The sequence below is a fragment of the Lathyrus oleraceus genome, chromosome 4 (assembly GCF_024323335.1).
Source record: "Lathyrus oleraceus cultivar Zhongwan6 chromosome 4, CAAS_Psat_ZW6_1.0, whole genome shotgun sequence".
In the NCBI taxonomy this organism is placed as follows: Eukaryota; Viridiplantae; Streptophyta; class Magnoliopsida; order Fabales; family Fabaceae; genus Lathyrus; species Lathyrus oleraceus.
The window spans coordinates 326,415,477-326,559,655 of NC_066582.1; the positions used below are offsets into that span (position 1 = coordinate 326,415,477).

At 38.8% G+C, this 144,179-nt stretch overlaps 1 pseudogene; it reads right to left on the reverse strand.

The window, feature by feature from the left end:
- Positions 1–140,723: 140,723 nt before the first annotated feature.
- Positions 140,724–140,823, reverse strand: LOC127077246 (uncharacterized; annotated as a pseudogene).
- Positions 140,824–144,179: the final 3,356 nt, after the last annotated feature.

A 144,179-nucleotide genomic window follows, 5' to 3' on the forward strand; every position in this document is an offset into this window, starting at 1 on the left:
GCCTCTCCTTTTTTCTGATTTTTCTAATTTCCATTTTATTTCTTTTATTTCATTTGATTCCAAAAATTCATAACTCTTTTATTATTGGTCCAAAAAATATGGGACCAATTGCATTATTTCTCTTTTAATTTCTAGTTTCTAAAAATGATTTTTAATATTTTTTATTTTATCATTTTCTATTTTTTAATAATTTTCTCTTTTTTGGTTATTTTTAATTCATTTTAAATAGTTTTTGATGTTCAAAAAATACAAAAATATTTTCTTAACCTATTTGAATGATGATGGATCTATGAAAAATATTCTCATCAATTTATTAATTGATTTGAGATTTATTTGAGATTTTAGTTCAATTAGGTTATTTTTAGTCATTTTTAATTGATTAAGAATAGTTTCTGACTTTTAAAAATGCTGAAATTTTTTGTCAAACTATGTTTGACCATGTTAAACTTGGGATAATTCACTTGGACTTTTTAAAGTTAATTTGAAGTGAATTTGAAGTTTAACCTTTCTTTAATATTTTAATTCAAGTTTATTTTCAAATATAAAAAATGCCAAAAATACTTTGTTTATTTCTTGACTTCCAATCTTCATCTCACTTCTATTTTTGATTGTTTGACCATGACCCTCAATGTCTTTGGTCAACTCTTAATAGATTGGTACATTTCATTCCAGGCACTTTAATTTTTCATCTCCATTATTCATCTTCTTCTTCTTCTTTTCTTTTTTATCAATGAGTTAAAGGTTGATAAGTTAGCATTGATTAGGGAGGCTTAATCTTCCTTGATTCAAATTTAATTCATCCTGATCAAATGATCAAGTGAATACCTTTGCATTAAGGATAGATTGCTTCTTAAATCATGCAAAGGACTTAAACCAATACAAGATCATTCTCATTTTCTTTTGGCATGGCAAGTTGTTGGAACTTGGTTCACTAATCAAGACTTCTAACTTGTGTTGTTGCCTACATTATTATTGACCGGCCTCAGATAGTTGTGACTTCTACATAAGTCAAATTACGATTGCTTAACATAGCGCTAAATTTTCCTTATGGCACACTAACTACTAACATTGACTATTAACATTTAATTCTTGTTATTTACTTTCATGCAATTTACTATTCTTGTACATATTATTCATTTGCTTTTTCCTTTGCTCATTTGAGCACATGTTTATGATAATGCAATTTGCCTTTTGCTCACTTGAGCACATAATTATGTATATACTTTTGTGCTTGTGTTTTGTTTTGATTGTTGTGGACCAAATGCAAAGAAGTGGACAAAATGGACTTAGACTTTAGGACTTTCCCTATGCAAATGTGGAGTCAAAGAGCAACTAGGCATTGAGCCTTTAGAGTGCTATAAAAGTCAAAGAGGCATTGGGCCTTTAGAATGCTATAAATGTTGAAGAGAACTTTGAAAGGACCAATCTCTAAAACTCCTTCTTGTTCATTCTTGATTGTTTGATGGAACTTTTTAATGTGTGTGTTCTTGTGCTATGGATTCCAACATTGAGCCTAAGTGAGGAACCATTTCCATGAGCTTCCAAGAGAGAGAGATCTAAGAGCGATTGAGGAACTTTCCAAGAGCTAAATTCATTGTTGATTGCTTGAGCTTACTATTATCTTGCTTGCATATTCCAAAGGATGGGGGCTACTCGGATCATCAATATGATCTCAAGAGAGGAACTCCTTGTGTGGTTTTGTTTCTTATCCCTTATCTCTTGTATGATTAGGACTTTAGCCATTCTTCTTCTTCCCTCCACTCTAACCCAAGCCAAAATTCTTGTGCAAACATTTAACATTCTTTTCAAACATTAGAAACCTAAGCCTTATGCTTTTGATTTTAAAACTTTCTTTTCATAACACTTATTTTGAATTGAACTTCTAAGTCAACTTTGATCATATTTGTAAATACTTTTCATTGGTAAATACCACTCATTCAAATGTCTTTTGTGGTTTCAATGGCCACCTTCTTAATCAAATTTTTTATAACCCTTAGTTATTAGGTTCGAGTTATCCTTGAGGTAGATGTAATGCTCACCTATATCCTTAGTGATGGACAATGAGTCTTCTAAGCTTATTATAGGGTTAACCCCTCACTAGCATGTTGAAGCTATCCTCACATGGTGGATTCGTGGTTTTAGGTTGAGTTTTCTCCTTTGGATGACAAAAGACCTTAAGGCTTTTGGACCAATCAATTCACCCACTCATTTTGAGATTTTTTACCCCGAACTACGAGGTTTTGATCCTAATCTTTTTTAAGATGGTACGTAGGCAATGGGTTTATCCATCCAAACACAAAAATGTAAATAAACTTGTATATTCTCTTCTCATCTCTTCAATCATGTTTGCACAAACCAATTTTCACAAAAATACCAACCTTACAACAAATGTGAAAAGGGCTCCCTAGGAGTACCTAGGATGTTTTGGGTGCTTAAAACCTTCCCATTGCATAATCAACCCCCTTATCCCGATCTCTGACATTTTTACTAGTTTTTTATTCGATAAAACTATTAGGTTTTTGTTCGCTTTCTAACCATTCCTTTGGATAAATAGAAGTGCGGTGGTGACTCGACTTGTATGGTTTACCTTGGATTTAGTCAATATCTCTAATGGTAACGAATACCCCGCTACAATGTCTAAGTATATGTTTAAGTATATTAGGAGTTACGCTCCAACATTCAAAAAATTCTGGTCACTCAGACAGACACGACCAGACGAGCTTTCACACTTCCTCTCTTTCACAACTCTGAGACTTTCAGGTTCCTTTGATAGTTACATTGATCATATAGGAACTTAAGTGCAATATGGAGTCTCCTACTTAATCAGGCTTAAAATGTCTTCAAGTTTGGTAACTAGCATTAGAGAGTTGGAAAGATATTACCAGTGACTTTAAAAATCATTGGTGTTGTTGTAATCAAAACATTTAGAAAGGTTTTTAGCAGGACCATCAGCTTCATACCTTTAAGCACATAGATCCATATTACTATCCTACTCTCATAAGATTGTGGTCACTTAAACAAACTCGATCAAACAAGCTTTCACACTTTCAATCTTTCACAACTCTGAAGCTTTAAAGTTCCTTTTCCACATACATTGATCAAATAAGTGCTTCATTGGAATCTTGAATATTTTACTTTATGAGGCACGAGAGATCTTCAAGTTAATCGGCATCACCAAAGATTTGGAATGATATCACTACCGAATTTAACAAGCATCAACTTTCTCACTAGGATAGTTAACAATATCATGATCATTAGCTCCATACCTGCAAGCACATAGATCCACAATTATGATCAAGAGGATTTAGTTATTTATGCTTGTGAGATCAAGATGTCAAAGCCTATAAAAGACATCACCAAATGTTAAGAAAAATTTGGTGGAATCCCTGATGCTATTAAGTCAAGCAATCTTTGATGATGGTGTCTCCATTTCAAAGACTTGGGCATATCAATCTCAAAGACATCAGAGATATGAAAAGAAGAAATCTGGTTTTAGGGTTATGAGAAATTGACGTTCCAAATGAAGTGTGTGAAGAATGTGTGTAGACGAACCAACACAAGAACAACTTCAGCAAGGATGCAAAAGGCATGTTGAAGGAAAGCCTTGAAGTCATATACTCTAATGTGTGTGGTCCTATGTAGGTGGATTCGATTAGAGATAACATATACTTTGTCACATTCATAGATGATTTCAGTCAACGACTATGGACTTACCTGATCAAGAAGAAAAGTGAAGTGGTTGATGTATTTCCCACGTTTAAATCTATGGTCGAAAGGAAAAATGGTCAAAAGCTCAAGATTCTAAGGAAGAATGGTGGTGGAGAGTATGTGTCGAAAGACTTCGACAATTTATGTGATAAAGAATGGATTATGCATGAGGTGGTTCCGCCCTACACTTCATAGAAGACTGGATCAGAAAAAAGGAATAATAGAACCATCATGAACATGGTGAGAAGTATGTTGAAAGGAAAGCATCTACCCAAAGAATTATGGGGAAAAGCAATGTAGCGACATATATTTTGAACATACGTCCGATGAAGAAGCCAGAAGGAGTTACGCCAGCCTAGCTTAAGTCATCTGAAGGTATTTGGATCTATAGCACATAGACATGTTCCACATTAGTTGAGAAGAAAACTTGATGACAAGTCAGGTCAGATGATCCTAATAGGATATCATTTGATTGGAGGTTACAAGTTGTTCAACCCAGTAAACAAGCAAGTAGTGATCGTCAAGGATGTGATCATAGATAAGCTTAAGGAATAGGATCAAACTGAAAATGTAAATAAGGATTAAGTGAGAATATTATGGGAATAGTCAGTAAATGAAGTTGAAAGAGATGTTTGACAAGAAGAAGTCAGAGGTTAAGAAAGCACAAGCATCCCTCAAAGAACAAGATATATGCCTACAAGGTTGCAATAATGTGTGATTAGATCAGATGATTTGGTCAACGATGAAGGTTGTCATACCCCAAACTTTACCCTCCCTTTCCTACCTTTTGCTTTGTTTCATTTTGCATACATGACATCATATCATGCATCATCATGACTTTAACATGACCATTGCATTTGGTCATTGGCCCACAAGCATGGCCACATTCTTTGGTTTGATCCTAACATTAGGTTTTTTTCCCACTTTGTTTCACTTTTCAACTAACCAAAGCATCATAAGAGTTGATACTTGTTTGTTCCTTTGTTCATGTAGGTGATCATGCCTCAATTCAAGACTAAAAAACAATGGTCATTTTGGTCAAAGAAGATGTAAGTGTGGTTAATTTATTCAAGAGTGGTTCATGTGTTTATTTCCATGCAATTTCACTCTTTCTTCAATCTATCCTAAATATTATTCAATCCGTAATCAAGTTCTCTTCAAGGGATGCTCATTTCGTCTTTATTTTGGCTTGGGATGCAAGAAAACTTCCAGTTTGCACAAGTGGGCACAAGTTTGATTGACCTAATTGTCAAGTATGGCTCACGTTTGGTCCAAAGCCCATAACTCCTTCAATTTTAAAATAATTGCCAAGGTTATTTGAGTCATACGTTCCTAAGGAGTTCCTCTATAACTTTTCTTCAAGGTTCAAGCATCAGTTCAACCTCTAAGGACCTCAATTTTGGAAGGGGGTAATTTTCCAAGTTAGGTTAAAACCTTGTTATAAGCTCCACTTGGAAGCGATGCCATTTTTAGCTCAAGTACACTTAGGATAGGACAATGACATAGTCTTGTTGACTTGTGTGGAGTTATTCCTTAGCATGTTGACTTGCAAGCCCATTCACTTGGTGGAGGTCATGTTGGGATCAATAATGTTGCACAAGTAGTTGTGGTTAGACATTACTCTTTCCAATATAGACCTTAGAAGCCAAGGCCCTTAGTTTACCAAGCCCCTCTTGGCCTATTCTTAGGATGTAGTGCGAAAGTCGTTCAAGTGTAAGATTTGATACGACTGTTACGCGATACTACACTCATAAGGGTATCTCTTGAGAATATTTTTGGAATATGAGTAGTCGTTTATCCGATAATATCCGAAAGATGGGATGATGACTATGGGAACCTCTTGTAGAACATGTTTGGCAGGTTTAAACCCTAGTACACTCCCTTCGGGTGGTTCTTAACTGAGACTCCATGCTCGTGACTTGCAACAAACCCTTGACTCGTGGTTGATTCGTTCATGTATCCTTAATATCAATGGAACTTGGGTGTTGATAAGGTGTAAACCATAATCCACCAAAATGGATGATTGATATTAACGATAACATGATCCATCCCATGACCTTTGTTTGGTGTGCTTTGCTTGATCCTTGAGTGTGATTGTTGCATCCATGCATTCATACACCCATTTGCATCCATATAATCAATAATAAGAAAGTTTTCAAGGAACTTAAGAGGTCTATTTGCAAATTTTCAGACATGGAAAGACAAAGAAGGAATACAAAGAAGTACAGTTTCAGACAACCCGACTTGAAAGAGTTAAGGAATTTGACATCCTATGTACTAGATTCCTTGGGTTTCAAGGCTCGTTTTGGGAAGCTTCTTTCCCTTCTGACTACTCAAGTGGACGAAGGATTGATGAGTGTATTGGGGCAGTTTTATGATCCCTTGTACCGTTGCTTCACGTTTCTGGATTTCCAGCTTTTGCCCACGCTTGAGGAGTATGCCTACCTCGTAGGTATACCTATTTTACACCAGTTGTTGTTCAGTGGCTTAAAGAATGTTCCTACTTCTCAAGAGATAGCAGACATGTTGCATATAGATGAATATCTGGTTGGTGCTCATATGACTACCAAAGATGGAATTCAAGGTCTCCCTTCTGAGTTCCTTATTGCTCAAGCTACCATGTATGGAAATGCCATGAGTGAGGATGCCTTTGAGGCCATATTTGTACTTCTCATCTATGGGCTAGTACTGTTCCCCAACATCGACAAGTTTGTGGATGTGAACGCCATTAGGATTTTCTCTACTCTTAATCCCGTTCCGACTCTGTTGGGTGACACTTATTTCTCTTTCCATATGAGGAATGCAAAGGGTGGTGGTGCCATTGTGTGATGTTTGCCTCTGTTGTATAAGTGGTTTATTTCTCACTTACCGCAGACGGTCGCCTTCAAGGAGAACAAAAGATGTCTACGGTGGTCCACGAGACTTTTGTCTCTCACTAATGATGATATCTTTTGGTACAACCGTGTATATGATGGTGTGCAGATTATTGACTCTTGTGGTGAATTCTCCAATGTGCCGCTTCTTGGTACATGTGGTGGGATTAGCTACAACCCTGTTTTGGCACGTTGTAGGCTTGGGTTCCCCCTAAAGGATAAACCCAATAACATTCTGTTAGAGGGTGTCTTCTTCCAGGAGGGTAAAGATCCCCAAGGCTTTAAGGGCAGGATGGTCCGCACTTGGCGCAAGATCCATAGGAAAGGAAGGAAGGAGCTAGGTCCAAAGAATTGTATTGCTTTGGAACCTTAGACTTCTTGGGTTAGGAGGAGAGATGTTGAATACTTCATGCCTTACGAGTATCCGAGACCTACACCTTTGGTTGTGGTTGGGCCTTCAACTCTCCCTGACCAAGGAGTAGAGGAATTGAGAGACGAAGACCGTTCACGTGCTTGGATCCGTGAACAAGAAGAGTTGCTTCAGCAAATCAAGGAGAAGGATGCTTTGATAGAGTTCCTCGAGCATCAGATTATTGATGATCCTAATGATGCGTGGACTTCTCTACTACCTCAGTCTTCCCGGTTTTGGAAGAGGAAGCACGATCGACTCGCCAAGGAGAAGGCAGATATGGAGGCAGCCTACGAGGAGGAGGTGAAGAGGCTTCGTGCATCTTATCTTCCAGTCTCTCGAGCTTTAGATGATTGTTTCTAGGGATCCGTAGGATGATCATTTTCCTTCTCTCTTGTATTTTATTTAGTTACCAATGATGTACTTCTTTGATGTAAAAACATTTCCCATATATTATTGATATTGTATTTCCATATGTGACAAATGTTTAATATTTCCAAAAATTTGCAAATAGAAATCTAAAAGTTCCTTTGACAAACAAAAAACAAATCATATGCACAAGCATTGCATGCATCATGTGCATAAGCAGGTTTTGCTCCAGGCTTCTCGTTTTGTGGTCTAACTCTGTGTTCTTCATTTATTTTGAAGACAAGCTGACTCACCGGTACTACACCAGAGCCAACTCATTGAGACCGATGGATCATTTGGAACAAGAGAACCGCGAGCTGAAGGAAGAAGTAGCCAGACTGACTGCCCTGATGGAGTCATTCATGGCTGCCCAAAGCCAGTCTTCTCCGACACCTGCAACTCCTCCCTAGAGGACGGTCATTTCTGAGATCGTGACTTCTACTGTGCCTACTGCAACAACCCATTTTGCGCCATCTATGCCAACCGGGTTCCCTTGGGGAATGCCATCCAATTTCATGCCAGAGGGTTTTGCTCCTACTCTTGCTTCTTTGCCGGCATCTAGCCCGGTCCTTTCAGTTCCACCTCCCGTTGTGCATACATTACCAAGAGTTGAAGATACCATCTACCACTCTGAACCATCTGAAGGTCCAGATGTTTATGAGAAGATGGACGACATGAAAGACCAATTCCTTGAGCTTCGAAAGGAACTGAAAACTCTGAGGGGGAAATACCTCTTTGGTAAAAGTGCTGCTGAGCTGTGCCTTGTGCCCAACGTGAAGATCCCTATTAAATTCAAAGTACCTGACTTTGAGAAGTATAAGGGAAATACTTTCCCTCTCAGCCATCTTGTGATCTATGCTCGTAAGATGTCAACGCAAACTGATAATGACCAATTGCTCATCCACCATTTCCAAGAAAGTCTGTCCGGTGCCGCTCTCTGGTGGTACATGGGTCTGGAAAGTTTGAACATCCGCTCTTTCAACGATCTTGGCGAGGGCTTCGTTAAGCAATATAATATAATATGGATAGGCCTCCTGATAGGGACCAACTGAGGGCAATGTCCGAGAAAGAGAAAGAGACCTTAAAAGAATACGCCCAGAAATGGCGCGAGTTGGCAGCTCAGATAGTGCCACCCCTTGAGGAGAAGGAGATGACCAAGATATTTTTGAAGACCTTGAGTTCATTTTACTATGAGAAAATGATAGCCAGTGCTCCCTCAAATTTCACCTAGATGGTGAATATGGGAATGAGACTGGAAGAGGGGGTCCGTGAAGGACGTTTAACTAGAGATGAAGGCTCTTCAGCAAAGAGATATGGAAGCTTTGCAAAGAAGAAGGAGGGAGAGGCACATACTGTGTCTTCCCATATCAAGATAAGACCCTCTGTGAAGAGGAAGATCACCCGCCCCAATAAAAACCAGCATCAGGTGGCTCATATAGCACCTGTTTTCAAAGAAGCCCAGCATTATCAACAACAACCATCTCAGCAATACCAGCAACAACAGCAGCGTCCGCAACAACAGGCCTACCAGCCTCGAAGCAATAATAACAATGCCAGCACCAGCTACGAGAGGAAGAGGGTCACCTTTGATCCAATTCCGATGACTTATGCTGAACTCTATCCATCATTGCTTGATAGAAAGTTAATCACTCCACGAGACCTTCCCGCTGTACCTGCTAACCCCCAGTGGTGGTACAGGCCTGAGCTTCATTGTGTATATCATTCCGGTGCCCCCGGACGTGACGTGAAGAATTGTTATCCCTTGAAGACCAAGGTGCAAGACCTTGTGAGAAGTGGGACTTTGTTTTTCGAGGACGTAGGTCCGAATGTGAAGAATAACCCATTGCCCGAGCATGGGAAATCTATCAATATGGTCCAGGGCTGTCCTGGCAAGTACAAGGTCAAATACGTCAGTCATATCCGACAATCTCTGGTTGAGATGCATCGTTTGCTGTGTGATTATAGCCATTATGAACACGATCACGATAGATGTCGAGTCTGTTCTGTCAATCAGAGAGGTTGTCGCCAGGTGTGCAAGGATGTCCAGGAAATGCTTGATGAAGGAGTCAATTGAGATCCTTCAAAACAGAAATGCTGACGAAGATGCTGTTGAAGTCAACGTAATTTCTCCGGTATTTCGGATACCTGAGCCTGTGGTCATCAAGTATGATGGTAGCAAGCAGAAGGTCTCTCCTGCTCTGACTATTAAGCCAATCGGTCTTATACCGTACTCTGCTGAGAAGGCAGTCCCCTATCGCTACAATGCTGTAGCATTGGAGAATGTGAAAGAGGTGCCTTTGCCCTCTTCATCTGTTGTTAATATTGCTGACGTTAGTGGCTTGACCCGCAACGGTCGTGTTTTTTCGGCCCTGCCGAAACCACAAGCTGACGCTCGAAGGAATGACAATGCTAATTATGCTGAAAGCCCGATTGGGAATGCTTTGAACGCTCCGAATTCGGCACTTGCTGTTAAACCCACCTCTACATTGAGAACTCCTGCTTCTGCTGGCCCAAGTGGCAATGTGAAAGAAGACTGTGATGAGATGCTAAGGCTCATCAAGAGAAGTGAGTACAACGTGGTAGATCAGCTTCTACAAATGCCATCCAAAATATATGTGTTATCATTGCTATTGAATTCAGAACCACACCGAGAAGCTCTGCAGAAACTGTTGGATGTGGCGTACGTAGATCACGACGTCACGATAGAGCAATTTGACAGTATTGTTGCAAACATCACCACTTGTAACTGAAGGTGAGAAAAACAAGAAAGGGGGGTTTGAATTGTTTGAAAAATTAAGCGCTTTTGCAAAATGAAAATCACACAAAGATTTTATACTGGTTCGCTTATAACACAAAGCTACTCCAGTCCACCCGGCCAAGGTGATTTCGCCTTCAACAAGGACTTAATCCACTAATCTTGAAAGATTACAAACAACCCCTAAGAGAAAAGAAAATCTCTTAGTCCTCTCAAGTCTACAGACTACAACAAGTCACTTGAGGAAATCAAATAAGAATAGATACAAGATGTGTAATCTAGAGTGCTTCTAAGAAAGCAAATATTACAAACTTAAGAACAAATTTTTCACTTGATAAGCAACAGCTTAGTGAAAATCTTTGAAGAACAAAGATGTTTTTCTTGAGCGTGATATAATTTCAGTATAGTTTTGGCTAGTGATTTCTTCGTGTTTTCTGAATGAGATTTCTTCGCTATTTATAGGAGTTGAAGTAGAGTTGAAGTAGCGTTGAATCTATTGGATATTGAGATGTAGTTACGCCATTCCATTAATAGCTTCTGCAGTAGACTTTTTCACTTAGAAGTGACTACTTACCACAATTAGTATCTTTTCTCTTGGAAGTGGAGATTAACGTCTCTTTCTAATTGAGGAAATCCATTTGCAGAACTTTAACTTGGCTTAAACGTTACTTCATCATGATTAACAATTCTGATTAGAGTCTTTGTGTATCTGGAGAAATTGGCTTCTGATGTTATTTCTTGAATGTTCAGATAGCGCTGATAACTTCAGAGTTTACAGAAGGCATTTGTTCAGAGTCAGAGCTTCTTAAAACGAGATTCCTCTTTAGATGCTTCTGATACTTGAGATTTTGCATCTGATCTTGTTTTGCATCTGATGACATCATCAGATTTATTTCTTCTTTCTTTAGAACCCTGCACACTTAGAAACTTTTCGTTAGGGTACCACTTTTGGTTTCATCCTTTGTTATCATCAAAATCATGGAATCTATTGTAGAACTATTTTTGTTCTTACAATCTCCCCCTTTTTGATGATGACAAAACAAATAAAAATTATCAGATGAAACATGAAAAATATTAGATCAGATAAACAAAAGCTCCCCCTGAGTTAGCGCTAGGGAGTTCAGAAGTTCTTACCAGAGCTTTCCAAGTAATTAGGTTTCTGAAAACTTTCTGCAAATGCTTAACTTTAAAGTTAGAGTTATTTAATCAGAGCTATTATTTAATCAGAGCTATTTATATCAGAACTATTTCTACAATTGTTGCAGAATGCTTAAGGTTTTAGACATAGTTTTCATCAGAGCTATTTAATAATTTCTCCCCCTTTTTGGCATAATCAAAAAGGCATAAAACATAAAGAGAATAATAGAGAGAAAAACACTTCATTAAACAGCACAAAGGCAAACAGCAGTCAAAAAACAACAGATTCAAGAGAATATCAGAGCTAAAAAAGAAAAGACAGAAGCAAAAACACTAGGCAACCAAAATAAATCCTAAGTGCCTAAGGGTTTGGAGGAGGAGGAAGTCTCTGTAGTAGCATGGCAAACATATTCTGGAGGTTTTCATTCAGAGCGTCTTGTTTGTCCATCCTTGCCCGGAGCTCACTCTGATCTTGCTTGATCTCTTTCTGATCTTGCTTGATCTCCTTCAGAGTGTTAAGAATCAGAGGGATCGCAGAGGAAGACTCCCCCTGAATCAGAGCCTGCTGAGTTTCAGCTTCAGCAGCAGCTTGGGCTTCTGCATCTGCCTTAGCCTTGGCTTCAGCTTCCTGAATTCTCAGAAGTTCTGCTTCCTTTGCCAGGCGTTCTTCTTCCAATCTCTTGGCCTCAGCTTCTCTAGCCAGTCTCTCTTGAAGTCTTTCCTCAGAGTCTCTGATGTAGCCATTTCTGACTTGTTCAGAGATACTCTTCAGCCTATAAGACTCAGAGGTCATCCAACTAATAACTCTGTTCCAGTGTGTCCTAACAGATTTAGGATCATCACTGACTTCAGAATTTTTAGCCAGAGACTTGATCTTCTGGACTGAGGATTCTGCAACCTGCATAATGGCCTCCTCAAGGGTAGGTGTGATAATTTTAGGTTCAGGTTCAGGTTCAGGAGTATTAGTTGGAGAGTTTGGGGAGCTGAGATTCAGAGAGGGAGTTTCAGTTTCTGGTTCTGGCTGGGGTTCAGATTCTGCTTCTGGTTGAAGTTCAGAATTTGGGGAAGAAGCATAGAGTGGGTTTACATCTAGGGGGTCAGAGTCTGGTTCAGGTACAGCGGGAATAAGTGGTGGAGTGATATAAGGTTCAGATGGTTGAATCACAGGTGGTTGGGTTTCAGAGGGTGTGGTGGTTGTTTGTGGTGGAAGTGAGGTTCGGAGGGGTGAGGTTACTTCAGTTTGTGTTTGAGTTTGTGGGGCGAAATTTTTAGCATAAATTTCAGCTATTGTTGGGGAGTTTGGGTCAGAGTGTTCTTGATCAGAAGACTCATGATCAGAGGACTCTTGGTTAGAAGAAGAAGGGGAAAGGTAAGGTGGTGACTCATACTCAGAGGATGAGGAAGAACTGTGGTGATATAGTAGATTAGGGTCAGAGGTTGTTGTAAAAGTACGGGCAATATTTAGAACAGGTGGAGGTTGAGAGGTTCTAATGGTTGAGGGTGGTATTTCAGAGGTAGTGAATATGGGAGGTGTTGGGAGAGGAGTAGAAGAAGCCATTACAGGTACAGAAGTAGCAGGAGGAATGGACTTACCAGAAGAAGAAGAGACTTTCAGAGGAGCTTTGGTTCCAGAGGATTCTCCAGTTCTGGGTTTCTTTGCCTTCCTTGCTTCCTCAGCTATCTTCTTCTCAGAAAGGCCTCTTTTGTATCTGACCAGATCTTCTACAGAATCCAGACAGTCTTCAAGGCGGAAATCAGAAACGTCAATGCCTTCATCCAGACGATCCTGAAGGTAGATGGCAATGGCATCTCTGGGTTCATTCTTGAAGAACCTTTCAAGGCCATGAGGCATCTTCCTCTGATCCTTCAGAGCTTCCCAGGTCACATTCATAGTGGGCTTGACTCTGATGTCCTTGATGATTCCCATACTCCTCAGATTTCTGGCATTCAGAGGCTTTCCAACGTCAATTGCCAGATCATCCATACATCTGGTCTTCTCCAGAGCATCTACCAGCCCATGCTCAATGAAGATGTCAGAGAGCAATCTTCCCAGAGGGATGTAGGATCTGGGCTTCATATTGTTCCTTGTTTCTCTGACTGAATCCCTCAGATATCTGAAGAGAAGAACAGGGAGGTTGATTGGAATACCCTTCTGAATACAGTAGAGGATGCACTTCTGATCAGCATTTATATAATCTGAAGAGTTGGAGGCTGGACGATGATGGATTGTTCCCAGAATAATCTTCAACCAAACTCGGAGGTTCTGATGAAGCTCCTTGTTCTTAGATGGGTTTCCTTCAACATTTGCTTTGAAGATTGTAGGGTTAATGACTTCTGTGATGCGCTTGGACCTTGGAGGAATGTTGTAAATCCTTTTACCTCCAGTTCTCTCCATGTTCAGCAAAGAGGCAATAGATGCTTCTGTGATGATGATCTTCACTCCCAGAACAAAAGAAACGATGAACTCATCATCAGTATCTGCACATCTCCAGAATTCCTTCACCAGAAGAGGATAGATTGGACCATACAATCTGTTGAAGTAGGTTTCCCAACCTTGCTTGCGAAGATCTTCAGTTAAATCAACGCCATTTCTTCTCAAATTTTCAAAATCCACCAGCGATTCACATAGTACATCCAAACCTTCAAAGGGAGTTGAAAGATGAATGTGTTGTTCACGTTCCAAAATATGAGGTTCTTTGTAAACTGGGGTTGTGGTAACATCTACAACCATGGGTGTTTGAGTGTTTGAGGTTTGGGGGTTAGAAGCAGCTTCCATTTGTTGGGAGAAGTCAAAAACAGATTGTTCTTGAGGATTCATGATGAAGATTGATGAAGAAGATTGATGAACTGAGAAGGTTGCAGAGAAAACTTCGAGAGAGGGTTTAGGGTTTAAGAGTGAGTGAGAGTGATAAGTGTGTGAAATGTGAGAAAAGTGTTTATATACCTAAGGGTAAACACATGCAAAACGACACACATACCAGCGTTAGCACAAAAACCAAAATAGCACGTTTGGGGGAAAAATGATTACAGCTCATTAATGAATGTCTAATCCCAACAGTAAGCACACTGCTCGAGGAGATTTCAAGCGTTCTGACCTTTGATTTCTCTTGACAGCTGTCTAGAAGTTCTAGGGTTAGACGCATGTTCCCCACGTGTTGATGTTTCTGATCTTCAGGAATACAAAAGGATTTCTGAAGATTTCTAACTCAGATATCTTCTTAACTTGGTAGAAGTATCAGAGTCAGAGGCAGAAGTATATTTGTTTTTATCAGAGTCTCATTTTACATGTTCAGAGCCAAATTTTACTCAGGACAATTTTTAATGTTCAGATTTTCTAAGATGAAACGAAATCTATCTTCAGCTAGAGGCTTAGTAAAGATATCTGCCCATTGATGTTCTGTATCAATGAACTTCAGCGTTACTATTCCTTTCTGAACATAGTCTCTAATAAAATGATGTTTAATTTCTATGTGTTTGGCTCTGGAATGTAGAATGGGATTCTTACTTAAACAAATAGCAGCAGTATTATCACAAAAGATAGGAATGTTACTCTCAAAGATTTGTAGATCTTCTAGCTGATGTTTCATCCAGAGCATCTGAGTTGTGCATAGTGACGCTGAGATATATTCTGCTTCTGCAGTTGATAGAGCAATTGTTGACTGTCTTTTGCTAGCCCAGGAGATTAAGTTGTTTCCCAGAAGCTGGCAATTTCCAGATGTGCTTTTACGTTCTATTCTATCTCCTGCATAATCTGCATCACAATAACCAGAAAGCCTATACTCTGATGTTTTCTCATACATCAGGCCCAGGTTAGGGGTTCCTTTCAGATACTTAAGAATTCTCTTAACAGCTGTTAAATGAGATTCTCTAGGATCTGATTGGAATCTGGCACAAAGACAGACGCTAAAGAGAATATCAGGACGAGTAGCAGTCAGATAGAGAAGAGAGCCTATCATACCTCGATAGAGCTTCTGACAAACCTTGTTGCTTACCTCTTCCTTCTCCAGAATGCAAGTTGGATGCATGGGAGTCTTTGCAGAATTGCATTCAGACATATCAAACTTCTTCAGAACGTCTTTAATGTACTTGCTTTGATGAATGTACGTGACTTCTGGAGTTTGATTGATTTGAATTCCCAGAAAGAACTTTAGTTCTTGCATTAGACTCATTTCAAATTCTGCCTGCATTAACTTAGAAAATTCTTGGCAAACAGAGATATTAGCAGAACCAAAAATAATGTCATCAACATAAATTTGGCATATCATGAGATCATTTTTATGATTTTTACAGAAGAGTGTAGAATCAACTTTCCCTCTGATAAAATTTTGTTCCAGAAGAAAATTACTTAAGCGTTCATACCAAGCTCTGGGAGCTTGTTTAAGTCCATATAAGGATTTCTTAAGTTTGAAAACATGTTCTGGAAAATTTGAGTTTTCAAAACCAGGAGGTTGATTAACATACACTTCTTCTGAAATATAACCATTTAGAAATGCACTCTTGACATCCATTTGGTATAATTTTATAGAGTGATTAATAGCAAATGATACAAGAAGACGAATAGACTCTAACCTTGCGACTGGAGCAAAAGTTTCATTATAATCAATACCTTCTTGTTGACTATAACCTTGAGCTACCAGTCGTGCTTTGTTTCTGACAACTTCTCCTTTCTCGTTCAGTTTGTTTCTGAACACCCATCTGGTTCCAATGACATGAGTGCCTCTGGGTTTAGGAACAAGATCCCAGACATCATTCTTGGAGAATTGATCTAACTCTTCTTGCATAGCTGCCACCCAATCATTATCTTGAAGAGCTTCATCACAGGACGTAGGCTCAATCAGAGACACTAGTCCCAGAGGAATATCTTCAGAAGTTCTGAAGGTAGATCTGGTTCTAACAGGTTCATCTTTGTTTCCCAGAATCAAATCTTCAGAAACGTTGCTACGACTCTTGACTTTCCTTGGAATTTCTGGAGATTTAATTTCTTCAGAGTCTGGAGTGACAGGTGCTTCTGGAGTTTTCTCAGATTCTACCAGAGTGATCTCTAAATCTGCAAACTTTTCAACTAGCTTTGACTTTTCAGGGTCAAGCTTATCATCAAATCTAACATGAATTGATTCCTCCACAATTTTGGTTTCTGTGTTGTATACTCTGTAGCCTTTAGAGCGTTCTGAGTATCCTAACATAATACCTTTCTGTGCTTTGGAATCAAACTTGTTCAGATGTTCTTTAGTATTTAATATAAAACAAATGCATCCAAAAGGATGAAAATAAGAAATGTTGGGTTTTCTTCCCTTACACAGTTCATAGGGAGTCTTATCCAGAATAGGTCTAATAGAGATTCTATTCTGAATGTAACACGCTGTATTTACAGCTTCTGCCCAAAAGTGCTTTGCTACATTTGTTTCATTGATCATGGTTCTGGCCATTTCTTGGAGTGTCCTATTCTTCCTCTCTACAACTCCATTTTGTTGTGGAGTTCTAGGGCAGGAGAAATCATGGGATATTCCATTAGAATCAAATAATTCTTCAAAATCTTTATTTTCAAATTCTCCACCATGATCACTTCTGACTCTAATAATTTTAGAGTCAAATTCTTTTTGCACTTTAGAACAGAAACTGGTGAATACAGAGTGAGACTCACTCTTGTGCTTTAGGAATTTTACCCATGTCCAGCGGCTGTAATCATCAACGATTACTAGTCCATACTTCTTTCCATTGACTGATGCTGTTTTCACAGGACCAAATAAGTCAATGTGAAGAAGCTCCAGAGGCTTGGAGGTAGAAACAACATTTTTCTTTTTAAAAGATGTTTTTGAAAACTTTCCTTTCTGACAAGCTTCACACAGAGCATCTGAAGAAAACTTCAGTTTAGGTAAGCCTCTGACTAACTCAAGTTTAGTTAGCTGAGAAAGTTTCCTCATGCTAATGTGGCCTAAGCGTCTATGCCATACCCATTGCTCTTCGTGAACTGACATTAAACATTTAACATTTTGATCTTTTAAATCAGAAAGATTTATTTTATAAATGTTGTTTTTCCTCTTGCCTGTGAAAAGGACAGAGCCATCGTTCTGATTAATGGCTTTACACGTTTTTTGATTAAAGATTACATCATAACCGTTATCACTTAATTGACTTATGGATAACAAGTTATGCATTAATCCTTCTACATAAAGAACATCAGATATAGAGGGAAGAGTACCATTACCAATAGTTCCGGAGCCTCTGATCCTTCCTTTCTGATCTCCTCCGAAGCCTACAAAGCCAGCGTCTTTAAGTTCCAGGCTTTGGAACATAGACTTTCTTCCCGTCATATGTCGCGAGCATCCAGAGTCCAGGTACCATGACTGGTGTCTGAACTTTGCTGCATAGGATATCTGCAACATAGATAATCTTATCTTTCGGTACCCAGAATCTCTTGGGTCCTTTTAGATTAGTTTTCCCAGAGTTTCTTACAACTTTGGGTCTTCTAGCATTTTTAAATTTGTGTTCTTGTGTGTGTGTATAGTGGTATGAAAAAGGTGATTTAATTTGGTTACTGGTAGAAGTTTTATCAGAATCAGAATCATACCCAATTCCCCTTTTATTATTCTGACCTACTCCATAAATCATGGATGCCATAATACTCCTATTTATCCCATTCTTCAGAAATTGTTGAAAGGCTTCTTCATACTTATAAATAATTTCATTTGAAGTTTGTGGTGCTTGAGACAACACTTCTTCTAATTTTAAGCTTTTTGTTTTAGCTCCATCTCTTTCTAACGTTAAAGATTTGATTGTATCTTCATGTGCTAGAATTGTTGTCTCAAGTTCACTACATTCTTCAGATTTTGCTTTAAGAAGACCTTTAATGCTTTTAACTTTTTGTTTTAATTTCTGAAGAGAGGTAAGAGTTTCTGATAAACATGATTCTAAGTCAGATCTAGAAAGTTCAGAGAATACCTCTTCAGATTCTTCATCTGAGCTGCTGGATGTGGTAGCCATAAATGCTACGTTGGCTTGTTCATCAGAGTCAGATTCTGATGATCCTGAATCACTATCGTCCCAGGTGGCCATTAATCCTTTCTTTGTTCTGAAGGCATTTTTCTTGAAGCTTTCCTTCTTAGAGTTATCTTTCTTCAGCTTGGGGCATTCATTTCTATAATGACCTGTTTCTTTACATTCAAAACAGGTAATATCTTTATTAGGTTTACCTTTTGAAGTTGACTCTGATCTATCCCCTCTGGGTCTTGATCTTCTGAAGTTGTTGTTGTTCCTTCTTTTCCAGAGTTGCTTAACTCTTCTGGTTAGTAAGGACAGTTCTTCTTCATCATCAGAGTCTTCAGGTTCAGAGTCGTCAGTATCTGCAGTTTCTGCCTGGAGAGCTTTGGTTCTGTCTGACTTCCGTCTTTCAGGTCTGGACTTCAGCGCCACTGACTTGTTCCTTTTCTGAGGCTCATCCTCCTCTAGTTCTATCTCATGGCTTCTGAGAGAACTAACAAGTTCTTCAAGGCTGATACTGTTCAGATCCTTTGATAACTTCAGAGCAGTAACCATAGGTCTCCATTTCTTTGGCAGACTTCTGACAATCTTCTTAACATGATCTGCAGTTGTGTATCCCTTGTCTAGCACTTTAAGACCTGCAATAAGAGTTTGGAATCTGGAAAACATAGCTTCTATAGCTTCGTCATCTTCCATCTTGAAGGCTTCATATTTCTGGATCAACGCCAGAGCCTTCGTCTCCTTGACTTGGGAGTTTCCTTCATGGGTCATCCTTAGAGAGTCAAGTATATCTTTGGCTGTCTCTCTGTTGGTGATCTTCTCATATTCGTTGTATGATATGGCATTTAGAAGTATTGTTCTGGCCTTGTGATGATTTTTGAACTCACGTTTCTGATCTTCTGACATTTTGCTTCTGGGAACTTCAGCTCCATTTAAGGTTGGAGGTTTGTATCCATCTGTGACAATGTCCCAGAGGTCAGCATCATAACCAAGAAAGAAACTTTCGATTCTATCTTTCCAGTAATCAAACTTTTCTCCATCAAAAACAGGAGGCTTGGCATTGTAAGAATCTTTCTCATTTGAGTGGGCCATTTGTTTTTCTCGCACTGGATCTCTCTACACGGTTAAGTGTTTGATTTGAAAATCAATAACAGAGCCGGAGCTCTGATACCAATTGAAGGTGAGAAAAACAAGAAAGGGGGGTTTGAATTGTTTGAAAAATTAAGCGCTTTTGCAAAATGAAAATCACACAAAGATTTTATACTGGTTCGCTTATAACACAAAGCTACTCCAGTCCACCCGGCCAAGGTGATTTCGCCTTCAACAAGGACTTAATCCACTAATCTTGAAAGATTACAAACAACCCCTAAGAGAAAAGAAAATCTCTTAGTCCTCTCAAGTCTACAGACTACAACAAGTCACTTGAGGAAATCAAATAAGAATAGATACAAGATGTGTAATCTAGAGTGCTTCTAAGAAAGCAAATATTACAAACTTAAGAACAAATTTTTCACTTGATAAGCAACAGCTTAGTGAAAATCTTTGAAGAACAAAGATGTTTTTCTTGAGCGTGATATAATTTCAGTATAGTTTTGGCTAGTGATTTCTTCGTGTTTTCTGAATGAGATTTCTTCGCTATTTATAGGAGTTGAAGTAGAGTTGAAGTAGCGTTGAATCTATTGGATATTGAGATGTAGTTACGCCATTCCATTAATAGCTTCTGCAGTAGACTTTTTCACTTAGAAGTGACTACTTACCACAATTAGTATCTTTTCTCTTGGAAGTGGAGATTAACGTCTCTTTCTAATTGAGGAAATCCATTTGCAGAACTTTAACTTGGCTTAAACGTTACTTCATCATGATTAACAATTCTGATTAGAGTCTTTGTGTATCTGGAGAAATTGGCTTCTGATGTTATTTCTTGAATGTTCAGATAGCGCTGATAACTTCAGAGTTTACAGAAGGCATTTGTTCAGAGTCAGAGCTTCTTAAAACGAGATTCCTCTTTAGATGCTTCTGATACTTGAGATTTTGCATCTGATCTTGTTTTGCATCTGATGACATCATCAGATTTATTTCTTCTTTCTTTAGAACCCTGCACACTTAGAAACTTTTCGTTAGGGTACCACTTTTGGTTTCATCCTTTGTTATCATCAAAATCATGGAATCTATTGTAGAACTATTTTTGTTCTTACAGTAACAATTTAAGTTTTTGTGACGCTGATCTCCCCGAGGAGGGAAGAGACCACAACTTGGCATTACACATATCTATGAGTTGCAAGGATGATGTCATGTCCAATGTGCTGGTGGACACTGGGTCGTCATTGAATGTATTGCCAAAGTCCACTCTTACGAAGTTGTCATATTAGGGGCCTCCCATGAGGCAAAGTGGAGTAGTTGTGAAGGCTTTCGATGGATCTCGCAAAACTGTGATTGGTGAGGTTGATCTCCCAGTCAAAATCGGACCAAGTGATTTCTAGATTACCTTCCAGGTTATGGACATTCACCCATCGTATAGTTGTCTCCTAGGCAGACCATGGATTCACGAGGCTGGCACCGTGACATCCACCCTACACCAGAAATTGAAATTTGTAAAGAATAAGAAGCTGGTGGTGGTAGGGGGAGAAAAAGCTCTCCTGGTAAGCCATTTGTCTTCCTTCTCTTATATTGATGTTGAGGATGAAATTGGAACTCCCTTCCAAGATTTATCTATTGTTGAACCTATTAAGAAGGGAACTCCTTCATCTGCTTCCTATAAAGATGCAAAGTTGGCCATTGAGCATGGTGCAACTGCTGGTTTGGGGCAAATGATCGAGTTGGAAGACAACAAATCCCGGGCTGGCATAGGCTATTCTTCTGGGGTCTTCAACAAGCAAGGTTTGTTCAAGAGTGGTGGATTTATCCACACCGGTCGAGACGAAGAGGCTGCTGCCATTTTGGAAGAGAATGCAGAGGATTCTGGCAATTTCATTATCCCTGGAGGGATCTGCAATTATTGGGTCGCTGTTGATATTCCGACAGTGATCCATAAGTCAAAGTAATGTTCATTGTGTTTAAAAACCCTTCTCCCATGCCAAAAGGAGAAGTGATGACATTGTTGGCGCATAAATACAATGATATTTTCATTCAATAAATTCATGTTAAATGTTTGTTTTTCCAATTATTTTCCCTTTTCACTTTTGCATGAAGTTGGTGATCACATAAAACCCTCAATAAGAATAAAATCAATCTTTTCATCTGCATAATGATTTGCTTTGTTGGAGTTCTAAAATCTCTTTTATATCCAAAAACATTATGCAGGTTGATCAAACCCATTCAACATAATGATCCAACACCATCTCCCAACTTTGAATTCCCTGTATTTGAGGCGGAAGAAGATGATGTTGAAGAGATTCCTGATGAGATTACCCGTCTACTTGAGCATGAAGAGAAGATCATTCAGCCGCATCTTGAGAATCTGGAAACAGTCAACTTGGGGTCTGAAGATTGTGTGCGAGAAGTAAAGATTGGGGCACTCCTGGAAGAATCCGTTAAGAAGGGGTTGATTGAGTTGCTACGAGAATATGTTGACGTCTTTGCCTGGTCATATGAAGGCATGCCTGGTCTAGATACAGATATTGTGCAACATTTCCTACCTTTGAAGCCTGAGTGTGTGCCTGTGAAGCAGAAGCTCAGAAGAACTCATCCTGACATGGCAGTAAAGATCAAGGAAGAAGTTCAAAAGCAAATTGATGCAGGGTTTCTGGTGACTTCTACATATCCTTAATGTGTGGCCAATATTGTGCTTGTGCCTAAGAAAGATGGAAAAGTCCGAATGTGTGTGGACTATAGAGACTTGAATAAGGCTAGTCCAAAAGATGATTTTCCTCTACCACACATTGATATGTTGGTAGACAATACAGCTAAATTCAATGTCTTCTCATTTATAGATGGATTTTCCGGATATAATGAGATTAAAATGGCACCCGAGGATATAGAGAAGACAACATTCATCACACATTGGGGAACATTCTGTTATCGAGTGATGCCCTTCAGTTTGAAGAACGCCGGAGCCACGTATCAACGAGTTATGACCACATTGTTTCATGATATGATGCATAAGAAGATCAAGGTATATGTTGATGATATGATTGCGAAGTCAAGAATGGAAGTAGAACATGTAGGGCACTTATTAAAGCTTTTTCAGCGTTTAAGAAAATATAAGCTTCGTCTGAATCCCAACAAGTGAACATTTGGAGTCCGTTCCGGCAAGTTATTGGGCTTTATCGTCAGTGAAAGAGGTATTGAGGTTGATCCTGCAAAGGTCAAAGCAATACAAGAGATGCCTGCGCCCAAAACTGAGAAACAAGTCCGAGGTTTTCTTGCCGCTTGAATTATATCTCCAGATTCATTTCCCACATGACTGCCACATGTGATCCAATATTCAAGCTCCTCCGGAAAGATTAGTCTCATGATTGGACCGAGGATTTCCAAAAAGCTTTTGATAGCATTAAAGAGTATTTGTCTGAGCCTCCGATTTTGTCTCCGCCTGTGGAAGGGAGACCGTTGATTATGTATCTGACAGTTCTTGAAGACTCAATGGGTTGTGTCCTTGGTCAGCAAGATGAATCTGGGAAGAAAGAATATGCTATCTACTACTTGAGTAAGAAGTTTACTGATTGTGAGTCTCGATACTCGATGCTTGAGAAGACATGTTGTGCTTTGGCTTGGGCTGCTAAGCGCTTACGCCAGTATATGTTGAATCATACGACTTGGTTGATATCCAAAATGGATCCAATCAAGTATATCTTTAAGAAGCCTGCTTTAACTAGAAGGATTACCCATTGGCAGATGTTGCTATCTGAGTATGATATTGAGTATCGAGCTCAGAAGGCTATTAAAGGTAGTATCTTGGCTGACCACTTGGCACATCCACCAATCGAAGATTATCAGTGAGTTCTGTACGACTTCCGAGATGAGGAGATTCTGTATTTGAAAATGAAAGATTTCGATGAGCCTACGCTCGATGAAGGGCCAGAACCTGGTTCCAGATGGAGTTTGGTATTTGATGGCGCTGTAAATCAATACGGAAATGGCATTAGGGCAAAGATTATTACCCCTCATGGCACACATTTTCCTTTTACAGCAAGGCTAACTTTCAAATGCACGAACAATATGGCTGAGTACGAGGCCTGTATCATGGGATTGGAAGAGTGCATTGATCTAAGGATCAAGCATCTTGATGTTTATGGTGATTCCGCCCTCGTCATTAATCAGATTAAGGGTGAATGGGAAACGAATCAGCCCAGCCTCATTCCATATAGGGATTATGCGAGGAGGATTTCAACGTTCTTTAATGAGGTTGACTTCCATCATATTCCTCGAGATGAGAATCGGATGGCAGATTTTGGAATGAAGTTCCCAATATCACTGTGATGCGTTTGGACAGATCAGCCCATGTATTTAAAGTAGAGGAGGTGCAAGATGGTAAGCCATGGTATCATGATATCAAATGTTTCCTTCAAAGCCAGACTTACCCTCCTGGGGCATCTGTGAAAGATAGAAAGACTTTGAGAAGGCTGTCAGGCGGTTTCTACCTTAATGGGGATGTGCTTTATAAGAGAAATTTTGATATGGTGCTGCTCAGATGCGTGGACAGACACGAAGCAGACCTGTTAATTACTGAGTTCCATGAGGGTTCATTTGGTACTCATTCCAATGGACATGCCATGGCTAGAAAGATGTTGAGAGCAGGCTACTATTGGTTGACAATGGAGTCTGACTGCTGCAAATACGTGAAGAAATGCCATAATTGTCAGATTTATGCGGACAGGATTCATATCCCTCCAACACTTCTGAATGTGATTTCATCACCATGGCCTTTCTCTATGTGGGGAATTGACATGATTGACATGATAGAGCAAAAAGCGTCCAACGGTCACAGATTCATTCTCGTAGCAATTGACTACCTCACCAAATGGGTTGAAGCGGCGTCATATGCGAACGTGACCAAGCAGGTGGTTGTAAAGTTTATCAAGAATCAACTTATATGCCGGTATGGTGTGCCAAATAAGATCATTACTGATAATGGGTCTAACTTGAACAACAAGATGATGAAAGAGCTGTGTAGTAAGTTCAAGATAGCACATCATAATTCTTCTCCTTATAGACCTAAGATGAATGGGGCTGTTGAAGCTGCTAATAAGAATATCAAGAAGATTATCCAGAAGATGGTTGTTACGTACAAAGATTGGCATGAGATGCTGCCATTTGCTTTACATGGATATCGTACATCTGTCCGCACTTCAACAGGGGCAACCCCTTTCTCTCTTGTTTATGGCATGGAGGTTATACTCCCAGTAGAGGTGGAGATCCCATCAATGAGAGTCTTGATGGAGGCCAGGTTGACTGATGCTGAATGGGTTCAGAGTCATTATGACCAGTTGAACTTGATTGAAGAGAAGAGATTGACCGCCATGTGCCATGGCCAATTATATTAGCAAAGGATGAAGAAAGCCTTTGATAAGAAGGTCAAGCCTCGTGTGTTCCGAGAGGGTGACCTTGTGCTCAAGAAAGTCTTATCTTTCGTGCCCGATTCCAGGGGCAAGTGGACTCCGAACTATGAATGTCCATATGTTGTCAAGAGAGCCATTTCAGGCGGTGCTTTGATACTTACAACTATGGATGGGGAGGATTTCACTCGTCCTGTGAATTCAGATGCAGTCAAGAAATACTTCGCCTAAATAAAAAAATAGAATAGCTCGCTAAGTTGAAAACCCGAAAGGGCGACTTAGGCAAAAAATGAGCGTCTCGGTGGATTGAAAACCTGAAAGGGCGATCCAGGAAAAAGTTAGAGACATAAAAAATAAATATGTATCCCGCTGGATTGAGTACCTCATCCTGGGGCAATCTAGGCAAAAATTAGGGATTTGGCAAGTAACTGCGTCCTGACAAGACACTGTTCTACAAACTATCATCCGTCCGAGATTCTCGCTCAGTCATCATCAACTGAAGCTTCAAATACATCGGATTCAGAATTGGTGGATGAAATGGTTATTATGGTCAATGTAGCCCTTCTCCAATATATATCACCAATTTCAAATTTATAAAGATCTATGGAGTCTAGCCATTTATAGACTACCATTCCATCAAATAAATTTGAGCCTTTATCCAATTATATACACTCTTATTTTTTCCTATTCAACAAATGTTTTGCATGTTTTAATTGAGGAATATCATTGTTTTTTAAAATAAATAAACTTTTCATAACTTGTTTTTAAACGAAGTGAACATTCACAATGATGAAAGGACACTGGGATGTCTTCAGTGCTCTCCCAAAGATGGTATGATTCTCAACCGGGTAAGATATTTGTTCATATTCCTGGCATGTTTATATCCTCTTCCTCCGGAACCTTTTATGGCTTTCCCCCACAAGCAGAGTGCGTGATAGAGGTATTTTAGCCTCCTTCCTCCTCAGCAGGTGTAAGCTCTTGGTTCGGTTGACCCTTGGAAGCTTCTGATTGGTGGTTGTATCCCCACGAAGATCCATCACCCCTTTGATAATTTCCCCGGCGGAGTGGCTTTCCCAGCGGAACTTATCTGTGCCATGATCCTGTTCCCGGTTTGAATGGTTGTTTATTCCCCTACAGAGATCTTTGTTCCTGATCCCTGACAGATATAATGTTCTCCTTTGAGCCTGGATTTCTCTCCTGAGATGTAGTACCGGATGTTTACTCAATCGATCAGTGAACTTGTTTGTGTTAGATATGTTTGTTCTGTCAGCATTCATTATACATAAACCATACATACATGCATAATTTTAACATTCAGATATTCATGTTGCATCCTTTGCCATATATCTTTGTCTATTATCTTCTGCAAGTCGGAAATATACTCCCAAGCAGATGTCTGTGTCTGATCTCCCCATGTAGAGTCATCCCCATAAGCATAAAATGTTTATCCTTTCTTCCATATTCCCCACCGAGTTATGTCCTCATGGATGATGGTTGTTTCTGTCTTCCTCCCAACACATATATTAGGATGGAACTTCCCATTGAGTTATGTTCTCATAGGGACAAGTCTTGTTTCACCATGCCTCTCTGGTTTGATCCCATATTGGCTTCTGGTGTCCGCTTCCCGCGCTCCCCCCGTAGCTTAGATGAATAGTTGCTCATTAACCAGTAATTATCCATCCTTTCCTCGGCCGAGTCTGTGGCCTTCTACCCTCATAACGGTAGTTATAAGTCCCATTTCTTTGGTTTTCTACCCTCATATCGGTAGTTGTAAACCCTATTTTTATCCCTTTGACAGGGTTAGCCTTTAATTCATCCTAACCAAGGACGGCTACTTTTTCGTGGTTTCCTACCCAGTATCTGGTAGGTGTAATCCCCTCCTTGACGGTTATCATTATCCAATATTCGGTATTGATAGTCCTTCACCCCCTTTTTGAGTATATCTCCCGGATCATCACCTTCGTTAATGTATCCTCCGCGAGTCATCTTTCATGTACCGTTTGTCGGTAATGATCGTTTCTCCCTTTGAACGGTCATCATTTTGTACCTAGTTCGCGGTATCCCGATGTCCTTTCTTCTCGGTCGATTTATCCTTTATTAACCCAGTAGCCGGTTGTGGATAATCCTCCATGCGAGTATGTTATCTATGTTCTGACGGTAATGGATGATATATCTCATGCACTCTTCGTTTGAAGTCTTTGATCTTCCCAAGTCGAGTAAGATTCGTATCCCCTTTGCGGAATTGAATGTCCATCTTGTAGTCGAATTTGCTGTTAGCCCTCTTTTGGATGATGAGTGTCTTGGAAATATTCCCCAATTCACGCCCTGGTCGGTCACCTATTATATGCCCAGTAATCAGTATCCCTGGTGTTCCTTCCTCTCTGCTCCCTATTATGACTTTTTGTCCCCCTGTGGAGTCAGATTTTCCTGAGTTGAAATATACCTTTAGGTTTTCCTTAGATGATTTTGGATTTTTGATATCTCTCACCCTTATACCGGTCTTAGATAGTCATTCTCCCCGAGCATGTTGTTCTCTCACCCTTATATCGGTGTTTTGATCACATGTTCTCCTTGAGCTTATTACCCAGTAATCGATAATACCTCATCCTGTTGCTTCCCCCCAAAGGGATCATGTTTGGATGTTCCCCAGCGAGATCCTTTAGTGGATCCTCCCCATCTTAGCCCGAACTTTCGTCTGAAGTATCCCTTGGTTGATAATTCTGTTGTATTGGCATATTCCCCAATGCATGCACCTTTGAGTCAGCACAGGTCTCTCCATTGATTTATTCTTTTGGAATTTTGCTCCCCAAGCTTTGAGTTGTACCCTGCTCACGCAATTTATCCCCTTTTCTATCCCCATAAGAGTCCCAGTGTCTCTGTCCCATTGAGTGTGTCACATATATGGATTGTTATTTTCTCCGGATTTCTTTTCTCTTTATGGACACATATCCCCACGAAGTATTACCCTTTTTTGCATGCAGATTTTGAGGTCTCTTAGGGACCAAAATTCGTCTCTTTGTTATTATATAAGCCCATTCTACCTCGTCGAGATGAAGATTTTAACCTTCACTTATCCGGCTAGAATGATTGCATTTGCATAGCCTCAAGGATCTTAAGCATCTTGGTTCCCTTTGCCATTAAGTTGGGACCTCTTGTGAGTGGTTTGAGATCACCAAGCATGCTTGAATTACATATCATTGCTTTTTCTCATTTTTTACTAACCAAAAGCACAAAAATATGTCACTAACCTCTCTTGTTTGTATCTTGAGCAGTCACAAGGTCCAAAGCTTCTAAGAGATCCTTTGTGCAATGATAAAGTTTAGAGAAGATGAAAGCAAGCATGGCAATGGTTCCTAAAGCTCTCATCCATCAAATATGCCTACCTAGTATCTCAATTCATCATTTTGGTCAAAGCAAGTCAAGGGGTTTGAGGTTGTTTCCCAAGGAAACCCTAATACATTTGATTATCAACAATGCCTTGCTCATGAAGCAACCTCAACCCATGACCAAATACCATCAAGGGAAGTTCTTTAATTCATCATTCCATGCATATTTGAACTTATTTGAGTGTCCTCAATCATCAATTCATCATTCCATGCATATTTGAACTTATTTGAGTGTCCTCAATCATCAATTCATCAAGATATGAGTTGTGGACTTGAGAAGTTGATCAGTCAATTCATCTGACTATTTTGAAATGCACTGAGACCTAACTGTTTTTGTGTTGGTCAAATGGAGATGATCCCATGAGAAACCATGTTCTTAAGAACAGTATGAACAACTTTCATGTTCATCAAAATTTGATTCGAAGCTTGGAAAGTCATCTTCCATTCCAAGACATTATAGGTCATTTTGACTGAAACCCTAGTTTTGGGTCAACTTCCCAAGAACATAACTCATTCATTTTTTGTGATTTTGAGGTGAAACCAAATGAATTGGAAAGCTTATTGTGTCTACTTCAAATGTAATTATTAGAAAAATTTCAAAATCTCAAAATAAATACATGTGATAATGAAAAACATTATAGGTCACTTTGGGCCAAATGCATTGAAATGGAAAAAAGTCCAACTTCAACTGCCCATAACGTCTTCATCAAAACTCCAAATAATGCCAAATGTAAGTCAAAATTGATTGTCTTGAAAAGATCTACAACTTTCATGTTGAAGGTTTTATCATTTGGAGCTTGCGTCATTGAGACAAAAGGGATTGAACATTGGCCAAATTTGGAAACTTCACTTATGCATGTTTTGCACCTTACACTTTAAACTCAAAATTCACTAATTTCCAAGGCCCAATTGAAATTTTGATCAACATATCATTTGTTCTTATGCAACAATCTTTCTAACCATTATTCATGAGGTAGCATTTGGAGTTTGGAAGCACCATTTTCGAAGGGATGAAGATTGAATGCATTTTGTGAAATTCAATTCAAATTGCCAAGCATTAGCTGTTTACACTTCTTGTACACGTCCATTTGCAATTCACATGAGCTCAGCAGGTCCTTCCAATCTTCATTGGGCCTTCCACATGATCACACAAGCCCATGCAAGGAGAAATCCATTTGCCATGCACACGAGTAAACTCATGCACTCAGCCATTTCCAGCTATAAATACATGTGCTATGCTTCATAATTAATCAACCTAAGGGTGCCTGAAATGCTGCAAGAGTGAATCCCCAACCATACCAAAGGAACTAAGTTCATCTTTCTTCAAAAATTCAGATCTGAAATTCAATTGCATTTGGTTGATTTTTCAGATCTAAAGTTCCTAAACCTTCATCATTTGATCCATTGAAGTTCTGTTTTGCAAAAGGAACCAAGGAAAGGGACTCAAATCTTCAGAATCCAAAGGTGTGGATCAATTGGTTTTTGATTCGAATCGCTTTGTTCTTTGATCTATTGGCCTTGATATTGTGTTGTCTGAAGTCCTCTCTATAGAGGCATCATTATTGTATGTTTAATTGTTGAAATCGAGCAAGTCCAGTTGGACATCACCAAACTTCCATCTCTGATTTCTCTCTTAATAGGAATCTAGAGTGGAAGTGAGTGATATAGGAGTGATGTACATCACTTCACCTTTCGAACGGTGCCTGGATCGTCCATTTTAGTGAACATTTGAATCTCTGCATTTTTTGAGCTTCGCCGGAGTTCACCGGAGAAAACGGTGCCGCTGGCCACCGTCTCATTGCCAGATTGCATGTGGACCGTTTGATCTCTTTCCCAGATTGAATCATGGCCTTTGGTTGTTATGACTTTTTTAAATGCATTGTGTGAAGCGTTTGACTAAGACATTTGGTAGGCGCGCGCTTGAGATCCATCTGATCTTCCAGGTCAAGTAATGAACTGGATCCAATGCCTCTCCTTTTTTCTGATTTTTCTAATTTCCATTTTATTTCTTTTATTTCTTTTTATTTCAAAAATTCATATCTCTTTTATTATTGGTCCAAAAAAAATGGGACCAATTCCATTATTTCTCTTTTAATTTCTAGTTTCTAAAAAATGATTATTAATATTTTTTATTTTATCATTTGCTATTTTTTAATAATTTTCTCTTTTCTGGTTATTTTTAATTCATTTTAAATAGTTTTTGATGTTCAAAAAATACAAAAATATTTTCTTAACCTATTTGAATGATGATGGATCTATGAAAAATATTCTCATCAATTTATTAATTGATTTGAGATTTATTTGAGATTTTAGTTCAATTAGGTTATTTTTATTCATTTTTAATTGATTAAAAATAGTTTCTGACTTTTAAAAATGCTGAACTTTTTTGCCAAACTTTGTTTGACCATGTTGAACTTGGGATACTTCACTTGGACTTTTTAAAGTTGATTTGAAGTGAATTTGAAGTTTGACCTTTCTTTAATATTTTAAATCAAGTTTATTTTCAAATATAAAAAATGCCAAAAATACTTTGTTTATTTCTTGACTTCCAATCTTCATCTCACTTCTGTTTTTGATTGTTTGACCATGACCCTCAATGTCTTTGGTTAACTCTTAATAGATTGGTACATTTCATTCCATGCACTTTAATTCTTCATCTCCATTATTCATCTTCTTCTTCTTCTTTTCTTTTTGATCAATGAGTTAAAGGTTGATAAGTTAGCATTGATTAGGGAGGTTTAATCTTCCTTGATTCAAATCTAATTCATCTTAATCAAATGATCAAGTGAATGACTTTGCATTAATGATAGATTGCTTCTTAAATCATGCAAAGGACTTAAACCAATACAAGATCATTCTCATTTTCTTTTGACATGGCAAGTTGTTGAAACTTGGTTCACTAATCAAGAATTCTAACTTGTGTTGTTGCCTACATTAATATTGACCGGCCTCAGATAGTTGTGACTTCTACATAAGTCCAATTACGATTGCTTAACATAGCGCTAAATTTGCCTTATGGCACACTAACTACTAACATTGACTATTAACATTTAATTCTTGTTATTTACTTTCATGCAATTTACTATTCTTGTACATATTATTCATTTTCTTTTTCCTTTGCTCATTTGAGCACATGTTTATGATAATGCAATTTGCCTTTTGCTCACTTGAGCACATAATTATGTATATACTTTTGTGCTTCTGTTTTGTTTTGATTGTTGTGGACCAAATGCAAAGAAGTGGACAAAATGGACTTAGACTTTAGGACTTTCCCTATGCAAATGTGGAGTCAAAGAGCAACTAGGCATTGAGCCTTTAGAGTGCTATAAAAGTCAAAGAGGCATTGGGCCTTTAGAATGCTATAAATGTTGAAGAGAACTTTGAAAGGACCAATCTCTAAAACTCCTTCTTGTTCATTCTTGATTGTTTGATGGAACTTTTTAATGTGTGTGTTCTTGTGCTAGGGATTCCAACATTGAGCCTAAGTGAGGAACCATTGCCATGAGCTTCCAAGAGAGAGAGATCTAAGAGCCATTGAGGAACTTTCCAAGAGCTAAATTCATTATTGATTGCTTGAGCTTAGTATTATTTTGCTTGCATATTCCAAAGGATGGGGGCTACTTGGATCATCAATATGATCTCAAGAGAGGACCTCCTTGTGTGGTTTTGTTTCTTATCCTTTATCTCTTGTATGATTAGGACTTTAGCCATTCTTCTTCTTCCCTCCACTCTAACCCAAGCCAAAATTTTTGTGCAAACATTTAACATTCTTTTCAAACATTAGAAACCTAAGCCTTATGCTTTTGATTTTAAAACTTTCTTTTCATAACACTTATTTTGAATTGAACTTCTAAGTCAACTTTGATCATATTTTGCAAATACTTTTCATTGGTAAATACCACTCATTCAAATGTCTTTTGTGGTTTCAATGCCCACCTTCTTAATCAAATTTTTCATAACCCTTAGCTATTAGGTTAGAGTTATCCTTGAGGTAGATGTAATGCTCACCTATATCCTTAGTGATGGACAATGAGTCTTCCATGCTTATTATAGGGTTAACCCCTAACTAGCATGTTGAAGCTATCCTCACATGGTAGATTCGTGGTTTTAGGTTGAGTTTTCTCCTTTGGATAACAAAAGACCTTACGGCTTTTGGACCAATCAATTCACCCACTCATTTTGAGATTTTTAACCCCGAACTACGTGGTTTCAATCCTAATCTTTTTTAAGATGGTACGTAAGCAATGGGTTTATCCATCCAAACACAAAAATGTAAATAAACTTGTATATTCTCTTCAATCATGTTTGCACAAACCAATTTTCACAAAAATACCAACCTTACAACAAATGTGAAAAGGGCTCCCTAGGAGTACCTAGGATGTTTTGGGTGCTTAAAACCTTCCCATTGCATAACTAACCCCTTTACCCCGATCTCTGACATTTTTACTAGTTTTTTCTTCGATAAAACTTTTAGGTTTTTGTTCGCTTTCTAACCATTCCTTTGGATAAATAGAAGTGCGGTGGCGACTCGACTTGTATGGTTTACCTTGGATTTATTCAATATCTCTAATGGTAACGAATACCCTGCTACAATGTCTAAGTATATGTTTAAGTATAATAGGAGTTCCGCTCCAACATTCAAAAAAATTTGGTCACTCAGACACACACGGCCAGACGAGCTTTCACACTTCCTCTCTTTCACAACTCTGAGACTTTCAGGTTCCTTTGATAGTTACATTGATCATATAGGCACTTAAGTGGAATATGGAGTCTCCTACTTAATCAGGCTTAAAATGTCTTTAAGTTTGGTAACTAGCATTAGAGAGTTGGAAAGATATTACCAGCGACTTTAAAAATCATTGGTGTTGTTGTAATTAAAACATTTAGAAAGGTTTTCAGCAGGACCATCAGCTTCATACCTTTAAGCACATAGATCCATATTACTATCCTGTTCTCTTAAGACTGTGGTCACTTAAACAAACTCGATCAAACAAGCTTTTACACTTTCTATATTTCACAACTCTGAAGCTTTAAAGTTCCTTTGCCACATACATTGATCATATAAGTGCTTCATTGGAATCTTGAATATTCTACTTTATGAGGCACGATATATCTTCAAGTTAATCGGCATCACTAAAGATTTGGAATGATATCACTACCGAATTTAACAAGCATCAACTTTCTCACTAGGATAGTTAACAATATCATGATCATTAGCTCCATACCTGCAAGCACATAGATCCACAATTATGATCAAGAGGATTTAGTTATTTATGCTTGTGAGATCAAGATGTCAAAGCCTATAAAAGACATCACCAAATGTTAAGAAAAATTTGGTGGAACCCCTGATGCTCTTAAGTCAAGCAATCTTTGATGATGGCGTATCCATTTCAAAGACTTGGGCATATCAATCTCAAAGACATCAGAGATATGAAAAGAAGAAATCTGGTTTTAGGGTTATCAGAAATCGACGTTCCAAATGAAGTGTGTGAAGAATGTGTGTAGACGAAGCAACACAAGAACAACTTTAGCAAGGATGCAAGAAGCATGTTGAAGGAAAGCCTTGAAGTCATATACTCTGATGTGTGTGGTCCTATGTAGGTGGATTCGATTAGAGATAACATATACTTTGTCACATTCATAGATGATTTCAGTCAAGGACTATGGACTTACCTGATCAAGAAGAAAAGTAAAGTGGTTGATGTATTTCCCACGTTTAAATCTATGGTCGAAAGGAAAAATGGTCAAAAGCTCAAGATTCTAAGGAAGAATGGTGGTGGAGAGTATGTGTCGAAAGACTTCGACAATTTATGTGATAAAGAATGGATTGTGCATGAGGTGGTTCCACCCTACACTTCATAGCAGACTGGATCAGAAAAAAGGAATAATAGAACCATCATGAACATGGTGAGAAGTATGTTGAAAGGAAAGCATCTACTCAAAGAATTATGGGGAAAAGCAATGTAGCGACATATATTTGAAACATATGTCCGATGAAGAAGCTAGAAGGAGTTACGCCAGCCTAGCTTAAGTCATCTGAAGGTATTTGGATCTATAGCACATAGACATGTTCCACATTAGTTGAGAAGAAAACTTGATGACAAGTCGGGTCAGATGATCCTAATAGGATATCCTTTGATTGGAGGTTACAAGTTGTTCAACCCAAGAAACAAGAAAGTAGTGATCGTCAAGGATGTGATCATAGATAAGCTTAAGGAATGGGATCGAACTGAAAATGTAAACAAGGATTAAGTGAGAATATTATGGGAATAGCCAGTAAATGAAGTCGAAAGAGAAGTTTGACAAGAAGAAGTCAGAGGTCAAGCAAGCACAAGCAGCCCTCAAAGAACAAGATATATGCCTATAAGGTTGCAATAATGTGTGATTAGATCAGATGATTTGGTCAACGATGAAGGTTGTCATACCCCAAAATTTATCCTCCCTTTCCTACCTTTTGCTTTGTTTCATTTTGCATACATGACATCATATCATGCATCATCATGACTTTAACATGACCATTGCATTTGGTCATTGGCCCACAAGCATGGCCACATTCTTTGCTTTGATCCTAACATTAGGTTTTTTTCCCACTTTGTTTCACTTTTCAACTAACCAAAACATCATAAGAGTTGAAACTTGTTTGTTCCTTTGTTCATGTAGGTGATCATGCCTAAATTCAAGACTAAACAATGGTCATTTTGGTCAAAGAAGATGTAAGTGTGGTTAATTTATTCAAGAGTGGTTCATGTGTTTATTTCCATACAATTTCACTCTTTCTTCAATCTATCCTAAAGATTATTCAATCCCTAATCAAGTTCTCTTCAAGGGATGCTCATTTCGTCTTTATTTTGGCTTGGGATGCTCTTCAAGTGGGCACAAGTTTGGTTGACCTAATTGTCAAGTATGGCTCACGTTTGGTCCAAAGCCCATAACTCCTTCAATTTTAAAATAATTGCCAAGGTTATTTGAGTCATATGTTCCTAAGGAGTTCCTCTATAACTTTTCTTCAAGGCTCAAGCATCAGTTCAACCTCTAAGGACCTCAATTTTGGAAGGGGGTAATTTTCCAAGTTAGGTCAAAACCTTGTTATAAGCTCCACTTGGAAGCCCTGCCATTTTTAGCTCAAGTACACTTAGGATAGGAGAATGGCATAGTCTTGTTGACTTGTGTGGAGTTATTCCTTAGCAAGTTGACTTGCAAGCCCATTAACTTGGTGGAGGTTATGTTGGGATCAATAATGTCGCACAAGTAGTTGTGGTTAGACATTACTCTTTCCAATATAGACCTTAGAAGCCAAGGACCTTAGTTTACCAAGCCCCTCTTGGCCTATTCTTAGGATGTAGTGTGAAAGTCGTTCAAGTGTAAGATTTGATACAACTGTTACACGATACTACACTCATAAGAGTCTCTCTTGAGAATATTTTTGGAATACGAGTAGTCGTTTATCCGATAATATCCGAAAGATGGGATGATGACTATGGGAACCTCTTGTAGAACATGTTTGGCATGTTTAAACCATAGTACACTCCCTTTGGGTGGTTCTTAACCGAGATTCCATGCTCGTGACTTGCAACAAACCCTTGACTCGTGGTTGATTCGTTCATGTATCCTTAATATCAATGGAACTTGGGTGTTGATAAGGTGTAAACCATAATCCACCAAAATGGATGATTGATATTAACGATAACATGATCCATCCCATGACCTTTGTTTGGTGTGCTTTGCTTGATCCTTGAGTGTCATTGTTGCATCCATGCATTCATGCACCCATTTGCATCCATATCAACAATAATAAGAAAGTTTTCAAGGAACTTAAGAGGTCTAGTTGCAAATTTTAAGACATGGAAAGACAAAGAAGGAATCCAAAAAAGTACAGTTTCAGACAACCCTACTTGAAAGAGTTAAGGAATTTGACATCCTATGTACTAGATCCCTTGGGTTTCAAGGCTCGTTTTGGGAAGCTTATTTCCCTTATGACTACTCAAGTGGACGAAGGATTGTTGAGTGTATTGGTGCAGTTTGATGATCCCTTGTACCGTTGCTTCACGTTTCTGGATTTCCAGCTTTTGCCCACGCTTGAGGAGTATGCCTACCTCGTGGGTATACCTATTCTAGACCAGTTGCCGTTCAGTGGCTTAGAGAATATTCCTACTTCTCAAGAGATAGCAGACATGTTGCATATAGATGAATCTCTGGTTGGTGCTCATATGACTACCAAAGGTGGAATTCAAGGTCTCCCTTCTGAGTTCCTTATTGCTCAAGCTACCATGTATGGGAAGGCCATGAGTGAGGATGCCTTTGAGGCCATATTTGTACTTCTCATCTATGGGCTAGTACTGTTCCCCAACATCGATAAGTTTATGGATGTGAACGCCATTAGGATTTTCTCTACTCTTAATCCCGTTCCGACTCTGTTGGGTGACACTTATTTCTCTTTGCATATGAGGAATGCAAAGGGTGGTGGTGCCATTGTGTGTTGTTTGCCTCTGTTGTATAAGTGGTTTATTTCTCACTTACCGCAGACGGTCGCCTTCAAGGAGAACAAAAGATGTCTACGGTGGTCCACGAGACTTATGTCTCTCACTAATGATGATATCTTTTGGTACAACCGTGTATATGATGGTGGGCAGATTATTGACTCTTGTGGTGAATTCTCCAATGTGCCGCTTCTTGGTACATGTGGTGGGATTAGCTACAACCCCGTTTTGACACGTCGTCAGCTTGGGTTCCCCCTAAAGGATAAACCCAATAACATTCTGTTAGAGGGTGTGTTCTTCCAGGAGGGTAAAGATCCCCAGGGCTTTAAGGGCAGGATGGTCCGCACTTGGCGCAAGATCCATAGGAAAGGAAGGAATGAGCTGGGTCCAAAGAATTGTATTGCTTTGGAACCTTATACTTCTTGGGTTAGGAGGAGAGCTGCTCAATACATCATGCCTTACGAGTAACCGAGACCTACACCTTTGGTTGTGGTTGGGCCTTCAACTTTCCCTGACCAAGGAGTAGAGGAATTGAGATACGAAGACCGTTCACGTGCTTGGATCCGTGAACAAGAAGAGTTGCTTCAGCAAATCAAGGAGAAGGATGATTTGATAGAGTTCCTCGAGCATCAGGTTATTGATGATCCTAATGATGCGTGGACTTCTCTACTTCCTCAGTCTTCCAGGTTTTGGAAGAGGAAGTACGATCGACTCGCCAAGGAGAAGGCAGATATGGAGGCAGCCTACGAGGAGGAGGTGAAGAGGCTTCGTGCATCTTATCTTCCAGTCTCTCGAGCTTTAGATGATTATTTCTAGGGATCCATAGGATGATCATTTTCCTTCTCTCTTGTATTTTATTTAGTTACCAATGCTGTACTTCTTTGATGTAAAAATATTTCCCATATATTATTGATATTGTATTTCCATATGTGACAAATGTTTAATATTTCCAAAAATTTGCAAATAGAACTCTAAAAGTTCCTTTGAAAAATAAAAAACAAATCATATGCACAAGCATTGCATGCATCATGTGCATAAGCAGGTTTTGCTCCAGGCTTCTCGTTTTGTGGTCTAACTCTATGTTCTTCATTTATTTTGAAGACAAGCTAACTCACCGGTACTACACCAAAGCTAACTCATTGAGGCTGATGGATCATTTGGAATAAGAGAACCGCGAGATGAAGGAAGAAGTAGCCAGACCGACTGCCCTGATGGAGTCATTCATGGCTGCCCAAAGCCAGTCTTCTCCGACACCTGCAACTCCTCCCTAGAGGACGGTCATTTCTGAGATCGTGACTTCTATTGTGCCTACTGCAACAACCCATTTTGCACCATCTATGCCAGCCGGGTTCCCTTGGGGAATGCCATCCAATTTCATGCCAGAGGGTTTTGCTCCTACTCTTGCTTCTTTGCCGGCATCTAGCCCGGTCCTTTCAGTGCCACCTCCCCTTGTGCACACATTACCAAGAGTTGAAGATACCATCTACCACTCTGAACCATCTGAAGGTCCAGATGTTTATGAGAAGATGGATGACATGAAAGACCAATTCCTTGAGCTTCGCAAGGAACTGAAAACTCTAAGGGGGAAAGACCTCTTTGGTAAAAGTGCTGCTGAGTTGTGCCTTGTGCCCAACGTGAAGATCCCTATTAAATTCAAAGTACCTGACTTTGAGAAGTATAAGGGAAATACTTGCCCTCTCAGCCATCTTGGGATGTATGCTCGCAAGATGTCGACGCAAACTGATAATGACCAATTTCTCATCCACTATTTCCAGGACAGTCTGTCCGGTGCCGCTCTCCGGTGGTACATGGGTCTGGAAAGTTCGAACATCCGCTCTTTCAACAATCTTGGCGAGGCCTTTGTCAAGCAATATAAATATAATATGGATATGGCTCCTGATAGGAACCAGCTGAGGGCAATGTCCCAGAAAGAGAAAGAGACCTTCAAAGAATACGCCCAAAGATGGCACGAGCTAGCAGCTCAGATAGTGCCACCCCTTGAGGAGAAGGAGATGACCAAGATCTTTTTGAAGACCTTGAGTTCATTTTACTATAAGAAAATGATAGCCAGTGCTCCCTCAGATTTCACCGAGATGGTGAATATGGGAATGAGACTGGAAGAGGGGGTCCGTGAAGGACGTTTAACTAGAAATAAAGGCTCTTCAGCAAAGAGATATGGAAGCTTTGCAAAGAAGAAGAAGGGAGAGGCACATACTGTGTCCTCCAATATCAAGAGAAGACCCTCTGTGAAGAGGAAGATCACCCGCCCCAATAACAACCAGCATCAGGTGGCTCATATAGCACCTGTTTTCAGAGAAGCCCAACATTATCAACAACAACCATCTCAGCAATACCAGCAACAACAGCAGCGTCCGCAACAACAGTCCTACCAGCCTCGAAGAAATAACAACAATGCCAGCACTAGCTACGAGAGGAAGAGGGTCACCTTTGATCCAATTCCGATGACTTATGCTGAACTCTATCCATCATTGGTTGATAGAAAGTTAATCACTCCGCGAGACCCTCCCGCTGTACCTGCTAACCCCCAGTGGTGGTACAAGCCTGAGCTTCTATGTGTATATCATTCTGGTACCCTCGGACATGACGTGGAGAATTTTTATCCCTTGAAGACCAAGGTGCAAGACCTTATAAAAAGTGGGATTTTGTTTTTCGAGGACGTAGGTCCGAATGTGAAGAAGAACCCATTGCCCGAGCATGGGAAATCTATCGAAATGGTCCAGGGTTGTCCTGGCAAGTACAAGGTCAAATACGTCAGTCATATCCGACAATCTCTGGTTGAGATGCATCGTTTGCTGTGTGATTATAGCCATTATAAACACGATCACAATAGATGTCGAGTCTGTTCTGTCAATCAGAGAGGTTGTCGCCAGGTGCGCAAGGATATCCAGGAAATGCTTGATGAAGGAGTCATTGAGATCCTTCACAAAAGAAATGCCGACGAAGATGCTGTTGAAGTCAACGTAATTTCTCCGGTTTTCCGGATACCTGAGCCTGTGGTCATCAAGTATGATGGTAGCAAGCAGAAGGTCTCTCCTGCTCTGACTATTAAGCCAGTCGGTCCTATACCGTACTCTTCTAAGAAGGAAGTCCCCTATCGCTATAATGCTGTAGCATTGGAGAATGGGAAAGAGGTGCCTTTGCCCTCTTCATTTGTTGTTAATATTGCTGACGTTAGTGGCTTGACCCGCAGCAGTCGTGTTTTTTCGGCCCCGCCGAAACCACAAGCTGACGCTCGAAGGAATGACAACGCTGATTATGCTGAAAGCCCGATTGGGAATTCTGTGAACGCTCCGAATCCGGCACTTGCTGTTAAACCCACCTCTACATTGAGAACTCCTGCTTCTGCTGGCCCAAGTGGCAATGCGAAAGAAGACTGTGATGAGATGCTAAGGCTCATCAAGAGAAGTGAGTACAACGTGGTAGATCTGCTTCTACAAACGCCATCCAAAATATATGTGTTATCATTGCTATTGAATTCAGAACCACACCGAGAAGCTCTGCAGAAAGTGTTGGATGTGGCGTACGTAGATCACGACATCACGATAGAGCAATTTGACAGTATTGTTGCAAACATCACCGCTTGTAACAATTTAAGTTTTTGTGACGCTGATCTCCCCGAGGAGGGAAGAGACCACAACTTGGCATTACACATATCTATGAGCTACAAGGATGATGCCATGTCCAATGAGCTGGTGGACACTGGGTCGTGATTGAATGTATTGCCAAAGTCCACTCTTACGAAGTTGTCATATCAGGGGCCTCCCATGAGGCAAAGAGGAGTAGTTGTGAAGGCTTTCGATGGGTCTTGGAAAACTGTGATTGGTGAGGTTGATCTCCCAGTCAAAATCGGACCAAGTGATTTCCAGATTACCTTCCAGGTTATGGACATTCACCCATCGTATAGCTGTCTCCTAGGCAGACCATGGATTCACGAGGCTGGCACCGTGACATCCACCCTACATCCGAAATTGAAATTTGTAAAGAATAAGAAGCTGGTGGTGGTAGGGGGAGAAAAGGCTCTCCTAGTAAGCCATTTGTCTTTCTTCTCTTATATTGATGTTGAGGATGAAGTTAGAACTCCCTTCCAAGCTTTACCTATTGCTAAACCTATTAAGAAGGGAACTCCTTCATTTGCTTCCTATAAAGATGCAAAGTTGGCCATTGAGCATGGTGCAACTGCTGGTTTGGGGAAAATGATCAAGTTGGAAGACAACAAATCCCGGGCTGGCATAGGCTATTCTTCTGGGGTCTTCAACAAGCAAGGTTTGTTCAAGAGTGGTGGATTTATCCACACCGGTCGAGAAGAAGAGGTTGCTGCCATTTTGGAAGAGAATGCAGAGGATTCTGGCAATTTCATCATCCCTGGAGGGATCTGCAATAATTGGGTCGCTGTTGATATTCCGATAGTTATCCATAAGTCAAAGTAATGTTCATTGTGTTTAAAAACCCTTCTCCCATGCCAAAAGGAGAAGTGATGACATTGTTGGCGCATAAACACAATGATATTTTCATTCAATAAATTCATGTTAAATGTTTGTTTTTCCAATTATTTTCCCTTTTCACTTTTTCATGAAGTTGGTAATCACATAAAACCCTAAATAAAAATAAAATCAATCTTTTCATCTGCATAATGATTTGCTTTGTTTGAGTTCTAAAATCTCTTTTATATCCAAAAACATTATGCAGGTTGATCAAACCCATTGAACATAATGATCCAACACCATCTCCCAACTTTGAATTCCTTGTATTTGAGGCGAAAGAAGATGATGTTGAAGAGATTCCTAACGAGATTACCCGTCTACTTGAGCATGAAGAGAAGATCATTCAGCCGCATCTTGAGAATCTGGAAACAGTCAACTTGGGGTCTGAAGATTGTGTGCGAGAAGTAAAGATTGGGGTACTCCTGGAAGAATCCGTTAAGAAGGGGTTGATTGAGTTGCTACGAGAATATGTTGACGTCTTTTCCTGGTTATATGAAGACATGCCTGGTCTAGATACATATATTGTGCAACATTTCCTACCTTTGAAGCCTGAGTGCGTGCCTGTGAAACAGAAGCTCAGAAGAACTCATCCTGACATGGCAGTAAAGATCAAGGAAGAAGTTCAGAAGCAAATTGATGCGGGGTTTCTGGTTACTTCTACATATCCTCAATGGGTGGCCAATATTGTGCCTGTGCCTAAGAAAGATGGAAAAGTCCGAATGTGTGTAGACTATAGAGACTTGAATAAGGCTAGTCCGAAAGATGACTTCCCTCTACCACACATTGATATGTTGGTAGACAATACAACTAAATTCAATGTCTTCTCATTTATGGATGGATTTTCCGGATATAATCAGATTAAAATGGCACCCGAGGATATAGAGAAGACAACATTCATCACACCTTGGGGAACATTCTGTTATCGAGTGATGCCCTTCGGTTTGAAGAACGTCGGAGCCACGTATCAACGAGCTATGACCATATTGTTTCATGATATGATGCATAAGGAGATCGAGGTATATGTTGATGATATGATTGCGAAGTCAAGAACGGAAGTAGAACATGTAGGGCACTTATTAAAGCTTTTTCAGCGTTTGAGAAAATATAAGCTTCGTCTGAATCCCAACAAGTGTACATTTGGAGTCCGTTCCGGCAAGTTATTGGGCTTTATCGTCAGTGAAAGAGGTATTGAGGTTTATCCTGCAAAGGTCAAAGCAATACAAGAGATGCCTGCGCCCAAAACTGAGAAACAAGTCCGAGGTTTTCTTGGCCGCTTGAATTATATCTCCAGATTCATTTCTCATATGACTTCCACATATGCTCCAATATTCAAGCTCCTTCGGAAAGATCAATCTCATGATTGGACCGAGGATTTCCAAAAAGCTTTTGATAGCATTAAAGAGTATTTGTCTGAGCCGCCGATTTTGTCTCCGCCTGTGGAAGGGAGACCGTTGATTATGTATCTGACAGTTCTTGAAGACTCAATGGGTTGTGTCCTTGGTCAACAAGATGAATTTGGGAAGAAAGAATATGCTATCTACTACTTGAGTAAGAAGTTTACTGATTGTGAGTCTCGATACTCAATGCTTGAGAAGACATGTTGTGCTTTGGCTTGGACTGCTAAGCGCTTACGCTAGTATATGTTGAATCATACGACTTGGTTGATATCCAAAATGGATCCAATCAAGTATATCTTTGAGAAGCCTGCTTTAACTAGAAGGATTTCCCGTTGGCAGATGTTGCTATCTGAGTATGATATTGAGTATCGAGTTCAGAAGGCTATTAAAGGTAGTATCTTGGCTGACCACTTGGCACATCAACCAATCGAAGATTATCAGTCAGTTCAGTACGACTTCCCAAATGAGGAGATTCTGTATTTAAAAATGAAAGATTGCAATGAGCCTACGCTCGATGAAGGGCCAGAACCTGATTCCAGATGGAGTATGGTATTTGATGGCGCTGTAAATCAATACGGAAATGGCATTGGGGCAAAGATTATTACCCCTCAGGGAACACATTCTCCTTTTATAGCAAGGCTAACTTTCAAATGCACGAACAATATGGCTGAGTACGAGGCCTGTATCATGGGATTGGAAGAGTGCATTGATCTAAGGATCAAGCATCTTGATGTTTATGGTGATTCCGCCCTCGTTATTAATCAGATTAAGGGTGAATGAGAAACGAATTAGCCCGGCCTCATTCCATATAGGGATTATACGAGGAGGATTTCAACGTTCTTTACTAAGGTTGACTTCCATCATATTCCTCTAGATGAGAATCGGATGGCAGACGCTCTAGCTACACTTGCTTCGATGATTGTGGTCAGACTTTGGAATGAAGTTCCCAATATCACTGTGATGCGTTTGGACAGACCAGCCCATGTATTTGCAGTAGAGGAGGTGAAAGATGGTAAGCCATGGTATCATGATCTCAAATGTTTCCTTCAAAGCCAGACTTACCCGCCTGGGGCATCTGTGAAAGATAGAAATACTTTGAGGAGGCTGTCAGGCGGTTTCTACCTCAATGGCGATGTGCTTTATAAGAGAAATTTTGATATGGTGCTGCTCAGATGCGTGGATAGACCCGAAGCAGACCTGTTAATGACTGAGGTCCATGAGAGTTCATTTGGTACTCATTCACATGGACATGCCATGGCTAGAAAGATGTTGAGAGCATGCTACTATTGGTTGACAATGGAGTCTGACTGCTGCAAATACGTGAAGAAATGCCATAAGTGTCAGATTTATGCGGACAAGATTCATATCCCTCCAACACTTCTGAATGTGATTTCATCACCATGGTCTTTCTCTATGTGGGGAATTGACATGATTGACATGATAGAGCAAAAAGCGTCCAACGGTCACAGATTCATTCTCGTAGCAATTGACTACTTCACCAAATGGGTTGAAGCGGCGTCATATGCGAACGTGACCAAGCAGGTGGTTGTAAAGTTTATCAAGAATCAACTCATATGTCGGTATGGTGTGCCAAATAAGATCATTACTGATAATGGGTCTAACTTGAACAACAAGATGATGAAAGAGCTGTGTAGTGAGTTCAAGATAGCACATCATAATTCTTCTCCTTATAGACCTAAGATGAATGGGGTTGTTGAAGCTGCTAATAAGAATATCAAGAAGATTATCCAGAAGATGGTTGTTACGTACAAAGATTGGCATGAGATGCTGCCATTTGCTTTACATGGATATCGTACATCTGTCCGCACTTCAACAGGGGCAACCCTTTTCTCTCTTGTTTATGGCATGGAGGTTATACTCCCAGTAGAGGTGGAGATCCCATCAATGAGAGTCTTGATGGAGGCCAGGTTGACTGATGCTGAATGGGTTCAGAGTCGTTATGACCAGCTGAACTTGATTGAAGAGAAGAGATTGACCGCCATGTGCCATGGCCAATTATATTAGCAAAGGATGAAGAAAGCCTTTGATAAGAAGTTCAAGCCTCGTGTGTTCCGAGAGGGTGACCTTGTGCTCAAGAAAGTCTTGTCTTTCGTGCCCGATTCCAGGGGCAAGTGGACTCCGAACTATAAAGGTCCATATGTTGTCAAGAGAGCCTTTTCAGGCGGTGCTTTGATACTTACAACTATGGATGGGGAGGATTTCACTCATCCTGTGAATTCAGATGCAGTCAAGAAATACTTCGCCTAAAATAAAAACAGAATAGCTCGCTAAGTTGAAAACCCGAAAGGGCGACTTAGGAAAAAAATGAGCGTCTCGGTGGATTGAAAACCTGAAAGGGCAATCCAGGCAAAAGTTAGAGACATAAAAAATAAATATGTATCCCGCTGGATTGAGTACCTCATCCTGGGGCAATCTAGGCAAAAATTAGGGATTTGGCAAGTAACTGCGTCCTGACAAGACACTGTTCTACAAACTATCATCCGTCTGAGATTCTTGCTCAGTCATCATCAACTGAAGCTTCAAATACATCGGATTCAGAATTGGTGGATGAAATGGTTATTATGTTCAATGTAGTCCTTCTCCAATATATATCACCAATTTCAAATTTGTAAAGATCTATGGAGTCTTGCCATTTGCAGACTACCATTCCATCAAATAAATTCGAGCCTTTATCCAATTATTTACACTCTTATTTGTGCCTATTCAACAAATGTTTTGCATGTTTTAATTGAGGAATATCATTGTTTTTTAAAATAAATAAACTTTTCATAACTTGTTTTTAAACGATGTGAACATTCACAATGATGAAAGGACACTGGGGATGTCTTCAGTGCTCTCCCAAAGATGGTATGATTCTCAACAGGGTAAGACATTTGTTCATATTCCTGGCATGTTTATATCCTCTTCCTCTGGAACCTTTTGTGGCTTTCCCCCACAAGCAGAGTGCGTGATAAAGGTATTTTAGCCTCCTTCATCCTCAACAGGTGTAAGCTCTTGGTTCGGTTGACCCTTGGAAGCTTCTGATTGGTGGTTGTATCCCCACGAAGATCCATCACCCCTTTGATAATTTCCCCGGCGGAGTGGCTTTCCCAGCGGAACTTATCTGTGCCATGATCCTGTTCCCAGTTTGAATGGTTGTTTATTCCCCTGCAGAGATCTTTGTTCCTGATCCTTGACAAATAGAATGTTCTCCTTTGAGCCCGGCTTTCTCTCCTGCGATGTAGTACCGGATGTTTACTCAATCGATCAGTGGACTTGTTTGTGTTAGATATGTCTGTTCTATCAGCATTCATTATACATAAACCATACATACATGCATAATTTTAACATTCAGATATTCATGTTGCATCCTTTGCCATATATCTTTGTCTGTTATCTTCTGCTAGTCGGAAATATACTCCCAAGCAAATGTCTGTGTCTGATCTCCCCATGTAGAGTCAGCCCCATAAGCATAAAGTGTTTATCCTTTCTTCCATATTCCCCAACGAGTTATGTCCCCGTGGATGATGGTTGTTTCTGTCTTCCTCCCAACACATATATTGGGATGGAACTTCCCATTGAGTTATATTCTCATAGGGACAAGTCTTGTTTCATCATGCCTCTCTGGTTTGATCCCAGATTGGCTTCTGGTGTCCGCTTCCCGCGCTCCCCCCGTAGCTTAGATGAATAGTTGCTCATTAACCAGTAATTATCCATCCTTTCCCCGGTCGAGTCTGTGACCTTCTACCCTCATACCGGTAGTTATAAGTCCCATTTCTTTGGTTTTCTACCCTCATACCCGTAGTTGTAAACCCTATTTTTATCCCCTTGACAGGGTTAGCCTTTTATTCATCCTAACCGATGACAGCTACTTTTCCGTGGTTTCCTACCCAATATCTGGTAGGTGTAATCCCCTTCTTGACGGTTATCATTATCCAATATTCGGTATTGATAGTCCTTCACCCCCTTTTTGAGGATATCTCCCGGATCATCACCTCCGTTAATGTATCCTCAGCGAATCATCTTTCATGTACCGTTTGTCGGTAATGATCGTTTCTCCCTTTGAACGGTCATCATTTTGTACCTAGTTCGCGGTATCTCGATGTCCTTTCTTCTCGGTCGATTTATCCTTTATTAACCCAGTAGCCGGTTGTGGATAATCCTCCAGGCGACTATGTTATCTACGTTCTGACGGTAATGGATGATATATCTCATGCACTCTTCGGTTGAAGTCTTTGATCTTCCCCAGTCGAGTAAGATTCGTATCCCCTTTGCGGAATCGAATGTCCATCTTGTAGTCGAGTTTGCTGTTAGCCCTCTTTTGGATGATGAGTGTCTTGGAAATATTCCCCAATTCATGCCCTGGTCGGTCACCTATTATATGCCCAGTAATCAGTATCCCTGGTGTTCCTTCCTCTCTGCTCCCTATTATGACTTTTTGTCCCCCTGTGGAGTCAGATTTTCCTGAGTTGAAATATACCTTTAGGTTTTCCTCAGATGATTTTGGATTTTTGATATCTCTCACCCTTATACCGGTCTTAGATAGTCATTCTCCCCGAGCATGTTGTTCTCTCACCCTTATACCGGTGTTTTGATCACATGTTCTCCTTGAGCTTATTACCCAGTAACCGGTAATACCTCATCCTGTTGCTTCCCACCAAAGGGATCATGTTTGGATGTTCCCCAGCGAGATCCTCTAGTGGATCCTCCCCATCTTAGCCCAAACTTTCGTCTGAAGTATCCCTTGGTGGATAATTTTGTTGTATTGGCATATTCCCTAATGCATGCACCTTTGAGTCAGCACAGGTCTCTCCATTGATTTATTCTTTTGGAATTCTGCTCCCCAAGCTTTGAGTCGTGCCCTGCTCACGCAATTTATCCCCTTTTCTATCCCCATAAGAGTCCCAGTGTCTCTGTCCCATTGAGTGTGTCACTCATATGGATTGTCATTTTCTCCTGATTTCTTTTCTCTTTGTGGACACATATCCCCACGAAGTGTTACCCTTTTTGCATGCATTTGCATCATGAGGTCTCTTAGGGACCAAAATTCGTCTCGTTGTTATTATTTAAGCCCATTCTACCTCGTCGAGACGAAGATTTTAACCTTCACTTCTCCGGCTAGAATGACCTTAAATAGGGGCATCTGTAAGACCCTAATTTTTACCCTAAGATCCCTCATGCCATCATAACATTGCATTTGCATAGCCTCAAGGATCTTAAGCATCTTGGTTCCCTTTGCCATTGAGTTGGGACCTCTTATGAGTGGTTTGAGATCACCAAGCATGCTTGAATTATATATCATTGCTTTTTCTCGTTTTTTACTAACCAAAAGCACAAAAATATGTCACTAACCTCTCTTGTTTGTATCTTGAGCAGTCACAAGGTCCAAAGCTTCTAAGAGATCCTTTGTGCAATGATAAAGTCAAGAGAAGATGAAAGCAAGCATGGCAATGGTTCCCAAAGCTCTCATCCATCAAATATGCCTCCCTAGTATCTCAATTCATCATTTTGGTCAAAGCAAGTCAAGGGGTTTGAGGTTGTTTCCCAAGGAAACCCTAATACATTTGATTATCAACAATGCCTTGCTCATGAAACAACCTCAACCCATGACAAAATACCATCAAGGGAAGTTCTTTAATTCATCATTCCATGCATATTTGAACTTATTTGAGTGTCCTCAATCATCAATTCATCATTCCATGCATATTTGAACTTATTTGAGTGTCCTCAATCATCAATTCATCAAGATATGAGTTGTGGACTTGAGAAGTTGATCAGTCAATTCATCTGACTATTTTGAAATGCACTGAGACCTAACTTTTTATGTGTTGGTCAAATGGAGATGATCCCAAGAGAAACAATGTTCTTAAGAATAGTATGAACAACTTTCATGTTCATTAAAATTTGATTTGAAGCTTGTAAAGTCATCTTCCATTCCAAGAAATTATAGGTCATTTTGACTGAAACCCTAATTTTGGGTCAACTTCCCAAGAACATAACTCATTCATTTTTTGTGATTTTGAGGTGGAACCAAATGCATTGGAAATATTATTGTGTCTACTTCAAATTTCATGTTGATCAAAATTTCAAAATCTCAAAATAAATACATGTGATAATGAAAACCATTATAGGTCACTTTGGGCCAAATGCATTGAAATGGAAAAAAGTCCAACTTCAAGTGCCCATAACTTTTTCATCAAAAATCCAAATGAAGCACAATGTAAGTCAAAATTGATTTACTTGAAAAGATCTACAACTTTCATGTTGAAGGTTTTATCATTTGGAGCTTGCATCATTGAGACAAAAGGGCTTGAACATTGGCCAAATTTGGAAACTTCACTTATGCATGTTTTGCACCTTACACTTTAAACTCAAAATTCACTAATTTCCAAGGCCCAATTGAAATTTTGATCAACATATCATTTGTTCCTTATGCAACAAGCTTTCTAACCATTACTCATGAGGTAGCATTTGGAGTTTGGAAGCACCATTTTCAAAGGCATGAAGATTGAATGCATTTTGTGAAATTCAATTCAAATTGCCATGCATGAGCTGTTTACACTTCTTGTACATGTCCATTTGCAATTCACATGAGCTCAGTAGGTCATTCCAATCTTCATTGGGCCTTCCACATGATCACACAAGCCCATGCAAGGAGAAATCCATTTGCCATGCACACGAGTAAACTCATGCACTCAGCCATTTCCAGCTATAAATACATGTGCTATGCTTCATAATTAACCAACCTAAGGGCGCCTGAAATGCTGCAAGAGTGAATCCCCAACCATACCAAAGGAACTAAGTTCATCTTTCTTCAAAAATTCAGATCTGAAATTCAATTGCATTTGGTTGAATTTTCAGATCTAAAGTTCCTAAACCTTCATCATTTGATATAGTGTTGTCTGAAGTCCTCTCTATAGAGGCATCATTATTGTATGTTTAATTGTTGAAATCGAGCAAGTCCAGTTAGACATCACCAAACTTCCATCTCTGATTTCTCTCTTAATAGGAATCTAGTGTGGAAGTGAGTGATATAGGAGTGATGTACATCACTTCACCTTTCGAACGGTGCCTGGATCGTCCATTTTATTGAACATTTGAATTTCTGCATTTTTTTAGCTTCGCCAGAGTTCACCGGAGAAGACGGTGGCGCTGGCCACCGTCTCATTGCCAGATTGCATGTGGACCGTTTGATCTCTTTCCCAGATTGAATCATGGCCTTTGGTTGTTATGACTTTTTTAAATGCATTGTGTGACGCGTTTGACTAAGACATTTGGTAGGCGTGCGCTTGAGATCCATCTGATCTGCCAGGTCAATTAATGAACTGGATCCAACGCCTCTCCTTTTTTCTGATTTTTCTAATTTCCATTATATTTCTTTTATTTCATTTTATTTCAAAAATTCATATCTCTTTTATTATTGGTCCAAAAAATATGGGACCAATTGCATTATTTCTCTTTTAATTTCTAGTTTCTAAAAATAATTTTTAATATTTTTTATTTTATCATTTGATATTTTTTAATAATTTTCTCTTTTCTGGTTATTTTTAATTTATTTTAAATAGTTTTTGATGTTCAAAAATTCAAAAATATTTTCTTAACCTATTTGAATGATGATGGATCTATGAAAAATATTCTCATCAATTTATTAATTGATTTGGGATTTATTTGAGATTTTAGTTCAATTAGGTTATTTTTATTCATTTTTAATTGATTAAAAATAGTTTCTGACTTTTAAAAATGCGTAAATTTTTTGCAAACTTTGTTTGACCATGTTGAACTTGGGATAATTCACTTGGACTTTTTAAAGTTGATTTGAAGTGAATTTGAAGTTTGACCTTTCTTTAATATTTTAATTCAAGTTTATTTTCAAATATAAAAAATGCCAAAAATACTTTGTTTATTTCTTGACTTCCAATCTTCAACTCACTTCTGTTTTTGATTGTTTGTCCATGACCTTCAATGTCTTTGGTCAACTCTTAATAGATTGGTACATTTCATTCCATGCACTTTAATTCTTCATCTTCTTCTTCTTCTTTTCTTTTTGATCAATGAGTTAAAGGTTGATAAGTTAGCATTGATTAGGGAGGTTTAATCTTCCTTGATTCAAATCTAATTCATCTTGATCAAATGATCAAGTGAATGGCTTTGCATTAATGATAGATTGCTTCTTAAATCATGCAAAGGACTTAAACCAATACAAGATCATTCTCATTTTCTTTTGGCATGGCAAGTTGTTGGAACTTGGTTCACTAATCAAGACTTCTAACTTGTGTTGTTGCCTACATTATTATTGACCGGCCTCAGATAGTTGTGACTTCTACATAAGTCCAATTACGATTGCTTAACATAGCGCTAAATTTGCCTTATGGCACACTAACTACTAACATTGACTATTAACATTTATTTCTTGCTCTTTACTTTTATGCAATTTACTATTCTTGTACATATTATTCATTTGCTTTTTCCTTTGCTCATTTGAGCACATGTTTATGCTAATGCAATTTGCCTTTTTCTCACTTGAGCACATAATTGTGTATATACTTTTGTCCTTGTGTTTTGTTTTGATTGTTGTGGACCAAATGCAAAGAAGTGGACAAAATGGACTTAGACTTTAGGACTTTCCCTATGCAAATGTGGAGTCAAAGAGCAACTAGGCATTGAGCCTTTAGAGTGCTATAAAAGTCAAAGAGCAACTAGGCATTGGGCCTTTAGAATGCTATAAATGTTGAAGAGAACTTTGAAAGGACCAATCTCTAAAACTCCTTCTTGTTCATTCTTGATTGTTTGATGGAACTTTTTAATGTGTGTGTTCTTGTGCTAGGGATTCCAACATTGAGCCTAAGTGAGGAACCATTGCCATGAGCTTCCAAGAGAGAGAGATCTAAGAGCCATTGAGGAACTTTCCAAGAGCTAAATTGATTGTTGATTGCTTGAGCTTACTATTATTTTGCTTGCATACTCCAAAGGATGGGGGCTACTTGGATCATCAATATGATCTCAAGAGAGGAACTCCTTTTGTGGTTTTGTTTCTTATCCTTTATCTCTTGTATGATTAGGACTTTAGCCATTCTTCTTCTTCCCTCCACTCTAACCCAAGCCAAAAAATTTGTGCAAACATTTAACATTCTTTTCAAACATTAGAAACCTAAGCCTTATGCTTTTGATTTTAAAACTTTCTTTTCATAACACTTATTTTGAATTGAACTTCTAAGTCAACTTTGATCATATTTTGTAAATACTTTTCATTGGTAAATACCACTCATTCAAATGTCTTTTGTGGTTTCAATGGCCACCTTCTTAATCAAATTTTTCATAACCCTTAGCTATTAGGTTCGAGTTATCCTTGAGGTAGATGTAATGCTCACCTATATCCTTAGTGATGGATAATGAGTCTTCCATGCTTATTATAGGGTTAACCCCTCACTAGCATGTTGAAGTTATCCTCACATGGTGGATTCGTGGTTTTAGGTTGAGTTTTCTCCTTTGGATAACAAAAGACCTTAAGGCTTTTGGACCAATCAATTCACCCACTCATTTTGAGATTTTTTACCCTGAACTACGAGGTTTTGATCCTAATCTTTTTTAAGATGGCACGTAGGCAATGGGTTTATCCACCCAAACACAAAAATGTAAATAAACTTGTATATTTTCTTCTCATCTCTTCAATCATGTTTGCACAAACCAATTTTCAAAAAAATACCAATCTTACAACAAATGTGAAAAGGGCTCCCTAGGAGTACCTAGGATGTTTTGGGTGCTTAAAACCTTCCCATTGCATAACCAACCCCCTTACCCCGATCTCTGACATATTTAGTAGTTTTTGATTCGATAAAACTTTTAGGTTTTTGTTTGCTTTCTAACCATTCCTTTGGATAAATAGAAGTTCGGTGGCGACTTGAGTTGTATGGTTTACCTTGGATTTAGTCAATATCTCTAATGGTAACGAATACCCCGCTACAATGTCTAAGTACATGTTTAAGTATATTAGGAGTTACGCTCCAACATTCAAAAAATTCTGGTCACTCAGACAGACACGACGAGACGAGCTTTCACACTTCCTCTCTTTCACAACTCTGAGACTTTTAGGTTCCTTTGATAGTTACATTGATCATATAGGAACTTAAGTGGAATATGGAGTCTCCTACTTAATCAGGCTTAAAATGTCTTCAAGTTTGGTAACTAGCATTAGAGAGTTGGAAAGATATTACCAGCGACTTTAAAAATCATTGGTGTTGTGTAATCAAAACATTTAGAAAGGTTTTCATTAGGACCATCAGCTTCATACCTTTAAGCACATAGATCCATATTACTATCCTACTCTCATAAGATTGTGGTCACTTAAACAAACTCGATCAAACAAGCTTTCACACTTTCTATCTTTCACAACTCTGAAGCTTTAAAGTTCCTTTGCCACATACATTGATCATATAAGTGCTTCATTGGAATCTTGAATATTCTACTTTATGAGGCACGAGATATCTTCAAGTTAATCGGCATCACCAAAGATTTGGAATGATATCACTACCGAATTTAACAAGCATCAACTTTCTCACTAGGATAGTTAACAATATCATGATCATTAGCTCCATACCTGCAAGCACATAGATCCACAATTATGATCAAGAGGATTTAGTTATTTATGCTTGTGAGATCAAGATGTCAAAGCCTATAAAAGACATCACCAAATGTTAAGAAAAATTTGGTGGAACCCCTGATGCTCTTAAGTCAAGCAATCTTTGATGATGGTGTCTCCATTTCAAAGACTTGGGCATGTCAATCTCAAAGACATCAGAGATATGAAAAGAAGAAATCTGGTTTTAGGGTTATCAGAAATCGACGTTCCAAATGAAGTGTGTGAAGAATGTGTGTAGACGAAGCAACACAAGAACAACTTCAGCAAGGATGCAAGAAGCATGTTGAAGGAAAGCCTTGAAGTCATATACTCTGATGTGTGTGGTCCTATGTAGGTGGATTCGATTAGAGATAACATATACTTTGTCACATTCATAGATGATTTCGGTCAACGACTATGGACTTACCTGATCAAGAAGAAAAGTGAAGTGGTTGATGTATTTCCCACGTTTAAATCTATGGTCGAAAGGAAAAATGGTCAAAAGCTCAAGATTCTAAGGAAGAATGGTGGTGGAGAGTATGTGTCGAAAGACTTCGACAATATATGTGATAAAGAATGGATTGTGCATGAGGTGGTTCCACCCTACACTTCATAGCAGACTGGATCAGAAAAAAGGAATAATAGAACCATCATGAACATGGTGAGAAGTATGTTGAAAGGAAAGCATCTACCTAAATAATTATGGGGAAAAGCAATGTAGCGACATATATTTTGAACATATGTCCGATGAAGAAGCTAGAAGGAGTTACGCCAGCCTAGCTTAAGTCATCTAAAGGTATTTGGATCTATAGCACATAGACATGTTCCACATTAGTTGAGAAGAAAACTTGATGACAAGTCGGGTCAGATGATCCTAATAGGATATCCTTTGATTGGAGGTTATAAGTTGTTCAACCTAGTAAATAAGCAAGTAGTGATCGTCAAGGATGTGATCGTAGATAAGCTTAAGGAATGGGATCGAACTGAAAATGTAAACAAGGATTAAGTGAGAATATTATGGGAATAGCCAGTAAATAAAGTCGAAAGAGACGTTTGACAAGAAGAAGTCAGAGGTCAAGCAAGCACAAGCAGCCCTCAAAGAACAAGATATATGCCTATTGTAACACCCCAAAATTTGCCCTCCTCATTCATGCATTCATTTAGCATTTCATATTGCATTTCATCATGTCAATCAGAATTAGATCCGAAAAAAAAAACGAAAAAAAAAATGGAAAAAAAAAATAAAAATAAAATAAATAAAAATAATAATAAAAAAATAAATAAAATATAATAAAAAAATTTGGACTTGGGTCTCTCTCATTTGAGCCCACAAAACCATGAAATTCAGTCTATAAATACCAAGGCTTCACTTGAGAAAAGGGAAGAGAAGCAAAATACTTTGAGGTTTCCTTGGAACAAAACCCTGGACAAAACCTGAAGAGAAACCTGACAGAGAACTCAAGCAGCCTCCAAACCCTGAAGGGCCTCACGGGTGCAACTCAATTTCAATCAAGCTCTCCAATCAGGTTTGCCTTTATTCCCATTACCTTTTGCTTTGAAGTTGAATACTCTGAATGTATGAGGTATGATGGATGAATTTCATTAGGTTTTTCGCCCATGGGTTTAATATGTATATGAATGTATAAACAATGCCTTGAATGTTTAACCGTTTAATTTTTGAGTGTATGCCACAGGGTTTGAGGTTTCTAAAACCATACTGTTTCACTAACCCTTTTGTTGAGTTTTGTGAGGACTCACAGACTCTTGCAGAGATGGTTTGCGTGGTTTTCCCACTTTATTTGTGGGATACCCCATGGAGGCTCATTCCGATTACCTGTACTGACTCACCTTTCTTTTATGACATTAGCTTGGGAGATCCATGGGTTTCTTACTCCTTTAATTGTTGTTACTTCGGATCTTTATCCGTGTGGTACTTTTACCTCTTTTCCGCATTTTATCGCTTTCTTAGCTGGAAGACCTCGATAGGAGGCATTTGTTTTCTTTTGTTTATTTACTTCTGAGCCCCTTGTTGGCACATTTACTTTATACATGTTTGTTTTGTATGTGTTCGTATCCCTGCAGGTAGCGCGGTTCCTTCGTCAAGGACTGCCTTTTTGCCCTTGAGCATCCCAAACCCTAAAACCCAAAGCAACACGTTAACTCCTTCTACTACAGGCGAGTAAGTCTCTAAAGGTCGAGCATCCGGTAGATTGCGTAGTGACGTCGTTCGTCCAAAACCCAATCCATAACCCCATAGTTAGCCGAACTACGGCTTACTCTGATTCTCAGGCCAGATGAGATACGTAGGCATAAGACGTGATGTCTTAGCGAGCACAATCACCCAACCCATAAGTCAGCCGAGCTATGAAGACTCTGATTCTCATATTCAGATGAGATACGTATGCAGTGGATGCGACATCCGCGCGAGTCATTTTCATTTAACCCTTTTTATTTTGTAAACAGCACAAGATAAACCCACACCCTTTAGACAAGAACTACAAAAGTGGATCCCGTAGAGTACTACGGATGCGTAGGGGTGCTAATACCTTCCCTTCGCATAACCGACTCCCGAACCCAAGATTTGGTTGCGAGACCCCGTCTTGTCCTTTCCTTTTTCAGGTTTACTTCGAGCGTTTCCTTTCCCTCCTTTGGGATGAATAACGCACGGTGGCGACTCTTCTGTCTTTTTCTTTCGCCGGTTGTTTTTTTTGCGCACTGTATTTTTCAGGTTGCGACACCTATAAGGTTGCAATAATGTGTGATTAGATCAGATGATTTGGTCAACGATGAAGGTTGTGATACCCCAAAATTTACCCTCCCTTTCCTACCTTTTGCTTTGTTTCATTTTGCATACATGACATCATATCATGCATCATCATGACTTTAACATGACCATTGCATTTGGTCATTGGCCCACAAGCATGGCCACATTCTTTGGTTTGATCCTAACATTAGGTTTTTTTCCCACTTTGTTTCACTTTTCAACTAACCAAAACACCATAAGAGTTGATACTTGTTTGTTCCTTTGATCATGTAGGTGATCATGCCTCAATTCAAGACTAAACAATGGTCATTTTGGTCAAAGAAGATGTAAGTGTGGTTAATTTATTCAAGAGTGGTTCATGTGTTTATTTCCATGCAATTTCACTCTTTCTTCAATCTATCCTAAAGATTATTCAATCCCTAATCAAGTTCTCTTTAAGGGATGCTCATTTCGTCTTTATTTTGGCTTGGGATGCAAGAAAACTTCCAGTTTGCACAAGTGGGCACAAGTTTAGTTGACCTAATTGTCAAGTATGGCTCACGTTTGGTCCAAAGCCCATAACTCCTTCAATTTTAAAATAATTGCCAAGGTTATTTGAGTCATATGTTCCTAAGGAGTTCCTCTACAACTTTTCTTCAAGGCTCAAGCATCAGTTCAACCTCTAAGGACCTTAATTTTGGAAGGGGGTAATTTTCCAAGTTAGGTCAAAACCTTGTTATAAGCTCCACTTGGAAGTCATGCCATTTTTAGCTCAAGTACCCTTTTGATCCCATTCCTTTTTCATCTTGTTAAGCTTATGTCAAAGATCATTTATCTCGTGTTTGGCTCAAATTGCACGAGTGAATCAAAATTTATGGTGTCATGAACTTGGGACCTCAAAATGCCCAAAACGTGCCAAGGATGCTTGACCAAATGCATGACCTAGAAAACATGTCACGACCTTAACTTTCAACACTTCCGATCTTCACCTTAAGCCTCCTTTTGAGTTGGTTCTTTTTTCATTTAATTCATTTCAATGAAATGAACATTTGAAACCAAATAAACTCAGGAACGCATGAGGGAATCTCATTTTGCCTAAGCTCAAACAGGGTGCCATGTACTCTGCATTTCATGCACGGCCTGTAGCTTGTAATAATCAAAATCTTCACTTGGGACCACCAATACGTGTGCAAACTTTCTGTCTTGACAAAACGCGTTGAATGGAGGGTAAAACGACCAAATTTGATGCCCAAGTCACACTTTTCACCCTTGTTTTCACACGTATGGTAAACCATAAATTTCTAACTTCATTCACACAAATTCAGATCCATTTCACATGTGTGAGCTCAATAAAAAAATCCCTCTAAATAGAGGAAGCTTTTTACTTCATTTGCAAGCTTTGAGAGCTAAAGAAACTCTAAAACCATTTGAACCTGATACCTCAAGAAACCAATTAAGCGTTTCTTCGATTAAAGCTCTTTTAAATTCAAATCTTCACCCAGAATCCTTCATCGGAACCTTCTGAAGCTAAATGAAGCATTGCCTTGGCTTGAAGCACCTTGGAACTACATCTCTAAATCCACCATTGTTGACCTTCGAAGCTCCAATTGGAAAGGTAGTTACGAGTTAAATTCTTAAGCAAACATGTTACCACACTTTTCACCTTACTGCATTGATCAAAAGCCCTCACTTACCTGAAATTTATCTTGTGTATTCATCATTTAGTTTTACTTTGAAGAACTAGTGCTCTTTGAGGTCTTGAGCAAATTCTCCCTGCTCATAGCCAACCAATGATTCTGATGCAGGGAGACATGAACGATGAAGTGTTGTGAAGCTAATTCCATGCTTAGGTGTTGCTAAAAACACGAGTTCATGAATTGTAGAAATCGGATCCAAGGTTGAAGATGAAGTGAGGTTACGCAAGTTTTGGTGCAAATATTAAATTTCAACCAATCACAGCTTTACAATCGACTTTATAAATCTGGTAGCCGTAGGCACCTTATTTCATTTTAATTTCTTTTTATTTTCTTTTCTATTTATTTTCTCACTCATATTTATTCATTTTGATCTAAATTTTTTACATAAAGTCTTTACAAATTATTTGTATCACATACATTTTTTTCACATTTTTAAATCATTTTTGCATTTATTGTTATTTTTATTTCATTTTATTTTTAATTTCCTTTTCCAATTTATTTTTAACCATTTTAAAACCATTTTGCATCCAACCTTTGAGATTTATTTATACATAATATTTGGAACTTTGTGTAATTGTTTCAACCATTTTTGAATCATTTTGATCATAGTTTGAGATTTTCTCTTTAATTTCCATTTTTAATCATTTTTAATTACATTTTTGTTTGACTTTTGATATACTTGATGCTTTTGACTTGAGTTGTTGACTTGGTTAATCAATGCTTCTACATTTCAAGTCACCATAGATGGACTAGAGGTTGATTCAATCTTATTTGTTTCAAACATGTTGATAAATGATCATTGAATCATTTTTGACACATTGGATCAATGATAGGTTATCTCTTATTGAGCCATATGTTTAGGTCCCTTGATTTGTATGATAGTGGATCCTAAGTCAAAAACTTGAGTCATGTCTCACTTTTACTTTACTCATCTACTTTACTCTTTTACTTTGACTAGTGTCTTACATGTTTTAGGAGATTAACTTGTGTTAATTCTCTAACATGTCTGACACATAAATTATTATTGACCGACCTTAGATAGGTATGGATTCTACATAAGCCTTCTTACGATTTCTTAACATAGCGTTGAATGTCCTAACACCACCAATTAACTACTAACTCTCACCATTAATCATTGACATTAATTTATAGTTATTTAATTCAATTCATTTACTTATATGCCTTTATTTTATGCAAGTTACTTTTATGTCTCATTTCATCATATTACTTCATGCAATAATTCATCTTGTCTTGTTCACCCGTTGTTTCTTGTAATGCATTTGATCTACTGGACACCTTCTCAATGAATTAAAACATGATAAAATGAATTGAATTGATCCTTAAGACTTATGCTTGACTTTGAGTATGATGCCTTCATCTTGGACTTTGGCCTTAGACCCTTTGCTTACCTTGGAGTGACCTTGAACTCATGGACCTTGTAGACAGTTTGAGTTTGCACTTTGTTCACTTTTTGTAGTCTTTGACTTATAACCATGTTTATTTGTTCGTTATCCTTATGCCCTTGCTTATCACATTCATCTGTTCAGGTTAGCGCACATTACCACACACGTGGATTTTGATAGGGCTACCTAACAATGAGACTAGGCTCAGTACACTCTTGTACTCACATGGATTTCTCTCGGGATACCTAACAATGAGAACCTAGGTTATTCTTTGTATGATCATGCATTATATGTTCTATTCATTTCATTCCCTCTAATTTAGCTTGATCAAATTCTATTTTATCAACTAGATCCTTTGACTTTGCACACATTCCCTTTGCCTTTGTCAAGTGACAATAAGTATCTTGATCATTTGATGAGGACTTGTCTCTGTCACTTTGGAGATTCAACCTCTCAGCAAGTACAAGACCTCAATCACCAGCCAGACATCAACCATCTACCTCATCCCCACCAGATCACCACTAAGAACCTATTTCAATAACTTGTCAGACATTGACCAAGATTGCATGCCATGAGCCTTAAGCAATAGATAAGGGGTAAGAGGGATTATTCCTATCCTCACTTTGAATATTTTAGGTACGGTACGAATGACCTAGCTGCTCAGATTATTCACCTCTATTCATAGACTTTAGTGCAATTCAAGTCAGTTCACTGTTAACTCTACCTCTAGCCCTATGGCTCTTCTTTCAAACCCTGTTGGATTAAACACCATTGCAATTTCCTTTCCTTTTGGGATACACCTTTATCGTTGACCCCTTTTTCTTCTGGGATACACCTTTATGTTCAAACCCCTCTTTCTTGGTTATTACACCACAATTCAGGTTAACACCTTCTTTGGTTATATACCTTTCTTTTCTTTTGGGACACACCTTTATGGCTAACCCCCTTTCCTTTTGGGACACACCATTATGGTTAACCCCCTTTCCTTTTGGAACATATCTTTATGGTTAAATCCCTCCTTTTGGTTCAAACACCATTGCAATTTCCTTCCTTTTCCTAGTTTTGACACCATAATCCAGGGACATCACCTTTATGGTTAGCCCCATTACCTTTCAGGGACACACCTTTATGGTTAACCCCATTTCCTTTCAGGGACACACCTTTATGGTTAACCCCATTTCCTTTTATGGACACACCTTTATGGTTAACCCTATATTCCTTGGTTCACTTTCCTTTGGTTTAAACACCACAATTTGGGTTAATCACCTCTATGGTCAATACACCCTCTTTCTTGTTTTAAACACCACTTTTATCCTTTTTCTAGGTTTAAACACCATAATCTTTTTCCTTTGGTTTAACGACCACTTCATTCAGTTTCTAGCTCTTTCTGATTTAAAAAACACCCCTAATCATTCTCTTTTTCAGTCTTTATTCTCCGAACTACTGAGCTATGACTTCCTTATTGCACTATGAGGATACATAGGCATAAGGATGTGAATCCTTGGCGAGCACTTTTCTTTCTTTTCCCCTCTTTTTCTCTCTCTGGTTCCATAAACTACGAGGCTCTTACTTTTTCATTACATTATGAGAATACATAGGCATGAGGACCTCAATCCTCGAGCACTCTCTTTCTAACCCATTTTCTATTTTGCAGGTACATAAAGATAGAAACACCCATCCGAGTAAGAGCAATCAAAACGGTTCCCATGGAGTACCATGGATGTGAGGGGTGTTAATACTTTCCCCTTGCATAACCGACTTCCTTACCTTCTTCTCTGTTCCCCTTAGGTTTTATCCATATTTTCCCTTCCCTCTTTTGGGATAAATTAAGTTTGATGGCGACTCTGTTGTGTGTTCAATCGTGCAACACGTTCGGGTACATTTTCATCCGACTTTGGTTGGCAAATCTTCTGGGGACTGCAACCTAGTTGCTAAAAGGAGTCGAGCCTAGTTTTGTTTTGCTTTCTTGCTTGTTTGGGTGTTTATTTTCATGTTTGCCTGCCTTTATATTTTATGTTTGTTTATTGAATGCATTTTATTGCTTTTGATATTTCATTTGCTAACCCATTATGGATATCTATATTTTGTTGTTGTTGGGTTAGGCTGATGTTACTTGAGAGAAGCTCTACACTTGAGCTTGAATTTACACGCAGGAGACTCGTAGATAGTCGTGTTGACCTACGTTTTTCACGTTGGGTTTGCATGAGACCCACACCCAAATTAGTTTCACGTGGGGGTACTTTTTTCTTGTGAGAATTCACTACGGCATAATATTTTCACTTGATTCCATGACTCTGGGAATCCTTTTAGGGATCAGCCGTTGAAGAATAGTACATACCTGTGAGTGGGATATTGGATTTTTATATGAAACCAAGCTCCTACATACCCTGTTTTTCATGTGACATCAAACTTTTGAACCGACAACATGCAAAATCTTTAGATAATCTAGAATGTGCCATGTTGCTGCATATCATTTGCATATCATAAATCATCGTTACATCATATAACTCTTTCTGCATATGCATTTACAGGGAATTCGAGAGCCTAGTCTATTGTCAAGTACTCAGAGATAGCATGAATTATGGCAGAAGAAGCGTGTTCATTTACAAGTTTGTGGAACCCGAGTTGAAAACTTTGAAAGGATTGGGAACTCGTTTGGTTATGGACCATATAGAATATTTCAAGAAGGCCTATAGGAATCTCCTAGTTATTCTCAACATTGAAGTGAAGACTACAACAATCCATACTTTGATGTAGTTCTATGACCCTCCCTTGAGGTGTTTCACTTTTCAGGATTATGAGTTAACTCTGACATTGGAGGAATACTCACATATCTTGGGGGTTGGAGTTAAGGATCAGGTTCCTTTTGTCAGTACCGAGGAACTACCTAAATCTCATCTTTCAGGAAAAGCTTTTCATTTGGAAAATAAGGAAGTGGAGCTCAACCTTAAGTCTAAGGGTGGAACCCGTGGTTTTACTTTGAAGTTTTTGGTGGAGAAGTCCAGTGCCTTTGCTGATGTTGGGAGTTGGAATGCTTTCAACGCTATTTTCGCTCTGCTTATCTATGTGGTTGCGTTGTTTCCTAGTATGTAAGACTTTGTGGACCTTGCATCTATTCACATCTTCTTGTCCAAGAATCACGTTCCTATGCTTCTTCCTGACACTTACTACTCCACTCATGTAAGGAATCAAAAGAAGAAATGCATTATTGTGTGATGTATTCCTCTGATGTATAGGTGGTTTATTTCACACCTTCTCAACAAGGGTCCTTTTGTCAAGAAAAAAGACAATCTCAAGTGCTCTCAGTGGATCATGTCTCTGACAGTTGAAAATATTCCAGGGTACTCTAGAGCTTATGATGATGTCAAGGTCATCCTTAATTATGGAAATTTCCATAATGTACCTCTCATAGGTACAAAGGGTGGAACTAAATACAATCCAAGGTTGGCATTACTTTAGTTGGGTACCCATTACTATGCAAGCCAAATCCCGAGCACGTGGAAGAGTTTTTTTTTGTATGAAGGGGTTGACAATCCAGAGTTTCTAAGGAAGATCGTCAGAGCATGGAAGGAGGTTCGTCTTCAAGGTCTGAGTTAGGGAAAAAGAATTGCATCTCCAAGGAAGCCTATGTGTAGTGGGTCAAGGACAGGGTTGAAGAAATTCTATTTCCATTTTTATTTGAGCCATCTATGAACATCCAACAGCCTATGATTACAGTTTTTCCTACCTTCGAGGTTGGGAGACTTAAGGAGACTATAAAGATCTTAGAGAATGAGAGTGTTGATCTCCGATCTAATCTTGGAAGGCTTAAAGAGGGAGACAAAAGACTTGGAGCTTAACTTCAACTAGAAGAAAGTAATCACATCCCATGTGGTGGAGGAATCCTAAAAGGAGCAGACCAAGAGGAGGAATGAAGGTGACGCCTTAAAAGGGACTATTGATAGCTTATTCTCCAAGAAGAAACAACTCACAAACGCACAATATCAAGCATGCAAGATGGAGATCGGTTGCCAAGATCAGCTTTAGAAGTTTCAAGAACAGATAGAGAGTTGTAAGAAGTAGTTGAAAGTAGAAAGAATTCGTACTAAGCAGTTTTAGGTTTCTTTATCTCGGAACCAAACAAAGCTTGACAAGAAGTTTGAGGAGATTTGAGGGTTGAAGAATTAAATGCATCAAAGTAAAGAATATACTGATCAACTTTAGCAAGAGGCTACACATTGGTAAAAAAACAGTCATCATCTACAATTTCTCTTGGATAAGAAGGAGTCACTTCTGTAGGACCTTTTGAGTAGTCCGATTCAGGACATACTGTCAAGAATGCATAGTGGTTGTTGACCAAGAGACAGTGGTTACATAAATACTTTGGAGGTTTTTTCATTATTAGTTTTGAGCAAACTTGATGTGGCCTTTGGGAAAAAGTTGTGATAATTGTACTCCTGGTTTCATTATTATGAATATAAAAGGGTTCTATTCAATATGAGTTTTATTTTATACCTTTATTTCCTATGCTTTATGTTTACTAACAACAAATAAAGACTCGAGGATTCTTTGAGAAATTTTATTGGAAAGAACACTAAAAAAAATTGCATAACATGTCATTCATTCATATGCATTCTTTCCATCAAAAAACAAATGCTTACATCCATCTTTATCCTCTTCAGAAAGACGACGACTCGACATCGGTATAACACCACATCCAACAAACAGAGAATCATGTCTGAATACAAATAAGAGAATGCTTCAACCAGGGAGTCCTTAGCTCACCTCCAAGGTCAGATGAGTACCATCCTAGAACATCTCCAAACTCAGACGGACAATGTTGTTTTTGTCAATCCGACCAATGCTAGTGTTGTATCTACTGCTGCTGACACAACTCTTGTTGTGATAGATTTCCTTGACACCGTTGTTCAACCAGTTGATGTAAGCCAACCTCTATTTCCAACTGGCCTCAATAGGTTTACTACTCCCTTCCCACGGGGAATGCCTCATAACTATGCTCCATTGTTTTGTAGTGGAAGTCTTATTATATCGTACCAGCCTTTCGCTACTTTCTATTCTAATGTGAATTTTGTTTCTTATCCATGGGGTATTGTAGCGGTAAATTCATAACCATCGAGCTATTGGTTAACCCAGCGTCAATAAAACCAGAGTCACCACCGCGCTTTTATTGTTTCCAAAGGAAAAGGGCAAAAGTACGAACAAAACCCAAAGATAAGAAGTTTTCAAATCAAAACTAATATAATGTCAGAGATTACAAGTAGGGAGGTTGGTTAGACAAAGGGAAGGTATTAGCACCCAAAGTGTCCTAGGTACTCTAGGGAGTCTTTTTTTGTGTGTAAGTGTCTTTAGTTGGAAATAATGTTTGATGAAAAGGAATGAGGGGATGAGAAAAGAATTCATTAATTATATTTTTGTTTGACAAGACATTCGGTCTTATTCCTATGTACTAACATAAAAATGAGGGATCAAAACCTCGTAGTTTACGGAAAAAATTTCAAAGAATTGGGTGGATTGATTTTAACAAAAGTTTAAAGATCTTTTGTTATCAAAGGGAGAATACTCAACCAAACATCCACGGATAATGAATGCTTTACAACATTTAAGAGGGAGGGCTCCATCTTGGATTCAATCAACAAGTATGCCACTAACCCCTAATAAATGGAAAAACTTATAATCAAAATATCATGGAAATAGGAGTATTATATTTCAACCAAAGATAACTCAAATCTAAATGCTCTCTTTTAAAAAAGTTAAAAGAAAAAGGCACAAAATGGCCAAAAGGATTAGATGAGATTGTTAGTTCCTTTTGTCTTTTGAAATTAAAGTCAATATAGTTAAGTTTATTTACAAGTTTGATTTAAGAAAATATTTGAAAATTCAATGCCATAAGGCCAAGGTTTCTAACCATTAAAACATGTCTAAGTTTGAAATCACAAGCAAAAAGGTTTTGAAATAAGGTAGAGATTTTGAAATTAAAGAAGTGGGATGAGATGAAGAGACTATCCTAGATAGAAATTCAAAGTTTAGAGTTGAAAAGATATGACTAATGGGATGTGATCAACAAGATGAGAATGTCATATAGAAACCCATTTCCTTTGGACTTTTTAAGCAAGCAATAAGCATAACCACCCAAGCAATCAATATGAAGATCAAATGACATAAAGTAAATATAACCAACATCCAAGCAAGAACTCCAAAATCAAGTAGTCTTCAGTGTCTTCAAAATGTATCAGATGAAATATTCCCTATGGCAAACTGATAGAAACAATCATCAGATATACATAACAAGATCAAAATAACAATCTAAGCACAAAGGCAAAAGTAACAAATAAACTAATGGAGCTCTCAAGGCTTGGTATCAGATGAATGGCATTGGCCAAGATAACTCAGTCTCAAATAATGGCATTGGCCAAGTTCTCCAAGCATAGGGAAGTTGCCTATGCTAAGTCCAAAAGTTTAGATCCAGTCAAGGGCAGAGGTCTTACAGTCCACCAACATATTTTTTAGGGTTTTTTATTATTATTAGGTATTTTAAGGTCCTAAGACCATAAATAGAACAAAATCACAAGCACACAATATATATAAGCACAAAGATATGGCTCAAGTGAGAAAAGTAAAAATGACTGAAACATAAACACTTTGCATGAAATGTAAATGAGAATGAATGATAAATTGCATATTGTGAAATTACATAAAAGTAAATTGTATTAAAATAAAGTCAATACAAAAGATGTTAATCAAATGTTAGTGGAAGAAGAAAATTGTTTTAAGTCATTCTTTGGAGAACACTCAACCATCCACTCACAAGTATGAAGACATGAACCAAGACATCATCCATGATAAGGACTCAAACTTGGATAAATCAATAAGTATGCCAATAGCTCCCACAAATGGAAAAAAGGTTAAGTCTTCACACAATACCATGAGAGATGGAAGACTTACAATCTCACTTACAAAAATGATAAGCCTTTGGGACAAATTTTTGGCTCTATGTTAAGCAACTGTAATTGTACTTATGTAGAAGTCACAATTATCTGAGGCTGGGCAATAAAAATATTGGTGTACTTATGTAGAAGTCACAACTATGTTAAGCAACTGAAATTGTACTTATGTAAAAGTCAAATGACCATTTTTTCCACCTTGAATATCTTTTGCTTTGAGCTCCAAATGACTTTGATTCCTTCTTAAAAGTTGTAGCTATGTCAATCCTATTAAATTTAGTCATAAATTTGAAACCATTTGAATCTTTCATGAGGGAGTTATGGATTTTAGAAGTTGAGGAAAATTGCTTGTTCAATGATTATGTCCCAAAATGACCTATAATGTTTCCTCTTGGTACATGCCCTTGCAAGTGAAATTTGACCTTTGTCAAAGAATAAAAGTTGGATAATAAATCTTGAAATTGATCATGAAACTTTGATTATCTTCATATCATAAAATTCGAGCAAGTTATGGTCCTTGGAAGTTGAACTTCCATCTAGGACACAGACAAATTGACCTATAATATTTCACCATTAAAAATGACTTTCGAAGCAAAATTATCTCTTTATGAAAACATGAAAGTTGTTTAGAATGTCATAAAGAGTAACATCTATCTTGGATTAATTTTCATATGACATATATTGTAAGAGATAGGGTCTAGGGAACCCTAGATTTAACTAGTTGACTTTCTATGGTCAACCTCTTTGAACCAACTTTCAAACTTGAATTTGCTTTCCTATTAGGGGATCATGGAGGATAATATATGCTTATGATGATGTAAAATGAATTATACCAAGATATCTTTGACCAATTATTAAAGAAACTTGCTGAGGAAGACACACAGGATACCCATATGAATTAGGGCTTCCTTGACAAACAAGCTTCAAACTCTTGATGAATTCTTGATAAAAATGAAAAATAAAGCACATTGGAATCCATATATGATGTTTAGATCCAAAGTGGACCTTTTCTTGCTTGATATCTTGCATTGAGGGTCTCAAACCCTAGTTGTGGTCTTGGTGAGGAACAAATGGACACACACACTACCTACAAAAGAAACAAAGCTACACTAGACATATTTTTGTATTTTGGTTAGTATAGAAGAAAATAAAGTATGATACAATCTTAAATGCTTGTTGGTATCTCCCAATTCAAACCTAATGAATGATAGGAGAGGAGGATACCAAGGTGTGATCCCAATGCTAATGCAAAGCTATGAGATGGCATGAGGGATCTTTGGGGTCAAAATTGGGGTCTTATAGCTGCCCCTATTTAAGTTCTTTCTATTATGAAGGTTAAAATATTCGTATCAACATGGTAGAATAAGCTTAAATAATAACAACAAGAAACAAATTTTGGTCCCCAAGAGACCTCATGATGCATATATTATGAATGCAAAAATAATCTTTGTGGGGAATATATTGCCACAAAGGAAAAGAATCCAGAGAGACTGAAGGTCCACAGGAGCACAATGCATTCCATAAGGAAAACTCATTTTGGGAGACAAAGACTCCGGGAATAAAAAGTTATGTGTATGCCAGGCTACGACTTGAAAACTGTTGAAGACGCGAGGGAATTTCCATGAAAATAAATCAATGGAAATACTCGGCTACAGGGGAAAGAAATCTGCATGTATCGGGATAACACCAATACAACAAAAGACATCCGCTGGGGAAATGCATAAATCAGAACAATATAGAAATACCCAAACACCAAAAGGAAATTCGATTTCACAAAGAAATACGAATCCAAACTTAACTAAAGAAGAAGAAGCTTTAACAAAAGGGGGAAAAGATATATACTATCTACTACCGGTTACTGGGTAAGAAGATAATATACTACGGTAGAGGGACATTCATTACCGGTTAAGGTAAACATATCAAGGATGACTCGCTAAGGAAAAATGAGGAATTTTCATTTTCGGTTACTCGGTAAGAATAACCTACTGGGGAAAAAGAAACAAATAAGATTTGCAACTACCGGTTTATTGGACAGAAGACCAAAGAGAAAGTATCTGTCACTTATTAAAGTGAGCATATCAAGGATAAACTCAAAAGAAATAATATTCGTCACCGGTTAAGGTGAACATAACAAGGATAGACTACCAGAAAAAATAGGATTTACAACTACCTTTTTATTGGGTAGAAGACGAAAGAGAGAATATCGCCACCAGTTAAACTGAACATATCAAGGATAGACTCAGCAGGGGAGAAAAGGATTTATATCTACCACTTACTAGGAAGAACACCAAACAAGTAGGATTTACAACTACCTTTTTACTAGGTAAAAGACCACAAATAGGTGTTACAACTACCTTTTTACTGGGTAGAAGACCGAAAAGGAAGAATATCCGTCACTGGTTAAGATGAACATATCAAGGATAAACTTGCTGGGGAAACGCAAAAATGAATCTGCTAGAGAAATCAAAGAAGTAAATTACCTTTTACCGGTTATTGGGTAAATCATAGGTAAAGTACCCAATCATCAAAAATGATATTACCGGATACTGGGTAATAAACCCTTGGGGTACCAAAAGATCTATATATGTAAGAACTAGAAAGGAACAGTCAAACAAGAGTCAACCCAATGAGGACATAACTCAAGAAGAGCGGTTCCATCCAGATAATGAATTGGGGAAGAATTAGAACTAGCAATCATCCATGAGGAAATAACTCATTGAGGAAGGAGAAAGGATAAAAACTCTTTCTGCTTAAGGAGATGACACTCTATATTGAAAGAGGATAGACACACCAATTCTGCATGGGGAAATGTTATCACCGAAGCAGGGGATTAGAAAAAAGGTCAATGTATAAAAGTGCACAATGAAATATCTGATGCTATATTTATGCACGTATTAGTATGTACATGATTATGCTGACAAACGAGCACAAAGGATACAAACATGAAGATATGATCATCACAACTATATACTCAACTAATCTCAACAAGATGAGAAGACCAACTGGAGAACCTGCCAGGGGATAAGCCAAGATTGACAAAGAACTTGCTTAGAACTCAAATTCTCTAGGAGAGGAGTAAAATGCAGCTTGGTAACCTCCCGAGGATGAAAGAACTACTAAGAATATAAACCAAAATGCTAAGGATAAAGGGAGTTCTGCTGAGGATCCACATCTCAAGTTGAGGGATACATATACTTCAAAATAACAAGTCAACATTGTGGGGGATTTTAGGTCAAAACCATATCAAATGGGGGACAACCCTACTGGGGACGACTACATTGAATACTCCTTAGAATCAAACACTATCTCAAATAAGGAGATCTTCTATCAGAAGATGGAGCTCAACTGGGGATCACTGTCACAACGAGAGGTAAAACCCTGAGTGGGGAACCATACAATCTACTGGGGATTCAACAATATGCCAGGACAAATCAAAGGAAATACGAGGATGCAAACCAGCAACCAACAACAGTCATCGGATTCTTCTTGGACATTGAGAAATAAACCAATTCCAAGGTACCACATATATCACCCGGATCTATAGACTCATGTTGGGGAGAAATTTTGACGGACATGCAACAACCAAATAAAGGTGTGCTAGGGATCTGAAAACCAAATAAAGGTTCCACGGAGATCCAGAGTTCTTTCACCAATATACAAACTGATGATGCAAAAGGGAACAACATATCAACTCTACCAGGGATGATAAATTGCTCGGGGATAAACACATCACCATTCTGGGGATGAACGACGCATTGTTGGGGAGGTAAAATCACCAACAAACTACTTGAGAAAGACAACAATGCTTCACACATCAAGCCTTAACATTCTTAGATTGTTGTTGACATTCCTTTTTGAATTCGATGTTCTTAAAGGAAATTCCTTAATTTTTTATAAAAAAGATTATTCATTGATTTTTTTATTTAAAAATTATCATCAAATAAATTCAATTTTATTAAACAGAAACAAATAAGAATGACAAACAATTAGATAAAAGCTTAACTTTATTTAATAGAATGGTAGTCCGCAAATGGTGGGACTCCATGGATCTGTACAGAGTTTGAAAAATGGTAAATTACATGGAAAAGGGCTACATTGAATACAATGGTCACTACTCTCCCTACAAATTTTGAAATCCAATATGCTCTTGTCTTCGGTTGAAAATGATGAATTAAAACTAAATGACGGATAATGTTGCTTCAACGATCAGACCTACCCGCATGCAGTTACTTGTTATAATAAATAATTTTTTCCTAGATTTCCCTAAGGCAGGGTACCCAATCTACCGGATTAAATTTTTCTATTCTATTTCTCTAACTTTTGCCTGGATCGCCCTTTTGGGTTTTCAATCCACCGAGATGCTCATTTTTTCCTAAGCCTCCCTTTCAGGTTTTCAACTTAGCGAGCTATTATTTTCTTTTTAGGCGAAGTGTTTCTTGACTACATCGGTGTTCACAGGACGAGCACCATCCATAGTTGTAAGAATCAATTCATCGCCTGAGAAGACTCTCTTAACAACATATGGGCCTTCATAATTATGAGTCTATTTTCCCCTAGAATCAGGTTTGAAAGATAAGATCTTCTTAAGCACGAGGTCACCTTCTCGGAACACACGAGGCTTGACCTTCTTATCAAAAGCTTTCTCCATTCTCTGTTGATATAACTGACCATGACACATGAAAGTCAATCTCTTCTCTTCGATCAAATCGAGCTGATCAAACCTAGCCTGACACCATTCAACTCCAGTCAACTTGGCTTCCATCAAGATACGCATTGACGAAATCTCAACCTCTACGGGGAGCACAACTTCCATGCCATAAACAAGAAAGAAAGGGGTTGCCCTGTTCAAGTGCGGATCGATGTACGGTACCCATGCAAAGCAAAAGGGAGAATCTTATGCCAATCTTTGTACGTCACAACCATCTTTTGGATAATCTTCTTGATGTTCTTGTTCGCAACTTCAACGATCCCATTCATCTTGGGTCTGTAGGGAGAAGAATTATGATGTGCGATCTTGAAGTCTTTGCAAAGAGCTTCCACCATATTGTTATTCAAGTTCGATCCATTATCATTAATGATCTTACTTGGAACACCATAATGACATATAATCTGATTCTCGATAAACCTTACAACAACTTGATTGGTCACATTTGCATATGATGCCACTTCAACCCATTTTCTGAAGTAATCAATAGCCACTAAAATGAAACAATGTCCATTCGATGCTTTAGGCTCAATCATGCCAATCATATCAATTCCCCACATGGAGAAGGGCCATGGATAGGAAAATAGTGTCGGAGGAACATGAATCTTATCTGCATAAACTTAACACTTGTGGAATTTCTTCACAAACTTTTAACAATCAGATTCCACTGTAAGTCAATAGTAACATGCTCTCAACATCTTCTTTGCCATAGCGTGTCCCTTAGAGTGAGTACCAAAGGAACCTTCATGGACTTCTGTCATCAACTAGTCTGTCTCGTGTCTATCCATGTATCTGAGCAAAACCATATCGAAATTGCTCTTGTACATCACATCACCATTTAGGTAGAAGTTGCTAGATAATCTTCTCAAACTCTTCTTATCTTTCAAAGATGCCCCAGACGGGTAAATTTGACTTTGGAGGAAACATTTGATATCATAGTACCATGGCTTATCATCCTTGATTCCTTCAACATCAAATACATGAGCTAGCCTATCAAGATGCATCACACTCAGATTGGGAACTTCATTCCAAAACTTCACCACAATCATGGAAGCCAACATTGCAAGAGCATCTTCCATCCGATTTTCATCTTGAGGGATATGATGAAACTTAACCTTTGTAAAGAAAGTTGATATCCTCCTCGCATAATCTCTATACGGTATCAAACTCAGTTATTTGTCTCCCATCCACCTTTGATTTGATTAACCACCAACGTTGAATTTCTATATAATTTGAGATATTTGATCTTAAGATCAATGGCTTCTTTGAGCCCTATAATGCAAGCTTCATACTCAGCCATATTATTCGTACATTTGAAGGTCAATCTATTTGTAAACGGAAAATGAGTGCCTTAAGGAGGAATAATCACTGCCCAATGCCATTACTATATGAATTAACAGCTCCATCAAATAACATGCCCCAACATGAACCAGGTTCTGGCCCTTCTTCAAGCAATGGTTCATCACAACCTTTCATCTTCAAATACAAAATCTATTCATTATTGAAATCATATTGCACTGGCTGATAATCATCAATAGGTTGGTGAGCCAAATGGTCAGCCAAGACACTACTTTTAATAAATTTCTTAGATTAGTATTCAATATCATACTCAGATAATAACATCTGCCAATGGGTAATCCTCCCAGTTAAAGCAGGCTTTTGAAATATGTACTTGATTGGATCCATCATGGATATCAACCAAGTTGTATGATTCAACATATACTGGTGCAAACGCTTAGCAGGCCAAGCCAGAACACAGCATGTCTTCTCAAGCATAGAATACCGAGACGTACAATCGGTGAACTTCTTACTAAGGTAGTAAATTGCATATTCTTTCTTCCCATATTCATCTTGCTGACCAAGAACACAACCCATACTCTCTTCAAGCACAGTCAAATACATGATCAACGATCTTTCTTCAACAGGCGGAGACAGAATTAGAGGCTCAAGCAGATACTCTTTGATACTATCAAAATGTTTTCTGGAAATCTTCGGTCCAATCACAAGACTGATCTTTTCAAAGGAGCTTGAATATAGGCACACATGTGGCAGTCATATACGAAATAAACCTTGAGATATAGTTCAAACGATCGATAAAACCACTGACTTGCTTCTTAGTTTTGGGCGCAAGCATCTCTTGTCTTGCTTTTCCCTTTGCAGGATCAACTTCAATACCCTTCTCGCTGACAATAAAGCCCAACAACTTACCAGAGCAAACACCAAAAGTACACTTATTGGGATCCAAGCGGAGTTTATATTTCCTCAAACGCCGGAATAACTTCAATAAATGATCAACATGCTCTTCTTCAGTTTTCGATTTGGAAACCATATCATCAACATAGAACTCAATCTCTTTATGCATCATATCATGGAAAAGAGTGGTCATAGCTCTCTAGCACGTTGCACCAGCATTCTTTAAACCGAAAGGCATCACTTGATAATAGAATGTTCTCCAAGGTGTAACGAATATGGTATTCTCCATATCTCCGGGTGCCATCTTGATCTAATTATAACCGGAAAATCCGTCCATAAATGAAAATAATTTGAATTTAGTTCTATTGTCTACCAACATATCAATGTGTAGCAGAGGAAAATCATCTTTCAGTCTGGCTTTATTCAAATATCTATAATCCACATACATGCGGAATTTTCCATCCTTCTTACAAATAGGAACAATATTGGCCACCCATTGAGGATACTCGGAGGTAACAAGGTAACCATTATCAATATTATTTTGCACTTCCTCATTAATCTTCACTATCATATCAGGATGAGTTCTTCTCAACTTCTGCTTTACTGGAAGGCATTCTGGCTTCAACGACAACTATGTTCCACAATATTAGTATTAAGACCTGACATATCTTGATAGGACCAAGCAAACACATCAGAATATTCTGGAGAATATCAACCAACCCTTTCTTACCTCTAGACAAAGCTGCGACCCAATATTGACTTCCTTGATATCATCCTCGGAACCCAACTTGACTAATTCAATCTGCTCTTCAAACGGAGAATGGTTCTTTCCTCGGTTTCAAGCAAACGGGATAATTCCTCATACACGTTTTCATCATTATTCTCTTCTTCAGCTTCAAACACAGGGAAATCAAGGTTTGGAGAGGGAGTAGGATCATTATGTTCAATGGGCTTGAGAACCAACCTGCATAACAATTTGATATTTTGATTTTAGAGAAATGGAGTGCAAACAAATATTATGCAGATATGGATAAAAATTATTTCTTATTTATGTTTTTTGTGATTAAAATTTTCAGAAAAAGTAAAAAGTAAAAACAAACACCATAGATGTGGATGAATAAATTTGCATTTTTATTGATGATAATATTGAAAATGCTCAACAATGTTTCACTTCTCCCTTAGGCATAAGAGAAGGATTTTTCTTATAATAATAAAACAAATTACTTTGAACGATGCATAATAACAGGAGCGTCTACAACAACCCAATTGCTGCAAGTTTGTCCATGTGTCACTAAGTTGGCACAAGCTTTGTCTTCATCATCTTCAATAATTGCAACTGAGTGTTGTTCATCTCCATGAGTGAACCCTCCACTGCAGAAAACTTGTTGCATAGCCTTGACACTACTGTTGAACGACCCTTGCTGAAATCCCAGACATCTCTATTCTTGTTCTCAATAATCTCTACAATACGAACCTACTTGTTGGTGTCGCCATCCTGAACAACCTCTTTTGCATCTTTCAGAGAAGACATGGATTCCCCAGTCTTCTGAGTTTCATCAGCAATAGATAAAGCTTCGAACAACGTTCCAACTTCTTCTTCAGCTTCCACATACGTAAAGGATGATAGGTGGCTGACCAAAAGCACTTTCTCTCCACCACCAACAACGACCTTGCCGTTCTTAAAAAGTTTCAACTTCTGATGCAACGTCGATGTTACAGAACCCGCCTCATGAATCCATGGCCTTCCCTGTAAACAGTTGTAGGCCAGATGAATGTCCATTACTTGGAAAGTAATCTGAAATTCACTTGAACCAATCTTGATTGGAAGGTCTACCTCTCCAATGATAGTTTTTCAAGAACCGTCGAACGCTTTTACTACCACACCACTAAACCTCCTAGATGCGCCTTTATAAGACAGTCTTGCCAAAGTTGACTAGGGTAATACATTTAATGATGAACCAATATCAACCAATACGTTGGACATGGCGTCCTCTTTGTAATTCATGGAAATATGAAGTACCAAGTTGTGATTTATGCCTTGCTCGGGAAGTTCTTCGTCACAAAAGCTCAAATTATTGCATGAAGTGATGTTGGCAACAATATGATCAAACTGATCCATTGTAACATTGTGCTCTACGTATGCTTGCTCCAAGACTTTTTGCAAAGCTTCTCTATGCGCTTTAGAGTTCATCAATAAAGATAACATAGAAATCTTTGACGGTGATTGGATTAGCTGCTCCATAATGTTGAACTCACTCTTCTTGATTAATCGTAGAACTTCATCATTATCAACATCTTTAACCTTCAACCCGCTGGATTCACCAGACAAACAAGTTGGAGCCCTAACAGGATCAACTGAAGAAATATATGCTTTCTTACCAATTACAACGTCTTCCACAACCTGAATGGATACCAGACCAAATACACGACCGCTACGGGTCACCTTAATGACATCTGTAATGCTTACCACTAAATTTGCAGTGGGAAGAGGAACCTCTTGCCTATTGTCAATCATAGTAGCATTGTATTTGTAAGTACAACTTTATCGGATGAATACGGGACGAGGCCCGCTAACCGTATTACCAACGACAATACCGATCTATCGCCAATCTTGCTGTTGTCAAACTGAATAACTACCTGCTCGGGGGTCTTGAATACTGGTATGATAACATTCACATCATTTCCCATATATCTGGATTATTGACTCTGAATTAATCCTTTATCCATCAACTTCTGAATATCCCTCTTGACAATTACACATCCTCGAGGGTTAACACTGCAGATCACACAACCATCATGGTCATGCTCACAATCACTGATCAAGCACAAAGTTCTATGGATCTCCACCAAAGACTGGTGAATATGATGAACATCGAAAACCCTGAACTTCCCAGAGCAACCATCTACCATACTGACATAAGCATTTCCATGAGCCGGCAACAAATTAGCTTTGACATTAGGCGCATGGTCCTCAAAGGACATCATACGACTCTTGATCAATTTCTCGACCTCATGCTTCAGAGGATAGCAATTTTCAATGGCATAGCCGGGAGTTCCCTGATGAAAGGCACATTGAAGGTTAGGCTTGAACCACCATGGCAAAGGCTCCGGAGTATGTGGATGACTTCTTACTTGAATCAAATTCTTGACAACCAAAGAAGGATATAACTTTGCGTAAGTCATTGGAATAGGGTCAAAAGTGACCTTCTTCCTCTCGAAATTTTGATGATTGTTGTTGTGGTTGTTGTTGAAAGGGGAACTAATTGATTTGTGGAGTTGTTGGTAAAAACATGAATAACTGACGATACTTGATGATGTTGCCGGCGAGGTCTGGGATTCTTCCTCACATGAGGCCCATTCTACCTCCATACAGTCATTACATTGGTTTCCCCTTCTTCTTCTTGGGGAAACTACCATATTTATTGCTTGAAGACGCTTAATCTTTAGACAACCGGCCTTCTCTTACACCTTCCTCTAATCGCATCCCCATGTTAACCATTTCGGTGAAGTCATTAGGAGCACTAACAATCATGCTTTCATAATAAAATGAACTCAGAGTCTTCAAAAAGATCTTGGTCATCTCTTTCTCCTCCAAGGGTGGGCTAATTTGAGCAGCAAGCTCTCTCTATCTTTGGGCATACTCCTTGAATGTCTCTTTATCTTTCTAGGACATCAACCGCAACTGATCCCAATCAGGAGCCATATCAACATTATACTTATATTGCTTGACAAAGGCCTCGCCCAAGTCATTAAAAGTACGAATACTAGCATCGTTAAATCCCATATACCACCGAAGTACAACACCAGTTAAACTATCTTTCAAGTAGTGGATGAGTAGTAATCATTGTCTATTTGAGTAGACATCTTACGAGCATATATTACAAGATGACTCAGAGGACAGGTATTTCCCTTATACTTTCAAAGTCCGAGACCTTGAATTTGACAGGGATTTCGATGTTGGGCATCAAGCACAACTCAACAACACTCTTACCAAACAAATCTTCTCCCCTTATGGTCTTCAATTCATTTCTTAGATCAAGAAACTAGTTTATCATCTTGTCCATCTTTTCATAAACATCGGGGCCCTCATACGGCTCGGAGTGATACATATTTTCCTCAACACGGGATAAAGTATGCACGACACAAGGAGGAACAAACATGACTGGGCCATATGCCGATATAGAAAAAACGTTGGCGCATAACCCTTAGGTACAAAGTTAGGTGGCATTCCCCACGAGAATCCGGTAGGCATGGCTAGCACAGACTTTCTAGCAGCAACTATAAGCCTTGACGTTGAAGCAACTTCAGAGATAACAACCCTTTGAGGATGAGGAGTTACAGGAGGTGGAGATGGTTGATTCTGAGCAGCAATAATACACTCCATCAAAGTAGTGAGTCTGGAAACCTCATCCTTAAGCTCTTGGTTCTCTTGTTCTATATGTTCCATTCTTCTCTAGCGATTAACTTGAGTATTATAGTGATGAGTCAGCTTGCCTGATACAAAGAAGAAGAATCATAAGACATCTGGATGAAGGTTGGAACTCAAGAAACCTATTGTGCAAATGATGCATGAAATGAAATGTTTTTTATTGTTTTTCATTTCAAGGAACATATGAAGTCCTATTTGCAAATATTTCAAATAATAATCAATAATAATAACAATTTAACCATAAAATCTCATTTTATTCATATACATTTGGAAGGATTACAGTAAGTAAAATTTCAGAAACCAAAAAGTATAAATACAAGAGAAAAGGAAACTATCATCCCAAGAATCCCTAGTAACTAAACTAGCCAAGGGTGTATACTTCCTTCGGATGCATCTAATCTCTGACTCAAAAGTTTTCTGCATCTGAGCCTTCTCGAGGATGAGCCAATCAACAATCTTCTTCTAAGCACCGAAAGGCTGAGGCATTCTAGAGGAAAAGAAATCCTTTGGCTCTCTCTGTGTCTTCACTGCATGCTCTTTAAGAACCTCAATGAGTGCATCCTTATCTTTCGACTCAAGTTGCAACTCCACATGCTTTCATTTCAAAGCATGTAACCGCTCCTCCCAAAGGTCTCTCTCTTGCTTCATCTTGGCATGTGCATCTTCCAACTTCTCTACATTTTTGTTAGGGAGAGTTTATGGTTCAACCATAACCAAAGACATGGGTCTCTCGCAAGCATACCACATCTTAAGCTCCAAAGCTCTCTTCTTCACCCAAATAGTGTAAGCTTCCAAAGTTACACAATTGCATGGACCAAGCTCGACTTTACCCTTCCTATGAATCTTGTGCCAAGCACGCACCATCCTACTCTTAAAATTTTGAGGATCTTTATCCTCTTGATCGAGCAAGCCTTATAACTAAACATTATTAGGTTTATCTCTCAAGGGGAACCCAAGTTGACAACGAGCCAAAGCAGGATTGTAGTTTATTCCTCCTTGTGTACCAATAAGAGGTGTAATACCCCAAAATTTACCCTTCATTTTTTCTGGAAGCATACACTTTACACCTCATGCATGCATTCATTTTTAGGTCATTTAGCATTTGCATTTCATCATGGCAATCAGAATATTTAAAAAAATAATAATAATAAAAAAAAAATAATAATAAAATAAAAAAATAAAATAAATAAATAAATAAATAAATGAAAGAAAAAATCTTGGACTTGGACCTCTCTCATTTGAGCCCACAGGTCCACAAAAATCAGGTTATGAATTCAGAGTTTCAGTGAAACAAAATACATTCTATCCCTATTACCCTGTCTGGGAAAAAGATAGTGAGAGAAGAACCCTAGGGAAAAAGATAGTGAGAGAAGAGCTAACAGAATTCAGAGCAACCTCCAGGCAACTCTGAAAGGTTCATTCTGACTCACAAACTTTCAGCTCAAGCAAACCCTAACATTGGTTTGCAAATCCAGCCGTGCCATTTGATTTCAACCGATCTCTCTAATCAGGTTTGCCCTATATCCATCATCTTTATGCCTTTAATTTGAATGCTCTAAATGTATGAGGTATTATGGGTGAATTTGATACCCTTTTGATGCATGTGTTTGACAAGAGGTTTAGGCCTTCTACCCTTGGTTGCTTTTTGTGAGCTTTTTGTGAATTTTAATGGCATGATTCATGTGGTTACATTTTGATTTGGGGGCAACTTTTGGTTACCCTATTTTGTTTCTCTAACCTGTTTGTTGAGTTTTTGTGAGGGCTCACATGACTTTTGCAGGGATAACTTGCGTGGTTTTCCACTTTATTTGTGGGATACCGCCTGGAGGTTTCATTCTGATTACCTGTACTGACTCACTTTCTTTGATGGTGTTTAGCTTGGAAGGATCCCTGGGTTTCCCATTCCTCTAATTGCTGTTACTTCGGATCTTTATCCGCGTGGTACTTTTACATTTTTCCCGCATTTTACTGCTTTCCTAGCTGGAAGACCTCGATAGGAGGCAATGTTTTTGTGTGTTTATTTTTGTTTTACAGGTTCCTTCGTCCAGGACTCTTTTTGCATGAGCATCCCAAACCCTAACCCTTCATTGATTTTTATTCTCCTAAACACACGTTTACTCCTCGTACTACAGGCGAGTAAGTCTCCAAAGGTTGAGCATCCGGTAGATTGCGTAGTAACGTCGTTCGTCCAAAACCCAATCCATAACCCCGTAGTTAGCCGAACTACGGCTTGCTCTGATTCTCATTCCAGATGAGATACGTAGGCATAAGACGCGATGTCTTAGCGAGCACACATCCCCCAAACCCATAGGTCAGCCGAGCTACGAAGACTCTGATTCTCATATTCAGATGAGATACGTATGCAGTGGATGCGACATCTGTGCGAGTCATTTTCTTTTGACCCCTTTTTTTGGTAAACAGCGCAAGATAAACTCACACCCTTTAGACAAGAACTACAAAAGTGGATCCCGTAGAGTACTACGGATGCGTAGGGGTGCTAATACCTTCCCCTCGCATAACCGACTCCCGAACCCAAGATTTGGTTGCGAGACCTTGTCTTTTCCTTTCCTCTTTTCAGGTTTACTTCAAGCGTTTCCTTTCCCTCCTTTGGGATAAATAACGCACGGTGGCGACTCTTTTTTCATTTTCTTTCGCCGGTTGTTTTTTCGCACACTGTATTTTTTCAGGTTGCGACAAGAGGCACATTAGAGAACTCACCATAACTGTCAATAATATCCACTCTATCAAATTAAGAATCATACCAAATAATATCATCATTAGTGAGAGGCATAAGTGTCTAAGACCACCGTAGATATTGCTTATTCTCCAAGAAATCAGGCGTTTGAGGCAAGTTCGAAATAAACCACTTGTACAGAAGAGGAATGTGACACAATGGTTCTACCACCTATAGAATTCCTTAAATTAAAAAAGAAATACATGTAACCCAAGAATGTCGGAATAGGATTCCCAATCAAGAAGATTCTAATAGCGTTAACATCAACAAAATTGTCAATGTTAGGGAACAATTCTACACAATAGATAAGCAAGACAAAAATGGCTTCAAAAGCGTCCATGCTACCAACTTGAGCAAGAGAATTAGCTCTACCAATGAGAAACTCATAAGTCAACTCTAGAATCCCTCCTTTATTTGCCATATTAGCATCAATCTCAGATTTCTTCAAACGAAGATCCTTGACTATGACTTGAGATCTCAGAATCTCCTCCAATCCACTAAAAGGTACCTTGTTAGATAAGGGCATACCCAAGAGATGGGCATACTCTTCTAACGCGGGCACAAGCTGATAATCAGGAAAAGTGAAGCACCAATAGAGAGGGTCATAAAACTACACCAAGACACTCAAAAGTCCTTCAACCACAGCAATAAACAATACAATAAAAGCTTTCCATGATGTTGCTTGAAATCCAAGGGATCAACTACAAAGGATGATAGCTTCCTTAACTCTTTCAAGTTGGGACATCTGAAACTATACTTCTTAGTGTTCCTTTGTCCATAATCCATGATCTTAATATATTTTCAAATACGACCTTAGTTTCCTTGAAATTTATTTTCTGTGATGAATATTATGATGCGCACGTATGCATGAATGCAACAATCACACACAAGGGATCACACACATGGAAAACACAAATAAAGGTCAAGAGATGAATCAAGTCATCATCAACATCAATCTTCCATTTTGGTGGATTATGGTTTTCACCTTTAACAACACCCAAGTTCCATTGATATTGGCGAGACTGGTCGGATCAACCAAGAATCAAAGGGTTTGTTGCGAGTCATGAGCACGGAGTCGGGTTAAAAACCACCCCAAAGGAGTGTACTATGGATAAAAAGTTGTATATCATGTTCTAAAATGTTCACAGAGTCGTAATATCATCTATCAGATACTATAGGTTAGGATGTTTGTCTCATCAACCCATAGTATTCTCAAGAGAAACTCGTGTGAGTGTAGTATCACGTAACAAATGTTATCAAGTTTACACTTGAACAGTCTCTTCACTACGCCCTAAATAGGCCAAGTTGGGTTAAATGTTCTACGGTCCTTATATTCTCGGACCCTTAAATTAGAGAAAGTAGTGCATATCCACGACTTACTCGTGTGACATCAGTAACTCCAAAGAGGTCTCCACTGAGTGGGGGATCTCATGTCAACTCTTTCAAGACTACTCCTTCAAATCCAACATGACTATACCACCCTCCTATCTTAAATTGCACTCAAGTTCGGGTTAGAACTTATCTCACCACACAGAGATCACCAAGTGCGGACAGAAAGTATCACACAATAATATATACAAACAAACATCAAATATACAAATATATATACACACAAAAAAGTAGGCTAAACCCATGAGGACTACTCCCCAGCAGAGTCACCACTTTATTTCTAGAATGGTAAATTCATGACCATCGAGTTATTGGTTAATTCGACGTCAATAAAACCAGAGTCACCGCCACACTTTTATTATTTCTAAAGGAAAGGGGAAAAGGTACGAACAAAACCAAAAGATAAGAAGTTTTCAAATCAAAACTTATAAAATGTCAGAGATTACATGTAAGAGGGTTGGTTACACAGAGGGAATGTATTAGCACCCAAAGTATCCTAGGTACTCCTAGGGAGCCCTTTTTTGTGTGTAAGTGTCTTTAGTTGGAAATGATGTTTGCTAAAAAGGAATGAGGGGATGAGAAAAGAATCCATTAGGTAAATTTTTGTTTGACAAGACCTTCGATCTTATGCCTACGTACCAACATAAAAATGAAGGATCAAAATCTCGTAGTTCGTGGTAAAAATTTCAAAGAGATGGGTGGATTGATTTTAACAAAAGCCTAAAGATCTTTTGAAATCAAAGAGATAATACTCAACCAAACATCCACCGATAATGAATGCTTTACAACATTTAAGAGGGAGGGCTCCAACTTGGATTCAATCAACAAGTATGCCACTAAACCCTAATAAATGGAAAGACTTATAATCAAAATATCATGGAAATGGGAGAATTATATTTCAACCAAAGATAACTCAAACCTAAATGCTCTCTTTTGAAAAAGTTAAAAGAAAAAGGTACAAAATGGCCAAAAGTATTAGATGAGATTGTTAGTTCTTTTTGTCTTTTGAAATTAAAGTCAATATAGTTATGTTTATTTATAAGTTTGATTTAAGAAAATATTTGAAAATTCAATGGCATAAGGCCAAGGTTTCTAACCATTAAAACATGTCTAAGTTTGAAATCACAAGCAAATAAGGTTTTGAAAAGAGGGGGAGATTTTGAAATTAAAGAAACGGGGGGATATGAAAATACTATCCTAGACAGAAATTAAAATATGAAGATCAAATGTTAGATAAAAACCCATTTCCTTTGGAATTTTTAAGCAAGCAGTAAGCATAAGCACCCAAGCAATCAATATGAAGATCAAATGGAATCAAATAAAGATAGCCAACATCCAAGCAATCACTCCAAAAGCAAGAAACCTTCAGTGTCTTCAAAATGTATAAGATTAAATATTTCTTGTGGAAAACTCATAGAAACAATCATCAGATATACACAACAATATCAAAATAACAGCTTAAGCACAGGGGCAAAAGTAACAGATAAATCAATGGAGCTCTCACGGCTTGGTACCAGATGAATGGCATTGGCCAAGATAACTCAGTCTCAGATAATGGCATTGGCCAAGTTCTCCAAGCATAGGGAAGTTTCCTATTCTAAGTCCAAAGGTTCAGATCCAGCTAAGGGTAGAGGTCCAATAGTCCATCAACATATTTTTTAGGTTTTTTCTTGTTATTAGGTATTTTAAGGTCATAAGACCACAAATAGAAAAAATCACAAGCACACGATATATACAAGCACAAAGATATGACTCAAGTGAGTAAAGTAAAAATGACTGAAACATAAACATCTTGCATGAAATATAAATGGAAATGAATGATATAGTGCATAATCAACAAGCATGAAGACATGAACCAAGCCATCATCCATGAGAAGGGCTAAAACTTGGATAAATCAACAAGTATGCTACTAGCTCCCATAAATGGAAAAAAGGTTAAGTTTTTGCACAATACCATGAGAGATGGGAGACTTACAATCCCACTTACAAAAATGATATGCCTTTGGGACAAATTTAGCTCTATGTTAAGAAATCGTAATTGGACTTATGTAGAAGTCACAACTATCCAAGTTGGGCAATAAAAATATCGGTGTTAATGCATGCTAAAGACAAGGTATAATGACCTATCTCAATCAAGCTCATGTTGATTCATCTGACACGAGGTCATTGATGAATCAACTAGCATTTGAATTGTAGAGAAGTCATTGGTCAATGAGGGATTGGGAAATAAGAGGGATGAAGATGAAGGGAAATGGAAATGGGAACCCAAATTTATCATGGGAGGAATTTCATATGATCAACACTATCCATTCATCTTGAGGGATGAAGTTCACACGTCATCAACCCCCTAAAGCCAATAATATTGATCAAATGGAAGTTCAAATCAACCATGATCAAGGCAAAACAAAAGATGAAACAACACAAGGTCAGCCAAATGGCAACATAATTTTAAACATTTAAATAATTAAAAATCAATTTAAAATGAAATAAAATGCATTTTAAAAGGGGAAAAACCTCAAATCCCTTCAAATCACCAAATAAATGGCCAAGGGATTTATCCTAGGTCAAACAAGGTCAAAGGACCTTAGTCAAAACTTTTGGGAAATTTTAGAAAATCAGAAGTATTTAAAAATATTTAAAAACAAGTCAAAAACTCTTAAATTCAAAAAAAATTCAAATCTAATCCAAAAAATGATTTTACCTCAAAATATTACAGATGGAGATTATTTAGATTTTCTTGGTGAATGTCCCATATTTTTTGGATCAAAATTGAAATTATTATGAATTTACCAAAAATAAGCTATTTAAAATAATAATAAGAAAATAAAATCAAATAGAAAAAACAAGGGCCATCAGATCTCCCTCATTAATTGTGGTGGCAGATCTGATAGCCACATGCGTGCAATCCATGGTTCATCCTAGTCTATGCGCATCAAATGTGGTAATTGATCGGTCACCAATTCTACTAGTTTTCTGACACTTATTCGGCATGAACTCGTGAAATCATTAAAACTATGTTTTACCTTTTTATTATCTTGTCAAGTAAATTATAAGTTCGCATTTCCATTCGCGTTTGGTTATCATCTTTGGTTTGTGTCAATGTACTATAATTTATGATTTATTTTTTGTAGTTTTGTTGGTTTTCAGGTTTAAGCAAGAATTCCCAAAGACTCGTAAAGGAAATCGGGCATTCCGGACTCACAAAGAAGGATTTTTAAAGATACAGTGGCCCTGACACATCCACCAGTGTTTCATGACACGGCCCATGTCAGGGGAAGGATAAAAGAAGAAGTTTTAGAAGAAAACAGTGGGCTGACACGGGTGCCCGTGTCAGCTGACACGACCCGTGTCAGCAAGTCAGACATTGGCATTATGGAAACTGAAAAACAGTAAGCCAACAAGACCGGTTGTGTTTCCTGACACGACCCGTGTTGCTTGGACACCTCATCCTCTGATTTTATTCGATTTTTAGAATTTTTGATCCCGGAGGGCGTTTTGGGAATATGCTACATCGGTTAATTGATCAGTGACTATTTAGAGGACTTTTTGAGGAAAAGAATAGGTACTTTTTGCACAAGAAAGGAATCGTACGATTAAAGATTGGTAATGTAAAGAGTTTCAAAAAATGGAGGTCCTTCAAGAGCGATCGCGATTGAAGATCAACGGAATCCCCATATCTTGTAATGTCTAATTTAAATATTGTATTTTCTATGAATAATATGAGCGTCTAAACCCCCCAATGCCAGGGGGTGTCCCCGATTTGATCATCTAATGACTTTGAATTCTTAATTCCCTCAATTTTATGTTTGTTATTCAATTTAACTGTGCAAAGTTTTTAATGCTTTCGTTATCAGACACATAAGGATTGTTATACGATTTGTGGGATCACAATTGTTAAGGCTTTTGTATGATTAAACTGTATTAGATATCTTCTAGGGCTAGGGATACCCTATAGTTATTGGATACTTCTTATTAATTCAAAAGCTTGGTTTCATCATAATTCAATAAGGACTTAGATATTAGGATGAATGACCAGAGGTTTCCCTCTAAGGTTTTAGGAGGAAACACTATTAAGATCTGGTAAATGAATATTTGAACAAGTAGAGGAGATTTACATTTAAGGTCATTGTAGGGAAAAATCACACACTGTACCCCGACATATTTCTCATATTTGTGTAAAATCCATATTTTATATTATGTTTAGATTAATTATAGTGCGGATTTATTCCAACCCAAAAACTCTTGTTTTTGTTCAATTGAATCACGATTTAAACTAATAGTCTTATGTAGTCCTTGAGATCGATACTTGGGAAATTTCCCTATTATTACTACATCGGAAAAATAGTATACTTGCTATTTTCTCGATCAAGTTTTTGGCGCCGTTGCCGGGGACTACCAAATATAAAGTTTAAATTTAGTTCAATTGAAATTTTGTTGCTCTGTAACTAAAATTTAATTTCTATTTTTTGTTAGTTATTTCGATCATTATCAACTAATTTGTGTCTGATATATGTATGCGAGTAAGGCCTCAACTGATTTTCCTTTTGACGCAGATATCGAAAGAACTTTACGTGCAAGACTCAGACAAGCTAAATTAGTAAGACTGGAATCAGAAGAAGAACAACATTCCATTCATTCAGATTCAGATTCAGGGTCAGAGAGAGAGATCTAAATAATGGGTGAGAATCCACCACCGCCAGAAAGACTGTTGGGTGACTACGAGAGCGCAAATACACCAACCGGTAATTAACAATTGTTAACCAACCAGTGAATGTGGCTAATTTTCAGCTACATGCAAGTACATTCAATCAACTTGAAAGAAAGCATTTCACTGGAAAGGTAAATGAAGATGTAAAAAAGCATTTGCGGAGATTTTTAACCATGAGCAACACTCTAAAAATTGATGGTCACACGGAGGAAGCAAAGAAGTTAAGAATGTTCCCATTTACCTTAGCTGAAGAAGCTGAAGAATGGTTCTATTCTCTCCTAGCCGGTAGTATTACCTCATGGGCAGAGATGGAAAAGGCTTTCTTGAATGGGTATTTTCCAGCATCGGTGTTTCTGAGAAAAAGGTATGAAATCCTGAACTTTAAGCAGGAAGAGGGTGAATCTTTGGGAAATGCCTACAAGAGATTCAAAATGGTCCTAGTGGCTTGCCCAACTCATAATATGGATCCAACAGAACAGAAGCAGATGTTTGTAAATGGTCTCAAAATAAAGACCAAACAGCTGATTGATACCGCAGCCGGTGGCTCAACTAATTTCTCAGCGGCCACTGGTATCAAAAAGATCATTGAAGTAATTGTTGCTAATGAGCACTTGGAGTTGTATGACAGATGTATAAGTAAACCTGAAGGAGTTATTTATCTGAAGCTAGAAACTAATAGAATCCGTATAAAAGATATTATCACTTCTGAAGTCAAAAAGAAGCTGAAAGCGATGATATAGGTACCCAATAGGTAACTCACGTCCAACCTACTCTTCTCGTCTGTTGTGAGATTTGTAACGGACCGCACCAAAAAATGTATTTCTTTACAACTCCTCAACAAGTTGAAGAAATAAAATTTTTGAAGCAGAATAATCCGTATTCCAACATGTACAATACAGGTTGGAAGAATCATCCTAACTTCTCATTGAATGATCAAAAAGGGAATATTCCTCAACAAGGTCGTGGTCAATATCAAACTCAGTATCAACAACAGCAACAACAATAAGCCCCTAAGAAAGCATATTGGGAGATTGCTATTGCAAGAATGGCAGATCATAATGTTCAATTCCAAGAAGAAACTAGAAACAATCAGAAAAACACTACCGTTTCCATAAAAAAATCTTGAATTTCAGATGGGTCAGATAGCACAACAATTAGCGTCGAGTTCTCAAGCACAATGTGCTCTACCAAGTATAATTGTGACAAATCTTAGAGAGCATAATAATGTTAGTGACGTGACAACGAGAAGTGGTAATCTCATGAAGTCCTTGAGGAGAAAGCTGAAGATGAATATCAACTGCTTGAAGTAGATCTTGAGATCAACGAAAATGAAGTTCTGAGGGAAGAATTGGTTACACCTAAACAAGTGGTGAAAGAAAAAGTCATTGAACCAAAATTGGTCATTAAGCTTCCATTTCCCACCAGAAAGAAGAAAAAGGGGCAACATGAGAAAAACTTGTAGAAATTCTTAGAGTTGTACAAGAAGCTAGAAATCAACATTTTGCTTTTGGAAGCACTTGAACAAATGCCTACCTATGCCAAGTTCATGAAGGACATCATTTCTAAGAGGAAAACCATTGACACAAACTCGATTATTCTAACCGAAACTTTTAGTGTTATTTTACAGGGTATGAAAATTCCAACGAAGAAGAAAGATCGAGGAGTTGTCACCATCCCTTGCACCATTGGAGATAGGTAATTCAAAAAATCTCTTATTGATCTAGGAACCAGTGTAAGTCTCATTCCTTTGTCCATTTACAAGAAACAAGATATATGGGTTGTGCAAGATACCCGGATGACACTTCAATTTGCCGATCATTCGGTCAAGAAACCTTATGGGATAATTGACAATGTTCTAATGAAGATTGACAAGTTTGTATTCCTAGTGGATTTTGTGATTCTAGAAATTCCGGAGGATGGAGAGATTCCCCTTATTCTTGGGAGACGCTTTTTAGAGACTAGAAGATGTTTGATCAAAATAGAGGAAGGTACTATGACTTTGGAGGTCTATGATGAGGAATTAAAAATTGATGTTCGAAACACCATGAAATACAAAGATGATATTGGAACTAGTCATACAATAGATGTTATAGATGAAGTGATTACTTATGATAGTCCTTTGAATGCACCATAGTTACCTTTGGAAAGAGTGTTGAGCTTGTCCATTTTTTATAGTGATAAAGAAGTGGACAATAGAGAATCAGAAGTGCTAGCCATGATGGATGCACAACCCCCTTGGAAAGGATCTCGACCACACCAGCGGGAAGATTTACGACAACCTCAATCATCAGAGGGGAATAGAGAGTCTAAGAAGGTGACGTAGATGAAACAACTTCTCGAGAATCTTAAATAGGTCTTCCTTGATTTTGAAGGTAAATGCCCAACAATAATAAATTCGAGCCTCAAGAGTATCCAAGAAGAGAAACTCATCCAAGTCCTAAAAAATTAAAAAATGCTATCGGATGGGAAATTGAGGATTTGAAAGGTATTAGCCCTACAGTGTGCATGCATAAAATTCTCATGGAAGACGATCACAAACCTGTGGTCCAACCTCAAAGAAGACTTAACCCAACAATGAAAGAAGTGGTTCGTAAAGAAATGGTGAAGTTATTAGACACTGGTTTAATATACCCTATATGTGACAGCTCATGGGTGAGTCTGGTGCATGTGGTCCCCAAAAAGGGGGGAACCATCGTCATTAGAAACGAGAAGAATGAGCTAATCCCTACAAGGACAGTTACAGGTTGGCGAGTATGTATTGACTACAAGAGGTTAAACATTGCGACCAGGAAAGACCACTTCCCTTTTCCATTGATTGATCAAATGTTGGAAAGGATAGCTGGTCATGATTACTACCATTTTCTAGATGGAAGATCTAGAGAATACGGAATTCACATGTCCTTATGGTGTATTTTCTTACAGAAGAATTCCATTCGGGCTATGAAACGCACCAACCACATTTCAACGTTGCATGACTTCCATTTTTACTGACATGCTTGAAAAGCATATGGAAGTGTTCATGGATGATTTTTCTGTCTTTGGGTCTTCGTTTGATAACTGTTTGACTAACCTTTCTCTTGTTTTAAACAGGTGCCAGCAAACGAATTTCATTCTGAACTGGGAGAAGTGCCATTTCATGGTGCGTGAAGGAATAGTCTTGGGTCATAAAATTTTCTACAAGGGAATTGAAGTTGACCAAGAAAAAGTGGAGGTGATATCTAAACTTCTGCCTCCGGTAAACGAAAAAATTATAAAGAGTTTCTTAGGATATGCGGGTTTTTATCACAGGTTCATAAGATATTTCTCTAAGATAGCCAAACCGCTAACCATTCTATTGGTTAAGGATAAGGCTTTTGTGTTTGATGAAGAATGTGCCGCAGCTTTTGAGACATTAAAAAACAAATTAGTATCGACACCAATTTTAATTGCCCCAGATTGGTCTCTCCCGTTTGAGATCATGTGCGATGCTAGTGATATTGCTGTAGGGGCAGTTTTAGGACAGCGGGGAGATAAGATATTACATGTTATTTACTATGCTAGTCATGTGTTGAAGCATGCGCAGATGAATTATGCAACTATTGATAAGGAGTTATTAGCAGTGGTTTATGCATTTGATAAATTCCATCAATACCTGTTAGGATCTAAGGTTGTTGTTTATACCGACCATGCTGCTTTAAAAGATTTATTTGCTAAACAGGATTCTAAGTCGAGGCTTCTGAGATGGATCTTGCTCCTCGAATAATTTGGTGTGGAAATTAGGGACAAATGGGATGTCAAAACACCGTTGCAGATCATTTGTATCGAATGTCACCAATTGAATAAACGGAAGTTAAGAGACCAATAAAGGATGAGTTTGTTCATGAACACATCCTAGCTGTCATTGGTATCCCTTGGTTCGCAAACTACGTGAATTATCTGGTAAGTGGTGTAATCCCTAATGATTTCGATTCTAACAAGAAGAAAAAGTTTTTACATGATTTCTGGTTCTACTTATGGGAAGACCCATTCCAGTACAAGAGAGGAGTAGATGGATTAGTCAGAAGATGGGTCCCAGAGGAGGAACAAAGGGATGTGCTTAGAGCTTGTCATGACTCAGAGTATGGAGGACACTTTAGTGGTGACAGAACTGAAGCTAAAGTCCCCCATTCGGGTTTATACTGGCCCACACTATTCAAGGATGCCCAAGACATAGTCAAGGAGTGCGACAAATGTTAAAGAACATGTAATACTTCTAAGAGAAATTAGATGCCATAGAACACCATGATGGAAGTCGAATTGTTTGATGTGTGGGGAATAGACTTCATGGGACCGTTTCCACCATCATTTGGAAAGAAGTACAATGTTAAACACAAATCTCCACCCCGTATCATCCTCAAACGAGTGGCCAAGTTGAAGTGTCTAACAGGTAGATAAAGCAAATCCTTGAAAAAACTGGTTGCGCATCTCGAAAAGACTGGGCAATAAAGCTGGAAGATGCACTGTGGGCATACAAAACGACATTCAAAACTCCTATAGGTATGTTCCCCTTATCAGTTAGTGAATGGTAAAACTTGTCACTTGCCACTCGAGTTAGAGAACAAAGCATTTTGGGCTTCAAAATTCTTGAATTATGATCTTACCAAAGCTGGTGAATCACGAATTCTTCAATCTATAGCTAGAAGAATTTAGGAATCAAGCTTATGAGAATGCCAAACTTTATCAAGACCAAACAAAAAAATCGCATGATCAAAAGATCCCTAGAAAGGAATTTATGGAGGGACAATTGGTGCTCTTGTTTAATTCTAGGTTAAAACTTTTTCCGGGAAAATTGAAGTCCAGATGGTCCGGTCCATTTTTGGTTCACCGAGTGTTTCCCCATGGAGCGATAGAACTTAAAAATCAAACGAACGGGGAAACATTTAACGTGAACGGATAAATATTGAAGCATTATTACAAAGGGAAAGAGAGTGGGTTGATAGAAAATTTTCGTCTTAGAGGATAAGATGGACGACCGTCGAGCCATGCGATGTTAAACGAAGCGCTTCAGGGGAGGCAACCCACGCTTTTTAATTTTAACAATTTCCATAATTTTGGTGTGTTTTTTTTGTAGGTTCACGCAGTGATCCCATAGGAAGAAAGGAGAGGTTTGAACTCAATTAAGAGAATTCAATGTTCCAGGAAAAGAAGGAGAGACAGGTCGAAAAACGACAAAAATTTGCAAAAATAGGGTCCTAACACGGGTGCCCGTGTGAGTTGACACGGCCCGTGTCAGGGTATGACCAAAAGGAGGAAAATTTGAGTTTCCAGCAGGCTGACACGGTCCGTGTCAGCCCTACTGAAGCATGGAATTGGCAAGCCAGAAGCCTGACACGGCCGCCCATGTCACGGGACACCGCCCGTGTCAGGCAGCACATGTTCAAATTTATTGGTGATTTGTCTTCACCTTGTGTAGACCCCACCCAAATTTTTCACCAATTACCACCATCCTAACTCATCATTACTCCTAATAATCAGAGTTTTTCCACTTTTCTCTCTCTTTCCCATTTAACCCTTCTTCTTCCTCCTTTTACTCTCCCAAAACTCTATAGCCTCCACCTTTAAAGCTCTCACCTTTATCACCAAAAACCAACCAAACCGCTTACTCCTTTCACAAAATCTTCCCCATTTTCCGATCTCTACAACTTCACATTAACCTTTTCTCTTAACCCCATACTTTATTTTTGCTTAATTATTTTTGCAGGGACCAAATATGCCGCCAAGACAAATTGCTAAGGGAAAACAAGCAGAGAAGGAGCCGTCGAGGCCTTGGAAGAGGACCATTCGCCATCCAAATTCTCACAACATCATCTTTGACAACCCCGAGCATGAGAGTCGTTATTCGTATGATGTTAAGCGTATGATCACACCAACGAGGTATTTATGCTATGAGACTCTAGCTCAATTTGTTTTGTCTGCAGAATTGGATAGAATGTTTCATGTGCTAAGCATGTTAGAATTCGTACACTATGAGGCCCCTACTTTTAAGCAAAATTGAGTTTAAACTGAAGAAAGAATGGACAGGGACCACTATGTAGTATGGTGGCACTATGCATTTCTCTGCTCATGGTTTGAGTACTATAGGACTGTGTTTAGTGCTGATTGTTGTGATCCCCTAGAAGTTCAAGGCACCTGACTTTCCCAAGTATAAAGGTTTGAGTTTTCCTCACAGTCACATCACTATGTACTACAGGAAGATAGATTTGTATTCTGACAATGATGAGTTACTAATCCATTGCTTCCAAGACAGCCTGTCTGGGGCATCATTGGATTGGTATATGAATTTGGAACCCGGGAAGATAAGTACTTTGAAAGATTTGTCTCAGGCATTCTTGAATCAATATAAGTATAATCTCGAAATGACTACTACAATATTGTAGTTGCATAATCAGTCACAAAGGTCAATGATATGTTCAAGGAGTACGCACAAAGGTGGCACAAAATGGCTTCAAGAGTTAGGCCTTCTCTATCTAATACTGAGTTGGTGGATATCTTTATGGGAACTCTCCAAGGTTTATAATATGAAAAGTTGGTTGGTAGCTCGTCTTCCAACTTTGCTGATATAGTTGTGATTGGAGAAAGGATTGAAAGTGGTTTCAAGTCAGTAAAGATTGCCAGTGGTAATAGTAATCAATAATCTGCAGCCAGGAAGCCTCTGAGTGGTTATGCAAAGAAGAAGGAAGGAGAAATAATGTTGTGACAACAAGTGTTCCTAAATACCAAGCTCTTATTGTCCCTGTCCCGTACTTTCCTTATCCATATGTAGCCACCCCTCGGTTTCAACGACAACCTTTCCAGTATCAACCGCAATCCAGCTGCCTATACAGGCTCTACAATAACAACAGGCTCCTTAGGGACAAGTTCCATAAAAGCAATATCAAAATAACGGGAATCAAAATTAGAATTTTTATAATCAGGGTTAGAATAAGAATCAAAACCAGAGGCGTACGCAGCATACAAAGATCCATGGGCTATACACTTAGTTATTACCCTACCTGGTGCATGTATGTGCCATTGTTCCCAAAGAGATTCCACCAGCAGTATTTCCTTATCATCCAAAACACAACCCTAATCTGTCATGTACTATTCATGCAGGTTATATTGGGTATTCAACCGAAGATTGTATTGTGTTAAAAAAAAAGTGTGAAACCTTATTGATCAAGATATTTTGTCCTTCACTGAGGAGAAGCCAAATTTTAAGAAAAAATTGTTTCTCAATCATGGCAGTCTGATGGTTAACGTAATTCTTGAATAAGAAGAAATAAAGGTGGTCAGTTTGGTGGGTGATTTGAAGACATCATTGTCAATTATGATAACTATGAGGTATGCAAGACTGAGCCATATAGTTATCAAGAACTCAAGGGGTGTGTCCAAGAGTTGATGATTCAAGGGGTCTTACAGTTTGCAAGAACTATATATGTAGAAGAAGTTTATGTCATTGAGCCGATTGAGATTGTGTACCATAAGAAGAAGATTGAGGCTCCAACGAAGAAAATACAACCCATCAACATTTGTGTTCCCGCTCCTTTTCCTTACCAAGACTCTAAGGTGGTGCCGTAGAAATATAACGAAACTATATTTGTTGGTGGAAAAGAGATCCAGTTTTCTAATGCATAAATTCTCAACACAACCGATACAGTTGGCATGACTCGCATCGGTCGTGTGTTTACATTGAAGTATACTCCCAAAGTCATGCCAACACCTGTGGCAGTTCCTCCTCCTCCTCCTCCTCAGGAAGGGGCATCTATGATAGTTCCTACTATTCCATATGAGACGTCTAAAGGTACTTCCAGTAGCACAGTTGAAGCAACCACTTCTAAGGGCAAAGAAGTAACCAAAGAACAAGAGTAACTTACTGCAGAAGAAAGGCAAGAGTTTGTTAAGCTGATTAAGAAGAGTGATTTCAAGATTGTTGACCAGCTGGGTCAAACTCCTTCCAATATTTCAATTTTATCATTTTTACTCAGTTCAAAGGCTCACCACAATGCTCTACTTAAATTTCTTAACACTTCCTATGTGATTCAAGACATAACGGTTGATCAATTTGATGACGTAGTGGCTAACACCACTCTAAGTCGGTACCTGGGTTTCAATGAAGCAAAATTGACAGCCGATGGGCATAATCACAACAAGGCTTTTCATATCTATGTTACTTTTGCATATACTTTGGTTTCTAGAGTCCTGGTTGATACGGGCTCTTGACTCAATGTGTTGTCGAAGAGCACATTGATTCAATTGTAGTTTAAAGGACCAAAGATATGGGTTAGTGCACTGATTGTATGAGATTTTGATGGATCAAGGAGGGAAGTCATTGGAGAGGTGGATTTTCCAATTTGTGTTGGTCCATACCAATTCATTGTTACTTTTTAAGTTATGGACACTCATCCTATTTACAGATGCCAGTTGGGGCGGTCATGCATTCATGTTGCTGGTGCAGTCACATCCATTTTGCATCAAAAATTGATATTCATGGTTGGATACAAGCTTGTGATTGTCCATGGTGAAGAGGATCTTGTGATTAGTGAGTTATCATCCTTTTGATATGGGGAGACAGAGGAAGGGAATGCTGAGGCCCCTTTCTACTACTTGGATTTCGAAGATGTCAGCTCCACTTTCGTTAACTAGAGCCAGTCAGCAACTACAATGTTATCCTCAACAGAAAGTGCTAGGAAGACTCTTGATAAGGGACCTCTCTCCGGTTGGAGTCAGATTGTGAACGTAGATGAGAAGCATGACCTCTTCAGTCTTGATTTCCAAAGGTTTTTTTTGTTTTCCAATGGTTTTTTTGTTTTCCCCAGTTAAGGAGTTTCGTTTTTGTTTTCCCCATTGGGTAGATGGAAATATATTTGTGGTGTTCCAAGCTATTGAAGGGTTCAAACTTTTCAACACTCGATACTTCAACTACGCCACAATTTATTAATGCTTTTTCCGGAATTGCACTAGAGACTTACTAGTGATAGGTTACACATGAGTACATTTCTAAAAGGAATTGCACGGGTTATCATTTGGAATGACCATGGTTGTCCGTGAATGATCCAACGTCTTTAAGCAGCAAGAACAATCTTGGCGGCTATGAGTCTCCTCTTTTGATATCTCAAGAGTAATTTTATCATTTTGTTCAAATGTTTTTTTTATTTTCTCCAAAAATTTTAAGAATGATGTTTATCAAAAATGAAGGTATTTTGCAAACAAACAGATAAAATACAAAAAAATAATTTGGGCACAAATTTGATGAGAAAATTTCTCTTTTTATTGATTTGACCCTTGAATGGGCAATTGTACATAAAGATGCAATTCCTTAATGAGGTAATTCTTGTGTATAAATACATAATGGAAATAAGAATTGAGTTTCCATTGAGTTTTAACACTGCTATGATCCTTATGTTTTGACGGTTCGAGCACCTTGCCTCTGAAAAAGTCAGGTGAATTGATTCTTCGCCTTCAGGGGTATGATAAATTCCTGAAAGTGAATTTATTTGCCTTGTAATTAATCCTTAATTTTTTCCTGGATCTCCCTTTCAGGTTTTCGATCCACCAGGATACCCATTTTTTCCTGAGTCGCCCTTTTGGGTTTTCAACTCAGCGGGTCATGTAGCACCTCAAATTTGCACCTCCCATTTTGTACATACATTTTCATAATTAGGTCATTAACATTACATAGTCCACTGCATAGCATTGCATTGTCCATTAGCCCAAGTGCAAGTTCATCAGTCAAGACTGGTCAAGAGATCTAGTCAAGCAAGCAAGCATGTGCAATTCCTATTGAAGCAAAGCCTTATGGTTGGTTCAACATGTTCATATGATCTAGGGACTATTTTGAAGTGATTTGGCCAAAGATTGGATGATCAAAGCTCAACAGTCAAGCTGAATTTCATCTGAAACCCTAGAAGGTCAACTGTGCATGAATTCATGGATTTGAAGGTGGGAGATGGTTTGAAAGGCTTCATTCATGTCCATACAAGTCTCATTTGACATTTCAAAGATCAAGATTGAAGAATTTGAGGTCAGATGAAAAGTTTCCAAAAATAGTAAGTGACCTGTAATTTCAAATTGCCAAAAATGGAAAGGTCTTCTCCTCAAATTTACATCATCATACAAGCTTCAAATGGAATTTTGTCCAACATGAAAGTTGAAGAGTTTGCTCTCACCTTTCCAAAAAGTCCAAGAACATCCATTTCTCATGTGTGGTTGGCAAGTTATGATCAAATCATTGTCAAGAATTTTTGAACTTCAAAGTGGGATAACTTTCACACCATTTGGCCAAATTGAGTGAGGTTTTTTTGGAGCAATCTCCATTTGACATGTTCTATCCAAATCATTCATTGCATTTCATCAAAAATCATCACACAAAAAGTCCATTTTTTCAAGTGAATCAATTTGAATTTTTGGAGGGAAAAGGTGATTTTGAAAAGTAAGCATGATTTTCACTCCAAACCAATTCCAATTGCATTAAAACAGAATTTGTGACTTGCTGCAAGGGATTTTGGCACTGTTCCATTGGTCATATTTGCATAAGGGCATTTTTGCCAAATTTGCATAACATGTTCAATTCACTAATCCATTTCATTTTTGCTAATCATGTTTAGCTAGTGTGATTGACAGGTGGTATAAAGCACTAATTATAATAGAATTCTGAATCAACACTTCATAATTTCAGATCCAAACTCAAATTCTCTCAAATTCTCCCAACTTTGTTCTTGATTTTTCTTCATTTCTTTTGCTTGTTTCTCGATCTAATCATCATCTGCAGGCCTAGAGGAAGATCTGTTGAAGCAAATCGTGGATAATTCATGCTAAATTGCAGTTGTTGAAGCATTGCACATTCATATAGCAGTTGGAAGCTTCATCGAAATCAAGCTGTGTTGAGCTGAAGTTTTGCTTCCATACATCCTCCTAAGCATCATTGAACCTCTGTTTTCATCTTCCAGACCTTGATTCACCCGAATTCAGCTGCTGCATCTTCATAAAGGTAAACTTCGATCGTGCTAATTCTTGAAATATTGATGTGCTTTCTATAGATCGTGCCATGCTGAATGTACTGAACTTTATAGTTTTGAATTTCATCAAGAAATGAGAGAGTTATCATGAATTTAAGTTTGAGATGTAGAACTTATTTCGCTCGATTTGGATTTATAAGCATGAATTAGGTCAAATTGGTTATGGATTATTGTTGTGCTTGAGAAGACGGATCTAACGATATATCATTTGTTGATTTCTGTGGAAAATTGTTCATGTGCTGGAAATTGTATGAAGAACACATGAAACCCTAGCAATTTCGTTCCCAGAACTAGCGTAGATCCATTGCCCGTGTGTTTTGCATGTTTTTCTTGTTTTTGTGCCATGTAGCCTACCACGCCTTGCCATGTGTATAAGTTAAACGCCGCGTTTTGCTAAGTGGCGCCAGTTTCAAATGTGAACACAACTCGATTCCGCTTGAGTGCATTTTCCTTTTGGCTTGGCATTATTTTTCTTCATTAAGCTTCCATGTTCATATCACTTGTTCACATTTTTTTTATTTTTTAAGGCCACTAAATAATTCATAACTCATTCAATATTTGTCCAATTAATATGAGATTTTCTCCATGATGATCCTTGCAATCTCTAGAATTTTTTGATGATTTTTGTGGAAATTGTGCACGTGTGGATTGCTGTTTTGGCTAGGGTTTGCTCATACATGTCATTTGTTGCACCTTGTTTACCATTTTGATCATGAAATGATGATGCTTAATTGGAAATTCTTGAAATTTTGTATGCACAATCTAGACACCTTGAGGAGCATTTTGGTATATAGTTTGTGATTTTTGCATTCCTGGATTGTGAGATATGCTATGATCTTTGAAGGTGTGACAATTTGTGTTACACCATTTCATGTCCAACTTCTTGATTTTATTTGCCATGCTATATGAACTCAAAATGACCTGAATTTTTGCATGTTGAATCTTCTGGATGTTAAGTTTGAATGTGAATTTTCCTGGAATTGTTTAGTGCATTTCCAATTTGATTGAGAATTTCTTGCATGTTTGACCAATTGTGAACCTTTTGTGAGTCATGATTTCATTTGATTTAGGAAATTCTTGTGGTTTATTGGATGGACTTGAAATTTGGCATGTGTATTATAGACATCTTGAAGTGTGTCATGGCTTTGATTTAGTTCATTTATCTTATGCCAATTCTGTTTTATGCTTGCTTGAAGTTGATGTATGATTTGGTGCCTTGTATGAGCTTGTTTGAACATGCTTTGACTTATGGAATTTAATTGACTTGCTTCCCTTGGTCCAAATGACTTGAAATTTGTTGTGTAGATCATGTTATGAATTCTGTTTGACCATGATATTTTTGGGGATTTATTGAAATGTTTGTGAGTTGATTTTAGTTGAATCATTCTGTTTGGTTCTATGAGGTTCTAACTTGCATGTTTGACCATGATTGATGTATGAAATAATATTGGTTGATGATATGAATGTGAGACCACTTGGATTTGATTCTTATTTGATTGATCTTGATTTTTGATAAGTTTCATGTTCTGTTTTGGTTTATTGCTCCCATTTTCACCCTAGTCTTGTACTAGTGGTTTGTGTTCTCACATTTGAGCTTTGTTTCAGGTCAAAGAGCACAATTGCTTATGCTTGATGATATGCACTCAATTGGAGTTGGTTTATTGATTGTTTATGACTAACCTTGAGTTTGTTTTGTAGGCATTGAGACTTGTGCTTATGCCTTGTGGCTTGCACTTTTGTGCATTGATGCTTGTTATCTGTTTGTGCTGTGGACTTGTAATTGTCTGTTTGATTTTTGTCTGTCTGGTATACTGATTATGTTGGATTAATTTCAGGTACCTTAGTTGCTATAGTTCACTTGTGAACTTGTGTTTGCTTTGCTTGCTAGCTTGAGCATTGAGGTATAATGATCTCTTCTCCATGTAGTCTGGAAGACCTGGCCTGTTACTTGGCCAGGCACCTGTCTGAAGTCCTCCTTAAGAGGCAATGCTTGTGCTTGTTTATATTTGTCCCCAAGCAGGAAAAGACCTTTGATAAGGCAATTGGCAGATACAAGAGATGTGCAATCCATCTCCTGCTCTTCTGTTGAGTCGTCCCTTTGCTCACACAACTGGTGTTGATGCATTGTGGACATTAACCCAAGATCCTTGTACAGTTGTACAGTTGAGTCAGTGTCATAAGTGTAGAAGGGTTCCCACTTTCTGAACCCACACTTCATTTGTCTGAAAGCTCTCCCAGGCCAGGGATAAGAGCTGTGAAGTCTCATCTTCACTCACCTTTCATCAGCTTCACCCTAACTCTCAATGTTAGGGTTAAGAGCTAACATCACCCCAATACAGTTGGCTTGCTCTTGCAGCCTAACCATTGTTTGAGCCCCGCTTGGTGTGTATATAGTGTGTGCTATCTGTGATTGTTTGCTTTGCTATTGCCTGTGTTTTAGGTTTAGCTTGCTCCCTGTGCAAGTTAGATAGCAACCTTGACTTAGGGATGATTTTGCATGATAACATCTAGGCTCGAGTCGTAGTCTCCCTAGTTGTGTCTCCCTCTGTTATCTGGTTAGGCTAGTCCTTTGTCCCTGCGTAGGGGAACTACGTCGCCCTGATCCTCATACCAGATGAGGTACGTAGGCAGGAGATGAGCTGATCTCTTCGGGCGCCCTTTTGTTTTGTCTTTGTGTGTATTAGGAGATGGATGTAAGCCCAGCGATTGGCATTCCGTATCCTCTTGTTGTGTGCTTGGAGTCCGATGTAAGTCCAGCGATTGGCATTTGGTTTCCAGTGTGCGTGTGTTTGGTTCGGAGTCTGATGTAAGTCCAGCGATTGGCATTCGGATTCCAGGTTTGCCTGTTTTTGTGTGGAGTTTGACGTAAGTCCAGCGATTGGCAGTCGATTTCCTGTGTTGTTTTGTCTTGCGTGCGTTAGCCGAGTTACGGATGCTCTGATTCTTCTTTAGTCCAAGAAGATACGTATGCATAGGATGCGACATCCTAGCGAGCATGTTTTTCCCAGTCCGAACTACGTCGAATCTGATGTCTATGCCTGATAGACTACGTAGGCCCAGGATGCGATATCCTGCCGAGTCAGTTTCTTTGTTTTCCTGTGTCTCTTTCAGCCAGTGTGTGTGATGTTTTGAGCAGTGTTTTAGCAACCATTTTCCTTCCTTTTGTGCGTGGATCCCGTCGAGTACGACGGATGCGTAGGGGTGCTAATACCTTCCCTTCGCATAATCGACTCCCGATCCCATTCTCTTTGGTCGCGAGACCATGTCTTTTCCAGGTTTACTTCGAGCGTTTCCTTTCCCTCTTTTGGGATAAATAATGCACGGTGGCGGCTCTGTTGTTCTTGTTTTCCCGCCGGTTTTTCGCGTGATGCGACAGGTCAGAATTTTTATTTTTTATCCCTAACTTTGGCCTGGATCGCCCTTTCGGGTTTTTGATCCACCGGGATAGCCATTTCTTCCTAAATCACCCTATTTAGCGGCCTTTATTATTCCACTTTTTTAGACAAAGTACTTTTTAACTGCATCAACATTTGTCAGAAGGGGAAATTCATCACCGTCTATAGTCACAAGGATTAGAGCACCTCCGGAAAAGGCTCTAACCAACATAAATGAACCTTCATAATTTGGTGTCAATTTTCCCCTGGAATCCTTGTGAATGGGAAAGATTGTAGGTGTTTAATTGGCTGCATTATATGGTAAAACACTAGCTGGATTCTAATGTCTTGACTGATGTCATGACATGGTGTGTATGTGTGACTGCATTGTAGGTTAGAATATCTAACTGTACTCTGATGTCTTGACTGATGTCATGACAAACTTGAGTAGTTACTGTAGGATTAGCTAATACAGGATTTATTGAATGTAAAACTGGAGACTGTGACATTCATCCCTGTCAGCAGCTACTGAGGAATAGAACAGTTGGTGTTCTGTTAGAGCTCAGTATTCATTTGCAGTCTGGTTATCAAGGAAGAACCAGACCTGGCATAAGGCCTATTGTGTGAATGTCAAACTGGATGTTATGACATTCATCATGGACAGTATATACTGAATAATAGACAGAGTGGTGTTCTGCTACACTTCAGTATGTCTCTTAGTTTGTTCTTCAAGAGGATAACAGAACTAACTTAAGGCCAAATTTGTAAATGTAAAATTGGATACTTTGACATTTATTAATGTAAGCTGTTACTGTAGTATGGTATTTTTGGTCATGTACAGGTCAGCAAAATTGTACAGTCTGTTTTCTGGAAAAACAGACTCAGCATATGATCCTTGATGTCAAGCTGAATGTCGTGACATTCATTCCTGACAGCATATGCTAAATTGTAGGTTGTTCAGTTTTCTGTTTCAGCTTTTCTTGGGCTATTCTTCAGGAAGTCAACAGCTTAGAGAAAAACCAGGAAATCAACAACCAAGTTACATTTAATGAACCTAACAAATAGCCTATTTGTTAGTAACCTAAATGTTGAATTTATGGGAACTCGTGTGACCTTAAATTCAGGAGAATACAGGTGCAAAAGCCCAGGTACTGCAATATAAAAAGGAAGGCGTTCCTTCATTCAGTTTCGGGGATTTTGAGGCGTGAAGATTTTGTGTATCCATCATACTTCACTGCTGTATTTTTGTGAGTCTTGTATTAGACGTATCTTGTAAGCCAAGCCATTATCAAGTAGATGATTGCTGTGGCATAGGGTGTTCATTGAGTTGTAAGTGTTGTGTCGCTCAAAGCTTTTAAGCGTGAGTGCTGTGTATCTTGATTAAAGCTGTGAAGCACAATCAAGAGTTGTTTGAAGTGTGACTTCAACGTGTCTTTAATATTGATTAAAGGTAGTAATCACTGAGGTGATTGAGGGGGAGTGAGTAGGAACTCTGATCTTAGTGTAAGATTGAAATTGCATTGGGTAGGGATTAAGTGATAAGTTGTAAACGGGTGAGTTTAGCTTTGAATTGATACTACTAATAGTGGTTTTCCTCCCTGGCTTGGTAGCCCCCAGATGTAGGTCATGTTGGATTGAACTGGGTAAACAATTACTTGTGTTATTTACTGCACTTACGTTTAAGTTCTGCATAATCCCTGTCTGTGCAGAATTGGATGTCATAACAACCCGTGTGACATCCAAAGTCTGATAACTAGAATTTCAATTGGCATCAGAGCAGGCACCCTGCCTGTGATTTTCTGGGTGAAATCTAGGGAAGTTACTTTCTAGTACCATGGACAAGGATATAGGACACTCAAATAGACCACCCATGTTGGATGGCTCTAATTATGATGACTGGAAGCCTCGTATGATAGCCTTCTTAAGGTCTCTAGATAGCAAAGTCTGGAGAGCTGTCAACAAAGGATGGGAACATCCAATGAGGACAGGTGAAGATGGAGTCAGTGTGCATATTCCTGAAGAAGAGTGGGACAAGGAGCAAGAGGCATTAGCTCTTGGAAATTCCAAGGCCTTAAATGCATTATTCAATGGAATCAGTAAGAACATCTTCAGGCTGGTGCACCACTGTGAACTAGCTAAGGAAGTTTGGGATACCCTCAAGGTAACTCATGAAGGTACTTCCAAGGTGAAGATGTCTAAACTTCAGATGCTGACCACCAAGTTTGAAAATCTGAGGATGAAAGAAGATGAGACTATTCATGACTTTCACATGAATATTCTTGAAATTGCAAACACCTCTGGTGGACTAGGTGAGAAAATGGCTGAAGAGAAACTTGTAAGAAAGATTCTCAGGTCCTTGCCTAAGAGATTTGCCATGAAGGTCACAGCCATAGAGGAGGCGTAGGACATCTGCAATATGAAGGTGGATGAGCTCATTGGTTCTCTTCAAACCTTTGAAATGGGCTTGTGTGAGAAGGCTGAAAAGAAGAACAAAAGCGTAGCTTTTGTATCCAATGCTGAAGAGGAGTCAGAAGCAGGATATACTGAAGGTGATGAAAGTATATCAGAAGCTTTAGCCATGCTTGGGAGACAGTTCAACAAGTTCGTGAAGAAGATTGATCAAAGAGGGAAACCTAATGTCAAGAACATCCCGTCTGACATCAGGAAAAGATCAACTTCTGAAGAAAAGTTCAACCAAGGCAAGGGAATACAGTGTCATGGTTGTGAAGGGTATGGACACGTCAGAGCTGAATGTCCTACTTATCTCAAGATGCAAAAGAAGGGGCTAACTATCACATGGTCTGAAGGAGATTCTGAAAGTGAATCTGAAGGAGAATCTGCCAAGCATGTCACTGCACTAACCAGTGTTTGTGCCTCTGATGATGACTCAAGTGCAGATGAACTGACCTTTGATGAACTTGCTCCAGCCTATAAGAAGCTGTGTACCACCAGTGCAGAAGTCCGTGCACAAGGAGAAAAGCAGAAGAAAATCATCCAGGAACTGGAAGATGAGAGACAGAAGCATCTGACAGCCATAGAGGGTCTAAATGGTGAGATAGCCTTGCTGACCTCCAAGCTGAACCAGATGACTAAATCCATCAGAATGATGAACAAGGGAACTGACACCTTGGAAGAAATTCTAAAGGTGGGACAGAAGTCTGGAACCAAATCTGGCCTAGGATTTGGGAAAAGATCCTCAGCTGAACACAAACGCCCAAAGGCTAAAGTTCAGAAGTTCAAGCGGAAGTCAAAGCCAATGTCTCAACATCGGGGAACTAGGATGAATGATCATCAGAAGAGGAAATTCCAGGGGTGGAGGTGTCACCACTGTGGTAGGCTTGGACATATCAAAGCCTTCTGCTACTGGATTCATGGTTTTCCTAACCAAGCCTCGCATGTCAGACCTAAGCATAAGACATACAAGCGCTATGTCCCCAGCCAGAGGCAACAATGGTATGCTAGGTTAGCACACACAGCTCTAAGGGCTTCTACCAGAGAAGACTGGTACTTTGACAGTGGATGCTCAAGACATATGACTGGTATGGAAAATCTACTGGTGGATATTCAACCTCACACTACCAGCTATGTGACCTTTGGTGATGGTGCCAAAGGAAAAATAAAAGGTGTGGGCAAGCTGGACTGCTCTGGAGTTCCAAAACTGAATAATGTACTGTTGGTAAGAGGACTAACTGCAAATCTCATCAGCATAAGCCAGCTGTGTGATCAAGGATTCTATGTTCAGTTTACTAAGGAGCTGTGCATTGTGACAAATAGTGACAATCAGGAAGTCATGAGAGGAACCAGGTCCAAAGATAACTGTTATCTGTGGGAACCTAAAGTCTCTAACTTCTCCACAATATGCTCCTCAGCCAAGGAAGAACAGGAGGTGAAGCTGTGGCATAGACGACTTGGACATCTCCACTTACGGGGACTGAAGAAGATTATATCCAAGGAAGCAGTCAGAGGAATCCCAAAGTTGCTCATTGATGAAGGAAGAGTCTGTGGAGAATGCCAGGTGGGCAAGCAAACCAAGATGTCACATCCAAAGCTGGGACATCCTACAACTTCCAGAGTTCTGGAACTGATGCATATGGACTTAATGGGACCTATGCAGGTTGAAAGTCTTGGTGGGAAGAGATATGCCTACGTGGTGGTTGATGACCATTCCAGATACACGTGGATAAGCTTCATCAGAGAGAAGTCAGATACATTTGATGTCTTCAAAGAACTGTGCATCAGACTTCTAAGGGAAAAGGACAGTTGTGTGGTCCGGATTAGGAGTGATCATGGTACGAAGTTCAAGAATTCCAACTTTGATGAGTTTTGCTCGTCTGAAGGAATAAGTCATGAATTCTCCTCCCCTATAACTCCCCAGCAGAATGGGATAGTTGAAAGAAAAAATAGAACTATTCAAGAATCTGCCAGAGCAATGATTCATGCAAAGAAGCTCCCCATGCACTTTTGGGCTGAAGCAATGAATACCGCATGCTATGTCCACAACAGAGTCACCTTGAGAAAAGGAACCTCCTCCACTCTATATGAAATATGGAAAGGCAGAAAACCCACAGTGAAGTACTTTCATATCTTTGGAAGTAAATGCTACATTCTCACAGATCGTGAACAGAGAAGGAAGCTGGATCCCAAAAGTGATGAGGGTATATTCCTGGGATACTCTACTAACAGCAGAGCCTACAGAGTGTTCAACTACAGGACCAATGTCCTGATGGAATCCATAAATGTTATTGTGGATGATAAAGAGGAAGGGATCGATGTCATAGAGGATGTTGAAACATTCCTTGACAGTTCAACTGACATTCCATTCAACCCTGAAGAAGTACAGGAACCTCCTCCTGAATGTGAAGTAGATGCAACCACCAAAATGCCATCTATCAGAATTCAGAAAGACCACCCTAAGGATCTTATCATAGGGGATCCTAATAGTGGTGTGACTACCAGGTCACGGGGAATAAGCTCAAATTCCTGCTTTGTATCCAAGGTTGAACCAAAGAATGTGAAAGAAGCCCTGACTGACGAGTACTGGATCAATGCCATGCAAGAGGAACTTGAGCAATTCAAAAGGAACGAAGTATGGGAACTAGTTCCAAGACTTGAAGGGACCAACATCATTGGTACCAAGTGGATCTACAAAAACAAATCTGATGAGAAAGGAGTAATTACTAGGAATAAAGCAAGACTAGTAGCTCAAGGATACACTCAAGTTGAAGGGGTTGATTTTGATGAGACTTTTGCTCCTCTGGCTAGGCTTGAGTCCATCAGATTGTTGTTAGGGGTAGCATGCATTCTGAAGTTTAAACTATTCCAAATGGATGTGAAGAGTGCATTCTTGAATGGCTACTTGAATGGAGAAGTCTATGTGGAACAACCTAAAGGGTTCTGTGATCCTAACCAACCTAAGCATGTATACAAGTTGAGGAAAGCCTTGTATGGGTTGAAACAAGCGCCTAGAGCATGGTATGAAAGGTTAACCGAATTTCTGACCTCAAATGGATACAGAAAAGGTGGAATAGATAAAACCTTGTTTGTGAAGGATGAAGAAGGAAAAATCATGATTGCTCAAATATATGTGGATGATATAGTCTTTGGTGGTATGTCAGAACAAATGGTATCACATTTTGTTCAACAGATGCAATCTGAGTTTGAAATGAGTCTGGTTGGGGAACTAACCTACTTTCTTGGAATGAAAGTCAACCAAATGGAGGACTCTATGTTCCTCTCACAAAGCAAGTATGCCAAAAACATCGTTAAGAAGTTTGGTATGGATAATGCTAGGCACAAAAGGACTCCTGCTCCTACTCACCTGAAGTTAACCAAAGATGATGGAGGGCCTAGTGTTGATCAATGCTTGTATAGAAGCATGATAGGTAGTCTACTATATCTAACTGCAAGTAGACCTGACATCTCTTATGCAGTTGGAGTGTGTGCGAGATACCAAGCAGAGCCTAAGATGAGCCACTTGAACCAAGTCAAAAGGATTCTCAAGTACATCAATGGGACTTGTGACTATGGCATGCTGTACTCACATGGGTCTGAGCCTGTCCTATCTGGGTACTGTGATGCTGACTGGGCTGGGAGTGCTGATGACAGAAAAAGCACATCAGGAGGATGTTTCTTTTTGGGAGACAATCTCATATCTTGGTTCAGCAAGAAGCAGAATTGTGTATCTCTGTCCATTGCAGAGGCTGAATACATAGCTGCTGGAAGCAGCTGTTCCCAACTGGTTTGGATGAAACAGATGCTCACTGAGTACAATGTCACTCAAAATGTCATGACATTGTTCTGTGATAATCTCAGTGCCATCAATATCTCCAAGAATCCCATCCAACACAGCAGGACCAAACATATTGACATTAGACACCACTTCATCAGAGATCTGGTGGAAGACAAGGTGATTACTTTGGAACATGTAGCCACTGAACTTCAACTGGATGACATATTTACAAAGGCTCTGGATGCTACTCAGTTTGAAAACATAAGAGGCAAACTGGGAATATGTCTCTCTGAGACCTTATAACAATCACTGGTGATTGGAATGGAACTATGTTCTGATTGGTCAACAGATCATAGCTTTACCACGTGCAACAAGTGTGGCAACAAGAGGGTAAGGAGACACCCTAACGTGAGAAGGCCTATGCACCTGCAAGAATTCAAAAAAGTTGTTCATGCAGGAGTGGTTCTGGATGTCAGAAACAAAGTCATGGCATCTGATATGGTTGTACCTACAGTAAAGCAAAAGTGGGTGATTACTTGATCAAAGCTGTGAAGCAAGATCAAGTGGGTACTAACTTGGTTGAAACTGTGAAGTAAAACCAAGTCTGTAAGTCTGTCATTTGTTTTGTTTATGTTGTTGACTTTGGCAACATTTTTAACAAAAAGGGGGAGTAACAGGTGATACCCCAGACAATAGATGGGTCTGTGAAAACAGACGTTCTTGGCAGATTCGAAGATCCTCCCCTGCAGCTGCTGTGTGTTGAAGTTTAGATTTTAGATTTAACTTCTGTATGTGTGCTGCTTTGTGACGTTTTTACTTAACTTCCATATGTGTGAGTGTGCTGCCACTCTGAGTGTATTAGCTAGGTTTATTTCCTGCTAGTTGTGTGATTCCGCTGCTATGAACTCTGTTATGGGGATCAAAGTGTTTTAGCCAAAAATTTGCCAAAGGGGGAGTTTGTAGGTGTTTAATTGGCTGCATTATATGGTAAAACACTAGCTGGATTCTAATGTCTTGACTGATGTCATGACATGGTGTGTATGTGTGACTGCATTGTAGGTTAGAATATCTAACTGTACTCTGATGTCTTGACTGATGTCATGACACACTTGAGTAGTTACTGCAGGATTAGCTAATACAGGATTTATTGAATGTCAAACTGGAGACTGTGACATTCATCTCTGTCAGCAGCTACTGAGGAATAGAACAGTTGGTGTTCTGTTAGAGCTCAGTATTCATTTGCAGTCTGGTTATCAAGGAAGAACCAGACCTGGCATAAGGCCTACTGTGTGAATGTCAAACTTGATGTTATGACATTCATCATGGACAGTATATACTGAATAATAGACAGAGTGGTGTTCTGCTACATTTCAGTATGTCTCTTAGTTTGTTCTTCAAGAGGATAACAGAACTAACTTAAGGCCAAATGTGTAAATGTCAAATTGGATACTTTGACATTTATTAATGTAAGCTGTTACTGTAGTATGGTCTTTTTGGTCATGTACAGGTCAACAAAATTATACAGTCTGTTTTCTGGAAAAACAGACTCAGCATATGATCCTTGATGTCAAGCTGAATGTCGTGACATTCATTCCTGACAGCATATGCTAAATTGTAGGTTGTTCAGTTTTCTGTTTCAGCTTTTCTTGGGCTATTCTTCAAGAAGTCAACAGCTTAGAGAAAAACCAGGAAATCAACAACCAAGTTACATTTAATGAACCTAACAAATAGCCTATTTGTTAGTAACCTAAATGTTGAATTTATGGGAACTCGTGTGACCTTAAATTCAGGAGAATACAGGTGCAAAAGCCCAGGTACTGCAATATAAAAAGGAAGGCGTTCCTTCATTCAGTTTCGGGGATTTTGAGGCGTGAAGATTTTGTGTGTCCATCATACTTCACTGCTGTATTTTTGTGAGTCTTGTATTAGACGTATCTTGTAAGCCAAGCCATTATCAAGTAGATGATTGCTGTGGCATAGGGTGTTCATTGAGTTGTAAGTGTTGTGTCGCTCAAAGCTTTTAAGCGTGAGTGCTGTGTATCTTGATTAAAGCTGTGAAGCACAATCAAGAGTTGTTTGAAGTGTGACTTCAACGTGTCTTTAATATTGATTAAAGGTAGTAATCACTGAGGTGATTGAGGGGGAGTGAGTAGGAACTCTGATCTTAGTGTAAGATTGAAATTGCATTGGGTAGGGATTAAGTGATAAGTTGTAAACGGGTGAGTTTAACTTTGAATTGATACTACTAATAGTGGATTTCCTCCCTGGCTTGGTAGCCCCCAGATGTAGGTCATGTTGGACTAAACTGGGTAAACAATTACTTGTGTTATTTACTGCACTTACGTTTAAGTTCTGCATAATCCCTGTCTGTGCAGAATTGGATGTCATAACAACCCGTGTGACATCCAAAGTCTGATAACTAGAATTTCAAAGATTTTCTTTAACACCAAGTCTCCTTCTTGGAATACTCTAGGACGAACTTTCTTGTCGAATGCCTTCTTAAGATGCATCTGATGGAGTTGACCGTGACATAACGCTTTTCGGCGCTTCTATTCAATAAGGTAGAGCTCATCGAACCTTGCCTGAACCTATTCCGCCTCGTCTAACTTAGCCTCCATCAGGACTCTCATCGAGGGGATCTCCACTTCTATAGGGAGGACCGCTTATGTGCCATATACCAAGGAATAAGGGGTTACCCCTGTTGAAGTATGCACTGATGTATGATAACCTTGAAATTCAAAAGGTAGCATTTCATGCCAATCCTTATACGTGACTACCATCTTCTGAATAATTTTCTTGATATTTTTGTTCGCAGCTTCAACGGCCTCATTCATCTTGGGCCGATATGGTCATGAGTTATGGTGTTCAATTTTGAATGTTGCACATAACGCCACAATGGTCTTGTTGTTGAGGTTGGACCCATTATCAGTGATGATTTTACTGGGAACCCTATATCGGCTTATGATATTGTTCTTTAGAAAACGAGCCACTACATGCTTTGTGACATTCGCATAGGATGAGGCTTCGACCAATTTGGTGAAATAGTCTATGGCCACCAATATAAACCTATTCCCATTAGATGCTTTAGGTTCTCTCATCCCAATCATGTCATTTCCCCACATAGAGAAAGGCCATGGTGATTCTATGATATTCAATGGGGTAGGCGGTACATGCACTTTGTCAGCGTATATTTGGCATTTGTAACATGTTCTGGTGTAATGATAACAGTCGACTTCCATTGTTAACCATTAGTAACCGGCCCTCAAGATTTTCTTCGCCATCGTATACCCATTTCCATGGGTGCCAAAGGAATCTTTGGGTATATCCTTCATAAGCTGATTAGCTTCATGTTTGTCCATGCATATAAGCAAGACCATGTCATAATTTTGCTTGTACAATACATCTCCATTTAAGAAGAACTTTGACGCCAACCTCCTTATAGTCCTCTTTTCAAGGCTGGAAGCCTCTGCCAGGTATTCTGGCTTCTCCAGATAATGTTTGATGTCGAAGAACTAGGGTTTGTCATCCGACTCTTCTGCTATTGTCAGACAATGAGCAGGTTTGTCAAAACGCCTGATTTCAATATTAGGTAGATGGTTAGGCCATATTAACTTATACATGGAAGCCAAGGTTGCCAACGCGTCTATCATCTGATTCTCTTCTCGAGGAATATGAGATAAAGTGATTTTGTTAAATTTTGGGAGTAACTTCAGCACATAATCCAGATATGGAATTTAGTTAGCATGTATTGTTTCCTACTCACCTCTGATTTGATGTATCAGTAGAGCGGAATATCCGAATACCTCAAGGATTTTAATCTTTAACTCAATAGCTTCTTCTAGCCCTAATATGTAGGCTTCATACTCAACCATGTTGTTCGAGCAGGTGAAGCAAAGCTTTGCAGTGAATGGTAGATAAAAATTCTTAGGAGACATCAACACTTCCCCAATCCCATGACCTATAGCTTTTGAAGCACCGTCGAACATGAGAGTCCACTGTTCATTTGGTTCAGGTCCCTCAGGGGTTTCAGAGCCTTTGACAACCATAATGTCCTCATCTGAGAAGTCAAACTTCAAAGGTTGGTAATCCTCTATCGGTTGGTGAGCAAGATGATCTGCTAGTACATTCCCTTTGGTGGACTTTTGTGCAACATATTAGATATCGTACTCTGATAACAACATCTGCCATCGGGAAATTATGCCGGTAAGACCTAGTTTCTCGAATATGTACTTGATGGGGTCCATTTTGGATATTAACCAAGTTGTATGAGTCAACATGTAATGTCTGAGACGCTTCGCGGCCCACGCGAGTGCACAACAAGTCTTTTCGAGCAAGGAATATCTGGTCTCATAATCATTAAACTTCTTGCTCAGATAATATATGGCATGCTCTTTTTTACCAGTCTCATCTTACTGTCCCAACACAAAGCCCATAGATTCTTCGAGTACTGTTAAGTACATGATGAGAGGTCTTCCCCGAGTTGGTGGCATTAAAATTGGTGGTTCTTGTAGTATTCTTTGATTTTTTCAAAGGTTGTTTGGCAATCATCATTCCACTCCACTTCTTGATTTTTCCTTAGGAGCTTGAATATGGTTTTGCATGTGGCAGTGAGATGAGAGAGAAATCTGGCGATGTAGTTCAGTCTTCCCAAGAAGCCACGAACCTCTTTCTGAGTCTTCGGTGCAGGCATGTTTTGAATGGCCCTGACCTTTTCAGGATCCACCTCAATTCCTTTATGGCTTACAATAAAGCCTAAAAGCTTCCCAGATCAAACCCTGAATCTGCATTTGTTAGGATTAAGTCTCAATGTAAACTTCCTTAGCCGAGCAAATAGCTTCTCTAGGTTAGCAATGTGCTCCTCTTCTGTTTGACACTTGGCAATCATATCGTCAACATATACTTCGATCTCTTTATGAATCATGTCATGAAAGAGAGTCACCATGGCACGCTGATATGTTGCCCCTTCATTTTTCAACCCCAATGGCATCACCTTGTAATAAAAGGTACCCCAAGGGATGATGAATGTAGTTTTCTCCATATCCTCCGTATCCATTTTAATTTGGTTATACCCGGAGAAACCATCCATGAAGGAAAATATTGAGAACTGAGTTGTGTTATCTACTAATACTTCAATGTGAGGTAATGGGAAATCATCTTTGGGACTAGCCATGTTTAAGTCTCGGTAGTCAATGCACATGCAGACTTTCCATGCTTCTTTGGTACTGGTACAATGTTGGCAACCCATTGTGGGTACTTGGCGACTTCTAGGAAAACATCGTCAAACTGCTTTCTCACCTCCTCTCTAATCTTGAGAGCAATGTCTGGACGAGTTCTTCTTAGCTTTTATTTAACAGTAGAGCATTCTTCTTTGAGCAGAAGCTTATGTGTAACAATATTAGTGTCTAGCCCAGACATATCTTGGTATGACCAAGCAAACACATCGACATACTCGTGGAGGAGATCTATTAGTCTTACCTTCACTACATCTTGAAGGGTGGCACCTATCCTCACTTCCTTTTTTCCTTCCCCCATTCCGAGATTGATGATTTCGACGTCCTCTTGGTATGGTTGAATGACCTTCTCTTCTTGTTTGAGTAATCTGGCCAGCTCTTCAGGGAGTTCACAATCTTCCTCACCTTTGTCTTTGGCTTGGTAAATTGGACAATCAAAATCATGCAAGACCATAGTAGTGTCGTTATCAATGGTCTTGATGGTGTCTCTGCATGATATGATTTATGCAATTTATTTAGAAAGTGCGTGTATAAGAATTAATGCCATTTTTATTGTATATATAGAAATATGAAAGGAAAGGAGCAAAAATTTGAATGCAAATTGCCATCTTATTAATGATAATCAAAGTTCTAAAAATAAGGAGGCCCTACGACATGCCACTGTGCCTTGGGAACAACACATGGTTTTGATTAAAACAGTAAAATTACTTTTGAAAGAATTGGGGGATTTCCACAGTCTTCTAGTTCTTTAGTTCTTCATCGGGTGCGGCCTGACGTATCCAACTGGATACCACCTCATGATAAGCTTATTCATTAATCATCACAACTTGATCACCAAAGATATGGCCAACACTGGTGAAAGTCTCCTCAACAGGGGGAATCTGCTTTTTGTCATGCTGACTACTTGTTTCAATTGAGGATGGTTCATATCCTAAATAAAATTTTCCCACTTCTCGCGCACTTCTATCACCTTGCCCCAGCCTTGGGTGTTCCCATTCGCTATAGCAACTTTAGCTCCTTGCCAGGAGGCCATTGACATCTCTAATTTTGGTGACTCAGATATCTGTTGGACTATCAATACATTCACCACTTCCAAGGACTGGAATGGTGTCTCAGTGATTTCGCCTTCCAATTCGATATATTTGAAAGAAGTCAAGTGGCTAACTAGGATGTCCTTTTCACCTCCAATCACGACCATCTTGTCATTCGTGATAAATTTTAACTTTGGTGTAAGGTAGAGGTTAATACGCCCGTAAAGTGGATCCAAGGTCTTCCAAGGAAGCAACTATACCCAAGATGTATGTCCATAACTTGGAATGTAATAGTGAAGATAGTCAGGCCAATCTTAATTGGCAAGTCAACCTTCCCTATTATCGCTCGCCTTGAACTATCAAAAGCCTTCACTATCAGAGTGATTGGTTTCATGTTTAGTCCTTCCAACGGAAATTTCACCAGAGTGGTCTTTGGGATAACATTCAACGAAGAACCTATATCCACCAAAACTCTTGATAATAAGGTGGTTATGCATCTCAAGGAGATATATAGAGCTTTGTTATGATTCTTCCCTTCGGCAGGCAGCTCATCATCATTAAACCCTAGGAAATTTCTAGTGGTTACACAAGCTATCACATCATCAAATTGTTTCACTGTGATGTCCTTCGTAATATGAGCAGCACTTAACACTTTCATTAACAAATCTATATGTGCCTCTGAGTTGAGCAACAAAGATAACATGGATATCTTCGAAGGGGTCTGATTTAACTGATCAACTACCTTGTAATCACTCTTTTTTATTATCCTCATAAATTCTTCATCCTCCTCTTGGGTAACGGTAACTTTTGGAGTTAAGCACATTTCTTGTAATTCAACGTTTGGAATAGGAATTTGGACATGGGTGGCAACTTCCTTCCCTTTAACTTTGGCAGACACATCAACGGTTCTTGTTGCAAACACTCAGCCACTGCGTGTCATCCCAGTTGGTCCCACAATAGAGGTAACATTAGGCTCATTAATGACCACAGGTTGGTTTTCCTGCCCTTGCTTAAAAGTTATGGGCTAATATCTCCACGGTACTGCTTTTTCATCTTCGTAATCGAAGGGTGCCGAAAATTCTATCACCAACGGGGTAATGGGGATCTCCATGTTGGCTGCATCATAAGGGATGTCAATTACTACTATTTCTTTTCCTTTTATGTCTGTGTTGTGGCGCTCGATCTGCATATCTCCTTGATCCAACATTTGTTGGATAAAGCTCTTTAACTCTTTAACATTTTCTTCAGCAACTAGGTCTATTGGGATCAGACCACTTTTTAACAATTGTGCACCTATCACGACAATAGGGGTTTGAATTTCTTCAACTTTCTTGATCAGTTCTCCCTTATTGACTTCTTCAATGACACTGACTGACGCACCTCCATGCGTTGGCATGGGATTGGTGTTAACATTTGGGCGTCTTGGAGTAAAGGTGACAACCTTAGCTTCACTTAGATCTTGCACACGATTCTGGAATGCGAAATAATTCTCCAGAGTATGGCCAGGGGCACCCATATGAAACTCACAGTGGGCATTAGCATCACACCCGGGAGGATATGGGAAGATGGTTGGCTTCAACTCTCTCAAGGTCAACAATCCTTCTTTCTGTAGGTACGGAAATATATGGCTGTAAGGCACAGGTATAGGGTCAAGCTGCCTTCGTGGTGGCCTTGGTTTGAACTTTCGTTGTGGAATGGTATTTTTTTGTTGTCATTGTTGTGGAGGTTGTTGCTGATAAACATGTTGTTGTTGTGTTGGTTGCTGGTAGGGTATGGGTACCACAGCGGCGACTTGGTCGTATGAAATCTGTTTCTTACCCTTATAACCCCTTGATGTAGCATTTGTACCACCTTCTCTTTTCTTATGGAAACCTCCAGAATACATTTTCGGTGCATTGGGGATCATAACAGCTCCTCGAATTTTTCCATCCCTTAAGTCTTTCTCAATACAGTCTCTAATCGTTACCAAATGAGAAAAGTATGATGCTGCACTGCTTACCAATCTATCAAAGAAAGGGTCTTTCAGCGTGTCCACGAATATTCCAGTCATTTCCTTTTCAAACAGTGGGGGTTCGACTTGAGCAGCGAACTTTCTCCACCATTGGGTGTATTCTTTGAACGATTCTTTCTCGTTCATGACCATCCCTTGTAGCTGCATACGGTCGGGTGCCATGTCCGAATTGTATTTGTACTGACGCATGAAAGCATCTGCCAAGTCCTCCCAACTTTGGATTCACCCTTTCTCCAAACTCACGTACCACCTTAGTGATTCCCCACTTAAATTATCTTGAAAACAGTGTATGAGCAACTTGTCATTCTCAGTATGGGAAGGAATTTTCCTGAAATACATCACCAAATGACGTCTTGGACAAGTCTGGCCTTTGTATTTCTCGAAATCAGGAGTTTTAAATTTAGCCGGCATGACCAAATTTGACACCAATCGCATATTCATGGCACCAGAACCAAAGATATTATTCCCCTCTATATCATTGATTTTCTTCTCCAAGGCGCGAAGCCTTTCTACAATGGGATCCGGAAGAACCTTAGATTTTGGTTGACCTAATTTGCAAGTATGGTTCACTTTTGGTCCAAACTACATCACTCATCGGCGCCTTCTGAATTTGACTAAAGCATTTCCTTGACTTAAAGCTCCTTGGAACCAGACTTCCAAATCCACCATTATTGACCTTCGAGGCTCTAATTGGAAAGGTAGATATAAGTTAAATCTTTGAGAAAACAAGTGACCACACTCTTAACCTTGTTCCATTGATCAAAATTCCTCTCCTACCAATGATTTATCTTTCATATTAGCCATTTAATTTTACTTTGAACACTTAGGGTTCATCGTGTCCTTGAGAAAAATTCTCCCTGATTAGAGCCAATCTATCGCTCTGATGTAGGGAGACCTGAATAATGATATGTTACGAAGCTAACTCTGTGTTTGGGTGTTGCTAAAAGCACGAGTTCAGGGATTTTCCAAATTAAGCTAAAGGTTGAAGACGATGTCAGGTTGCGCGTGTTTTGGTGCCAACTTTAAATTCAGCCAATCACATCCTTCCACGCGGAGATTTGAAATTTGGGAGCCGTTGGCGCCCTATTTTCTATTTTATTTTTATTTTCCTTTATTTGTTTTCTTTTCAATTTAATTTATCACTCATTTTAATTCATTTTGATCCAATTTTTTTTACACAAAGTCTTTAAACATATTTTGTACCACATACATTTTTATCCTAATTTTTAAACTCATTTTTGCATATATTGTAATTTTTCTTTTTTTCTTTTTATTTTTTATTTCTTTTTTCAAGTTATTTTTCAAGCATTCCAAAATATTTTTGCGTTCAACTCTTAAGATATATTCATATGCAATATTTGAGACTTTGTGTAATTTTTGCAACCTTTTTTAGACATAGTTTAGAATTTTCTCTTTAACTTTCCATTTTAATCATTTTAAATACATTCTTGCTTGATTTTTGGTGCACTTGATGTTTTGGCTTGAGTTGTTGACTTGGCTTGAGTTGTGGACTTGAGGTTCATTCAATATTCTTTTGTTCAAACATGTTGATAAATGGTCTTTGGATCATTTTTGACACCTTTAACTAATGGTATGTTATCCCTTATTGAGCCATATGTTTGGCTCCCTTGATTTTCTTGATAGTAGATCCTAAGTCAAACACATGAGTTATCTCTCATCCTTGACTTTGTTCACCTTCCTTCTTCTTTTACTTTGAACATTGTGTACATGTTTTAGGAGGTTAACTTGTGTTAATCCTCTAACATGACTGACACATAGATTGTTATTGACCAGCCTCATATAGGCATGGCTTCTACATAAGCCTACTTACGATTGCTTAACATAGTGCTAAATTGTCCTAACACATTAATTGATCACTAACTCTCTCATCTACTGACTTGCTAACTTTACTTTATTTTCATTTAATTTTGTCATTTAAATTCAAGTCATTTACTTTTATGCCTTTACTTTATGTAATTTATTTTTATGCCTCATTCATCATCTTACTTTATAGATTACTCATATTTTATAGATCATCTTGTTTTATTCATCTTGTGCTCCTTATCTTGTTATCGTTTGCTTGACAATCTCAATGAATTAAAACATGATAAAATGAATTGACTTCATCCTTAAGACCTATGCTTGACTTTTAGTGTTGGTCTATACTTGAGACTTTGGACTCTATACTTAGGACCTTATACCTATGCTTTAATTGGAGTTCCCTTGGACTCATTATTTTCTCGATCACATGCACCTTGCTCACTTGGGGAACTTTTGAACTTGTGTTTCTTTGTGACCTTGCTATAGCGGGGTATTCGTTACCATTAGAGATATTGACTAAATCCAAGGTAAACCATACAAGTCGAGTCGCCACCGCACTTCTATTTATCCAAAGGAATGGTTAGAAAGCGAACAAAAACCTAAAAGTTTTATCGAATCAAAAGCTAGTAAAAATGTCAGAGATCTGGGTAAGGGGGTTGGTTATGCAATGGGAAGGTTTTAAGCACCCAAAACATCTTAGGTACTCCTAAGGAGCCCTTTTCATATTGGTTGTAAGGTTGGTACTTTGTGAAAAAATTATTTGTGCAAACATGATTGAAGAGATGAGAAGAGAATATACAAGTTTATTTACATTTTGTGTTTGGATGGATGAACCCATTGCTTACGTACCATCTTGAAAAATATTAGGATCAAAACCTCGTAGTTCGGGGTAAAAATCTCAAAATGAGTTGGTGAAATGATTGGTCCAAAAACGTTAAGGTATTTTGTTATCCAAGGGAGAAAACTCAACCTAAAACCACAAATCCACCATGTGAGGATATCTTTAACATGCTAGTGAGGGGTTTACCCTATAATAAGCATGAAAGACTCATTGTCCATCACTAAGGATATAGGTGAGTAATACATCTACCTCAAGGATAACTCAAACCTAATAGCTAAAGGTTATGAAAAAGTTTTGATTAAGAAAGTGGCCATTGAAACCACAAAAGTATTTGAATGAGTTATATTTACCAATGAAAAGTATTTACAAAATATGGTCAAAGTTGACTTAAAGATTCAATTCAAAATGAGTGTTATGAAAAGAAAGTTTAAAAATCAAAAGCATAAGGCTTAGGTTTCTAATGTTTGAAAAGAAGTGTTAAATGTTTGCACAAAAGTTTTGGCTTGGGTTAGAGTGGAGGGAAGAAGAAGAATGGCTAAAGTCCTAATCATACAAGAGGTAAGGGATAAGAAGTAAGACCACAAATGGAGTTCCTCTCTTGGGATCATATTGATGATCCAAGTAGCTCTCATCCTTTGGAATATGCAAGCAAGATAAGCATATACTCAAGCAATCAAGCACACAATCATAACAAGCTCCTAGGAATCTTCCAATGGCTTTTAGATCTCTCTCTCTTAGAAGCTTATCGAAATGGTTCCTCAATTTGGCTCAATGTTGGAATTCCTAGCACAAGAACACACACATCAAACAGTTCTATCAACAAACAAAGAATGAACAAGAAGGAGTTTGGAAATTGGTCCTTTCATAGTTCTCTTCAACATTTATACCACTCTAAAGGCCCAATTCCTAGTTGCTCTTTGACTTTTATAGCACTCTAAAGGCTCAATGCCTAGTTGCTCTTTGACTCCAAACTTTGCATAGGGAAAGTCCTAAAGTCTAAGTCCAATGGTTCATTTCTTTGCATTTGGTCCACAACAATCAAAACAAAACACAAGCACAATGATATATACACAATTATGTGCTCAAGTGAGCAAAAGGCAAATTGCATTAACATAAACATGTGCTCAAATGAGCAAAGGGAAAAGCAAATGAATAATATGTACAAGAATAATAAATTGCATAAATGTAAAGAGAAAAAAGTAAATGTTAATGGTTAATGGTTAATGGTTAATGTTAGTAGTTAGTGTGCCATAAGGCAAATTTAGCGCTATGTTAAGCAATCGTAATTGGACTTATGTAGAAGTCACAACTATCTGAGGCCGGTCAATAATAATGTAGGCAATAACACAAGTTAGAAGTCTTGATTAGTAAACCAAGTTCCAACAACTTGTCATTCCAAAAAGAAGAAGAGAAATGATCTTGTATTGGTTTAAGTCCTTTGCATGATTTAGAAAGCTATCTATCCTTAATGCAAAGCCATTCACTTGATCATTTGATCAAGATGAATTAGATTTGAATCAAGGAAGATTAAACCTCCCTAATCAATGCTAACTTATCAACCTTTAACTCATTGATCAAAAAAATGGAAAAGAAGATGAAGAAGAAGAAGATAATAGAAATAAAGAAAATTAAGTGCATTAGATGAAATGGAATGTACCAATCTATCAATGTTGACAAAAGATAGGGAAGATCAAGATCAAACCATAAAAAACAGAAGTGGATGAAGATTGGAAGTCAAGAAATAAACAAAATATTTTTGACTTTTTTAATATTTGAAAATAAACTTGAATTAAAATATTAAAGAAAGGTTAAACTTCAAATTCACTTCAAATCAACTTTGAAAAGTCCAAGTGAATTATCCCAAGTTCAACAAGGTCAAACAAAGTTTGACAAAAAATTTCAGCATTTTTAAAGGTCAGAAACTATTTTTAATCAATTAAAAATGAAGAAAAATAACCTAATTGAACTAAAATCTCAAATAAATCTCAAATAAATTAATAAATTGATGAGAACATTTTTCATAGATCCATCATCATTCAAAGAGGTTGAGAAAATATTTTTGTATTTTTTGAATATCAAAAACTATTTAAAATGAATTAAAAATAACCAGAAAAGAGAAAATTATTAAAAAAAAGCAAATGACAAAATAAAAAATATTAAAATCATTTTTAGAATCTAGAAATTAAAAGAGAAATAATGCAATTGGTTCCATATTTTTTGGACCAATAATAAAAGAGATATGGATTTTAGAAATAAAATGGAATTAAAAGAAATAAAAGAAAATAAAATCAGAAATAAGAAAATATGAAAAAAGGAGAGGCGTTGGATGATGGCTCATTAATTGAGCTGGCACATCCAAGGGCTATCAGCGCGCGCCTACCAATGTCCTTAGTCAAATGAATCACATGGTGCATTATCAAAAGTCATAAGATCTGATGGTTGTGATATAAACTGGGAAATGCATCCAACGGCTCATGTTTGATCTGGCAAAGAGACGGTGGCCAGCGCCACCATCTTCTCCGATGAGCTCCGGTGAAGATAAAAAAACACAGAGGTTCAAATGCTAACTAAAATGAGCGATCCAGGCACCATTCGAAAGGTGAGGTGATGTACATCACTCCTATGCCATTCACTTCCACTCTAGATTCTTATTAAGAGAAAAATCAGAGATGGAAGTTTGGTGGTGTTCAACTGAACTTGCTCGATTCCAACAATTAAACACACAATAATGATGCCTCTATAGAGAGGACTTCAGACAACACAAGATCAAGGAAAATGGAGCAAAGTATTAGGAGATTCGAAGCAAAATTCAGTGGAGCAAAACCTTTGGATTGTGAAGAATTGAGTCACTCTCCTTGGTTCCTTTTGCAAACAGAAACTTCAATAGATCAAATGATGAAGGTCTAGGAACTTTAGATCTGAAAATTCAACCAAATGCAACTGAATTTCAGATCTGAAATTTTGAAGAAAGATGAACTTTTGCTCAAAGTGACCTATAATGTTTTGCATTATCACATGTATTTCTTTTGAAGTTTTGAAATTTTGCTCAACATAACATTTGAATTATACATAATAAGCTTTCCAATGCATTTGGTCCCACCTCAAAATCATGAAAAATGAATGAGTTATGTGCTTGGGAAGTTGATCCAAAATTAGGGTTTCAGTCAAAATGACCTCTAATGTCTTGGAATGGATGATGACCTTCCAAGCTTCAAATCACATTTTGATGAACATTAACGTTGTTCATATTGTCCTTAAGAACATTTTTGCTCTTAGGATGATCTCAATTTGACCAACACATAAAAAGTTAGGTCTCAGTGTATTTCAAGATAGTCAGATGAATTGACTGATCAACTTCTCAAGTCCAAAACTCATACCTTGATGAATTGATGATTGAGGGTACTCAAACAAGTTCAAATATGCATGAAATGATGAACTAAATAACTTCCCTTGATTGTATTTGATCTTGGGTTTATGTTGCTTCAAGAGCAAGGCACAGTTGATGAACAGATGAATTAGGGTTTCCTTGGGAAACAAACCTCAAACCCCTTGACTTGCTTTGATGAAAATGATGAATTGAGATACTTGGAAGGCATATTTGATGGATGAGAGCTTTTGGAACCATTACCATGCTTTCTTCCATCTCCTCTTGACATTTTCCTTGCACAAAGGATTTCCTAGAAGCTTTTAGACCTTATGATTACTCAAGCTACAAACAAGAAATGTTAGTGACATATTTTTGTGCTTTTGGTTAGTAAATAAAATGAGAAAAACAATGATATACAATTCAAGCATGCTTGGTGATCTCAAACCACTCACAAGAGGTCCCACCCAAAGGCAAAGGGAACCAAGATGCTCATGATCCTTGAGGCTTTGCAATGCAATGTTATGATGCCATGAGGGATCTTAGGGCCAAAATTGGGGTCTTATAGATGCCCCTAATTAAGGTCATTCTAGCCGGAGAAGTGAAGGTTAAAATCTTCGTCTCGACGAGGTAGAATGGGCTTAAATAATAACAAAGAGACTAATTTTGGTCTCTAAGAGACCTCATGATGCAGATGTATGTATGCAAGAAGGGTAATACTTCGAGGGGATATGTGTCCACAAAGAGAAAAGAAATCAGGAGAACTGACAATCCATATGAGTAACACACTCAATGGGACAGAGACTCTGGGACTCTTATGGGGATAGAAAAGGGGATGAATTGTTTGAGCAGGGCACGACTCAAAGCTTGGGGAGTAGAATTCCAAAAGAATAAATCAGTGGAAAGACCCGAGCTGACTCACAGGCGCATGTATTGGGGAACATGCCAATATAGCGAAATTATCCACCAAGGATACTTCGGATGAAAATCCGGATTCAAATAGGGAGAATCCACTAAGGGACCTCGCTGGGGAACACTAGGGCGAGGTATTACCGGTTACTGGGTAATAAGCTCAATGAGACATGTGATCTTTCCACCGGTATAAGGGTGAAAGAACAACATGCTCGGGGAGAATGAATATCTAAGACCAGTATACAGGTGAGAGATATCAAACATTCAAAAATCATCTGAGAAAGACCTAAAAAGGTATATTTCAACTTAGGAAAGTCTGACTCCAGAGGGGACAAAAGGTCATAATAGGGAGCAGAAGGGAAGGAACACCAGGGATATCGGTTACTGGGCATATAATAGGTGACCAACCAAGGCGTGAATTGGGGAATATTCCCAAGACACTCATCATCCCAAAGAGGGCCGAAAAGCAAACTCAATTACAGGATGGACCTTCGTTTCCACAAGGGAAGACAAATCTTACTCGATTGGGGAAGAACAAAGACTTCGACTGAAGAGCGCATGAGATATATTATCTATTACCGTCAGATCGTAGATAACATACTCGCATGGAATATTATCCACAACCGGTTACTGGGTTAATAAAGGATGAATCGACCGAAAGGAAAGGGCATTGGGATACCAACTACTAGGTATAAAATGATGACCAAATCAAAGGGAGAAACGATCATTTCCGACGAAAGGCAAATGAAAGATGACTCGTTGGGGGTACATTGACAAAGGCAATGATCCGGAAGATATACTTCAAAAAGGGCGAAGGACTATCAATACCGAATATTGGATAAAGATAACCGTCAAGGAGGGGATTACATCTACCAGATACTGGGTAGAAAACCACGGAAAATTAATCGTCATCTGTTAGGATGAACAAAAAGGTTAACTCTGCCAAGGGATAAAAAAAATAGGGTTTACGACTACCGGTATAAAGGTAGAAAACCATATACTTCGCCATGGAAAAGATGGATAATTGCTAGTTACGGAGCAATCATTCATCTGAACTACAGGGAATCGCAAGGATAATGCCTAGAAGCCAAGTCTAGGAACAAACTAGAGATGCAGAAAGAAACAAGACTCATCCCTATGAGGATATAACTGAATGGGGGGTTTCATCCCAATATATGTGTTGGGAGGAAACAGAAACAACCATCATCCACGAGGACATAACTCGATGGGGAATATGGAAGAAAGGATAAATGTTTTCTGCTTATGGGGCTGACTCTTCATGGAGAGATTAAACACAAACAATCTTCTTGGGGAATATATTATCGACTAGCAGGAGATAACAAACAAAGATATATGGAAAAGAATGCAACATGAATATCTGAATGTTAAAACTATGCATATATGTGTGGTTCGTGTATGATGAATGCTGACAGAACAGACATATCTAACACAAATAGGTCCACTGATCGATTGAATAAACATCCGGTACTATATCTCAAGAGAGAAAGCTAGGCTCAGTGGAGAACATCCCATCTGCTGGGGATCAGGGGTATCAGGAAACAAAGACTTCTGCAGGAGAATGAACAACAACCATTCCAACTAGGAACAGGATCATGGCACAGATACGCTCCATTGGGGAAGCCACTCCATTGGGGAAATTATCAAAGGGGAGAATGGATCTTCGTGGGGAACAGCCACTGGTCAGAAGCTTCCAAGGTCATTCAAATCAAGAGCTCATATCTACTGAGGAGGAAGGAGGCTGAATACCTCTACCACACACTCTACTCGGGAGGGAAAACCATAAAAGGCTCCGGAGGAAGAGAATACAAACACGCCAGGAATATGAACAATTGTCTTACCCTGTCGAGAATCCTACCATCTTTGGGAAAGCACTGAAGATATCCCCAGTATCCTTTTATCATTGTGAATGTTCACTTTGTTTAAAAACAAGTTATGAAAAGTTTAATTTTTTTAAAAACAATGATATTTCTCAATTAAAATATGCAAAACATTTGTTGAATAGAAACAAATAAGAGTGTAAATAATTGGATAAAGGCTCAAATTTATTTGATGGAATGGTAGTCTGCAAATGGCAAGACTCCATAGATCTTTACAAATTTGAAATTGGTGATATATATTGGAAAAGACCTACATTGAACATAATGATCATTTCTCCACCAATTCTGAATCCGATGTATTTGAAGCTTCAGTTGATGATGACTGAGCGGGAATCTCTGACAGATGACTGTTTGTAGAACACAGTCTTGTCAGGATGAAGTTACTTACCAAATCCCTAATTTTTTCCTAGATTGCCCCAGGGTGAGGTACTCAATCTAGCGGGATACATATTCATTTTTTATGTCTCTAACTTTTGCCTAAATCACCCTTTCGGGTTTTCAATCCACCGAGACGCTCATATTTGCCTAAGCCGCCCTTTCGGGTTTTCACCTTAGCAAGCTATTCTGTTTTTTTTTAGGCAAAGTATTTCTTGACTGCATCTGAATTCACAGGACGAGTGAAATCCTCCCCATCCATAGTTGTAAGTATCAAAGCACCGCCTGAAAAGGCTCTCTTGACAATATATGGACCTTCATAGTTTGGGGTCCACTTGCCCCTGGAATCGGGCGCGAAATACAAGACTTTCTTGAGCACAAGGTCACCCTCTCGGTAAACACGAGGCTTCACCTTCTTATCAAAGGCCTTCTTCATCCTTTGCTGATATAACTGACCATGGCACATGGCAGTCAATCTCTTTTCTTCTATCAAATTCAGTTGGTCATAACGACTCTGAACCGATTCAGCATCAGTTAATTTGGCTTCCATCAAGACTCTCATTGATGGGATCTCCACCTCTACTGGGAGCACAACCTCCATACCGTAAACAAGAGAAAAAGGGGTTGCCCCTGTTGAAGTGCAGACAGACGTACGATATCCATGCAAAGCAAATGGCAGCATCTCATGCCAATCTTTGTACGTAACAACCATCTTTTGGATAATCTTCTTAATATTCTTATTAGCAGCTTCAACATCCCCATTCATATTGGGTCTATAAGGAGAAGAATTATGATGTGCTATCTTCAACTCCCTACACAGCTCTTTCATCATCTTGTTGTTCAAGTTAGATCCATTATCAGTAATGATCTTATCTGGCACCCCATGACGGCATATGAGTTGATTCTTGATGAACTTCACGACCACCTGCCTGGTCACATTTGCATACGACGCCGCTTCAACCCACTTGGTGAAGTAATCAATTGCTACGAGAATAAATCTGTGACCGTTGGACGCTTTCGGCTCTATCATGCCAATCATGTCGATTCCCCACATATAGATAGGCCATGGTGATGAAATCACATTCAGAAGTGTCGGAGGAATATGAATCTTATCTGCGTAAATCTGACATTTATGGAATTTCTTCACATATTTGCAGCAGTCAGACTCCATTGTCAGCCGATAATAGCCTGCTCTCAATATCTTTCTAGCCATGGCATGTCCATTGGAATGAGTACCAAATGAACCCTCATGGACCTCAGTCATTAACAGGTCTGCTTCGTGTCTATCCACGTATCTGAGCAGCATCATATCAAAATTTCTCTTATAAAGCACATCGACATTGAGGTAGAAACTGCCAGATAATCTCCTCAAAGTCTTCCTATCTTTCACATATGCCCCAGGCGGGTAAATCTGACTCTGAAGGAAGCGCTTAATATCATAGTACCACAGCTTATCATCTTGCACCTCCTCTACCGCAAATACATGAGTTGGTCTGTTCAAACGCATCACAGTGATATTGGGAACATCATTCCAAAGTCTTACCACAATCATCGAAGCAAGTGTAGCAAGAGCATCTGCCATCCGATTCTCATCTCGAGGAATATGATGGAAGTCAACCTCAGTAAAGAACGTTGAAATCCTCCTCGCATAATCTCTGTATGGGATGAGGCCAGGCTGATTCGTTTCGCACTCGCCCTTAATCCGATTAACAATAAGGGCCGAATCTCCATAAACATCAAGATGCTTGATCCTTAGATCAATGCACTCTTTCAATCCTATAATACAGGCCTCGTACTCAGCCATATTATTCGTGCATTTGAAAGTTAGCCTTGCTGTAAAAGGAAAATGTGTGCCCTGAGGAGTAATAATCACTGCCCCAATACCATTTCCATATTGATTTACGGCGCCATCAAACACCATACTCCATCTGGAACCAGGCTATGGCCCTTCATCGAGCGTAGGCTCATCGCAATCTTTCACTTTCAAATATAGAATTTCCTCATCTGGGAAGTCATACTGAACTGACTGATAATCCTCAATTGGTTGATGTGCCAAGTGGTCAGCTAAGATACTACCTTTAATAGCCTTCTGAGCTTGATACTCAAAATCATACTCAGATAACAACATCTGCCAACGGCCAATCCTCCCAGTTAAAGCAGGCTTCTCAAAGATATACTTGATCGATCCATTTTGGATATCAACCAAGTCGTATGATTCAACATATACTGGCGTAAGCGCTTAGCATCCCAAGCCAAAGCACAACATGTTTTCTCAAGCATTGAGTATCGAGACTCATAATCAGTGAATTTCTTACTCAGATAGTAGATGGCATATTCCTTTTCATTGATTCGTCTTGCTGGCCAAGGACACAACCCATTGAGTCTTCAAGAACTGTCAGATACATAATCAATGGTCTCCCTTCCACAGGCGGAGACAGAATCGGAGGCTCAGGCAAATACTCTTTAATGCTATCAAAAGCTTTTTGGCAATCCTCGGTCCAATCATGAGACTGATCTTTCCGGAGGAGCTTGAATATCGGTGCACATGTGGCAGTCATGTGGGATATGAATCTGGAAATATAATTCAAGCGGCCAAGAAAACCTCGGACTTGCTTCTCAGTTTTGGGCGCAGGCATCTCTTGTATTGCATTGACTTTCGCAGGATCAACCTCGATACCTCTTTCGCTGACAATAAAGCCCAATAACTTGCCGGAATGGACTCCAAATACACATTTATTAGGATTCAGACGAAGCTTATACTTCCTTAGACGCTGAAAAAGCTTCAACAAGTGTTCTACATGTTCAACCTCCGTTCTTGACTTTGCGATCATATCATCAACATACACTTCGATCTCCTTGTGCATCATATCGTGAAACAAGGTAGTCATAGCTCGTTGATACCTGGCTCCGGCGTTCTTCAAACCGAAGGGCATCACTCGATAACAGAATGTTCCCCAAGGTGTGATGAATGTTGTCTTCTCCATATCCTCAGGTGCCATTTTGATCTGATTATATCCGGAAAATCCGTCCATAAATGAGAAGACATTGAATTTAGCTGTATTGTCTACCAACATATCAATATGTGGTAAAGGGATATCATCTTTCGGATTAGCTTTATTTAAGTCTCTATAGTTCACACACATTCGGACTTTTCCATCTTTCTTAGGCACGGGCACAATATTGGCCACCCATTGAGGATATGTAGAAGTCACAAGAAACCCCGTATCAATTTGCTTCTGAACTTCCTCTTTGATCTTTACTACCATATCGGGATGAGTTCTTCTGAGTTTCTGCTTCACAGGCACGCACTCAGGCTTTAAAGGCAGGAAATGTTGCACGATATCTGTATCCAAACCAGGCATGTCTTCATATGACCAGGCAAAGACGTCGACATATTCTCGTAGCAACTCAATCAACCCCTTCTTAACAGATTCTTCCAGGTGTGCCCCAATCTTCACTTCTCGTATACAATCTTCAGACCCCAAGTTGATTGTTTCCAGATTCTCCAGATGCGGATGAATGATCTTTTCTTCATGCTCAAGTAGATGGGTAATCTCGTCAGGAATCTCTTCAACATCATCTTCTTCCGCCTCAAATACAGGGAATTCAAAGTTGGGAGATGGTGTTGGATTATTATGTTCAATGGGTTTGATTAACCTGCATAATGATTTTGGATATAAAAGAGGTTTTAGAATTCAGACAAAACAAATCATTATGCAGATGAAAAGATTGATTTTATTCTTATTTTTAGGGTTTTATGTGATCACCGATTTCATGCAAAAGCGAAAAGGGAAAATAATTGGAAAAACAAACATTTAACATGAATTTATTGAATGAAAATATCACTGTATTTATGCGCCAACAATGTCATCACTCCTCCTTTTGGCATGGGAGAAGGGTTTTTAAACACAATGATCATTACTTTGACTTATGGATAACTGTCGGAATATCCACAGCAACCCAATTATTGCAGATCCCTCCAGGGATGATGAAATTGCCAGAATCGTCTTCATCTTCTTCCAGAATAGCAGCAGCCTCTTCGTCTTGTCCGGTGTGGATGAAGCTTCCACTCTTGAACAACCCTTGCTTGCTGAAGACACCAGAAAAATAGCCTATGCCAACCCGAGATTTGTTGTCTTCCAGCTCAATCATTTGCCCCAAACCAGCGGTTGCACCATGCTCAATGGCCAACTTTGCATCTTTATAGGAAGCAAATGAAAGAGTTCCCTTCTTAATAGGTTCAGCAATATATAAAGCTTGGAACGGAGTTCCAACTTCATCCTTAGCATATATATATGAGGAAGAAGACAAATGGCTAACCAGGAGAGCCTTCTCTCCCCCTACCACCACCAGCTTCTTATTCTTTACAAACTTCAGTTTCTGGTGTAGGGTGGATGTCACAACGCCTGCCTCGTGAATCCATTGTCTGCCTAAGAGACAGCTATACGATGGGTGAATGTCCATAACCTGGAAGGTAATCTGGAAATCACTTGGTCCGACTTTGAGTGGGAGATCAACCTCTCCAATCACAGTTTTCCGAGACCCATCAAAAGCCTTCACAACTACCCCACTCTGCCTCATGGGAGGCCCCTGATATGATAACTTCGCAAGAGTGGATTTTGGCAATACATTCAATGATGACCCAGTGTCTACCAGCACATTGGACATGGCGTCATCTTTGCAGCTTATAGATATGTTTAATGCCATGTTGTGGTCTCTTCCCTCCTTGGGGAGATCAGCATCACAAAAACTTAAATTGTTACACGCGGTGATATTTGCAACAATACTGTCAAATTGTTCAATTGTGACATCGTAATCCACATACGCCACATCCAACACCTTCTGCAGAGCTTCTCGGTGTGGTTTTGAATTCATCAGCAATGATAGTACAAAGATTTTGGATGGCATTTGTAGAAGCTGATCTACAACGTTGTACTCACTTCTCTTGATGAGTCTCAGCATCTCATCACAATTTTCTTTCGCATTGCCGCTCGGGCCAGCAGAAGCAGGAGTTCTCAACGTAGAGGCAGGTTTAGCAACAAGTGTCGGATTCAGAGCGTTCACAGCATTCCCAATCGGGCTTCCAGCATAATTAGCATTGTCGTTCCTTCGAGCGTCAGCTTGCGGCTTCGACGGAGCCGAGAAAACACGACCACTGCGAGTTAGACCGCTGACGTCGGCAATATTAACGACAGACGAAGAGGGCAGGGGCACCTCTTTCCCATTTTCCACTTCTACAGCATTGTAGCGATAGGGGACCGCCTTCTCAGAAGAGTACGGTATAGGATCGGCTGGCTTAATAGTCAGAGCAGGTGAAACCTTCTGCTTGCTACCATCATACTTGATGACAATAGGCTCAGGTATCCGGAATACCGGAGAAATTACGTTGACTTCAACAACATCTTCGTCAACATTTCTTTTTTGAAGGATCTCAATGACTCCCTCATCTAGCATTTCCTGAACATCCTTGCGCACCTGGCGACAACCTCTCTGATTAACAGAACAAACTCGACATCTATCGTGGTCATGTTCATAATGGCTGTTGGAAAATATATTATTTCCGATTTTATTATTGTCTTTAATACTACCTTTTATTTTTCTTTATTCTCAATTAAGGATAAAATAAATTGTAATTATTGTATTTTCACTATATAAACCAGCTAAGGCTGAAGAAAATGTTTCTCACTATGGATGTTAGATTCTTTGAAAATAAACCTTTTTTTGATGACACTCATCTTCAAGGGGGGGAGATAAACGAAGACTCATTTCAAATTAAGGACATGAGTTTTTTAAATAACTTATCTTTACCAATATCACAAAATTCTAAGTTTTTTACACCTGCACCAACAGAAAATGGCCGCGATTCTTTATCTGATCCTACTCCTGTCATGAGTAAGGAACCTTGTGAATCCGAGCCTACATTTTCTCTTGTTGAAAATAATGAGAATCCTGAAAACGATGATAATGATGATCTAATTGAAATGCCACAAAATAATGAGTAACTTTAACAAAACAAATTTGAATTAGGAAACGGGACTTGGAAAGGAAAGGTTTTTGTGAAAAAGCACCATAAAGGAAAGGACAAGTCCACATCTCAACACTGCCAGGAATCTGAACCGGGGAATGATCAATTTCCTAACAAAAGAAAAGGTAAGTCTATCTCTGTTTCTGAGAGTCGTATTTTGTATCCTGATATAGATGATCATGTTGCCATTAAAAAACCTGTCAGATCTTGCACTAAACATCCCATGTCCAATTTTATATCATATTCAAATTTGTCTTCATCTATGTCTGCCTTCACTTCAAAATTGTCTAGTGTAGAAATTCCAAAAAGTGTACAGGTTGCTCTAGAAATTCCAAAGTGGAGGGAAGCTGTACTTGAGGAGATGAAAGCTCTAGAAAAGAACAAAACTTGGAGTGTTACGCCACTACCAGATAGCAAGAAGACAGTTGGATGCAAATGGGTGTTTACTGTGAAGTATAATTCAGATGGGTCAATTGAAAGGTACAAGGCTCGCTTGGTGGCTAAAGGCTTTACTCAGACCTATGGTATAGATTACTCAGAGACATTTGCTCCTGTTGCAAAATTGAACACTGTCAGAATTCTTTTGTCTCTTGCTGCTAACCTGGATTGGCCTTTGCACCAGTTAGATGTTAAGAATGCCTTTCTTAATGGCGATCTTGAAGAAGAAATATATATGGACATTCCTCCTGGCTTTGAAAACAAATTTGTATCAAATGTGTGCAAACTAAATAAGTCTTTGTATGGATTAAAGCAGTCCCCTAGAGCTTGGTTTGAAAAATTCACTCAGTCCATGAAGAAACAAGGGTACATCCAAGGATAGGCTGACCACACCTTGTTCACAAAATTCTCCCACGATGGGAAAGTTGTTGTCCTGATTGTTTATGTTGATGATATTGTCCTTACTGGAGACGATACAGTGGAAATGGCAAGAGTAAAAGAGAAATTGGCAGTAGACTTTGAAATCAAGGATCTGGGATTCATGAGATATTTTCTAGGTATGGAGGTTGCTCGATCAAAAAATGGTATTGTGGTTTCACAGCAGAAATACATTATAGACTTGTTGAAAGAAACAGGAATGAGTGGATGTCGTCCTGCAGATACCCCTATGGATCCGAATGCTAAACTTTGGGGAGAAGGTAATGTTTCTATTGATACTGGGAGATATCAGAGATTGGTTGGGAAATTGATTTATTTGTCACACACCCGACCTGATATTGCTTTCTCAGTTAGTGTAGTGAGTCAGTTTATGCATTCTCCTTTCGAGGAACATCTTGAGGCAGTATATAGGATACTGAGATATTTGAAGGGAAATCCTGGAAAAGGATTATTTTTTAAGAAGACTAGTGAAAAAAATGTGTCTATCTTCACCGATGCCGATTGGGCAGGTTCAGTCACAGATAGAAGATCAACATCTGGATATTGTACCTATGTTTGGGGTAATCTTGTGACATGGAGGAGCAAGAAACAAGGAGTTGTAGCAAGAAGTAGTGCAGAGGCCGAGTTTAGAGCTATGTCTCAAGGTATTTGTGAAGGATTATGGATCCTTAGAGTCCTAGAAGAACTTAAGATGAAAATTGAGCTTCCATTGAAATTGTACTCTGACAGTAAAGCTGCTATTAGCATAGCTCATAATCCAGTTCAACATGACAGAACCAAGCATATCGAGATTGATCGACACTTTATAAAGGAGAAGTTAAATGCGGGAATCATATGTCTACCCTTCGTGACTTCAAGTCAACAAACTGCGGATATCCTGACCAAAAGCTTGGCAAGGCCTACTTTTGAGTATTTGATAGACATGTTGGGCATGACAGATATCTATGCACCAACTTGAGGGGGGGTGTTGGAAAATATATTATTTCCGATTTTATTATTGTCTTTAATACTACCTTTATTTTTCTTTATTCTCAATTAAGGATAAAATAAATTGTAATTATTGTATTTTCACTATATAAACCAGCTAAGGCTGATGAATAAAATATAACAGCTTTTACCAATTTTTTCTAATAATGGCTATAATCATACAGCAAACGATGCATCTCGACCAGCAATTGTCGAATATGACTGACATATTTGACCTTGTACTTGCCAGGGCAGCCCTGGACCATATTGACAAATTTCCCATGCTCGGGCAATGGGTTCTTTTTCACATTCGGACCTACGTCCTCGGAAAAAAAAATCCCACTTCTCACAAGGTCTTGCACCTTGGTCTTCAAGGGATAACAATTATCCACATCATGTCTTGGAGCACCGGAATGATATACGCAGTGAAGCTCAGGCTTGTACCACCACTGGGGATTAGTAGGTAGAGCGGGAGGGTCTCGTGGAGTAATTAACTTTCTATCAATCAGAGATGGATAGAGTTCAGCGTAAGTCATCGGAATTGGATCAAAGGTGACCCTCTTCCTCTCGTAGTTGGTGCTGGTGTTGTTGTTTCGAGGCTGGTAGGCCTGTTGTGGTGGACGATGTTGTTGCTGCTGATATTGCTGAGATTGTTTTTGTTGATAATGTTGGGCTTCTCTGAAAGCAAGTGTTATATGAGCCACCTGATGCTGGTTGTTAATGGGGCGGGCAATCTTCCCCTTCACAGAGGGTCTTCTCTTGATATGGGAAGACACGGCGTGTGCTTCTCCCTCCTTCTTCTTTGCAAAGCTTCCATATCTCTTTGCTGAAGAGCCTTCATCTCGAGTCAAACGTCCTTCACGGACCCCCTCTTCCAGTCTCATTCCCATATTCACCATCTCGGTGAAGTCTGAGGGAGCACTGGCTATCATTTTCTCATAGTACAATGAACTCAAGGTCTTCAAAAAGATCTTGGTCATCTCTTTCTCCTCAAGGGGTGGCACTATCTGAGCTGCCAACTTGCGCCACCTCTGGGTGTATTCTTTGAAGGTCTCTTTCTCTTTCTGGGACATTGCCCTCAGCTGGTCCCTATCAGGAGCCATATCCATATTATATTTATATTGCTTGACGAAGGCCTCACCAAGATCATTGAAAGAGCGGATGTTCGAACTTTCCAGACCCATGTACCACCGGAGAGTGGCACCGGATAGACTGTCTTGGAAATAGTGGATGAGCAATTGGTCATTATCAGTTTGCGTCGACATCTTGCGAGCATACATCACGAGATGGCTGAGAGGGAATGTGTTTCCCTTATACTTCTCAAAGTCAGGTACTTTGAATTTAATAAGGATCTTCATGTTGGGCACAAGGCACAACTCAGCAGCACTTTTACCAAAGAGGTCCTTCCCCCTCAGAGTCTTTAGTTCCTTACGAAGCTCAAGGAATTGGTCTTTCATGTCATCCATCTTCTCATAAACATCTGGACCTTCAGATGGTTCAGAATGGTAGATGGTATCTTCAACTCTTGGTAATGTGTGCACGACGGGAGGTGGCACTGAAAGGACCGGGCTAGATGCCGGCAAAGAAGCAAGAGTAGGAGCAAAACCCTCTGGCACAAAATTGGCGGGCATTCCCCACGGGAATCCGGCTAGCATAGATGGCGCAAAGTGGGCGGTTGCAGCAGGCACAGTAGAAGTTGCAATCTCATAAATGACCGTCCTCTGGGGAGGAGTTCAGGGTGTCGGAGAAGATTGGCTCTGGGAAGCCATGAATGACTCCATTAGGGCTGTCAATCTGGCTACTTCCTCCTTCAGCTCGCGGTTCTCTTGTTCCAAATGATCCATCAGTGTCGATGAGTTGGCTCTGGTGTAGTACCGGTGAGTCAGCTGGGCTTTAAAATAAATGAAGAATACAGAGTTAGACCGTAGAACAAGAAGTCTGGAGCAAAACCTGCTTATGCACATGATGCATGCAATTCTTGTGCGTATGATTTGTTTTTATTTATCAGAGGAACTTTTAGAGTTCTATTTGCGAATGTTGGAAATATTAAACATTTATCACATATGGAAATATCTCATTAATAATATCTGGAAATATTTTTATACTAAAGAAGTACAGTTTCGGTAACCAAATATAATACAAGAGAGAAGGAAAATGATCATCCCATGGATCCCTAGAAACAATCATCTAAAGCTCGAGAGACTAGAAGATAAGATGCACGAAGCCTCTTCACCTCCTCCTCATAGGCTGCCTCCATATTTGCCTTCTCCTTGGCGAGACGATCGTACTTCCTCTTCCAAAACTTGGAAGACTGAGGAAGCAGAGAAATCCATGCATCATTAGGATCATCAATAACCTGATGCTCGAGGAACTCTATCAAAGCATCCTTCTCCTTGATTTGCTGAAGCAACTCCTCTCGTTCACGGATCCAAGCACGTGAACGGTCTTCATCTCTCAACTACTCTACTCCTTGGTCAGGGAGGATTGAAGGCCCAGCCACAACCAAAGGTGTAGGTCTCGGATACTCGTAAGGCATGAGGTATTCGGAAGCTCTCCTCCTAACCCAAGAAGTATAAGGCTCCAAGGCGATACAGTTCTTCGGACCTAGCTCCTTCCTTCCTTTCTTATGGATCTTGCGCCAAGCGCGGACCATCCTGCCCTTCAAGCCTTGGGGATCTTTACCCTCTTGAAAGAACACACCCTCTAACAGAATGTTATTGGGTTTATCCTTTAAGGGGAACCCAAGCTGACGACGTGCCAAAACAGGGTTGTAGTTAATCCCACCACATGTACCAAGAAGAGGCACATTGGAGAATTCACCACAAGAGTCGATAATCTGCACACCATCATAGACACGGTTGTACCAAAAGATATCATCATTGGTGAGATACATAAGTCTCGTGGACCAACGTAGACATCCTTTGTTCTCCTTGAAGGTGACCATCTGCGGCAAGTGCGAAATAAACTACTTGTACAACAGCGGCAAACAGCACACAATGGTACCACCACCCTCTGCATTCCTCATATGCAAATAAAAATAAGTGTCACCCAACAGAGTCGGAACGGGATTAAGAGTAGAGAGTAATCCTAATAGCGTTCATCTCCACAAACTTGTCGGTGTTGGGGAATAACACTAGCCCATAGGTGAGAAGTACAAATATGGCCCTAAAGGCGTCCTCACTCATGGCCTTCCCATTCATAATAGCTTGAGTAATGAGAAACTCAGAAGGGAGACCTTGAATTCCATCTTTGGTAGTCATATGAGCACCAACTAGAGCTTCATCTATATGCAACATATCAGCTATCTCTTGAGAAGTAGGAATACTCTCTAAGCCACTGAATGGCAACTGGTCTAGAATAGGTATACCCACAAGGTAGGCATACTCCTCAAGTGTAGGGAAAAGTTGGAAATCGGGAAAAGTGAAGCAACGGTACAAGGGATCTTAAAACTACACCAATACACTCATCAATCCTTCGTCCACTTGAGTAGTCAGAAGAGAAAGAAGCTTCCCAAAACGAGTCTTGAAACCCAAGGGATCTAATACAGAGGATGTCAAATTCCTTAGCTCTTTCAAGTCTGGTTGTTTGAAACTGTACTTCTTCGTATTCCTTCTGTCTTTCCATGTCTGAAAATTTGCAAATAGACCTCTTAAGTTCCTTGAAACTTTTCTTATTGTCTTGATGATATGGATGCAAATGGGTGCATGGATGCACGGATGCAACAATCACACTCAAGGATCAAGCAAAGCACACCAAACAAAGGTCATGGGATGGCTCGTGTCATCCTTAATATCAATCATCCATTTTGGTGGATTATGGTTTACACCTTATCAACACCCAAGTTCCATTGATATTAAGGATATATGAACGGATTAACCATGAATCAAGGGTTTGTTGCAAGTCACGAGCATGGAGTCTCGGTTAGGAACCACCCAAAGGGAGTGTACTAGGGTTTAAACCTGCCAAACATGTTCTACAAGAGGTTCCCATAGTCATCATCCCATCTTTTGGATATTATCGAAGAAACGACTACTCATATTCCAAAAATATTCTCAAGAGAGACTCTTATGAGTGTAGTATCGCATAACAATCGTATCAAATCTTACACTTGAACGACTTTCGCACTACATCCTAAGAATAGGCCAAGATGGGCTTGGTAAACTAAGGTCCTTGGCTTCTAAGGTCTATATTTGAAAGAGCAATGTCTAACCACAACTACTTGTGTGACATTATTGATCCCAACATGACCTCCACAAAGTGAATGGGCTTGCAAGTCAACTTTCTAAGGAATAACTCCACACAAGTCAACAAGACTATGCCATTCTCCTATCCTAAGTGCACTCGAGTTCGGGTATAGAACTCATCTAACCAAGATCACCAAGCATACAAGGAATTAATATTCAAGCAATTCAACCATTACATACAATACAGTAATCCCAAATTGCACAAAAATATGTTACAAAACAATATACACAACAATACAACAAATATTAAAAGTAGGCAAAACCCACTAGGAAAATGATCCCCAGCAGAGTCGCCACGGGGTATTCGTTACCATTAGAGATATTGACTAAATCCAAGGTAAACCATACAAGTCGAGTCGCCACCGCACTTCTATTTATCCAAAGGAATGGTTAGAAAGCGAACAAAAATCTAAAAGTTTTATCGAATAAAAAACTAGTAAAAATGTCAAAGATCTGGGTAAAGGGGTTGGTTATGCAATGGGAAGGTTTTAAGCACCCAAAACATCCTAGGTACTTCTATGGAGCCCTTTTCATATTGGTTGTAAGGTTGGTATTTTGTGAAAAAATTATTTGTGCAAACATGATTGAAGAGATGAGAAGAGAATATACAAGTTTATTTACATTTTTTGTTTGGATGGATGAACCCATTGCCTACATACCATCTTGAAAAAGATTAGGATCAAAACCTCGTAGTTCGGGGTAAAAATATCAAAATGAGTTGGTGAAATGATTGGTCCAAAAACCTTAAGGTCTTTTGTTATCCAAGGGAGAAAACTCAACCTAAAACCACAAATCCACCATGTGAGGATAGCTTCGACATGCTAGTGAGGGGTTAACCCTATAATAAGCATGGAAGACTCATTGTCCATCACTAAGGATATAGGTGAGTATTACATCTACCTCAAGGATAACTCAAATCTAATAGCTAAAGGTTATGAAAAAGTTTTGATTGAGAAAGTAGCCATTGAAACCACAAAAGTATTTGAATGAGTTATATTTACCAATGAAAAGTATTTACAAAATATGGTCAAAGTTGACTTAAAGATTCAATTCAATATGAGTGTTATGAAAAGAAAGTTTAAAAATTAAAAGCATAAGGCTTAGGTTTCTAATGTTTGAAAAGAAGTGTTAAATGTTTGCATAAAAGTTTTGGCTTGGGTTAGAGTGGAGGGAAGAAGAAGAATGGCTAAAGTCCTAATCATACAAGAGGTAAGGGATAAGAAGTAAGACCATAAATGGAGTTCCTCTCTTGGGATCATATTGATATTCCAAGTAGCTCCCATCCTTTGGAATATGCAAGCAAGATAAGCAAATACTCAAGCAATCAAGCACACAATCATAACAAGCTCTTAGGAATCTTCCAATGGCTTTTAGATCTCTCTCTCTTAGAAGCTTATGGCAATGGTTCCTCAATTTGGCTCAATGTTGGAATTCTTAGCACAAGAACACACACATCAAACAGTTCTATCAACAAACAAAGAATGAACAAGAAGGAGTTTAGAAATTGGTCCTTTCAAAGTTCTCTTCAACATTTATAGCACTCTAAAGGCCCAATGCCTAGTTGATCTTTGACTTTTATAGCACTCTAAAGGCTCAATGCCTAGTTGCTCTTTGACTCCAAACTTTGCATAGGGAAAGTCCTAAAGTCTAAGTCCAATGGTTCATTTCTTTGCATTTGGTCCACAACATTAAAACAAAACACAAGCACAATGATATATACACAATTATGTGCTCAAGTGAGCAAAAGGCAAATTGCATTAACATAAACATGTGCTCAAATGAGCAAAGGGAAAAGCAAATGAATAATATGTACAAGAATAATGAATTGCATAAATGTAAAGAGAAAAAAGTAAATGTTAATATTTAATCGTTAATGTTAGTAGTTAGTGTGCCATAGGGAAAATTTAGCGCTATGTTAAGCAATCGTAATTGGACTTATGTAGAAGTCACAACTATCTGAGGCCGGTCAATAATAATGTAGGCAACAACACAAGTTAGAAGTCTTGATTAGTGATGATAACATGAAATTATATCACATTTTAAGACTTAATTTAATTAGATTATATTATCATTTACTTTAATTTATCCCATTTTATCAGATATTATGCAGTATTTCTTTTCTATTTACATCAGGTACCCATTTTGAAGCAAAAGTGAAAAAGGGAAGAAAAGGAGGCGTAAAAAGCAATAAAAAGGAAACAAATAACCAAGACCAAGCCCAGCCCAAAAGAAAGCGCACGTTGCCCCTGTGACGGGCGTCACAAGGGTTGTGACGAGCGTCACGCGAAGTAGCCTTGTGACGGACGTCACACATGGTGTGACGAGCGTCACACCAGTCCACTAGCTTTTTGGCGCAAGTTACGCTCTCAGAAGAATGGAAGTAACGTTGAGGACTTCGTGTCCTATTCCCAAGCCGTGTATTTAGCCATGCTGAAGACTCGTAGGGAACGGAATGCAGTTACCAAGGCTATTATAAATAGCCATCTCCTCTCTTTGCCGTAAGGAGAGTTTTTTGCACACTCAGTTTTGCGGAAGCTCTGCCAAATTTTCCTTTCACGCCTTTGCTTATTTTTCTTCCTTTCCAGCATTGTTCATTTTATTTATTTCTTTTGCAAGCTTTACTTTCTCTTTTCGCTTGCAATTTATCTTTCCCGTTTTTAGCTTTTAGATATTTTTCGCGTAATAGTTTCTACACCGGAAACTACTGTGCAACTTTATACCGGATTTAACCTTACGTTATATTCAAGTTTTATTTCCTTGATTTATTTTACTGCTTAATTGAAGAATCGAAGAACAAATCCTACCGGCTTGTGGTGGAGTGTTCAAGACCATTGTATTACGCATTCAGGTTCTTTAATTGTTATTTAATTTTTAATGTTTTATTCTATTGTTTATTCATATTGCCTGCCTAGAATGAGTCTGTTTATGCATGATATAAATTCTTGTTTATTTAGCATGTCTGGCTAATTTGCCTAGGTATCGGTATGTAAAGTAAGCAGAATAAGGGATCGAGACTGAGTCGGTCTATCTAAACTTAAAATCAAAATCAATCTTTTTATGGTCTCAACTTACAGGTTTAATAACAAGATTTTTTACAAAAGTAAAAGACATAAAGAAGTTAAAATCAATAGAGCGAGAGTTTGAGATTTTAACTGGACAGTGTAAGTTAGGCATTAATTCTAGATCAGGGCGAGAGCAAGTTTTAGAGTTAATTAAATTCTGACCTTTTCCAAAAAGTATTTTTAAATATTGAATGTGAGGACGAGAGTTAAGCATTTGGATTTAATTATATAACCTAAGTCAACAGAGCGAGAGTTTGAGATAAGGGTGTTTAAAACAGTCAGTATTTTCTTAAAAAGAGTTTCTGCAACTTTATTGTTTTCAAAATATGGTTTTTGACTTAATTATAAGTGACAACAACATTAATATAAAATCATGGTTTATTCAACAGAGCGAGAGTTTGAGATAGAACCTTTAACCAATAAAGTTAACCGAAACGATTCATTTTAAAACCAAGAAACCGACAAAGACTTGATTCCCTAGTTTTGACGAATTACATACCGATATCCGTTTTATTAATATTTAATCTAGACATTAGTTTAGCTCTTAGTTTTTCTCCAAACAATCAAACATCTTCACCTTAGATTTACGTAGTAACTTTAGATAACGGTATATCGATTCATAAGTCCCTGTGGGATCGATATCTTTTAAAACTACGCGATAGAACTGTGCACTTGCAGTTTGTATCCCATTCTCGACTCACCCAGTCGAGCGATCAAGTTTTTGGCGCCGTTGCCGGGGACTTTTATTCAATCGATATCGTAACTCTTCCGTTACGCTGTAGAGACTAAGGTTTCTTTTTCTTCTATTTTCTTTCTTTCGTTGATTTGTATGCCACGCACTCGCTCTCAAGGCGAACCGCTCTATTTACGAATCAACGATATCGAACTATATCTCCGAGTCTTACGACGAATTCGGGAATATCGTGCTGAAAACAATCTCCCTCCTATAGACCTTCCTGATCTCAAAGATTTTCCTTCTTTAACCGATATGGCAGAACCAGCTCGTGCTCTTAGAGATTACGCCGCTCCATCGCAAGATGAACCGCATTCAAGTATTGCTCCGCCCGCAATCGAAGCAAACAACTTTGAACTTAAACCTTCGTTGTTGCAGGCTGTGCAACAGAACCAATTCTCTGGAAATCTTACCGAAGATCCAAACCTTCATTTATCCGTATTTGTCCAATACGCTGATACTGTTAAAGCTAATGGTGTCACTTCAGAGGCAATTCGACTTCGTCTTTTTCCTTTCTCATTAAGAGATAGCGCTAGAAGATGGCTTCAATCTCTTCCTTCCAACTCGGTCACCACATGGAACGAGTTGAAGAAAGTTTTTCTTGCCCGATATTTTCCACCAAGCAAAACAGCTATGTTAAGAGCCCAGATAAACGGATTTAAACAGAAAGACAACGAGTCTCTTTTCGAAGCATGGGAAAGATACAAAGACATGATGAGACTTTGCCCACACCATGGTTTGGAAGACTGGTTAGTAATTCACACATTTTATAATGGTCTCTTATACAACACAAGGTTAACAATAGACGCCGCTGCAGGTGGTGCACTAATGAACAAACCTTATGCTGATGCTTACCAGCTTATCGAGAGCATGGCCCAAAACCACTATCAGTGGGGAACCGAACGAACAACAGTGGAAAAACCTCAACCGAAAACTGGCATGTACGAGATAAGTAACCTTGATCACGTCAATGCAAAAGTGGATGCTTTGGTCCAGAAGATTGAAAGTTTAAACGTATCACCTCCAGCAGCCGTGGTTGCTATAACTCAGAATTGCGAGGTCTGTGGAATCCAAGGCCACACTCCTGCGGAATGTCAACTCTTGACTGGAATCCAAACAGAGCAAGTAAACTATGCTCAAGGAAGCCCCTATTCGAATACCTATAACCCAAATTGGAAGAACCATCCAAACTTCTCATATAAGAGTAATAATGCTTTATACGCACCTGGACAGTCTCCAAATCAAGCCCCATCTATACCTCCAGGATATCAGAAACCGAATCCTAACAATAATACCCCTAGAAAATCCAACTTGGAAATCATGATGGAAAACTTTATAGCTTCCCAACAACAAACCAATAAAGATTTCTTAAACCAGAACATACACACTGGCGAACAACTTAAACAACTAGCAAGCAAAGTAGATGCCTTGGCTACCCATAACAAAATGCTGGAAACGCAAATATCTCAAGTAGCTCAACAACAAGCACCTACCGCTGCACCAACTGGTACATTCCCTGGACAGCCCCAACCCAATCCGAGAAGCCAAGCTCATGCAATTATATTGAGAAGTGGAACGGAAGTGGAAGGACCGTCTGACCCAAGGATAGAAAACCAAAACCCTGAGAAATCCACTGAGGAAAGTGAACCTAAGGAAAAGGAAGAGAGTAATAAGGAAACCCTAGAAAAGAAGGAACCTTATGTACCTCCACCACCTTACAAACCACCTATACCTTACCCTCAAAGGCTTGTTAAAACCAAAGATGTAGGCCAATTTAGAAAATTTGTTGATCTCCTTAAACAATTAAACGTTACAATTCCGTTTACCGAAGCTATTACGCAGATGCCCTCATATGCTAAATTCTTAAAAGAAATTCTTTCTAATAAGAGGAAACTTGAGGATAGCGAAACCGTTACACTCCCTGCCGAATGTAGCGCTATAATCCAAAACATGCCCCCTAAACTCAAGGATCCGGGTAGCTTCTCTATACCCTGTCACATAGGAAAATTTGTCATCGACAAAGCCTTATGCGATTTAGGAGCCGGAATTAGCGTTATGCCCTTATCCATATGTAAGAAACTGGAGATGGGAGAATTAAGACCGACCAAAATGTCTGTGCAATTAGCAGATCGTTCCATCAAATATCCTGTAGGAATCCTTGAAAACGTTCCCGTACGCATAGGTCAGTTTTACATTCCCACTGACTTCACAATTATGGACATTAGAGAAGATGATACGACACCTATTATACTAGGAAGACCATTCTTAGCAACTGCCGGTGCAATCATAGACGTAAAACGAGGACGACTCACCTTCGAAGTAGGTGAAGAAAAAATTGAATTCATTCTTTCCCAATTCTTGAAAGCACCTGCAATAGAAGATACATGTTACTTCATGGATATCATCGATGAATGCATAAAAGAAGCAGAGTCAGGAGAAGACAAACCATCAGACTATCTTTTAGAGGACAAATCTAAACAATGCCTAGCAATAACACCAGATCCTACGCAGTGTCTTAACAAACCAACCCCTGATTTGAAAACACTTCCCAAAAATCTGAGATATGAATTCCTAGACTTAGAACTTGAACGACCTGTGATAGTTAATGCAGATCTAGGAAGACTCGAAACAGAAAAACTCCTACATATCTTAAGAAAATATCCAACTGCACTAGGATACCACATCACCGATCTTAAAGGAATAAGCCCTTCTATTTGTATGCACCGCATCATGTTAGAAGAAGACTGTAAAACCTCTAGGGAACACCAGAGAAGACTAAATCCGATCCTAAGTGAGGTAGTAAAGAAAGAAATAACCAAGTTATTAGAAGCAGGTATTATATATCCTATATCTGACAGCAAATGGGTTAGTCCTGTACACGTTGTACCCAAGAAAGGAGGCATAACCGTTATTGAAAACGAAAAAGGAGAAACTATAACTAAACGAATCGAATCGGGATGGAGAATGTGCATTGATTATAGGAAACTAAACAAAGCAACCCGAAAAGATCATTTCCCTTTACCATTCATTGACCAAATGTTAGAACGATTAGCTAAACATTCAAATTTCTGTTATTTAGACGGTTATTCAGGCTTCTTTCAAATACCAATTCACCCTGATGACCAAGAAAAGACAACATTCACATGCCCTTTTGGTACCTTCGCGTATAGACGAATGCCGTTTGGTCTGTGTAATGCCCCTGCAACTTTTCAAAGATGCATGATGGCAATATTCGCCGACTTTCTCGAAAACATCATGGAAGTATTCATGGATGACTTTTCTGTATACGGACAAAGTTTCGAAGAATGCCTTGAAAACCTGGAAAGAGTTCTGGAGCGATGTGTAAAAGTAAACTTAGTACTTAATTGGGAAAAGTGCCACTTTATGGTACAAGAAGGAATTGTTTTAGGACACATCATCTCAAACAGAGGAATTGAAGTAGACAAAGCCAAAATAGAGGTAATCGAAAATCTTCAACCCCCAAGAACCGTGAGAGAAGTACGAAGCTTTTTAGGACACGCCGGTTTTTACCGACGATTCATCAAAGACTTCTCTAAGATAACTAAACCCTTAACCGGACTGTTGATGAAAGATGCTGAATTCATATTCGACGATAACTGTTTAAAAGCATTTCAAACTCTTAAACAAGCATTGATCTCCGCACCCATTATGCAGACACCAGACTGGAATGAACCATTCGAAATAATGTGCGATGCCAGTGATTATGCTGTAGGTGCTGTTTTAGGACAAAGAAAGGATAAAAAGCTTCACGTTATATATTACGCTAGCAGAACCCTGGATGAAGCGCAGATGAATTATGCCACAACCGAGAAAGAACTCCTAGCAGTGGTATTTGCGCTAGATAAATTTCGTTCTTACCTGGTAGGAGCCAAAATAATAGTTTACACTGATCACGCTGCTATCAGGTACCTTTTAACAAAAAAGGATGCTAAACCTAGACTCCTAAGATGGATCTTGTTACTACAAGAATTCGACTTAGAAATCAAGGACAAGAAAGGAACTGAAAACGTAGTAGCAGACCACCTCTCTAGACTTGAGAACCTTGAACCAGAAAGAACATCCATTAATGATGATT